This window comes from Labeo rohita, chromosome 16, assembly GCF_022985175.1.
Source record: "Labeo rohita strain BAU-BD-2019 chromosome 16, IGBB_LRoh.1.0, whole genome shotgun sequence".
NCBI classification, from domain to species: domain Eukaryota; kingdom Metazoa; phylum Chordata; class Actinopteri; order Cypriniformes; family Cyprinidae; genus Labeo; species Labeo rohita.
Genome location: NC_066884.1, coordinates 20,299,896 through 20,444,074, shown reverse-complemented (window position 1 = coordinate 20,444,074; position 144,179 = coordinate 20,299,896). Strand labels below are relative to the sequence as shown.

The 144,179-nt window shown below is 35.9% G+C and overlaps 2 protein-coding genes and 1 long non-coding RNA gene across 4 annotated transcripts in view; 1 reads left to right on the top strand and 2 right to left on the bottom strand.

Annotated features, from left to right (window-relative positions):
- The window catches only part of si:dkey-246i14.3 (ephrin A4), a 72,667-nt gene extending 64,959 nt beyond the window's left edge, over window positions 1-7,708 (bottom strand). For both annotated transcript variants that reach the window (XM_051132435.1, XM_051132436.1), the window contains exon 1: window positions 7,128-7,708. In XM_051132435.1, coding sequence (XP_050988392.1) covers window positions 7,128-7,246 — 119 coding nt within the window. In that variant the 5' untranslated portion in view covers window positions 7,247-7,708. The remainder of the gene's footprint in view (window positions 1-7,127) is intronic.
- A 34,744-nt stretch (window positions 7,709-42,452) lies between these two features.
- Window positions 42,453-44,883, bottom strand: LOC127177926 (uncharacterized). The gene is made up of 2 exons (XR_007829278.1): window positions 43,633-44,883; window positions 42,453-43,202 (listed from the first exon to the last, which is right to left on the bottom strand). It is a non-coding gene; the product is annotated as an uncharacterized LOC127177926 (long non-coding RNA).
- A 9,732-nt stretch (window positions 44,884-54,615) lies between these two features.
- On the top strand, window positions 54,616-127,466 carry efna3b (ephrin-A3b). Its single transcript, XM_051130723.1, has 5 exons — window positions 54,616-55,335; window positions 114,908-115,194; window positions 115,459-115,524; window positions 120,695-120,772; window positions 126,839-127,466. The coding sequence occupies exons 1-5, from the start codon at window positions 55,229-55,231 to the stop codon at window positions 126,958-126,960; spliced, it is 660 nt and encodes a 219-aa protein (XP_050986680.1). The 5' UTR covers window positions 54,616-55,228; the 3' UTR covers window positions 126,961-127,466.
- The last annotated feature ends 16,713 nt before the right edge of the window (window positions 127,467-144,179 follow it).

The following is a 144,179-nucleotide window of genomic DNA, read 5'->3' as shown; positions in this document are numbered from 1 at the left end:
CGACAAAATATAACTTTCTCCAAGGTAGATTGAAAGGTTATCCCTACCAGGTCTGGCCAAATTCCACCGCTCAAGACCCGTTTTATAAGATTATATCCGTTTCATGCTCAGTCCATAAACTTATATCGGTTGGGACTTCTTCAAAGAAGCCGATTGGACCTCAGCGAATCGGGAACAAGCCACAGGACAGAGTTTGTCTGTAAAGTCCCCCTATGAACCTCCAAAATCTCTTCACGCCCACTGGGCCAGGTGGCCTTTACAGTACAGACTGATAGGAAACCACTGAGGAAAGAGGAACATTTCCTGAAAGATGCACAGTTATGAATTGAGCAATTTCTAAATAAGTTTTCAGTCACACACGTAAGCCAAGGAAAATACTGCAATACAAAGAAAGGAAAATGTGCCAATAAAAAAAAAAAAAAAATGTTACATGGGAATTGAAAGCAGAGAGACTATATCTAGCTCTGCGAGGGTATGTTTCTCGGAACATATTTCATAGTTACACAGCAGGAAAATATGTGATAAGGACATAGTTGAGGTTGTCGAGTACAAAGTTGAGGAATATTTCCTGTTTTTCCTTAGGTCATCCACATTACCGGGAAATGCCCGTTCAACGTGCTGCTGAAGGTTACGGGCAGACGCTGGGCAGCACAGACGAAAACAAACATGAAGTAAATATAGTTCCATTCATATGGATAATTATACAATCCACTATGATGCATTAAGCTATACAGTCAACCACATAATAACCAGCGAGCGAAAGCAGCAGGGAGTTCACTTTCTTACTTCCTTTTGAATGTGAGCCTGAGTGTGATTATTTCTGAGTAGGTTTGTTGATTACAGTTCACAGGTTCTCGTAGCTAATGATTTATAGAAGTAGTAGGGAGATTATCCAAAAATTGTGGAAGTCCTCGCCAAGCACGAGACGTGCTTAGGGGTCCAATCACGGCAGCCCTGATTGAGCAAAATTACAGTTGATCTTCAAGCCTTAATTTAAATTTGCATGCGCATGGGTGCGTCCGCCCCCGTGCTGCCTGAGAGGTCCGATCCCACCTCTTGCTGTTGAAATGACAAGAAAACATACTACGCTGTATTTGGGGTGTGTGTATGGGGGGTTGATGCGTTTGTATGCATGAATTAACACTCACGTGAACACACAATCAATCCTCCATTACACACAAACACGATTGAAATTATTCAAAATTCCTTGGGTATTAATTGATGGTTTATTTCAAAATGAGCAATTAAAAAAAAAATACTGTTTTTCGCATCCTGTTCGGAAACACGTAGCCGTGAGAGGTAAAAGGGAGGTGCTGAGAAAGAGGCACTTGGAATTTTTGAGAGTATTAGAAATGTGTTCAAACATGTTGAGTAAGTGACTCACACACATGAGAGATGAACACACACTGATATAAAAAGTCTGGACAATGCTGAGGTTAAATATCACTGATGTACTTTGCCTTTGCCTTTTGAGCTTGGGCCTATAAGGATTAGTCCACCCCAAAAATAAAGAGTCTTTTATCATATTCTCACCCTCAGGACTTCCTGTCCTGCATGGAGAGATTCTGGAGAATGCACTGGTCACTCTTTTCCATGCAGTTAGAATGGGTGTAAAATAAAAGGTTTCATGCTTTGAAAAAGGCAGCAAAAGCATCATAAAAGTGGTCCAGACTCAATGGCCACATACACATCTGCATTTAAAAGTAGGAATGAGTCCCACTTTTGATTATTTGGAATCATTTTTGGCTAACTCTATTTTAACTAAACTACTGCTGATAGATCTGCTGTGTTTTTTTAAGCTTGGGAGTTTATGCTTTAGAGAACGTGGTCTTGCTGTGTTGCCATGTCCTCATATTTTCAAGAGCTTTTAAGCATGTTGTTTGGTTAGCTAGGCGCTTTATGGAGTTAAAGTGATCTGTTGCAGATATGAGATATTTTTTGGTGTTATAAAACAAAGCATATGGGTGTTTTAGTGTTTATTGTGCTTGTCCTTGTTTGTTTTTATTGTTTTCTATGAAGATCTGGCAACACTTACACTTCATCGCAGGGGTAGTGAGTGCAACTAGCCCCTCGTCAAAATGTGCTAAAGTTAAGACTTTTTTCACTGTTATTTTCTTGCATCTCATACAGACGATGATATATTTCTGATGTGCATTTAAACACATCATCAACAACTAGTTGTTCAGTTCAGTTCCATACACAGCGTAGAATTTCTCTAAATGCGGTTGGCGCTACCTGTATTTTAGTGAATTACGCATGTACAGAACACGATTAAGGAGTAAAAGGTGAACTGACACCCGAATTTAGCTGCAGTGTGTACGTGGCCTACATTTCAAATCTTCTGTTCTGAAGCAAAACGATAGACCTGTATAGCAAACATTTATTAAAATTATTCATTTTGTGAAAATCTCATCAGTCATGGCACAAAAATGTTCAATTTATAAACAAATTATTCTTTTAAGCTGAATCTTTGCAATGAATGATTTGATCCAGTTCTGAACCCAGTCTGAAGAATTTGTTCATGGTCCTTGAGTTCAACTCACTAATGATTCGGTCACAACAGCTAAAGGGATAGTTCAACCAAAAATGAAAATTCTTTCATTAATTACACACTCTCATGTCGTTCCAAACCCATAAGACCTTTGTTCATTTTCAGAACACAAATTATGATCTTTCTGATGAAATCCGAGAGCTTCCTGACCCTGCAATGTTCAAGGCCTAGAAAGGTAGTAAGAACATTATTAAAATAGTCCATGTGACATCAGTGGTTCAACTGTAATTTTATGAAGCTTCGAGAATGCTTTCTGTGCACTAAGACATAAAAAAAATAACTTAAACATTTAACAATTTCCACTCTTCTGTGTTAGTCTTCGAGGCATGTTCACAACACCTTGTAAAAGTTGTATTTTTTAGCTTCACAAAATTAAGGTTTAATCACTGATGTCTCATGGACTATTTTAACGATGTCTTTACTACCTCTCTGGGCCTTGAACACGGTAGTTGCTGTTTATGCAGAAAGCTCTCATATTTCATCAAAAATATCTTAATTTGTGTTCTGAAGATAAACAAAGGTCTTACTGGTTTTGAACAAAATGAGGGTGAGAGATTAATGACAGAATTTTACTTTTTGGGTGAACTATCCCTTTAATTGTTGTGACCGAACCATTGAGTCAGTGAGTTGAGCTCACGGACCATGAACAAATCCTTCAGACTACGTCACTTCAGAAATGGATCAAATAATTCATTAAAAAAAAATCCAGCTTAGAAGAATAATTTGTTCATAAAGTGAACATTTTTGTGCCATGACAAAATTAATCACTTTTAATAAATGTTCGCTATACAGGTCTATCGTACGGCTTCAGAAAATTTTAAATACAGAGTCTGGACCACTTTTATAATGCTGTTGTTGCCTTTTTAAAGCTTGAAGCCTTCATTTTACACCCATTCTAACTGCATAGAAAAGAGTGACCAGTGCATTTTCCAGAAACTCTCCATGCAGGACAGAAAGTCACAGAAGTTTGGAATGACATGAGGGCAGTGTTGGGGGTAAGGCATTACAAATAACGCAAGTTACGTAATATTATTACTTTTTCCAAGTAACTAGTAAAGTAACACACTAAGTAACATAATTAGTTACTTTTTTAGGGAGTAACTTAATATTGTAATGTATTACTTTTAAAAATAACTTTCCTCAACACTGCATGAGGGTGAGTACATGATGACAGAATATTTATTTTTGGGTGAACTAATCCTTATAGGCAAAAGCTTGAAAGACAAAGGTGTCCTTGCTACCTTTCTGGGCCTTGAACGTGTTGTGTGCATTGCTGTCTATGCAGGGTCAGAAAACTCTCAGATTTCATCATCAAATATTTGTGTTCTGAAGATAAACAGAGGTCTTACCGGTTTGGAACGAGATGAGGGTGAGTAATTAATGTCGAAATTTTCATTTTTGAGTGAACTATCCTTTTAATTGCTCCATAAAGGGTAAAAAAAACAATCAATCGGTCCTGGTTTAGTATCATGTAAAACTATTATAGTACTTCCTAACATTCTGAATTAGCTTTTATTCTTATATTTACAGTTTTTATTTTAATTATAGTTTTATGTGCTGTTGTTATTTTTGTTGTCCTTTTTTTATATATACACATCCATTCAGTTTTAGTCATTTTTAGCATTGCCTTTCAAATCTCTCTCTTTGTGTTCCACAGAAGAAACGTCACACAGGTTTAGAATGACATAGGTGTGAGAAGTTTCATTTTTATGTGAAAAAGCTCTGACTGTGTGTGTGAGTTAAGTCAGAAAGCTCCACTGTATGTCCACATTCAGCCGTTGCATCAGGTTTCAAACTTTTTGGTAAAGATCGCAGAAAACATGAGGAAATAAAGGAGTGAGCTGAGAGAGCGTGACAGATAAGAGCATAGCACGCGTTATAAGCTTTATCCACCTGGCAGACCATCTAAAACGTCAGCTGATAAACGAAAAGCAACAAGTTCACAGCTCAGTTACAACTGAAAACCAGGAGTGAAGATTAAGGAGAAGGAAAAAAATATATATTTATAAGAAAAATAACACACTAAACACACAGCTAGACAGAAACCAAAAAGTCTTTCTTCCACTCTTTCCAAAGTATTGATGTGATGAAATACTGCACGCTAAACATGAATACCTTACAGCACTCATGTCTCCAAAAACCAAGCCTCATTAATCTGGTTACACTGCACTATTTGGTGTAAACAGCAAATCAATGTCTGTGCAAGGTGTTCATTGTTTGCAGCACAGGAGAACTGTGAAGCACAGAAGCTGACGTTTAGTCTGCAGATGCCTTCGTCTAAATCTGTAAACCACATCACTGCATAACAAGACTAAACACGACTGCGTACGTGTTAGCATGCGAAAAGTCAGTGAGCCCACAAGCTAAGAGAAAATTAATCTCTCACCTCCATCATATAAATAATAAACTGAAAGCTGTACAACAAATCTGTAAAACTTTAAAACTCTGATGAGAAATTAATGAGCTGTGACAAAATAACTAGTTTCAAGCATTTTAACGATTTGCGTGTCACTACATGAGGCCTGTTGCCGAAACACAAAAACACAAGTCCATATGGACGGCTCCCCATGTCCGAGACGTTCTGAAAGAGGGGAGGGGCACAGCTGGCCCTCCAGGCTGTCCTAAACTAAAACAACCAATCCAGACTGAGATAACACCTGGAGTGGCAGGTGAGCGTGCCATCAGTCTGACAAATGACACCAATTAAACCATTACAGAGCAAGACAGAGGACAGATCTGTTACACCACAGGAAGAGAGCTGATATGCACACATCATTAACATTGATTTATTTAATTAGTGCTACGTTCAGCACTAATTGATCAAACCTAGAGAAATTGTTCACCAGACTGTAAGGAACGGAAGGGCATTGGATTTTACAGCATATAGTTGATTCGCCCATTCAACAGATACAAAAGCTCTGACCCTTGATCCCAATTAATGAAACTGGAACACAGATACACAAGATAATTACTAACTGCTGCCGCTTCACACCAGAGCTGTTTGTTTATCTTTTGTTTTGATCGTCTTTGTTTGTTTTCCCCAGTCTCATTCTCATCCATACAATGGATATTCTTAGATTCTGTATCTAATCTGCAGCATCCAAAATCGCCAGTTTCAAATACTATTTGTATATTATTTTAGTATTTATTAATATTTTGTATTAGCTTATATTTTTTAGATTTTCAGTGTTTATTTTATTTTAAGTTTTAGTAATTTTACGTGCTTTTGTCATTTTTATTAGTTTTTTTTTTTTCCTTCAGTTCATTTTAGTAATTTCAAATAAGCTTTTATTATAAAACGGTTATAGTTCCGGTCCTTGATTCTAATTGGTTGAGCCGCATTCGAAGCTGTTGTAAATTACTCTACAAACATACACCTTTGTTTACATCTGTGTGTTGCTCAGGAACCAATATGTTGCATCCTCAACCGTTTCTGAGGAACTACTTTGTTTGGTGGAAGAATAATGTTTTTATTAATATCATTACACTTATTTGCTCTGTTTTATTTTGTGAAACCTTACTACATATATGGAATAACTGTTTTATAAAAGCAATAAACCCTGTGAAGCCATGTTTTACAGTAAATTTATAACAGCTAAGGGGGTTAAAATGTTTTCCGCTTCACGTCGTGCCTAACAACGCCCCTTAGCTGTTATAAATTCACTGTAAAACACGACTTCTTGGGGCTTATTACTTTATTTTATTTTTCCTACTTTTTTTTTTTTTTTTCAATTTAGTTTCAGGTAGCTGCCAAGCCAACGTTTCATTTTTTTTGTTTATGTTTTTCATCTAATTTGTGTATTATATTTGAGCTTTATTTTAATTAATGAAAATATTATTACTTTTATAACAACTCTGGAAATCACACAGTGTTTTTCGTCCATATGGAAACTAAAAATGTGTTAAGTGTGGACTTACTACATCTGACCTACAACATCAACTGCATTTCCTGTCATTTACAAATATGACATTCCTCTCATGGCCTCATGGCATAGAAAAGTGTCAATTCAATGTACTGTTCTTTTTTTTTGCATGATTTCTAAATGCTCTGTAATCAAAACTACTAATCATTTGACATACTGTTGTTATTATTAGTTGCATGATCATGTGATTTCAAAATGGCAGCGTCCATATGGTGACAACCCGCCCCGTGTAGAAAAATACAGCTTTTTTCCCCTTAATCTTCATCTCAAGTGAGTCTGCATCATTTACATTTTACTTCTAAAAACCCTAGTCATTTTTTAATGCATAAAACTTTAATTATCAGAAATGACTGAGTGTACCTTTAAGGATAAACAGATCAAAGTTTGATTGGTGGAAACACTGAGGCATGGGAGGACACGTTACCACACTTAAACCCTTTAATAGGTGCAGGTGTGTTTTAGACTGCAGACATGAAGCAACATAAATCTGAGAGCGTTTTTGGGCTTAGTCACCTCACATTCACAGGGCTGAGCTCCTGAAGAGCGCCGAGCGCTAAATTACGCACAGGGAACGCAACCGCAATCCTGCGTAATAAGATTAATTGGAAACAGTCAGCACGATAAGTGTGAATTAAAAGTGATTGTGAACTTACCGTGTATTTGTAGAGTTCCAGTATACAACGTGTCTCTTTGCTGTGGTTGACATAACGTGTATAAACAGCGCTAAAAGTCTCATCATAGCGCAAACTCCAAAGCACCTTGGCACATTCATGACTCTTGTGGGTCGCTGACGAAACGATTTTAAACTGAGGTAAGCCTCAGTTTTAAGTCAAAACTAGCTGCAGAACTTTACTAGTCAAGAGGAGAAACACAAATCCCGGGGTTTAGTAACTTTAAACGCGTTTGCTAAGAAAAAGAGACATGTTCTGCTTACTCAATGCAACGAGAGGTTGCATGCGTAAGTTTATAAGGACACAAAACATATGCTGACGTTTGAGACAAGTTCATGAAACATTCTTGCGATTCCTTGTGACGTTCAGTATTTCCTTGTGAGGATTTGATAAGTATTCCACTTTACGCTGACATAAAAATAACTTCTTTTTCTTCAAATGTAAATCCAGTGTTGGTTTATAAGGTCCAAGTTTGACAACAACTCCCAACTTCTTATGAAAGCATAAGGAGACAATTGTTTGTAGTCGAAGAACGCTCTCAATCACGGCCGTTGATAGTTGACAGTGATTAGGAGTGACTGGAGAGCGTTTCTGGGCAGGGCGGAGGACGCGGGGGCGTGGTGGTTAAAACTTTAAACCAATCAGTGATCGAGGGGGCGGGAGCAACATTCCATAGTTTTTGAAGGTGTGCTGCACGGTGCCCTGACAGCTCCACTTTCAATGAATGTGGGACAAAAGTCTTTCAAGTAAGTTTTTTCCTGGTGAACTTTTGGTTCGTACGGCCATTTTTGTTCAGATTTAACATATGCTGATGATGTAGTAAAACAAAAGTCAATAAATAAATATAAAAAAAATGGTGACAACTTCAATGAGAAATATTCAGACGTAAAATAAAAACATAAAAAGATTAACAACATTAATATAATGAAACAGTGCCAGAGGACAGTAAAAAACATAATAGACTAAAATAAATAAATAATTGGGCGTCACTTCATACAATAGCATACCTGCTTACAATATTATGAGTTCTAATAGCCTTTTTACTTGAATTCATTTATAAAATGAGAAAAGTTTGGTTTGGAGCCTGACCACTTCATTTTATGAATATGAAACTTCCCTATTAAAATGAACAATTAAGTATTAATTAATTAATTGCTTTATGTTTTTCAAATCCATTAACACTGTGGTATATTATTACATCAAATCCACTCAACTGCAGGGAAATGTCAATTTTTTTTCTTAATAAAAAGCTCCACATTAGTCCAAAATATTTTTGTTTGTATGCAATGAAAAAATAAATGAAAAGTAGTTTCCTTTTCAATCATGCACTTTTATGAAATAAAAGTGATTTGTGAATGAGAAGTCATTCTGCATAACATTTTCTTTTGTATTTTACAGAAAAACACATTAGATTGGAACAACATGAGGATGTGTAAATATTTTTATTTGATTAATTTACTTACTTACTTACTGTATAGAGTATAAAGTGAATACTGTGACCAGTTCTCCATTGCAGGTTTATGGATTATAAAATATAATTTATATTGGATATAGATAAATTGTATTTATTTAAAGAAATTAAGTTTTACTTTCTTAGGACACATTAAATTGCTAAATTGACAAAAGATTTATATTTCAAATAAATGCAGTTCTTTTGAACTTTCTGTTTATAAAATAATCCTCAAAAATGTATCACGGCTTCCACAAAAATATTAAGCAGCATCACTGTTCAACATTAATAATCATAACAAGAAATGTTTCTTGAGCACCAAATCAGCATATTAGAATGATTTCAGTTTAGTTGTTTCAATTAATTAATTTTTCTGAATTTGTTCATTTAAATTAACATTTTAAGTTTTCACTGTCTCAACTACTTTGTAAGTTAACTAAACTAGAGTTTTGCCCTCTCAACTTAAAAAATGTGCTGAATAAATTCAATAACAACATCACGTTCTTAACATCACTTATCGCAAGATTTCATTAAGAGCGTTGCAGACAGAAAATGTTCGTCAGCTATGTTAGTGAGTTAGTGAAATTTTCTCTAAATATTAAAAGTAAGTAAATATTTGTATTTATTGATTTAATATGTGTAGAATTATGTGTGTTGTCTATGAAGAGTACAAGTATGAGAGTAAAGCGTCATATTTGGCCTATTATCTATATCACTGTTAGTTTCACGACACTCTGAAGCCTCAAAATACGTAGTCTTTTCCACGTACACATTAAAATAAATATTCTCACATGTGGTACTGAGCTGAACATATCTAGAGAAGAATAAAAGTATAAATGTATGTGTGTTCATGTATGATTATATATAATTTTATTTTCTATTGTTTTTATATCATGACAATGATGTTTTTGTTAAACCATCACCACCAAATGATAGGCTGCTTGATGAACAAGAATAACTAGCTCTGTAACAACATTTAAACAGATCAATTTAAAACCCACTGATCATAAAGGACATTTGTTTGGCAGAGAAATCTCCACAGTTAATACACACCCTAATTCTCCTCAGAAACTGGTTATTCATGAAAAGCGCTGTTTTCCGTCACCATTGGGAATGTATTAAGCATGTTCATTGTGTATCAGATTAGTTGTATTCAATTTCTTTTGTCCTTCGCAATTTGGTGTTTCTGCATACTTTGTATGTGTTTATTCTTTTTATTGTCTTTCAGAATCCCAAAAAGCTACAATAAAGTGACGTTATTCCATACTTGAGTCGCACATGAGGACGTATCCTTGAAGTTGTTTGAAGTGCTTCTGGAGACTTTGGCTTGGGTCCTGCTCATCTCTGTGGGAGTCCACATGTTTTGTGTTTGCATGTGTACGTGTGAATGTGTTGATAGGTAAGGGAGAGGCAGAATTAATTCACCTTGCTGACGACAGTTATCCCGGGAGAGTACGTGTTCAGGCAGTAATCACCGTGGCCACCGTGTACGGCAGCAGTCGGTGGTCCCTTGTTATTATCTGCGCTTGTTAAATTACCGGCCCAAGATGTGAGTAATGCGAGGCAGGTAAGACCAGCAGTGCGGCAGGCCCATCACTCTTAGCGGCAGGTGGAGAGTGTTCGCCAATGACGTTGGGAAGCACGGCGGTGGGTATATTCGGTTGCTAATTCCTCCAAGTCTTCCCCTCGCTATGGCACAACCTATTAATTCCCCTGTCCTCCTCTCATTAATATCACATGATCGTGCGGCGGAGTCTTCCCCTGTGTGATTTGTCCCTCTGGAGGATTCGCAGTCCCCCGACAACGAAGCAGAAGTTCCCCGTTCACAAACGTGGGATAATTACACAAAAGGTCTCACCCGCCGAGGCCTGAATTGGCCTCCTCGGTTATTATCTAATTAATAAAGCAGCGTGATAATGCCGGCCCATACACCGGAGAGAGGTATTCACGCCTGGGCCTTCGTATCTGACTCTGTGTCATTTCCTGACCGCAGTCTCGGAATTAACTGGATATATCCAGGTTTTTGTGGCGGCGGAGCGCAGCTGAGAGCCCTTGTGGAGGTCATATCTGCAGCGCAGCAGAGCTCTGATTTATATAAATGAAGATCTGGGTGCCAGTGGTCCATGTGGGCCGGGTCTGGGCTATTGTGTGGGAGTCTCAGCAGTGCTGCGGTAATTAAGAATCGGGGCTAAACGGGGAACAGTCACCTTGTGCTCCTCCAGGAGCCGCTCTGAAGTGTTTCTGCTGTTCCTGTAATCAGGTGTTGTTCCAAAACTTGCGTCCCCACCTCACCCTGCTCCTGTTTTATGCGGTTTTATTAAGCTGAACAAGAGCACAGGTTGACAGTAAGCTAACGTGTACTGTAAATTGATTCCTGGTGGAAAAAAACATCAAAGAATTGCTTGATTACAGCAGTTATTTAGGTGTGCCTACTATTATTACTATTATAAGTTGGAGCAACTTAAAACTTTCAGTAACAAAAGTATGTAGCTTTTACGATATACTCTTTTTTTTAGGTCAGATGAACATGCAAAGAAAGTGAGTTGCGTTCAGGTAGGCCTATACTGGAAAACAAGTCTTTTTTGTGGTTCAGTCCCATTCGCTGTCTTCCCAGCATGCACTTGAGCATTAATGTTTAAAATGGTTGAATTGTTTGATTGCATAGTTTTATGCTAGAAATGTACTTTATGCGATGATGCAACAGTTAATGTTTACTCTTGCATGTTCCTGTTGTTAACAAACTCCTGTACTCCATGGGGCAATAGAGTTACTCTAAAATGTCTGTTCCAGTTAACCAGATATGGTAGCATTCGTGCTGAACACAAACACAACATTCATACAAAAATTAACTAAAACAACACACACACATACACAAATAACTTAGGCTCAGTTTGGGTGGTCTTATAATTGTGTTAGGGTGAAAGTAGGATGGAGAGTAAAGATAAAAGATGAAAGTAAGATTGGCGCCAATGCTCTCATCTAATAAAAAAGGCATAGAATGCCAAAAATAAATGTAAAAAAAAAAGAAAGTAAGAAAAAGTACATTATCCACCTTATTTTTCCCATAAGGGAAAAATGTAAATTTAATTTCTCTGGCTTCCGATGTCATTCATTTTTAACTGAACAAAACAGCTTGTTTTCCTGCTTGATATTGCAAACTCGCGTGTGGTTTTGTGGTCCAGGGTCACAAATAGATGTCTATTAGATGTCTTTTAAGATGTTTATGATTTGGAATGTATGTAAAACTGACATCTTACAGACACATCAGATGATCCAAACCTGTCAAACCTTCGTTCTTCTTCTTCTTAAACATTTTTGTGCACAAAAAGTGTTCTTGTAGCTTTATAAAATTACGGTTGAACCACTGTCACATGGACTATTTTAACAATGCCTTTACTACCCTTCTAGGCCTTGAATGTGGTAGTTCTGGCACGAGGGTGAGTAATTAAAAAAATAATTTTCATTTTTGGTTTAACTATCCCTTTAATTTTGCATTGTCTTTGAGAAAATTGCATGTTATGGAGAGCCAAGTGCTTAAGTCTAAAACTTTTTAACCTTTACAGACCCAGGTTGCTTTCTGTAACATATCTAATAACTATCATTATGAACATTACTCAAATATAAAAATTCTGTCATTTGCTCACTCTCATGTGACAGAATTTTCATGTTTGGGTGAACTATTCCTTTAAACCACCATGACTGCATCGTTTAATGCTTAACAGATCATTTAGAGTGTTAGAAATTAGCTGGATATTAGAAATGTAATGAAAATATACACTAACATGGCTCTATGTTTGTTACTTTTTTTGCACATAGCACTGGTGCTACGGAGATTGACAGTTTTATAGCACAGGCCACACAATTGTATAAGAAATATTAAAAGTATGTTACATATGTGAAATTAACCACAAGTAGTGCAGTTTATCACTTAAACGGGCACGTGTTATGAAAGGACATAAGCGTTGCATACAGGACACCCAGTTCACCCAAAAATAGCAGACTACAGGAACATAACATCTCTTGCTTCATTTTGTTTATATAGCCCAGTATCAAAATCCAAACAACATCCAGTTTACACTTAAATAACATTACACTCCAAAATAGCAGAACATGTGGGTCTGCGGGCAGACATCACTTTAAAGAACTCTTTTAGCAACAGTGGGTACTGTGGGAAATGGAGTTGGGTGTATGCACTCACAGCCGAGACATTATTTTTGAATCATACAACAGAATGCCGAAGTAAATTAGCGGTGCACCATTGATTAACCTCACACTCAAACAAGACACAACAAACTCTCGCTTCACACAAACAAGTGTCTCAAACACATGCAAAACTATTACACGTGAGCTACGGTGGTGTATTTATTCCTTGCACACACACTGTAGCATGTGCAACATGTCACACTGGAGCATTTCTTGTTAGGTTTTTGTACCTTTAAATAAAGAAATTTACATGTATGAAAATGCAGATATTTTTAGATACACAAGCTTCACAAGATTTTGTGTGTTTATTATGTTTTGAAATGTATAAGACTGCCATTCATAATGCAAAAATTAGGTGTTGCATTCTCAACATTGCCTTCAATGGAGATATAGCAGGTTTTAGCATCAATGTCTGCTTACAGTCAGTTTTCTCTTTCAGGTCAACTACTGTTGTGGCAGCAGTTTAAAGAAAATCTTAGCTAAAGCAAATGGGTCTCATTCACATATAATTAATAATTCATAATTTTGTATTTTAATTTATCTGTTATTACTTAATCACGTTCAAGACCCTGAAAAGTATTAAAAACATTGTTAAAATAGTCCATGTGACATCAGTGGTTTAACTGTAATTTTACAAAGCTACGAAAATGCTTTTTAAAATAACGCCTTTATTTAACAATTTCTTCTATCCTCTGTCAGTCTTTGCCGTGCATTTATGAGAGTAAACAAGAAAACTTCTCACAAAAAATATTCACATTACAGCATGTATATGTATATGAATTTGTTCTTAACCTCATTCTAATCTTAAAGGAGAAGTTTACTTCCAGAACAAAAATTTACAGATAATGTACTCACCCCATTGTCATCCAAGATGTTCATATCTTTCTTTCTTCAGTCGTAAAAAAAATTATATTTTTTGAGCTAAACATTTCAGGAATTATTTCCATAGTGGACTTCAGTGGTGCCCGTGACCATTGAAGTCCACTATTTGGAGAGAAATCCTGAAATATTTTCCTCAGAAAACATAATTTTGTTAGGACTGAAGAAAGAAAGGCATGAACATCTTGGATGACAAGGGGGTTAGGAAATTTTCTGTACATTTTTGTTCTGGAAGTGAACTTCTCCTTTAAGTTCAGAAGTTTGGATTCAGTAAAATTTGTTTGAAAGAAGTCTCTTATGCTCACCAAGGCTGCATTTATTTGATCAAAATACATTAAAAGCAGTAATATTATTACAATGTAATGTTTTTTAATGATAATTCATTAAATAATTAAATAATTAAAAAATGTAATTTATTACTGAAATGGCAAAGCTAAAATTATCTGTTTTCAGCGTAACATGATCTATTAGAAATAATTCTAATGTGATTTGGCACTCAAGAAACATATTTCTTTTTATATCATTACCATTAGTTGCAAACAGTTGCTGCTTAAAGGAGAAGTCCACTTCCAAAACAAAGATTCACATTAAATGTACTCACCCCCTTGTCATCCAAGATGTTCATGTCTTTCTTTCTTCAGCTGTAAAGAAATTATGTTTTTTGAGGAAAAAAATTCAGCATTTTTCTTCATATAATGGACTGCTATGGTGCTCCGATTTTGAACTTCCAAAATGCAGTTTAAATGCTGCTTCAAACGATCCCAGCCGAGGAAGAAGGGTCTTATCTAGCGAAACGATTGGTTATTTTCATTAAAAAAATACAATTTAAATACTTTTTAATCTCAAATGCTCATCTTGCCTTTCTCTTCCTGAACTCTGTGTATTCTGACTCAAGACAGTTAGAGTATGTCGAAAAACTCCAATCATATTTTCTACCTCAACTTCAAAAATCATATCAAAATCATCCTACATCACTGCAGAAGTTCCGACCCAGTCTTTGCAACATGAACATACAAAGAAGATCAAACACCCTTAACAGAAAAGGTAAAACAACAATATAGGACGATTTCGAAGTTGAGGGAGAACATGAGATGGGAGTTTTTCCGACATACCCTAACTGTCATGAACAGGAACAAAAACAGTCCAAGCAGAGTAAGACAAGACGAGCGTTTGGCATTAAAAAGTATTTAAATTGTATTTTTTTAAAATAAAAATAACCGATCGTTTCGCTAGATAAGACCCTTCTTCCTCGGCTGGGATCGTTTACGACCGCATTTGGGATTGGTTGAAGCCGCATTTAAACTGCATTTTGGAAGTTCAAAATCGGGGCACCATATCAGTCCATTATATGAAGAAAAACACTGAAATGTTTTCCTCAAAAAACATCATTTCATTACGACAGAAGAAAGAAAGACATGAACATCTTGGATGACAAAGGGGTGAGTAAATTATTTGTAAATTGTTGTTCTGGAAGTGGACTTCCCCTTTAGCGTTTTCAGGATTCTTTGATAAATAGAAAGTTAAACAGCGTTTATTTAAAATAGAATTTTTGTCTGTTTTTCTAAGTCTTTACTGTCACTAAAAGTAATAAAAGTATTAAAGTATTTCTCTATGACTAACCACAAACATTTAAACAGAAGTGTAAATAAAAGACCCAATTTGCATAGAACTCTTTTAAAGTTACACTGTTTTGAAATAATCCAACTTTTACTTGAATCGAGTCGAATTCGACTCAAAAGCCATGCAAACTTTTCTCTTCCTTTTTGAAGTTTTATAAACAGCTCTTTTTATAAAAGTAAAGCGTGAGGTTAGTAAGTGTTCTTAGAAATGACAGCAGTTGGTCTTTCTCTCTCTCCATAAATCCCTCAACCCTATCAGTGTCACTTATGTCCTCCTCGCCTCCCTCATTTCTCTCTTGTTTCTCTCTCTCCGTCCCTGTTGTACTCCAGCTGTCAGGGGAGAGTTAATCCTGTTATCTGTACAGGCGCAGACTGACAGTCTCACACACATACACAAACACACATTTTCCCAATCCGCCGTACTGTAATCAACCAGGCTGTACACACCACTCTCCCCTCTATAATTAACTTTCCTCTCAACCGGCGTGTAACACACACACGGACTCACAGAGGCACTGCTCAATTAATTAGGCTGCCCACATGCAAACTCGAAGGGAGCGAGTGAGAGTGAGAGAGAGACTGGTTCCCTTCGCTTTTCACTCTCTAAACTGCCCCTGTTGCATTTCAAATTCAATGAGAAAGTGCGATAGCAAGGACAAACGAGACCAGGGATTGATGGACTTATGTTCAGCTTTATATTTAGCCTAACATGGTGCATATTGTTGGCACTTCACAAGTAAAGACAATGCGACTGAATGCATCTATTCAGGTTTGTTGTCGCCTTTTAGCCGTGTTTGTGTGTGGAGGTGAGAGCGCGTGAGCTTTTGTTCACGTAAATGAAAGGGAGAGCGAAAAAACTAGCCAAAAACCTGCCCTGCCAACACAAAACACGCAAACACATACGAGCAGGAAGACACGTCACTCGCGGGCATTCAGGTTGAGCTGTAGCCTTTATGTTTTTCACACAGTTTCTCTTTCTCAAGCTGTCTCTCTCTCGCTCTCTTTCTCTCTGAGGGGTAATTACAGTGGTGGGCTCAAGCCGAGTCGGTAAACGTTTCTCTTTTCCTCTTTCGCTCCCACCAAGCAAATTATGCACTGGTTACTATAGAGACCTGTTTACAAAATGTTCTTTTTGCCTTTTTCTTTCCTCCCCCCTCTGCCCTCATTCGCTCCATTTTTCCCTTCAATTTTCTGCCGCTCCCTCTATCCTGTTTGAAACTCATTGTGTCTCCTTATGTACTAACTGATGCCTTCATCCGTCTGTCCTCTTATTTTTTCCTTAGTCTCTTGCCTGCTGTCTCTGGCCCTCCCTGACTACACACACATAACACACACTTGCCCACTGAATGGCAATTATATGAAAATACAATTGCGGATGATATTGAACAGCTGTCTGTGTATGACATAAATGATGAATGCCTTTTTTTTAAATAAATGGAAAAACAAATATATTTCTCTTCATATGATGTGCAGTTTCAGAATCGGTACAGATTCATTGTGATATCTGGATTATATTTATGCATAGCTGACATGAAACTTTAAGCTGTGACGGTGGCTTCCTGCTGCGTGACATGCTATATTGCATCTAAATCTATTTGAAACTGAATATTGCTCTCTAATTGTTATACATGGACTTTTATGAGCTCATGGAGAGACTATATATAGACTATATAAAATGTCAATCATTTACTCAACAACTCCTTTCTTCTCATAAACACAAAATAAGGGATTTTGAATAATGTGTGTAACCAGGTGAAAAAAAGTCCACTAAAATACACTTTATGTTATTACACTGCACTTCCACAATGTACTTATGTGCTCTATTTTTACACATTAATTTTGGATTTAATATACTAAAAATCAATCATGCTTTTAACATACTATCTCTGTATTAAAAATGTATTTAGTTAACACTTGTAGTACAATTGAACCCATTTTTTATACACTTTTTTTTAAAATATACTCATCATACATAGAAAATTAATTATTTAAAATATAAAAATATAAATGGATTTATAATATAATATTATAATGTCCATTTAACTATAAATGGATTTATAATAATATTTATATTATTTATAATATTTTGCCTGCATATGTTTAAACCGGGGTTTACTTGTAATTAATATATTTATGATGTATTTTTCATGAAAATCAATTAAAATAGAATTTTGTAATAGTAAAAATCCACTAAAATTGTATGCATTCACAGCAGACTAAATAATAATGACTTAACAACTTATATTCTGTGTATTTGGTGTACTGTATCTGACTACACTTAAAATCAATTTAGGTGTTAGTGCTAATTAGTGCATATATATTAAGTGTACATAAGTATCACAGTTGGGAAGATCTACTTATAACTAATACATTAGTAATATATTTTTAATAAAATCAATTTAATTTAAATTAAAAAAAAAAAAAGTCTACTGTGATTGAGATAACTATTTAAAGCAGTGGTCTCAAACCCAGTTCCTGGAGGGCCACAGCTCTGCAGAGTTTAGCTCCAACCAGCTTCAACTCACACCTGCTTGGAGTTTCCAGTAATCTTGAAGACCTTGATTAGCTGGATCAGGTGTGTTTGATTAGGGTTGGAACGAAAATGTGCAGAGCTGTGGCCCTCCAGGAATTGAGTTTGAGACCACTGATTTAAAGCATTCAAAGCACACATTTAAGAAATACACTAAGAAAAATCTATTTTGTGGTAGTATATTTTATTTAAATGCACTAAAAATCACTTTAAGTATTAGTGGTATTTAGTATACTTTTTCAAGTGCTACTGAAGTAAAAATATACTTTTAATTAGTGCATTTATTGTGTAAAGCAAGTGTTTGGTTACCCACATTCTTTAAAATCTCTTATTTTGTGTTCAGAAGAAGAAAGACACTCATTCAACAACTTAAGGGGGAGTAACTGATTACAGAACTGTCATTTTTGGGTAAACTATGCCTTTAAGATAGTAAAATGTATAACAGGTGAACACATTTGTCACCCTGGACCACAAAACCAGTTGTAAGTAGCACGGGTATATTTGTAGCAATAGCCAGCAATACATTGTATACGTCAAAACAATCGATTTTTCTTTTATGCCAAAAAAACATTAGGTAAGTAAAGATCATGTTCCATGAAGATATTTTGTAAATTTCCTACTGTAAATAAATCAAAATTTAATTTTTGATTAGTAATATGCATTGCTAAGAACTTAAGTTGGACAACTTTAAAGGTGATTTTCTCATTATTTAGATTTTTTTGCACCCTCAGATTCCAGATTTTCAAATAATTGTATCTCAGCCAAATATTGTCCTATCCTAACAAACCATACATCAGTGGAAAGCTTCTTTCTTCAGATGATGTATAAATCTCAATTTCAAAAATTCTGACTGGTTTTGTGGTCCAGGGTCACATTTTGGCCTTTTGGTCAAATTTTGTTTAAAAAAAGTCTTAACTTAAAAGTTGCAGTGCGCCCCAGGTGTCCATGTTATCAGTATGTGTGTTTTCCATAGGAATCGATCGCAATATCATGTTACTTGCACATCTTATCTTGTCCTTGCTCAGCTCTTCCTTTCTCTCTTCTCTGTTTGTGTTTCCTGGTTACACACACTTGTCTTTCCCACACACTTGTTATTGGCAACCTCCTAGTGGTACCCAGTGTATTCAGAGGATGTTTCTTGCCTTCTTTCCCTTGTTAAATTCCATCTGATCGCTCCTCTTTGCTGCCTTGGTGATCTGCTCCTATTCTATCTCATCTCTCTCTCTCTCTCTCTCTCTCTCTCGTTCCCTCTTTGGGCATTTACTTTTCAGGCAGGGATTGACTTCTGCCAAAGCTGTTCAAATATGACAGCACTTAGACAATAAAAGTACACCACCATGGCAGCTTGAGAATACAGTACACAACCTGAAAAAAAAAATGTTTGCGATTCACACGAGTACAGCACAGCATCTAAAGAAATACTGTAAGTTTAACCAGTTTTGCTATAGAAGCCAGATTTTACATTGGACATCCAATCGTTACCCAGTTGCCATAGAGTATGAAAATTATTATTAACATGGCATGACATGGAATATGCAGTTTGTCTGATTTACCAGCCTGAGGGCAAAACTTTTTTTTTTTTTTGCATTCCACAGCACTGCTACTTAAAGGGATAGTTCACACAAAAATGAAAATTCTGTTATTAATTATTCACCCTCATGTCGTTCCAAACCTGTAAGATTTTCAGAACACAAATTAAGATATTTTTGCTGAAATCTGAGAGGTTTCTGACTCTGCTTACCCCGCAACTGAAACGTCCAAGGGCGAGAAAGTTAGTAAGGACATCATTAAAATAATCCATGTGGCATAAGTGGTTCAAACCTTTTGTGTCGTGAAAGCGCAGCGGACACTGACACAGAAGAGAAGAAATAGTTGAAAAAGTCATTGCTTTCTTTGCGCACAAAAAGTATTCTCGTAGCTTCATCAAATTCATTTTGAACCACTGATGTTACAAGGATTGTTTTAATGATATCCTTACTACCTTTCTAGGCCTTGAACGTGGTTGCGTTGCTGTCTATGCAGGGTCAAAAAGATCTCGGATTTCATCAAAAATATCCTAATTTGTGTTCCGAAGATGAACGAAGGTCTTACGGGTTTGGAATGACACGAGGGTGAGTAATTAATGACAGAATTATCATTTTTGAGTGAACTATCCCTGTAATGGCTTTCATTAAAAATGCTAGGCAGATGTCTTTGATGTATGAAAGCATTCCGTGCCTTTTAAAGATGCCACATCAAGATAAAAGAAGTTCAGTTTAACTGCGCTGCTTTTTAATCTTTTCATTTGACCGCTGCACTGCATCTCGACGCTTTCTCCGCTCTGCTGATTTTAAACAAGAATGCAACTGCTAATGCAATTAAAAAAAGCAAGAAGCTGCACTGATGATCGGTTAGAAATGCAAGCTTTTGACTCGCGTTTTTTAAAAGCAATTTCTATTTTATTGCGGTCAGAGACTAAAAGTCAAGACAGCGAAAAAAATGTCTGTATCCCTAATAGCACACATACATCACGGAGACATCTATTTGACGTCTGTATTTACATTTGCAAGATGTATTTATTAGAGTGTTTGCTCATCTGCAATACGTCTATAGAACGTTTCCTACCAGATGTCAAATAGATGTTTATTAGATGTCTTTAAGATGTTTATGATTTAGAATGTATGTAAAACAATACTCAGCACGGATTTTATTCAACGTTGGGGTGCATTTAGCCTATGCTTATATCCATTGCCACCTTTGAGCTCTTTCAGTAGCTGTGGTCACCGTATTGATTTTTTTTTTTTTTTCCAAGTTGAGTACTCCAAGTTGTGTTGCAGTAAAAATAGTGTACCTCAGTGCCAGTAGCTCATTGAGTGCAAGTGTTCTATGTGATCAAAATAATGGCCCCCCCATTCTCCAAAATATGTATATGATCATATAGATTTTTAAATTAATTTACAGGAGAATGTGAAAACATTTCAGGATTTCTCTTCATATAGTGGACTTTAACGGTGCCTGCGAGTTTGAACTTCCAAAATGCTGTTTCAATGCAGTTTCAAAGAGCTGTAAATGATCCCAGCTGAGGAAGAAGGGAAATTACAGTATACTTTTTAACCTTATATGCTCATCTTGTCTAGCTCTGTGTGAACTCTGTGTATTCCAGTTCAAGACAGTTAGGGTAGGTTGAAAAACTCCCAGAAGTACCGACCCAGTGTTTATAAAGTGAACGTGCAAAGAAGATCAGATGTGACCCTGGACCGCAAAACCAGTCTTAAGTCACTGGGGTATATTTGTAGCAATAGCCAAACATACATTGTATGGGTCAAAATGATTTTTTGATGATTTTTCTGCCAAAAATCATTAGAAAATTAAGTAAAGATCATGTTTCATGAAGATATTCCTACTGTAAATATATCAAAACTTAATTTTTGATTAGTAATTTGCATTAGTAAGAGCTTCATTTGGACAACTTTAAAGGTGATTTTCTCAATATTTTGATTTTTTTGCACCCTCTGATTCCATTTATTCAAATAGTCGTATCTCAGCCAAATATCGTCCTATCCTAACAAACTATACATCAATGGAAAGCTTGTTTGTTCAGTCAAATTGACCCTTATGACTGATGTTGTGGTCCAGCGTCACGAATGTCCTTTACAAAAAAAATTAAAATAGTGATGTAGGACGATAAGAAAATGAGATGGGAGTTTTTCGACCTACCCTAACTGTCTTGAACTGGAATACACAGAGTTCACGCAGAGCTATAAAAGACGAGCATTTAAGGTTAAAAAGTATATAAATTGTAATTTTTTTTGTATCTTGTTTCACTAGATAAGACCCTTCTTCCTCAGCTGGGATCATTTAGAGCCCTTTGAAGCTGCATTTAAACTGCATTTTGGAAGATCAAACTCGTGAGCACCATTGAAGTCCACTATATGGAGAGAAATCCTGAAATGTTTTCCTCAAAAAGCTGAATTTCTTTACGATTGAAGAAAGAAAGACATGAACATATTGGACAAGAAAGGGGTGAGTAAATTATCTGTAAATCGTTATTCTGGAAGTGAACTTCTCCTTTAAGTCTTTAATGGGTTTTCTACTACATTTTTCAGTAAGATACATAACTGACGTTATATTAAGCCATACAAGTCCTAAACCCAGGGATGCCCAAACTCGGTCCTGGAGGGCTGATGTCCTGCAGATTTTAGCTTCAACTTGCCTCAACTCACCTGCTGGGAAGTTTCTAGTATGCCTAGTAAGAGCTTGATTAGCTGGTTCAGATGTGTCTAATTGGGGTTGGAGCTAAACTCTGCAGGACACCGGCCCTCCAGGCCCAAGATTGGGCACCCCTGCTTCTCTCAAGTCGGCATTCGATGCATTCTCAATATCAAGAACACGTCCGGGAACTTTCATGTGTCCAGTACTTGCGTTCTTGAGTACCGGAGGTGAACTTTGGAACTTAAGAAGGAGGCATATTAAGAAACAACCAATGTCGCTAACGATTTAGTTGGACAGACTGCGTTTGACTTCAACAACGAAACTATGAGTGCATGTTTTACTAGGCTAGAAGTTGATTAGCGTATTTACTTTTCAATCCTAGACTATTATATATTTAGCGCATTTGGTTTTTCCCGCTGTCTTCAATTCCCAGAACAGATTCGCCACCCACCAGTTGAGAACCCCGACCCTCGGTAGAGTGCGTTAGCACTCTGATTGTGTGTATATATGGAGACCTGGCATAATGTTTATTACCCAGGAGTCTCTGATTCCTACAGAGTAACTACTCAATGTCTTTCTCACCCCTATCCTGTTCACGCAGTGCTGGGAAGCATTGTCAGCACATAGTCCAGTGTAGTGTTCAGGCAATTAATTTAGACTCTTCTTTCATCTTGCTCTGTCTTCCCTGAAAACGAGTGGTCCGCGGGGGCTGCGGGGCTTTATCAGGGCCAGAGTTTTAAGGCTGGACGTATATTAGACTGCATAACGACTAGAATTTTTGGTCTTGTGAGATTTGACTGAGGCACATGTTTATAGAAGGCATAATTTTGGATGGTTAAAGTGCGATAGACATCTTTTGTAGGTGTGGCTGGATGTATTAAAGTGGGTTTAGGGAGCATGGGCGGCTCGTGCTGATGGGAAGTAAAAGTTAATTGTTCCCCAAGGGCGCATGCAGAGCCGGAGGACGGGATAGGCTCGAGATGATGGTGCAGATTTCTCCCTCCTTCATTTCGCTCGCTTTCGCCCAATCTCCTCTACTTGTTCCTGTTCCTGTGTTTGTGAAATAAATAATAAATATGTTTAATTAAAACTCTAATACACTGTGTTTCTGTTAATCCCAATTTATGTATTGTAATTAACTCTGTCTCCTCAAGCTTTGTTAATTGCTCACGCATATGTAAATATGCAAGGCAGTCGGATTGATTTGGGCTTATGTGCATAATCACAGTGTTTGATTGTGTCTGTATTTGTGGGTGTGTGTGTAAAAGGCATTTGCATTTTGGTTGACACTCAGAGGTGTGTGGGCAGAGAGAATATTATTATGCTGTCATAAAGGCGGTTGATTGGTATAATGGACTGATACATAATAATGTGACTCTGTTTATTTGTTTACATGTCATGATGTAGATGGTATATACATTCATCAACACAAACAGATTAGCAGGAGTTTTAACATGTACTCTGTGGTCCATTTGTTCGTCCGTCCATTCACCCAGGCTGTTTTTTCTTTCTATTTGTCTGCTTTCTCAATCTCTCTCTCTTTCGCTCCGTCGCTCATTAGAGACAGAGGGAAAGTGATATCATTCTAATGATTACCCTCTTCTCCTCTCCCCCACTCTCTCGCTCTTTTCAGTAAATGAGTGAAAGTGATATCTCTCTCTAATGATCAGTGTGAATAATCGGCCTCTATATAAAGTCTTCCTTTAGTGTTGGAAATCACTCTCGCTTTTCTCCCACTCCGGCCTTTCATTATTTCCTCTTCTTATCCATTAGCCCTTTATTAGGATGGTTCTCCTTTCATAGGCTTTCATGCTGTTTGATAGCGATTGAGGATTTAGAGGAATAATTAAATACAAACATGCAAGATCACATGCACCCACATGTTTGCAGATACACTGCCGTTAAACCACACGTTTGGTATTTGGTTGGGATTTCAACTTAGAAAGCATTACAGTGTCTGACATTCACATGTAGGCCTTTAGGTTTTACTTTTACCAATCAAATTTCACAATGTGAAAGTGTGCAGTTGTTATTTCAGGAACTTTATTTTATCCGATTTTTTTTTTCCAATTTAGTCATTTTTTAGCCATAATAATGAAGATTTTCTTTACAGCTAAAGGAAAGCAAAAATATACAGGTCAGTCTACAAAACATTTGCCATTTGTGTCCCTCATAGGTGCATATAATAATTTTTAATTATCATTTAATGTCAGCTTTTACAATAGGATAATATTGACATTTTTAAACATTAAGTTTGTTAATTTTTGGTTTTATATGCTCTGCTTTCTTTTTCTTTCATTATGAGTTAAGGCCAAAATACAAATAAAAGCTAGCGGTTTATCTTTATTCGTTCAAATTATATAAATATTTACTGTTTAGCTGAGGTCAAAAGTTTACATACACCTTGCAGAATCTGCAAAATGTTAAATGTTATTTTACCAAAATAAGAGGGATCATACAAAATGTGTGTTATTTTTTATTCATGTACTGACCTGGATAAGATATTTCACATAAAAAGATGTTTACATATAGTCCATAAGAAAAAATAATAGTTGAATTTATAAAAATGACCCTGTTCAAAAGTTTATATAGGCTTGATTCTTACCAAAACCACAGCTGTGATTTATTTATTTATTTATTTTTTAGTAATAGTTGTTCATGAGTCCCTTGTTTGTCCTGAACAGTTAAACTGCCCGCTGTTCTTCAGAAAAGAACCTTGAGGTCCCTCAAATTCTGTGTTTTTTTAGCATTTTTGAGAATTTGAACCCTTTGCAACAATGACTGTATGATTTTGAGATCCATCTTTTCACACTGAGGACGACTGAGGGACTCATATGCAACTATTACAGAAGGTTCAAATGCTCACTGATGCTCCAGAAGGAAACACAATGCATTAAGAGCCAGGGGGTGAAAACTTTTTGAATGTGAAGATCAGGGTAAATTTAACTTATTTTGTCTTCTGGGAAATGTAAATATCTTTCTAGCCTCTGAAGGCTTTACAGTACTAAATGAAAAAAATATGATATGTATGCAAAATAAGAAAATTGTACACATCTCCATTCTGTTCAAAAGTTTACACCCCTGGCTCTTCATGCATCGTTTTACCTTCTGTAATAGTTGCATATGAGTCCCTCAGTTGTCCTCAGTGTGAAAAGATGGATCTCAAAATCATACAGTCATTGTTGGAAAGGGTTCAAATACACAAAAATGCTGGAAATCCAAAGAATTTGTGGGACCTGAAGGATTTTTCTGAAGATCAGCAAGCAGTTTAACTGTTCAGGACAAACAAGGGACTCATGAACAACTATCTCTAAACAAAAAAAAAAAAAAAAAAAAAAAAAAACACAGCTGTTCATTCAAGTAAGAACACAGTATTAGGAATCAAGGGGATGTAAACTTCTGAACAGAACGGAGATGTGTACATTTTGCTTATTTTGCACAAATATCATATTTTTTTCATTTAGTACTGTAAAGCCTTCAGAGGCTACAGAAGATACTTACATGTTTCCCAGAAGGCAAAATAAGTTAAATTTGCCCTGATCTTCACATTCAAAAAGATGTAAACATCTATTATATGAAATGTCTTATTCAGGTCAGTACTAAATAAACAATAACATACATTTTGTATGATGCCCCTTAATTTGGTAAAATATTACATTTTGCTGATTCTGAAAGGGGGGGGTGTAAACTTTTGATCTCAACTGTACATTATTATAATTATTCATTTTATTTAACTACAATGTCTGTGTGTTTACTAGACTAGTTTACTGTGCATCAAGTCTTGTGTTTACTAGAATGAAAAAAAAAACATGAAAAAAGACAATATATATAAAGAGAAACAGAAAAACAGGAAAAAGTGAAAACCAAGCTTTTTTCCACGTGTTTATTTTGTGCTTACAGAAGTTTTTTCTTCTTCTTCTTCAGTTTTTTTCTCTCGTTCTAGTGTGGAGGACTTGAGTTATTAAAACGCCAACCTTTCCAACAAGAAGCAATAAATCAACCTAAAGATCCTGGGAGAGAGAGACAGAGAGAGAGGGAAAGAGGCAGAATGAGGAGAAGCAGATCTGAGAGCGCAAGGCCTTGGAGAATGGATGGATTGGTGAAAGAGAGGAAAGAGTTGAGAGAGGCAACGCTGTTAAAAAATACAACCATAACTAAATAAAGTCCATAGGTGCTGAAGACTGAAATCCCGAATTCAGTTTAGTGCAACTAGATCCACTAAAGTTGTTTGTAATTCATGATGTTTTACAGAATGTATTGTTGTATTACTTAATCTGCTGTGTCTCTGATACTGCATGTAAAGTGAAGCACAGTTCACAGACACATACACTCAATCTGAGTCAGCCGGGCCTGACAGGTAGAGCAAAGCTGGGTGAAACGGTTAAATAGTTTAGTCTCTGCTTAAGTGGCTGTCTCTCTTGATATCTCTCATTGTATTCTTCTCTCTTCCTCTCTTTCCCATCTTTATTCACTGCCAGATTCACATAAAAAGACATCCATCAGGATATACACATCAACAGCATCCTTAGTCTGCAAATGTGCTTGCATATATGCTTTAATCTGAATGTGTGTGTCTGAACGAAAGCATTACTGTAGTATGTGAAGAACACCAAAGACAATAAAAAAAACAAATTCATTAATTTTCTTACCTGTCTAACTCTCTTCTTTTTGGATTTTACTGGTATCAGCTGCAAATCTACTCATTTGTTCTATTAATAGCGGCTGTTTTGAACAACAAAAACCATAAAACTTTCATAATGTACTTAAAGTGCTCTATTTTCACACACTAATACTGTACTTAATATACTAAAAATTATTCCTTAGTACTTCTTAAGATAATCCTAAGGACATCTAAGTGTACTCAAATGTGCTATTTTGGGACACCATGAATATGAACTAAAATGTGCTTTTAATACACTATCTCTGTACAAATTACAAATTATTTAGTTACCACTTGTAGTATACCTATGAAAGATGGGTTTTACTACAAGTGGTAATGTAAAACAAATACATTATGGAAGTGCACTTCTTTTTCACCTGGAAACATAAGAAAGGAACTTATACAGGTTTGGAACGACTTGAGGGTGTATAAATGATGACATCATTTTCATTTTTGAAAAAACTGTTCCTTATAGGGGATTTAATTCATTAGGCTACTTAAATTACTCAATATAAATTGATAGATTTGTACGAAACACATATTCCAGAAACTCAATTAATAATTTTTCTGTTCTGTTCTTTCAATCTGCTCACTTAGATGAACTGTCTGAATAAACTAAGTAATTATAATGAGTCAGAATTTCAAAAAATAACCATGAATTCACTATAAATAAAACCAAAAAACATGGTTATTGTAAACCATGGTAGCTACAAATTAACCAAAAACTGGTTTTGCTTCACTAACCGTAACCAAAGTATTTGTAGTCAGACTGTGGTTATACAAATATCAGACTCTCAAGGGCACTTTGGAGTGAGAATCTACCATATCGAAAGTAGATCAAATCCTCAAAACTGGCCACTTATAAGGGATTCGCAAGGGATTTCGAAAGGTACCATTGATGGACACTTACCTCCCATCATCCTTTGTGCAGGTTTAATTTCCATTCAGTTGTCTTGAGATGACATTTAATACTTTAAAGCTGCTTTGACACAATCTGTATTGTAAAAAGCGCTATATAAACAAGGATAACTTGACTTGACTTGCAAGGAACATTTTTGATCTCCTACACCCTTCTCTTCGAAGCGCTTCCTATTTCCTTTGAACCTTTCTCACACTTCCAGGTTTCTCAGCAGCGGAAGTCGTCATAGTTGGGTAAAATCTGAGAGCAGTGAATGGGAGAGTACCACATGTTTTTGCACTCCCATTTGCCCAAATTGCAGAAGAAAAGAAAAGGAAAAAAAATTGAGAGAGACTGATATCGGCAGTCAGAAAAGAGAACGAATTTACTGTTCATCCCATAGATGCTGCATTAGAAACACCCTTGCATTTGTGTTAACATGAAAAGGTGATATAATATATAGTGTTTTAAATATACATACATTAAAATAAATAAATATAAAGAACTTTCAATGATTTATGATGCTGATGACCGTTGAAACGCATCAGCACAGTTTTGTGAAAAAGGTCCATTGAGGCATAAGAGCCCTTTAGAAACACAGCCATGACTATTTATGATGAACCAATTCACTATGCTGAATCAGACATACCACCTCTTACATGTGTGAGAGAGAGCCGAAAAAGTTTGAACTGATTGAATCAAATAAATCGGACTTTAAAGCATTATTAAAACGTTACGTATTGAAAAAGGGCCGTTTAGGTAAGTGCATTTGATTTATTCCCTCAACTCAAACATTAAAAACAACGATGTGGTGTTCTGTGTTGAAACAAGTCGCTTGTTTAGGAAAAAGCTGTGTTTCTGTCACACTACTGAAAACGTCTGCATAGCATAGATGTGACACTCAACGCTGTTTTTTGGTAATTGGGAAATAGGTTGGATCTGATATACACAGATTATGAGATTAAAGCTCCGTGACTCACGGCAGAGTTGAGCTGAGATGCTCCTACAGCTCTGATAAACGTGGTTTAACCTCATGACGGTGTATCGGGACTCTCAATACAAACGCGCTCATATTTCGACAGGCAGCACTACTGCGTTTGCAAATATCACAGCTTCTCACCTGTGAAATCACTAAACCTCCTGGTGGTTGGAGAAAAGAGTAGCCTAAAGAAACGAAACGTTTGACTAAACCGTGGCACCACGGGCACATCAACACTAAAATCTGCCGTGTGACTTCATCAACCTTGCCATCATTTTATGGTTAAATGCCTGGAGAGGAGCAGAAATTGTCTAGACATAACATTAGCGCAGTGTCGTAAGAGAGATGAGACATTATTTCTTTGAGCGTATGTAATGTCTCAGAGGAGAGAGGTTTTTGTCTATTTCAGGAAGAATACTATTAAACCAGCTAATGACCCAGCAGAACAGAAATCCAAAACCATGGCAACAACTGCAAAAGAGCCACTTCTCTAATTACATATTAGCAAAATCGGATACTGTAATTAAAGAAAATTAAATATGGAGATTAAACAGATCTAGAATGGCAACTATGTTAATGGCAAAGAATTTGTCATGTGGGTTTTAGTTATCTGGTTATTCTTGTGCTCCAGAGAATACACGCAACAAACAACACAATTATTTTATTGGCGTCACCAATACTTTTATGGTTTGACAGCATTGGCAAGTCATGTATTTAATTGTGCGAGTGAGTGACATGATGCTCCTTTTCTCTCCAAATCTATTAATTTATCCAAGAGTGTTTTAGAAATGCAATTTATTCAAACATACAAGTACTTCAGAATCAGTAGTTTGATGTGTTGTTTTATTAAAGGATTAGTCCACTTCCAAAACAAAGATTCACATTTAATGTACTCACCCCCTTGTCATCCAAGATGTTCATGTCTTTCTTTTTTCAGTCGTAAAATTTTTTTTTTGAGAAAATCATTTCAGGATTTTTCTCCATATTGAACCAATTTTGAACTTCCAAAATGCAGTTTAAATGCAGCTTCAAATGATTCCAAATTCAGTTGTAAATGATCCCAGCCAAGGAAGAAGGGTCTTATCTAGTGAAACAATCAGTTATTTTTATTTAAAAAATTACAGTTTAAATAATTTTGAATCTCAAACTCACGTCTTGCCTTTCTCTCCCTGAACTCTGTGTATTCTGGCTCAAGACAGTTAGGGTATGCTGAACAACTCCAATCGTATTTCAAAAATCATTTAAAAATTATCCTACATCACTGCAGAAGTACGGACCCAGTCTTTGCAAAGTGAACATGCAAAGAAGATCAAACACCCTTAACAAAAAAGGTAAAACAGCGATATAGGACGATTTTGAAGTTGAGGGAGAACATGAGTTTTTCGACATACCCTAACTGTCATGAACCAGAACAAAAACAGTCCAGGCAGAGTGAGACAAGACGAGCGTTTGGCACTAAAAATTATATAAATTGCATTATTTTTATTGAAAAAAAAATCGTTTTGCTAGATAAGACCCTTCTTCCTCCGCTGGGATCGTTTACAACCACATTTGGGATCGTTTGAAGCCACATTTAAACTGCAATTTGGAAGTTCAAAATTTGGGCACCATATCAGTCCATTATATGGAGAAAAATGATGAAATGTTTTTCTCAAAAAACATAATTTCTTTCCGACTGAAGAAAAGAAAGACATGAACATCATGGATGACAAGGGGGTGAGTACATTATATGTGAATCTTTGTTTTGGAAGTGGACTTCTCCTTTAACATTTTTAGTGAGTTTAATTTGGTTATAATATTTGGAAACTTGTGTCTACCAAATCAAAGACAATAAATCATACAATAAATCTTTTAAATTATTTCAGAATTTGACCTTTTTATGAAATGGCAAGGATAGTTCATGTTTTAAAATGGCATGCGGAACACATCAACCAAAAACAAAAACAAATAGTTAATTCAAGATATTTATTTATTTGATTTTGTAAGGATTGCATTATTTTCTTTATCTTGTTCGCTCTCATGTGCCATTGACCTATTTAGTGTGAACACATTCTGTTGTCTGTCCCGAGCAGAATGAGTTTTTCTTCACAGCAAAAAGTTATCCCGCACTTATAAAACTGCACTTCCACTGTTATGTCATTTTATGTCCTGATTTTTTCCCCCAGACAGCCCGTTCAGACAGTCAGATTTGATTTGTAATTTCTGTCACCCAGCTGGTGCTGATCAGCCTGTGAATGCTGGAGGTTATGAAACTATAATATCTCTCATTTGTTCCATATTTCTAACATCAGTCATAAATGAGATCTATATTTTCAGATCTAGCTCACTGACTTACATCATAACTTCCCCCTATGGCTGTACTTTGATTGTTTATATCCATTTGTCTCACATGGGGAGATACATCAACAAACCCTAGAAACAGCATATGTATTGCAGTTTTGACATTACATTCATTTATTTGTAAATTAATGGTTAAATCATTCTGCCATTTGAATTTGAAATTTAAATTGTAATTCAAACCTGGATTTTTTTCCCCTAGTAAATTTATTTCTGGTTTATAAGTTTTTTGTTTTTTTTTTTTTTTTTTTTCATTTCAAATACAATAGTCATTTCAACTCTTGAGCTATATGATGGTTGGATTGATACTTTTTGCTTACTTCATGTTTATAGTTTTTCCACTTCAGATTTTCATGTTTAATTTAATGTATTACTGTTTCTTTGTAATTGTGAAATTTACTAGTACGAGTCAATTTTTTTCTGTATAGATAGACAGATTGACAGATAGATAAATGGAGGTTAAATGGAGCGAGGGAGAGAAGAAAGAGAGACATGGTACATTGACAGACTAAGAGAACGAGTGAAACAATAAAAATTGTGCTGACGCTGAATTTCATGTCTATAATAAAAGCGAAAGGGAGGGGTCAGAGAGAGGAGAGGTTAAAATAAGGATGATGACGGGGGGAAGGGCCTCATTTGATTGTGCTACCGGCATGATCTTTGCGCACCGCCACAAACAGGAAGACACCAATATGTTAAAATGGAAAAGAAGATATAGCATAAAAAGAGCAGAGGGAAAGACAGAGGAGAGAAAAGGTGGAATGAGGGAGGAACGAGAGGAGAGGGGAGATGATGGATGCGCTGCTCTCATTTTGTGCCCCCTAACGAAGACTCTAATTAGTGTTTGTGTAATTCTGCACTGTCTTCACTGCCTGCTCATCTTAATTAACTACATTCATCTTCACCTCCCTTCTCTCTCTCATTCTATCCCTTGCTCTCTCCCATTGCTCTCTTAAAAATAACGCCGACTGACTGCGTCCCACCTGGAGCAGATCTGCTTTTACAGTACCTACCTCCTCCTCTCTCTCGAACTTGTTTTCTCTCTGCGTGTCAATAAAAGTTTAATTGGTATTATTTTAAGGGATCGCAATACTCCCAAAGCATTTAAGTATTTGCTTATACGAGTGTATGATGAATAATAAGAGTAAATGAAGGAAAATGTTACATGAGGAGTATGAATATATAATACATCACAACTGCGCAAGTTGTATATAAGACCGATTATTTTTGATTTAATTGTGTCTTATTTAAATTGAATGAGGAAAAAGATAAAATATCATTTATTTTTTGTGCATCTGAAATATTTAGTCTGTTTCAGTTTTGCCTGTCGTTTAGAGTGCACTGATAATTTATTCCTTTGTTTTTCCCGGATTTTTGTGTGTGCTTTTATCATTATTAAGCTGTGATTGCTGACTCTGTACTTGCTCAGATTTGTCTTTGGCAAGAGTCCTAACAGTAATGAGACACGCTGCCAATTTGTGCTCTCGTTTTAGGGGCTGGAAGCTGTTTAATTCGCTTTGTGTTTGGGGTTTAATATTCCATATGTTTCCATATGGATATTATGTTCCACATACGTGCTTTCAGATAATAATGTTAGTGTTTGATCCATAGGCGTTTTGAGGGTGTAAAAATCACAGTAATATTGCACTGAATTTAAAACGTATGGCATGTCAAAGTACTACTCAATTAAATGTTATTGTATATAATCAGAAACATTCTTAAGTGAAAGTGAAAGGAAAAAAAATAGACTGCACTTAAAAGTATACATCTTTGTCTGGTAAGAACAAGAAAGTATTAAATAATAGTTGTTTTCCAGCTTCTAATGTTTCCTAAATGTTCTTACAGTATGAAATACATTTACAAATTTCACATGGAGGCAAAGCTGCTGTCTGAATAACACCTTGAAGTTCACTTCCAGAACAAAAATTTACAGATAATTTACTCACACCCTTGTCATCCAAAATGTTCATGTCTTTCTTTCTTCAGTCGTAAAGAAATTATGTTTTTTGAGGAAAACATTTCAGGATTGTTCTCCATATAGTGGACTTTAATGGTGCCCCCAAGTTTGAACTTCCAAAATACAGTTTAAATGCAGCTTCAAATGGCTGTAAATGATCCCAGCCAAGAAAAAAGGGTCTTATCCAGCTAAACGATCTGTCATTTTCTAAACAAATTGACAATTTATATACTTTTTAATCTCAAATGCCCGTCTTGTCTATTCTCTGCGATGCAGATGCAAACTCTGTGTAATCCGGGTCAAGACAGTTAGGGTATGTCGAAAAACTCCCATCTTGTTTTCTTCTCCAACTTCAAAATCGTCCTACATCGCTGCAGAAGTACCGACCCAGTGTTTACAAAGTGAACATGCAAAGAAGATCAAACACCTTTTAAAAAAAAAAGGTAAAACAGCGATGAAGGTGGAGAAGAAAACGAGATGGGAGTTACTGACCCGGATTACACAGTTTGCATATGCATCGCAGAGAATAGACAAGACGAGCGTTTGAGGTTAAAAAGTATATAAATAATTTCACTAGATAAGACCCTTCTTTCTTGGCTGGGATCATTTAGAGCCCTTTGAAGCTGCATTTAAATTGTATATTGGAGGTTCAAACTCACGGGCACCATAGAAGTCCATTATATGGAGATAATTCCTGAAATGTTTTCCTCAAGAAACATAATTTCTTTATTAAAACGAAAGACACGAACATCTTGGATGACAAGGGGGTGAGTACATTCTCTGTAAATTTTTGTTCTGGAAGTAAACTTCTTCTTTAATGTGTACCAATCTAGTAGGATTTTTATTCCACACAAAGCTGCTATTGCTTTTCATTAGGTGAGCATGCAGTTATTTCGAAATGTTTCGATGTGATAATGAGAAAGTAGGTGGTAGGTGTGTTGTGTGATCTAAGGTTGTCACTGAAGTTCACTGGAATATGTGTTCATGAAATCCAGGCTTTTTTCCCCTCTCTTTTTCTCTGTTTCTTAATTGATTCACTTATTACGGTTGACTTGACACATGATATGACATCAGTTTAAAAACAACAGTGTTGCTATTCATTTTAACCACATCGCTTAACCACAACTCTTGAAGGCTGTGTGGGGTTGCTTTAGGGTTAACTCTGATTAAAGTTAGACAGTGAAATAACACTATGTTATTGTACATTTCTTGGAGGCATGTTTCCCCACTGTAAAAAAAAATGTATATGTAAGCTAGCATTTTGTTTTGTTTTATTGTAAAAACACACAGATCAGGCATAACATTATGACCACTGTCCTAATATTGTGTTGATCCCCCTGAACCGTCGAGGCGTGGACTCCACTAGACCCCTGAAGGTGTGCTGTGGTATGTGGCACCAAGATGTTAGTAGCAGATCCTTTAAGTCCTGTAAGTTTCGAGGTGGAGTCTCCATGGATCGGATTTGTTTCTTCACCACATCCCACAGTTGCTCGATTGGTTTGAGATCTGGGGAATCTGCAGGCCAAGTCAACACTTCAAACTCTGTGCCCCTCAAACCATTCCTGAACCATTTTTGCTTGGCAGGGCGCATTATCCTTCTGAAAGATGACCACCGCCACCAGGGACCTACTGTTTCCATCCATTGAAGGGTGTACATGTTCTGCAACAATTCTTAGGTAGATGGTACGTGCCAAAGTAACACCCGCATGGATGGCAGGACCCAAAGTTTCCCAGCATTGAACACTGCCCAAGGCATCACACTGCCTCAGCTGGCTTGCCTTCTTTCCATAGTGCATCCTGGTGCCATGTGTTGCCCTGGAAAGCGATGCACATGCATCCTTGGATGTAAAAGAAAACAAGATTCATCAGACCAGGCCACTTTCTTCCATTGCTCTATGGTCCAGTTCTGAAGCTCACATGCCCACTGCTGGCACTTTTGGTGGTGGACAGGGGTCAGCATGGGCACCCTCACTGGTTTAAGGCTATGCAGCTCCATACGCAACAAACTGCGATGCACTGTTTTTGAGCCTTGGTTCACCACTGTTCCTTCCTTGGACCACTTTAGAGTCTGACCACTGCAGACGGGGAACACTCCAAAAGAGCTGCAGTTTTGGAGATGCTCTGACCCAGTTGTCTAGCCATTACAATTTGGCCCTTGTCTAACCCCTAAAATCCTTACGCCTGCCCATTTTTCCTGCTTCTAACACATTAACTTTAAGGACAAAACGTTCACTTGCTGCGTAATACATCCCACCCATTAACAGGTGCCGCGCTGAAGAGATAATCAGTGTTATCCCCGCCCCAGATCATCCAAAATGTTCATGACTTTCTTCAGTCGAAAAGAAATTAAGGGTTTTGCACTGTAAAAAATAAAAAACACAATTTGTTGAGTCAGCTTAAAATAATTTGTTACCCTGCTGCCTTAAAATTTTAAGTTCAGTCAACTAAAATAAGTTTAGTCAACTTGAAATGTGTTTGCTAAATGTGTTTGCTAAACCAGGCGAATGTGCAAAGAAAGTCAAACGCCCTTTACAAAAAAAAAAAGGTAAAACAATGATGTCGGACGAATTTGAAGTTGGAGGAGAAAATGAAATGGAATTTCACCCTACCTTACCTTTTTGAACCAAAGTACACAGTATTGTAAGTTATAGACTAGGTTAAAAAGTATATACATTTTTATTTTTTTTTAGAAAATGACCAATAATTTTGCTAGATAAGAGCATTATTCCTCAGCTGGGATCCCGTGGAGCCCTTTGAAGCTGGATTGAAACCGCAATTTGGACCTTCAACCCATTTATCTCCATTGAAGTCCACTATATTGGAGAAAAATGGAATGTTTTCCTCAAAAACCTTAATTTGTTTTCGACTGCAGAAAGAAAGAAATGAACATCTTGGATGACATGGGGGTGAGTAAATTATCAGCTAACTTTATTCTGTAAGTAAACTAATCCTTTTAATGCCAGAACCAGTTGACAGACCATCTGAATCATGTGGAACACAAAAATGACAAGAAATGGCTGGAATAAACAGTTCCAATCTGATTGCCGGGGTTCCTGCACAATTTCCAGGAGTCAGGATGGCCAGATGTGTATCAGTATGTTGATAAACTGTGTTTACAAGGTACCGGTATTATTGTGATTTTACATTTACCCAGCCTAATTGGATTGAGAGAATAAACAATAATTTGGATCATCAAATGTTTATGCAATCATTCCAGATGCACATTAACCCAACTGTTCTTTAATGGTTTCCTACGAAAGACTCATAAAAGTGTCATAAGCTCAAGCGAGAGAGCAGTTCCACATATAAAGACTCAAGTGACTGTCTAAACAATATTATAATGCATTCTGATGGGCATTACAGGAAAATCACAACATCCTGTTTTAAGTGGAAAAACTATGAATCATAATTTATAAGAAATGTCAGAGCAATTTATGAGTCAGTGCGTTTTTGCCGAAATAATAAGTGAACAGTCTCAGGTAGGAAAATGCATCATTTTTACTTCTGAAAAGCTTCATTTTCCATCCTAACTAAGAGCATTTGAAGATATTTTGGCTTTACAGCTGTGCAGATGATGTAGATCTCACCGCCGCCCACCAACCCTGTGATGTGACGTCCCGGTGAGACCAGCACACTCAACACAACAGCTGGGAGATGATGCTATAAACTGCCATACAAATCTCAAGCTGCACGGCAGTGTGCAATTATCATCAGGGTCATTGTCACACATCCACTGCATTTTTTTAATTGAAAAAACTATAAACGTCTCAAGCTGATAAATGATGAAAAGAAGCACTCAGCGGCCATTCAGAGGGATGAAGAGAGAGCAGGAGAGAGTCGATGGCGTCCGGTGAATGTGAGCAGAGTCACGGTCTCATATTGGCCAATCAGTCAACCTGTCTGACAGTTATTGCGTTAAGCAGCCAATCAGATTGCTCAGCCTCTTCGCCTGGAGGCTGAATAAACAGGAAACGGTGTGATCACTTGTGGAAGTAGGACGTGGCATACTGACACAGCTGGTGAGAAGTGCAGACCTGGAACACATTGGAGAAAATTATTGTTTATCTGTAAAACAGAATGAAGCGAATGTAAGAGCCTAATCTTTAAAATCTGCTTTGTTTTAACACCTTAACTACTAGAGTTTTGTGGGTTTTCTGTAGTTTTAAGGCCATCTATATCTTTTTTTCTTTCTCTCTTGTGGATTTATTTAAAATGTACATGTCCCGCCCCCAAAAACAACCTAAGACTGATAGCAAGTAAATGGTTCATGGCTTTGACATAACTTTTTTAATTATTTCATAACAACAAAATACAGCAAAAACAATATATACATTCTATTTAATTTTTTTTTTTTTTTTTTTCTCAAAGAAATGAATACTATAATTGAGCAAGGATGCATTAAGTGGCAATTAAGTGGCAGTAAAAACCTTTACTCCTTAAAAAAAACAAAAACAAAAACAAAAAACAGTTTCCACAGAAGTATTATGCAGAAATTTTTTGACATCAGCAACAATAAGTGTTTCTAAAGAAGCAAATCAGCATATTAAAATTATTTCTGAAGGATCATGTGACACTGAAGAGTGCTAAAAACTCAGATTTACCATCTTAGAAAAAAATACATATATTTCAAAATATATTCAAACAGAAAACAGATATTTTAAGTAGTAATAATTAATAAAAATAATAATAAATAGATAAATGAATTAAATCTGCAACTGATCTAAAACCAATTTATCAATATGAGATGTTTTCAAAGTTTTTTTTTTTTTTTTTTTTGAGGAGCTGTTCAGAAATTATCAGGAAAGAAAACGTGTTAAAATATTTCAAGGGATATTTAATAAAATAATACAGTAACACTTTGCAATAAGGTGTCATTTGTTAATTACTTAAAATGAAATGTTAATTTTTTGAAATTCTGAAGCATTTATTTATTATTTAAACAGCTATTATTATAAATAAATATTATATATTAATTTGTTTAAAACTAATTTGTACATTTACTACTAAATTCTTTAAATCAAAAGTTGTATTGGTTAACATTAGTTAAAGAACCTAAGCTAAGATGAAATAATTAACAGCTGTGTTTTTATTTAACTAATAATTAATAAATACTATATCAAACATATTGCTCATTATTAAAGCCTTAACATGCAGTATGTTAACATTAACTAAAGTATTACCAAAAATATTGTAATAAAACAAAATATGTTTGTTATTAGCGTTCCAGTGTTAATAATATTTGTCACACACATTATTTAATAATTCTGCCTCATCATGGTTACTTTCATAGCCGCTAACTGTAATGAAATATGGTTGGTAGACAGTATTCTTGTGCAGACTCTGTCTTTACCACACACACAAACTTGCGTGACAACCTCGCTCGTGCCTAAAGCTATCCGGTCTCTTAAGGGCACATGAACGCGAAATACTGTGCCGTTCACTCTCCCTTCTCTTAACACACTCACTTTCTCTCTCTCTCTCTCTCTCTCTCTCTCACACACACATATATGCAGACATAGTCGATTCACATGTGTTGTTATGGTGTGAACCGTTGACCCAGGCTTTTAGAGAGCAAGGAAAGGATGCTATTGCAGTGAAGGGCATGACTTCTCACAGTAATGTTTCAGCACCGGTCCTGAGTGTAATATTTTAAGCACTAAACTTAACACACACAAATACACACATTTGAGATTGGAGTTGCATAAGAAAAGAGTGGGTTCGTTGACTTTGAAAATAAGAGTTTGTGATTTGATGGTGAAATACAAATAATTTTTTTGTGTCTGTAAAGCAGTGTGCCCAGAACTGATCACTACTTCAAATAGATGATTTTCTCTCAGAAAAAGAGAATTTTGGTAAAGATCTTATTTTATATGATGATAATATACAAAATAATTTATATAATAACATACACTACCAGTCAAAAGCTTTTGAACAGTAAGATTTTTTTTGTTTTCAAAGAAGTCTCTTCTGCTCACCAAGCCTGCATTTATTTGATCCAAAGTACAGCAAAAACAGTACAATTTTTGAAATATTTTTATTATTTAAAATAACTGTTTTCTATTTGAATATATTTAAATTTAATGTAATTTATTCCTGTGATTTCAAAGCTGAATTTTTAGCATCATTCGCCAGTCACGCTTCCTTCAGAAATCATTCTAATATTCTGATTTGCTGCTAAAAAACGAAACAGAGCCATTTTATTATTATTATTATTATTATTATATTGAAAGCAGCTGAGTATAATTTTTTTCACCTTTTTTGACGAACAGAAAGTTCAGAAGAACAGCATTTATCTGAAATAGAATTCTTTTGCAACATTATAAATGTCTTTATCATCACTTTTGATCAATCTAAAGCATCCTTGCTAAATAAAAATATTAATTTCTTTAATTTCTCCCTCTAAAACAACAACAACAACAACAACAACAATAATAATAATTATTATTATTATTATACTGACTGCAAGCTTTTGAATGGTATAGTGTATAATGTTACAAAAGCTTTTTATTTCAGATAAATGCTGATCTTTCTATTCATCAAAGAATCTTGAAAAATGTACTCAGCTGTTTTAAATATTGATAATAATAATAAAAATGTATCTTGAACAGCAAATCAGCATATTAGAATGATTACTGAAGGATCAAGTGGCACTTAAGACAAGAGTAATGATGCTAAAAATTTAGCATTAAAATTACAGGAATAAATTACTTTTTTTTAAAAAATATATTCAAATAGAAAACAGCTATTTTAAATAGTACAACTTTTGATCAAATAAATTCAGGATTGGTAAGCAGAAGAGACTTCTTTAAAAAAACATTAAAATCTTACTGTTCAAAAACTTTGGACATTTATTATATACAATTATTTATATGATGATATTATTTACTACTTAGATTTTACTTGTGTAATACAAAACAACAACTAACTACAATACAAAACTTTATTTTGTTATGCCAGTTTTATTTATTATATATTTTTTATTAACTTTATTTATTTATTACATGTAATAACATTTAGAAGAAACTGTAGCTAACAGTAGATCGCAAAAAATGTTTACATTCTTTGTATTGTGTTTTTAGTATTCAAATAAATTTAACCATATTACAAATGACCTACAAAAGCAGAAATAAGTTCTATTCTGCATAAACAAATAAATAAATATTTGTAGATAGATAGAAAAGAGTTTAAAGTGCGTGTAAAGCAATGTTTTGCTAATGTGTTCAGAGTTTGCCACACTACTGAAAAACGTTAATAACCACGCAGCCAAAATTGAGTGATTAAAAAAACGGGAAGTAAATAAAATAAGTTCGCAAAATCTTAAAAAAAAAAAAAAAAAAAAAAAAAAAAGAATTCTCTCCTCTCGAACGCTCTGGGCGTGTCCGCTGGCGGCGTTAAAACCACGCCCACTAGCGGGAAATACCGCTACAACCTAAATGGAGGCTCCCTCTGGCATCTTAATTGGATTTACACAGCCATACAACAGGTAATACGCATTTACGTGACGAAGTTAAAGCTAACTAGCTAGCAAACTGTAAGTAACTAACAGAAATGACAGTAAATTTACTCGCAATTGAGGCGGCGAACAGCTGATGCTCTAATACACTCGCCCCCAAAAAATCCTGAACACAAAAATGGTGACAAACGGTTTAAGGGATTAACTCCACAATTTACTACAACATATTTCACAGTCTTTGTATCTACATTTCAGCACTACATTTCTAATTATAATGTGTTTAGAAACAATTCTTTGAAATGCCTGTGCACAGACTTTAATGTACACCTTATAGTATATTCAGGTGTATTGTGAAAACCATAAATGTGGAGACAACATGGAAACCCATGACATTGCAGAGATCAGGATGCTCTTACAAAACTGATGACTTGGCAGGGAGAAAGCTTGTGTTAGCAAGGCCAACAGGAACCTTAAAGAAGCTGTAAAAATTTATGGCAGTGACTGGACACTCCCTACATATTACAAGCCTGAGTTTTAGGGTAGAAACTCAGGAAGGAAACTGTATCTTTCACCAAATAACACCCAAGCTGGTGTAAATTTTGCAGAGAGACACAACATCCAAAACCATGGCAGAAAATCCAAAAGAAATATTTGCCAAACCAACACAGCTCATTCCAAACAAACATTATCCCGACTGTCAAGCACGCTGGGGGATCTTCCCTTTGGCAGAGACGGGGTATGCACAAGAGACCTCTGTGCTGTCTGACAGAGCTTTAAAGAACAATGAGATGAATTGTCCAGGTGTCTGAGCATACAGAGACTGACACTGTAAAAAAAAAGTGACAATGTGCAGTTGTTATTTCAAGAATCTATTTCTGCTTGACCTGACCATTTTTACAGTATCCCAACTGATTGCACATGGTTGAAACTTAATAAAATTACACTCTTATGAAATCAAAGCAAGAGCTTTTGAAACATTAGTTTAATAGTTTGTATACAGCTTCCGAAACATTTATGACTTTTAGTTATATATTTTTCCAATTTTCAATTGATCTTTTATTACTGTTTTGACAGAAACATAAGGGATTGTAAAGCTTCTTCGTGTCCACTCACAGATAATATAACTTTAATAAAAGATTTTTTAGACGAAATTATATTACTGTATTTTTTTTCTAAACAGATTGTTTCCATAAAACAAGTGCATATGTTGTTTTCTTGACGCTCTCTTTCCCCTCATAAACACGCACACGCGAACACAAACATCCAGTAAGTGCTCAGAGGGGAGAGGATATTCCTGTGGGGCAGTGCAGCTCTGTGGGCCTGATTTATGTCTGCGCTGCTCAGGGAAGTGCGCTGTAAGAAACCCAGCAGCGCCCAGTCCTCATCATCTGATCTCTGATCAGCACTGCATCAGCGGGGGGCCACATCAGCTGCTCTCCCCTCTAAACACAGTCCACAGTCCTAGTTTCATGAGCATTGCTCATAAAAACGGCTGGAGGTGCTCAGAACATTTATTTTATGTTATTTTTACGTTGTTTATGCAACTTATAATAATGATTTATACTCACTAAAAAAATGTTGGGTTAAAAATAACCCAACTAGTAACCCAACTATGGGTTGGTATAGCACCTTCCCATCTATGGGTTATTTTAACCCAATGAATTGGGTTAAAATCCAGTTGGGTTAAAAGTAACCCAACAGTTGAGTTAATTATTTAGATTCATTTATATCAGTTTTTATTTATTTATTTATTTTTTATATAAAAATACACTATAACACTACTTTGTTTTCAAATAAATATTTTATTTAAATATGCAAATATTTTTTTTTACAAATATATTTTTAAATGTAAAACAGTCATACTGCAAATGTTTACAAAATAAGTGTACAAGAATGTGAAAATATAATACATTCAAAACACAAATATGCACACACAACTGACATATTTTCAAGATGTACACTGAATTCAAAACCAACTATTCAAAACTAATGTTTATTTATCTGATTCTGGTCCACAAAACCTGTCATAAGGGTCAAGTTTTTTTGTATTTAAATATAAACATCATCTGAAAGCTCAATAAATAAGCTTTCTATTAATATGTGGTTTGATAGGATAGAACAACTATTTGAAAATCTGGAATCTGAGGGTGCAAAAAAATCTAAATATTGAGAAAATTGCCTTTAAAGTTGTCCAAGTGAAGTTATTAGCAACACATATTACTAATAATAAATTCAGTTTCAATATACTTATGGTAGGAGATTTACAAAATATCTCCATGGAACATGATCTTTACTTAATATTCTAATGATTTTTGGCATGAAAGAAAATTTGATAATTTTGACCCATACAATGCAATTTTGGCTATTTCTACAAATGTACCCATGATACTTATGACCGGTTTTGTTGTCCAGGGTCATAAATGTGTATCAATTCATATTTATTTATATCAACACATACACAAATGTGCACAAATAAAACAAACATAACATACAAACTTTTATCAATAAAACAAAAATAAAAAATCATAAACACAAGTAATAATAATAATAATAATAATAATAATAAAACAAAGTAAATCTGCTGGCTGCTGGACTTGCTGATAATCAGCAACATAAAAAGTTTTTACGGATCAATAAATACAAAGTTTCTAAGGAAGAGGTAATGTGTTGAAAGAACTCCTGGAATATTAAAGACTGTGTGCTGCAAATGGGTGCAGAGGAGCTTTGGGTAGTAGATGTCATAAATGTAGAAATGTCTGAAACACAGATCCACTGCTTGTAGTAAGGTCTTCTGTTCCACTGTTTCACCGTTGAAAATGCTAAAAACTTCTTCTCTTGGAGTTAGTGCAGCAATGCTGGTGTCATCCGGTCGCATAAAACTTCCTTCATTGACTCCTTCCTCTGTGATAAGATGAAGCAGAAGAAGAAACATTTTACAGATAAACTAGAAACATTTTTTCATAATTGTTGGAAAACCTACACTACTAATCAGAAGTTTTTGAACAGTAAGATTTTTAAAGTTATTTAAAGAATTCTTTTCTACTCACTAAGCCTGTATTTATTTGATCCAAAATACAGTAAAAGCAGTAATATTGTGAAATATTTTTACTATTTTAAATAACTGCTTTCTATTTTAAAAGCTTTGAAAAGACTGGACAATTACATTTTAAATATATTCAAATAGAAAGCGGTTATTTTAAATGCTGTATTTTGGATGAAATAAATGCAGGCTTAGACAGAAGGGAATTCTTTAAAAACATTAAAAATCTTGCTGTCCAAAAACTTTTGACTGGTAATGTATATGGATCACTAATATAAATAGTTTACTTACCTTGAAATATTTCAGTTAATTGGCATGTGGATGTTTAATGTATGAGATTCCACTGTTGTAATTTTTCCTTCACTGAAGAACCCAATGTCTAAAAATAAGTATAAACACATTTAGTACACATTTAAAAAAACATGCAAATCTGTCATAGCTTTATAATAGAAATGGCTGTAATTAGAGGCGAATCTAATATATGCATAACAATATTCAATATAAATAAACCATAAAAACACATTTAGTGTTATTCCAATTAGTGCTCGCTTTCCAAACAACTGACGCTTGCCTTGTTTTGACCAGCAGGCGTCGCCGTTGTGTCACGAACGATTGGAAGCAGTGAATCATTTTGCGAATTAAGCGATTCGTTTAATTGATTCGAAACTTTGAAAAGCTTCGTTTCTCCCATCACGTCTTGCTTTTGGGAAATGTGATTATTTGTAGACTTTTCTAAACAGAGAATTAACTGAATTTGAGCGCATCTCTCTGAGCTGCCGCTGAGCTAAGGTTACATACTGGACCGAAGTTGAAAGGTTCGTGCGGCGCGGTTTAAATCAACAATGTCTCATTTAACATTAGCCATTTCCCATATAAAGTTAAATGTGATAACCATTAATGCGACCAAACAAACTGTAGTCAGAAACCGTATGTCTAGAACCCTTCATCAGCTGTAAAATAATACTAAACCTGTAGTAATGGTAGACGGTGATTTCAGTAATATAAGTAGTCCTGTATACATTCCACCATACATTATTAACTTTAGGTTACTGTAATACATCTCTAAACAGTTTTACAACTTTCTGCTAATGTTTATTTAATTTATTACTGCTAGCAACCTAACTGGGACAGCTAAGTTAACGTGACGTTATTCGTTTACAATGGAGCTCATTCTCTGCAGTAACGTTACAATACACTGACTAAAGGAAACTACATCTTCGTTAAAAAAAAACAAACATACAACAACAAAAGTTCAATTTTGAAGTGCATTTCACGTTCTTCGTATAAGTATAATGTTATAAGAGTTATTTAAACCCTATTACTTACCTCACACTGATGCAGCAGCAGCTTCTTCTGTGGTCAGACACTGTCGACCGTTAAAATTTGAACTGTCGCCGCGGGAACCAATTAAACCCAACGCTGGGTTATTATTAAAAACAACCCAACGATGTTTAAAAAAAATAACCCAACGTTTTAGAAAATAACCCAACACAGTGACCCAATATGTGTAACCCATCTATTGGGTTAAAAAAATAACCCATCTATTTTTACTGTGTAATAAATAGCCTACATTTTTTCCAGTATGTGTGTTTTCTCTGTTTTAACGATTTAATGTCAAATAATTAATGTTAATATGTGGGGAAAGAAACATGTTTCAGCAGAGGTCGCAACTGTGCATTATAATATAGGCTATAATTATAATCAATGTACGCCGACTTGTGAAGAATAGTAGTATTAATGTAGGCTATATGTTATAGTTGTGTTGACAGTTAAGTTTAGTGTTAACGGTGATGTTTCGTTTTTAATGAATTCACAATTATAGCAGATTACTGTTGCTATGTTGTGAACTTACGTATAAATGCAAATACCATGACGCCGCTAAAATGAAGAAAAAATAGCTGAGACTTACGGAAGTGGGGAAGAAACTTCGTACGTACAATAAACCACGTTACAAACTTAAAACTGCAAAGCTCGCGTACGCGAACGCTTTCCGGTGCGCGCAGGAGAATCTTCTCGTGGTCACGGAGGTTTTTCCGTTCACGTGTGTTGCAAGTTTGTCTTTTTATTTTTTAATCGGAAATATCACTTCAAAGGGTAGTATTTCTCATGTCGCTATATCCTCGTCTAGTTGTAAAATTTTGGTAAATTAAAACATCGAAATCGTAGCCTTAAAGCAGTATAGAAATTTAAATAAATAAAAGTAAAAAAAAAAATGATTGCCAACATTTTTCTCTTCCACACTCTTACTGCTTTGATCTCTCTCTTCTCACTGATCTTTTTCTCTCTCCCCCATCAAATTTGAAATGTTTGGCAGATTTTGTTCAGATTACCATGCAGATGTGCTTGTGTTCATTATGATTATGATTTCATAAGAGATCTTTAACATCCATGAAATCTTTCGGCATCACAAAAATGTTGGTAACACTTCACAAGGTATCATTTGTTAACATTGTGTATTTACTAACATGAACGAATAATGAACATTATGCAATTTATTCATCTTTCTTAATATTTGATGTTTCTTTGTTCATGTTAGTTCACGGTGCATTATGTTAAGAAACAACATGTGATTTTAATAATGCATTAAATGCTGAAATTAACAAAGAATAATAAGTGCTGTAGATGTATTATTCATTCTTAGTTCATGCGAACTAGTTAATGTTAACTAATTACTGTTATTGTAAAGTGTTACCAAAAATTGCATTTATTTATTTATTTTGAAAAGTTCTGTAGGGACACCGATTAGTTCTTCTATGGCATCACTGCAAGAAAAAGAAAGAAAAAGAAAGAAAGAAAGAACAAAAAACTTTTGGAAGCTTTATTTTCAAAAGTGTAGATGTGGTTGGCTTTGTTCACTTAAAAAAAAATGAGTATACTCAACTCATACTTTGAGACTTTTAAAGTACTAAAATACTTTTAAAGTATACTCTAAAAAATGCTTGGTTAAAAACAGCTCAGCACTGGGTGAAATGGACAAACCCAGCGATTGAGTTGTTGTGATGCAACAGTTGGGTTAAATGTTTAACCCAACTGAACTACTGCTTAAAAATTACTATATGTCTAGGTTAAAATGAACCTAAAATAGCTTGCGAAAGTCAGACACATAATTACTGTGGGCATCAGCAATAATCAAAAGGTGAACATTTATAAATACGCAATTTAAAAAAAGGTTTATTATTTAATTATTATTTATTCAACTTATTAATAAATGTTCATTTCCAAACTAGGTTCAATTTCAGCAAGAAATATAGTTATTTTTAAGCAATAGTTGAGATAGATAAAACTACCCAGAAGGTTCCAACCGCTGGGTCAAAACAACCAAATCGCTGGTTTGTCCATATTTCACCCAGCGCTGGGTTGTTTTTAACCCTGCATTTATTTAGAAAGGTCTATTTCATTGTTGGCTGTGTAGACATAAGTTCTTAAACTCTCTGAAAAAAGGCCAAAATGAACATCTGGCTTTGAAGAAAAGGGAATTAAAACACAGTTCAAAGGCAGGAGATTATCGTGAATAGCCATTCAGATGATCATGAGAGCCACACCTAACATACCCATTTAAGAGGAAGCCTGGGATTAAAAATGAATCATGTTTTAAATGACGTGTGTTTGAAACTGTAGCCTTTGGCTCTCTGTTGGTACCGTGCCGAATTTGAGCAGAAGCCTGCAATACAACACAAGCACATCTGCACGGTAATCTGAACAAAACCTGCCAAACATTTCAAATTTGATGGGGGAGAGAGAAAAAGATCAGTGAGAAGAGAGAGATCAAAGCAGGAAGAGTGTGGAAGAGAGAAGCGAGAGAGATTGGAGGGGGAGGACTGTTGGGAGAGAAGAAAGATGATGAAACACTTTTTGCAGAGTAATATTTTCAACAAAACCATACCATTCATCCACATATATCAGTCATCAGAATCCAAACAAATGTTTCTCTCTCTTTCGTTCTCGGAGAGCCTGCCCTCACCGCACGGCCTTCATTCCACCGCTGCCGGCAAGACTCTCTCGTTCATCCATCTTTTCCAAAGTGCTCTCCTTCCCTTCTTCTCCTTCGCTCCCTCCCTCCATCTCGCACTCTCCCTCAGCGCGCACTAAACAAATAACGATTGTATTTATCTCTATCATTCTCTCCATTTTCCTTTCCTCTCTCTTGTTTTCTTGCTCCCTCGTTCAATATTTCATGTGGATGAGAGCGTATCTATTCTAAGCTTGCTCTCCGCCGCCTCCCCTTCCTCCCCAGTCGTTTAAAAAAATCCTTTTTCTCTCCACATCATTCTTTCTGTCTCCCTCCTTTCCCTCCATTTCTATAAATCTTTCTCTCCCCCACTTCATCCCTGATGTTCTGTGTCCCATTTTTGCTCTCCCTCTCCCTCTTTCCGTGACTGGACAATGTCCACTTCATTTATACAAAGAGGTTCTTAGCCAGCATGCCGTCTCTTTTTTTCCATTGTTTGGCAAACAACACACACGCATATGCGCACGCACAGGCTTTTTCTGTTTTTCCACCTCTTTTATTGTTATACTCGCTTCTTCTTCTTCTCTTTGCCGTTCTTACTAATATCTCTCCGCCTGCTTCTTGATCTTCTTCTCGTCTCTGTCTTTCTCTCTTACTTTCTCTCATGTGCGCTCTATCTATGTCAGTGTTGTTTTAGGCACAGCAGTGGAAGGTAAACAGTGAGATTGAAAATTCATGTCAGACAGATGAGTGAGAGGAAGGGAGAGTGTAAGAGCGAAGGAGGAAAGGAGAGTGACAGAAAGAGAGAGAGAAAGAGCATGTGTAGAGGGACACTTTGGCTTCTTAATTTTTGAAACAAAGAAGCTCTCAGATATAATCGGTTCCTGCAAAGCTAAAAATTGTGAAAGTAATATTGCGGGTTAAATGCTAACTTGAGTTCTATGGAGAAGCTGTGTGGCATGCTGTTGATTACAACAGGTGACGAACTTATTTCTTTGGAATAAAAATGAGAGAAAAAAAAGATTAAATTAACTGAAATAAGTTCAAATATGGAAAAAGAAAAAATGAATGAAAGAAAGAATGGAAAACACATTACAGTAATGCACTTACAATAGAAGCAGCAAAGTGTTCCAAAGAGCTTAAAAGCAGAAATGTGAAGCTTGACATTTGGTAAGCACTTACATGAATTCTTCAGTTAAAAAGGTTTGTTATTGTAGCTTTGGAATAATAATAATGTGCTAAAAATAATACCTTTCATATGTAAAATGCGGCTCATATGCTTTTGAATGTTTATTTGGAATGTAATACTTTTCGTATAGGTAAATGAATGTCATGCATTTTTGTGTTTTGTTTCATTACAACTCTTTCAATATCACTTACTGGTGTCCTGTCGCCCTGTCACAAATACCAAGCAAAAGTAACCAGGTTACTTTTAGTAGGTTAGTTCAATTATCGGGTATAATAGACAAGATCAAAGGATTAAATTTACTTACCCCGTGTCATCCAATATAATCATGTCTTTCTTTCTTCAGTTGAAAAGAAATTAAGATTTTTGAGGAAAACATTTCAGGATTTTTCTCCATATAGTAGACTTCAATGGGGATCAGCAGGTTGAAGGTCCAAATTGGATTTTCACTGCAGCTACAAAAAGCTCTACATGATCCCAGCTGAGGAATAAGGGTCTTATCTAGCAAAACGATTGGCCATTTTCTACAAAAAAATAGTTTTTTTTTTAACCGCAAATGCTAGTCTTGGACTAGTTCTGTGATGCGCATCTTCGACTTAACGCATTTTGTACACTGTAAAAAATGACTGAAGTTTAATGTTAAAAGACTATAAAAATGTTACAGAAAAATGTGTTAAATTGTTAACAATAAGTTCCCCTACTATATACGGTGAAAAAATATATTGGACATTGCATGTAATTTTACGGTAGTCTACTGTTTTTGGACGTGGGAAAAAGAACGTAAAATTTACAGTGAATAACTGTAAATTGACATTCCCAAAATTTCCTGTGTTACATTTTTTACATTTTTTTTTTTTTTTTTTTTTTTAAATAACTTGCTTCTTCGCTTTTTCTTAGATTAGATTAGATTTTTCAACAATCTAATGTTGTTAAATTAATGTTTATTGCATTAGTTCAGTTTTACCATGTGTGTTACCATGATGGTGTTTAGTGTTTGTGTGAATGACACTGTGCACCTTTTATATATGTTAATATTTAAAAGCTGCTTGTGATGGGCTTTGGTTCATCATGTGACTTTCTCATCACCACCTGCTTTTGGTGGTTATCAGTGTATTACAAAAGTATAAAACAGATTTTAGTACTTCAGTAGGTTGGTACATTATATCAGTTAATAAAATTACGTAAAACGTAAAAAATCTAAAACATTGCTACTGTATTTTAACAATAAAATACTGGCAACTGCAGCTGCTGTTTTTTTAACGTAAATGATGGTTTTTTAAGTGTAATCACATTGGAAAGGTCACACATAGTTAGTTCTTTGTCTGTGTACTTCGGTTCAAAAAGGTAGGGTAGGGTGAAAAATTCCATCTCGTTTTCTCCTCCAACTTTAAATTCATTCGACATTGTTGTTTTACTTTTTTTGCATGTTCGCTTTGAAAACACTGGGTCGGTACTTCCACCTATAACGCGTGACCTTTCCAAAGTGATTATGTAATATGTGAAGTCAAGCTTGTGCAAGACGAGCATTTGTGGTTAAAAAGTATATACATTTTTTTTTTTTTTGTTAGAAAATGACTATTTTTTCATGTGTAGAGCCCTTGAAGCTGCACTGAAACTGCAGTTTGAAACCTTCAACCCGTTGATTCACATTAAAGTCGACTATGAAGATAAATCCTGGAATGTTTTCCTCAAGTACTAATAAACAGCTAATATGCTAGTAATGTATACTAATAAGCTAGTGATAGTGAGAACTGGTCCTTAAAGTGTTAACATGCACTGTAAAAAACAATTTGTTGAGTCAACTTAAAATTATTTGTTACCTAGCTACCTTTAAAATGTTAAGTTCAGTCAACTCAAAAAAGTTTAGTCAAATTAAAATGTTTAGTTGTGCTAAGTGACAACTTATATATTTGAGTTGCTTCAACTTAAAATTTTTAGGCAGCTTTTAAGTTTAACAAACCAAATTTTTAGTTTAGTCAACTCAAAAATCTAAGTTGTGACTTAGTACAACTTTTATTTCAAGCTGACTAAACTCATTTGAGTTGACTGAACATATTTAGGCAGCAGGGTAACAAATTATTTTAAGTTGACTCAACAAACTGTTTTTTTTACAGTGTATTTTTTAATTTATTGCATAGTATATATTCACAGTGCTGCACACTTGCTATTTAATTTTATATTGCTAATTGCTAACTGTTTTATATTGATTTCAAGCTGATTATTTTCTGTTGTAGCTGACCACAGTTGTATTTTATCTGGAATTTTCTTAAATAGCCATTTTACATGTGGTAGATTCCCATGGTGTGATGTTTTAAATGAGATTTGGGAACTTGGGTAAGTGCAGCAAATATAAATCAACATTGTTATACAACAGTCTACAGAGCCTATTCCAGTCTGCCCCGATGTCTTCAGCGTGACGGTGATGGCACGTCCCCTCCCAGTCACGGGGAGAGGACTTCCGTGTCATAAGGTCAGCCGTTCAGCCCAATGTGTTTGTGTTTTAGTTGGGTAGTTTATATCTGAAAGCAAATCAAAGTTGGGCAAGAGCTGAATGTACTATTAGATTGAAGGCTATGAGTGTGTGGAGATTGGATTTGAGAGTGAGAACCGGCCATGTGACAGATAGAGCTGAGCAGGAACTCCCTGAGCTAAATGTCATAAGGGCCACGGTGTCACGGGGCCTGAAAATGATACACTACCATTTTTCATCATCTGCTCCTGAGACAGAGAGACACAATTGAATTGGGAGGCAGTATTGCAAATGAAAGATGTTTTATGAAAACTGACAATAGCCCGTCATGGTTATATAAAATGGTTTGAATCGTCGTAAATAAAGAAATGAAAAAAGGATGGAATAGAAAGGATATGTAAATCTCTCACTCTAGGGGGAGCGCACAACTGACTTGCTTGAATATTACAATTTAGGAGCTATTTATGATTGCAAATTTCAAACTCAATTTGCAACATACTTAAAATACATGGAATCTTTGTGTGTGAAGGGGATGTTGAAGAGGGAATATTTTCCTCTAGACTTACCGCACCAATTTACATTTTTTGCACGAGTCCCAAAACTTGTGTGCTGCTGACAGGGCGAAAGAACGACGAGTGAAATATTTCGGTGCTGCCATAGAAACTCTGCCGAAGAGAAAGATGGCAGGCCGATGAGAGTGAGGCACACAAAGAGGTGACAGAGGTAGATCACGAGAGAGTGAGCGAACAAAAGGAGGACAGAAATAGACTTCGAAAGAGTCAATGTAGCTTGACACAATGGGTGTAGGGTGAAGACAGGAGGAGCTGGCAAATGTGTATGTGTGTGGAGGGTGGAGGAAGGGGAGGGGGTGGCGCTGTGCTTTACAAATGGGCAAGGGGGGAAAGACAGGTGAGAAGTAGTAAAAAACAAAAAGAGGGAAAAGACAAAAAGACAGAGGGATTCCCCAATGACACCTAATCTCTTCCTCTCTTTCTCACTGTCCTCTCTCCCTCTATTCCCTCCTTTTCTCCCAATAAATCATTTTGACTTCTCCTTAACCAACTCATTCCCAGCAGACGGGAGGCAAACTGCAACTATCCCTCCTATGCAACTCTCTCCTTCCTCTCGCTTACTCACTTTTTCTCATTCCTGAAAAAAAAAGAAACCCTAAAAAACCAAAAACTATCACCGCTATCACCAAGGCAACGTGTCTTAGGGCATCATGACATCGACCCTCATGTAATAAATATTACATAGCACTTTTCCTCTAACTATCTACAACTATTTCTGTATCAGTGCATTATCTATTCACCTGTACTTCTATAGATACATCCTAGAAAGACAGACAGGTGGATAGATAGATAGATGATAGATAGGTAGATGATAGATAGATAGATAGATAGATAGGTAGGTAGATAATAGATAGATAGATAGATAGATAGATAGATAGCATTGGCAGGTCTACATATAATACAAAACCAGCCCGATTGATACTCAAAACTAGCTTAATCACAACCAAAATCTGGGGCCACATTCTGAGGCATCAAAACTTCAGTCCAGCTTGGTTAAAATCAAATTCCACGGCAGCAGTATAACATTAGCCCAATTTTGTAGGAAAACCATGGACTTTGCAACACTGTTGGATAGATAGATAGATAGATAGATAGATAGATAGATAGATAGATAGATAGGGTTGCCAGGTCTGCATAACAAAACCAGCCCAATTGGTACTCAAAACTAGCCCAATCGGAATCAAAGTGACATTCTGGGGCATCAAAATTTCTACCCAGGGTGTTCCAGCTTGGTTGAAATTGTGTTCCAGCAACCCACGGCAGCAGTATAAAATTAGCCCAATTTTGTAGGATAACCGTGGACCTGGCAACACTGTTAGATAGATAGATAGGGTTGCCAGGTCTGCATAACAAAACCAGCCCAATTGGTACTCAAAGCTAGCCCAATCAAAATCAAAATCACATTCTGGGGCATCAAAACTTCTACCCAGGGTGTTCCAGCTTGGTTGAAATCGCATTCCGGCAACCTGCAGCAGCAGTATAAAATTAGCCCAATTTTGTGGGAAAACCATGGACTTGGTAACACTGTTAGATAGATAGATAGATAGATAGATAGATAGACAGATAGATAGGGTTGCCAGGTTTGCATAACAAAACCAGCCCAATTGGTACTCAAAACTAGCCCAATCAAAATCACATTCTGGGGCATCAAAACTTCAAGGATGTTACAGCTTGGTTGAAATCGCGTTCCGGCAACCCGCGGCAGCAGTATAAAATTAGCCCAATTTTGTGGGAAAACCATGGACTTGGCAACACTGTTAGATAGATAGATAGATAGATAGATAGATAGATAGGGTTGCCAGGTCTGCATAACAAAACCAGCCCAATTGGTACTCAAAGCTAGCCCAATCAAAATCAAAATCACATTCTGGGGCATCAAAACTTCTACCCAGGGTGTTCCAGCTTGGTTGAAATCGCATTCTGGCAACCTGCGGCAGCAGTATAAAATTAGCCCACTTTTGTGGGAAAACCATGGACTTGGTAACACTGTTAGATAGATAGATAGATAGATAGATAGATAGATAGATAGATAGATAGATAGGGTTGCCAGGTTTGCATAACAAAACCAGCCCAATTGGTACTCAAAACTATCCCAATCAAAATCACATTCTGGGGCATCAAAACTTCCAGGATGTTCCAGCTTGGTTGAAATCGCGTTCCGGCAACCCGCGGCAACAGTATAAAATTAGCCCAATTTTGTGGGAAAACCATGGACTTGGCCACACTGAGATAGATAGATAGTTTGACTGACAGATAGATAGATAGATAGATAGATGGATAAATAGGGTTGCCAAGTCTACATATCAAAACCAGCCCATCTGGTACTTAAAGCTAGCCCAATCACAACCAAAAACAAAATCGCATTCTAGGGCATTCAAAACTTCTATCCAGTGTGTTCCAGCTTGGTTAAAATCACGTTCTGGCAACCCGCAGCACCAGTATAAAAGTAATTTTGTGGGAAAACCATAGACTTGGCAACACTGAGATAGATAGATATATAGATAGATAGATATTTCAAATTCATGTGATTTTAACATAAGACACACCCACATACAGGAGTATGAGAGACTGATTACTATCATGTGAACATTAACATCAGTTCAGCATCCTTTATATCTGGATGAGCAGACCCCATGAGTGAAGGACAGAGATGGAGATGAGCCAATCCATCAATCCATTCACCCTCCTAAGAGGATTTCCCATAATTATTCCATATTAAAAAAGACTTACACTGTCTGGAGAGAGAGAGCGAGAGACCGAGAGAGAGAGAGAGAGAGAGAGACTAAAAGAGAGAGCAGGTGTGGATAGAAGTCTGGAGGTTTGCGTATAATAGGATACATAGCCCTGCTCTCTGACAGACAGTAAGAGGATTGTACTGGTAGGTAATTAAAACTGCCCTTGGAACAGTCCCCGTCGTAATTGTTTAGTGATATAAAATAAAGTTTTTCTCGTCCGTCGTGAGTGCATCTGTCTGAAAGCATCTCTGAAAGACTGAGAGCAGGAGCCAACGGACACGCGCTTTTGTCCTGGGCAGGAGGCGGAGCTGGTGACTGAACGAGCACAGCCTACCAAACAGCGAGCGCTGGTGTGTGTGTGTGTGTGTATGTATGTGTGTGTGTGAGAGTGAGTGAGTGTGAGAGAGAGAGCAGAGCGGTGGATATGGCCAAAGAGAGCGAATAAAACTCGCTCGAGCACTTGTTCGTCACACAATTGTAAGTGTGAAACATCCCGGGATTCTCCACGCGCATCCTACCAGATACGATCTCACGAGCGGCATCAACAAAAGAGAGTATTAGTTTTACAATCACGGAGCCTCGTTATCTCCCGAGTTTCTCCAACGCTACGGGAGGACACGCTTCTCTGTTCCCGCATTTAAACTCCCAACATCCAGCTGCCTGCATCCGCTTCTGCTCCGTCCGCGGAGATCCATCAGCGCGCAAACAGCGGTGGTCTCATATCGGACTACTGGATTCGGGTTGACGCCATGGGGACAGAGGGAGGGGGTCTTCGCCATGGATTCTGACTTTTTAAACACTTAAACCCATAAACCCATAGATTGCGAAACCCCGTGTTTAAGTAGTTGAACGAGCTGCGCTTTAGGTCGCATCTCTTCCTGCCCTTCTTCACCGAACGGGATGGTTCCAGCGCAGCGTCGTGTAGGGTGAGAAGATCTTGCAAGACTGGGAAGAAAAGCGAGAGATCGAGGGATTATGGCACTCTTCGCGCTCTGTCTTTTTATTCTGACGCTCACCTGCACGAACTTTGACCTGGTGACTGCTGCCAGACACGCGGTGCACTGGAACAGTTCAAACATACTGTAAGTAGCTTTTCTAATCATAGTCATTTTCCACTAATAAGGCATAATTTATTAAAAGAGATTTAAAGATATTTCAAAAAATAGGTAACCCAGCTTTAAAATGTTTTTCAGCAGGGAGAGTACAATGTAAAAAATGGCGCATGTAATTAAGTCATTTTAAACCATCTTAGATCGGGATTCCCTAATGGGGCAGGTGCACCAGTAGACCAGGACAGAAGCTTTTTGAGATGTGTCATGTTTGTGTGTATTGTGAGTGTTTGTGCATCTTTCTGTAGGACTGTAATCAATACAAGTGTTTGTAGGCATTTAAATAAAAATGATACATTTCGTAGATCTCTTAATCTTGAAAACAACCACATGGTTAGGCAGATGTTTGCTGAATATTAGTGCAACCATATATCTCATCTGAGGTCTTTCTGTTACTTAGTTTAGTAAAACTCAAATCAAACAAAGCAGAGCTTTATGCCTCAATCCCCAATGTCAAAGTCGACCAAAAACTTCTGTCCAAATATGAGTCTTGTACATTTTCATATCTGCACTATGTTGTAGAAATTTGGTCAGGATTGTGCTTTTGTCCTCACAGAACCCCTCTCTCTCTCCTTGTGTGTCTGTTTCCATCACTTCTCCGTTCTCTCGCACTCCTGCATGTTTCTCTCAGGGAGTCTCCGTCTGTTTCTCCCCTCTGCTTTTTCGTTCTCCTCCCTCTTTCAGCATCATACATGGAGCCCAGTCTAGTCCCCTGTTTCTTTTCATTCCATCTGCTGTAATTAGCAGCACTTTTTCAAAATGACCTCAATATGCCTGTATTGTGACACCGTTCAATCTCAGCATCTCTCACTGTCACACACACACACGTTCTCTCTTTCTCTCACACACATACACACTTCATTTTTTGACTTCGTCTTAGAATGGATGAGGTGGTTAGGTGACGGTTAGGTACGTCAGCACTGACTGAACGGTAAATTAGAGTCGGGAAATAGATGAGTGTGCTGGTGTATCAGGCTGTGATCTGGCTCTACTGGTTGTAAAACCTATGAAATAATGCAGGAATTGACCTAGTTTACAGGTACTGTTCACACTAATAAGTAGCTTGGGGCGGAATACAAATTTGGCCTAAATCAAAATCAAATTAAACGCATGCACCAGAAGCAGCCCACCTGCCTGAAAGCCTCTTATTTATTGGTACTCCTATCTCAATCTCAATCTCAATCACTCACGTACTCTTCGCACACTTTACAAAGGTTATCTGTGATTATTTGGAAATCTGGAGCTTGTTTTTAAGCTGATACATGGTACGATATTTACAGCGTTTTGACACCCCCTAGATATATTCATTTTGCCCCTTTTTGAGTTTCACCCCATGCAGTTTGCATAACCCACTTTTCATACAAATACAATAATTTATATTTTACTCATAAGGCTAAATGTCAATCATACTTGGCGCCGTGTTCAAAATGGACGCGTGACTACAAATTTCAGAACTCACACATCCCCCAGAAATTAATTAAATTTATCCCAGTACAGCCATGCAAATGCAAAAATGTACGGTTTGAAAAGCGATAAAGATGATCATTTTGCCATGCAATAATGGTTCTCAACAAAGTGGGCCGGGACCCACTAGGGGTCCTCAGCAAACTTCCAAGAGGGCTGAAGGATGACTCAAAATTATTCAAATTAATATATGTGACCCTGGACCACAAAGCCAGTCATAAGGGTCCATTTTCTGACGTCGAGATTCAAACTGTTTAAAAGCTGAATAAATATGCTTTTCATTGATGTATGGTTTGTTAAGATACAACGATTTGAAAATCTGGAATCTGAGGGTGCAAAAAAATCTAATAAATTGAGAAGATCGCCTTTAAAGTTGTTCAGATGAAATTCTTAGCAATGCATATTACTAATCAAAAATTAAATATTGATTTTTGATTAGTTACGGTAGGAAATGTACAAAATATCTTCGTGAAACATGATCTTCATTTAATATTTACTAATGATTTTTGGCATAAAAGAAAAATCGATAATTTTGACCCATACAATGTATTGTTGGATAATGCTAGAAATATACCCGTGCTATTTACGACTGATTTGTGGTCCACGGTCACAAATATCTTTGTCATTATTATACCATAAATACCGCAGGAAATGTCTTACCTTAAATAGACAGGTTGTTGAAAAATCGTGTTGGAGAAAGTCAAAAAGGTTGAAAACCACTGCCGTACGATGAGAAATTTCCAAAAATGTGTCTTTGTGGCCAAATCATTAACGTTGATTATGGAAAAACTAAATTTACAGACTTTATTAGGATGTTTTGCGCTGTATTCTGAGGAAAAATTATGGTAAAGTATCTAAATACTACAGTTTTGTTAGAATAAACCAACAAGCAAAGGCCGTTTTGCACTCGCCGGTTGCGCGTGGGCCTGCTTACGCCTTAGGTGTTTAACGCTACAGGATTATATCTGCGCCGCCATGTGCTTTTCCATTCACACCAGAGTACTCACTGTGCAGAGAAATGGAAAGTGCTTCTTCCGCCTAGTTTCAGCATACTGAGAAAGCTGCCTAACTGCATTAGCATCGGTAGCAGCACGGGGCGGATATGCTACGTGATAAAACCAAATTAAACTGGCTTATTTTCATGGATTAAGTTTAATAAGCCTTCTACAGCAAAAGCCATTACACACTTTCGGCCTACCACCGCACAGTAGAAAGTATGGACATTAACCCCATTTTACTACGAGCTGCAGTGTTCCCCATTATTTCTACAAGATGTTTTTCAGGAAGTGTGTACTTTGTTTTGGCAAAAAAGTGTGTGGGGAAATTAGCCTGTGAGCTAGCATTATCTGTGTGTGTATGTGTGTAGACTTCCCTCTCTCTCCATAACTGCTCTGCAACACTGATGACACCCTGTTACCTCAGCTTGGCCTAGTTATAGAGCACAGAGGAAGAGAGAGAGCTGATATTTAAGCATTGTATTGCTGAATGTCGCTCTGTGTTCTTGCCCTATACGCTTATTCTCAGTGGTCGGAGTCTAAATGTAGCACAGCATGCTAATAGCGCTAATAGTCGTGGTCAGTGTGCTGAATTTAGGTCTACAGCCAAAGCTGCACAGTCACTCTGTCTCCCCTCTCCGTGGACCAGCCCGAACAAGCTAGTATTCTCTTGGTAGTGTTTTGACTCGGGGGTGTGATACGGCACGCGTGTGTGTGAGTGTTCTACAACTAAACGTCTTTGTTTCGAGCAGAGCACGTTTGGTGTAAACAGTAAGAGAGGCGCCTTTGGCTATGAGGTAAAAAACGAAAACAAAGCAACCAGACCACTGCCTCCTCATTCATCTTCTAAGAGAGTTATAGCTGAGTGTACCTTCAGCTCGCACACATACACACACTGACAATTACTGAGCGTGGGGTGGGCAGTGATCCTAACGGCCCTACACTCGCGCTCCAGTGATGCGCATCCCGGAAAAAATACAGAAGCCTCTCAGACGCATAATTGAGAAACAGGGTTGAATAAATACATATGAACCAGCGGTTTTCTTGGGCGAACAAACATGTATGCTGACGGAAGGATAGATTCTGTTTTCACGTTCTCAGTGAATGCTTCATTACAGTCACGTGAGGGAACTCTGTGGTATGTAATGGGGAGAAAAACACTGTAAACACATGTTTAATGTTAGTGGAGGTGAAGTGAGTGTGGACTCCAGGGGGAACAGCTCTGCTCTGTTAAAGCACAATTACAGAACGAGAGTGGAAAACTCAAACTACTGTAGAAATACTCTGCTGAAAAGTGTTAGAACTACAAATCAGTGTTGGGTTAGACTGTGGGGCCTATACAATTTTGTTTCTGTGGTAATATCAGACTTAACTGGTGTTAAAACGACTTCAGCTGAATCGACCTTAGCGCATTAGTCTTCATGAATGACATTTAAAGGATTAGTTCACTGCAGAATTGAAATTTCATGATAATTTACTCACCCCTTTGTCATCCGAGATGTTCATGTCTTTCTTTTTTTCAGTTGAAAAGAAAAGGTTTTTGAGGAAAAAAATCCAGGATTTTTCTCCATATAGTGTTCTTTTAATGGGGATCCAATTGGTATCCCATCCCTCTGTATGGAGAAAAATCCTGGAAAGTTCTCCTCAAAAACCTTACTTTCTTTTCGACTGAAGAAAGTCAGTCATGAACATCTTGGATGACGTGGGGGTAAGTAAATTACAAGGAAATTTTAATTCAGGAGTGAACTATTTTCTTTAAAGGTTTATTCAGTTATGTACAGTTGATGTTAAAAGCTTACATCCCCCCTTTCAGAATCATTAAAAATGTTAGAGAGATCATACAAAATGCATCTTATTGTTTATTTAGTACTGACCTGAAAAAGATCTTTCACATAAAAGATGTTTACATATACTCCACAAAAGAAAATAATAGTTGAATTTATAAAAATTACCCCATTCAAAAGTGATTCTTAATACTGTGTTGTTACCTGAATGATCCACAGTGTTTTTTTGTTTAGTTATAGTTGTCCATGAGTCCCTTGTTTGTCCTGAACAGTTAATCTGCCTGCTGTTCTTCAGAAAAATTCTTCAGGTCCCACAAATGATTTGGTTTTCCAGCATTTTTGTGTATTTGAATCTTTTCCAACAATGACTGTATGATTTTGAGATCCACCTTTTCACACTGAGGACAACTGAGGGACTCATATGCAACTATTACAGAAGGTTCAAATGCTCGCTGATGCTCTAGAAGGAAAAAACACGCATTTAGAGCTGGGGGTGAAAACTTTTGAACAGAATGGAGATGTGTAAATTTTTTTTTATTTTGCAGAAATATCATTTTTTTTTTTCATTTAGTACTCCCCTTCAGAGGCTACAGAAGATAGTTACTTGTTTCCTAGAAGATAAAATAAGTTAAATTTACCCTGATCTTCAAATTCAAAAAGTTTTCACCCCCCGGTTCTTAATGCGTCGTGTTTCCTTCTGGAGCATCAGTGAGTGTTTGAACCTTCTGTAATAGTTGCATATGAATCCCTAAGTTGTCCTCAGTGTGAAAAGATCTCAAAATCATACAGTCATTGTTGGAAAGGGTTCAAATACACAAAAATGCCACAAAACCAAAGAATTCGTGAGAATTCCTGAAGGATTTTTCTGAAGAACAGCAGACAGTTTATCACTAAACAAAAAACACAGCTGTGGATCATTCAGGTAACAACATAGTATTTAGAATCAAGGGAATTTTTCTGTATTTTATGTCAAATATCTTATTCAAGTCAGTATTAAATAAACAATAATGTGCATTTTGTATGATCCCTCTTATTTTTGTAAAATAATTTAACATTTTTAATGATTCTGAAAGGGGGATGCAAATATTTGACTGTCTTTGCTCAACTGTACCTGCAAGTTTTTCCTTTTTGCAGTACTTTACAGGAATTATGTAAGATCTAGTTTGTGAATTGCACAGTAAATTTGGTTTCAGTTGGGGACGGGGGTTGTGTAGGGGCTGACATTTTAAAAAGAATTTCTATTTAATTTTTAGGGCACGATCTGACATGCCTCGATGACCACAATCCAAATGATCTCTTGGCACCTCATAAAGACTTGGTGCCTTCAGTTGCTCTTTAGCTAGCATTAGCATCAGTGTTCATGTACTATAACTACTGATATCACAGTGGTAGTATAGATGCTACACTGCCCTTGGAGTTTTATGTAAATTAGACTGATACTAAGCAGTACTAAGATTTTTATTTTTTTGGTCACCAGATCTTTCCACCATATGTATGCCGTAACAAACTCGACATTTTTGTGTTTCTCTTCAGACTGTTTTTGCTTCTTTGGCGTTCAGGTACTGATTCTCCCATTGTCTCTGCAGGTAAAGTACAATAATAAGTGCTCATCTAATTTTCATATTTCACACAAACATCACTACGCTATAGTAAAATGAGTGCAAAGAGAATTCTCTCAGATGTTTAGTGAAACACAGCAGGTCATATAATTTCTATATTGACTACACATAATTAAAACACTTTTTATAGAAAACAATTATGATACAGTGTTTCTCAGATGATTCTTCACAAAAACACAATTTATTTTTTAATGTATAAAACTTTTTAATTAGCACCAAATTACAGAAACCTTTAGGGTTTCCATGGTGTCTTGTTTCTATACAAATATAGAAAGTGATTATGACATTATTTATGTTTTGTCAGTGTTCCATCAAATAATGATCTTAATAGAAAGTACTCGAGCAAACAACTGTTTCTATGGTTACCACTTCAGGGCAGGCAAACATGATTTTTGTTTATGAGCATCTATTTAGGATACTGCCAGGTGAAATTCATGGTCTGACTAGTGTGTAAACTTTTGACATCCTGAAATGTTTAAAAAATCTTGTTTAAGCATATGTACAAGGAACATATGCATTTCACTTTAGGTTTTGCTTCCTTCAGGGTTCACGTGGGGTCAGACCCCTTAAATGTTTCAGAAATTGCACACTTTGTAAGACGGTAATAATGGCACTGATTTAAGTGATAAAAGATTTATGTTGCTTAAAGGCGAACTCCATTTCCAGAACAACAATTTACTAATAATTTACTCGCCCCCTTGTCATCCAAAATATTCATGTCTTTTTTTTCTTCAGTCGTAAAGAAATGATGTTTTTTGAATAAATTTTTTTTAGCATTTTTCTTGGCTTCAAATGCAGCTTCAAACGATCCCAAATGCGGTTGTAAACGATCCCAGCTGAGGACGAAGGGTCTTATCTAGTGTAACGATTGGTTATTTTAATAAAAATAATGCGATTTATATACTTTTTAATGCCAAACGCTCATCTTGTCTTTCTCTGCCTGGACTGCTTTTGTTCCGGTTCATGACAGTTAGGGTATGTCGAAAAACTCCCATCTCATGTTCTCCCTCAACTTCGAAATCGCCCTATATCGCTGTTTTACCATTTTTGTTGAGGGTGTTTGATCTTCTTTGCCTGTTCACTTTGCAATGACTGGGTCGGTACTTCTGCAGTAATGTAGGATGATTTTTAAATGATGTGATTGTTTACAACCGCATTTGAGATCGCTTGAAGCCACATTTAAACTGCCTTTTGGATGTTCAAAATTGGGGCACCATAGCAGTCCATTATATGGAGAAAAATGCAGAAATGTTTTCCTTAAAAAACATAATTTATTTACGACTGAAGAAAGAAAGTCATGAACATCTTGGTGAGTACATTATATGTGAATCTTTGTTTTGGAAGTGGACTTCTCCTTTAAGTTCCTGGATCACTGCTGTTGGATCAATGTTCAGCTGGGAAAAAAAATGGCAACGGGGTCTTGTTTACACTGTGCTAAACACAGTGTTTTCCCCATTCTTTTTAGTTAGACTGTTAGTTACAGTCAATTTTGACCTTATGAGGTTATGTCACCTCCTATGCATGAAAGTTTCATGAGCTTGCGTGCTCACTTTGATGACTTCTACTTAAGATTTAATGAATCAAAGTTTCATCCTTTAATTTATAATACAGAGCGACTGTTTACACTATAGTATAAATAGCATCTGAATACTATTATTGCAAAGAAAATAATGGTATTTTTACATAGTGTAAATCCAATATATTCCTATTTGCACTTAGTGTAAATAGCATATCGCTAAAAATACAGCTATTTTTACTTAGTGTAAATAGTAGCTGCCTTTGAAAGATGAGAGATTGAAAAACAAGCTAAAACGGCATGCTTGCGATTGCGATTTTATGTCACATTCGCTGTTGTTCATACTATTGGGTAGTTTTATGTGTAGTGCAGATGGTACGTTATTTTAAAACGTCACAGAGCATTAGAGTTATAGCACCATTCGAACATTTCAAGTCAGAACTGTGGTGACACGTACAAAACCAACGTCACATAAAACGTAGCATATGTACGTTCATCTGTTTCGGGAAAAAAAACTAGTACTCTTTTAGCGCCACTCAATGGACATTTCACATCGAAAATGTCACGAAATGTACATGGCGGTAAGTATTTAGCGTCTTGCAAAAACGTTGCCACAGGTATGTTTTCATCATGAGATCAGGTTGGAATGTGCAGATATAAATCTGAATTACAGTATAGCAGATTATTGGATGCACAGGTCATCGCGTAGCTGGTGTGTGAGTGTATTTGTCAGCTTGCAAGAAAGAGCACAGGTGTGGCCAGGTGTTGTGCAGATGGCTCTCACACTTGGTTCAAGTGAGGTGAGCTGGCTTCATGCTGTGTGTAGGTTAAAATCAGTGGGATAAGCAGCTACCTTGCTTCATTCCTGTATTGTCTTTAACAATGCATAAACAAGGGTTTTGATTGGCAGGTGGATGGAAAGACTGAACAGCAAAGCCATAAATCAGATAACAGTCTGAGGTTTGTATATGCAAATTGCTCGGTGCATATTCATGAGTATACGGAGAGATCTATCCAAGTGACAGAGAAGACCTGGTTCTCGTTCATCAACTTTGTGTTATCATTGAGTTGAAGCTGATGTGCGCCTGTGCTTTATGATGTAAGTATCTATGTGAAGAGCAGCAGTCTTAATTAATAACGCCAGTTCAACTGAGGCTGATGAATGAGGCAGTTGTGCATAACCACATCCACTTATCACACCAATCACTTCTGTTTATTTATTCTTCGTCATGGTGAGGGGCTGCAATGAATGCAGGGGATGCCACGCTCTTCCACACTCTTTCTTTTCAATAGCAGTGTCTTTACTTAGTCATTCATAATCACAATGTTTATGCATTTAATTTTATTTTAATACCCGCCTCACCTTCTGTGTCTCAGCCTCCGTTTATTTCATTCATCTCCTTTTTTAATTCTTGTTATGAATACCGTCTCTTTATTTATTTATCATTTCCAAACAGTGTGAGCATGATGGGAGCAGTGATCCCAGCAGTCTCGACACACTGTAATAATTCAATAAATTATTGTTGTGCTTATGAGCTTTTTGTTGTTAGTTTTATCACGTATGGATGAATACACTGATATATATTGTATGACAGATACAGATTGTTGATAATTATGTTTATGTAATGGACCAGTTAATGGTCAGTATTAAAATTCTGTTTAAGGGACAGTTCAACCCAAAATGAAAATTCTGTTATTAATTACTCACCGTCATGTCGTTCCAAACCCGTAAGGCCTTCGTTAATTTTCAGAACACAAATTAAGATATTTTTGATGAAATCCGAGAGCTTTCTGACCCTTCATAGACAGCAACACAACTACGTTCAAGGCCCAGAAAGGTAGTAAGGATATCGATAAAATAGTCCATGTGACATCAGTGGTTCAACCTTAATTTTATGAAGCTACGAGAATAAAACAAACATAACTACTTTCAACAATTTCTTCTCTTCCGTGTCAGTCTTAAATGTAATTTAACGTGGGAAAACACAAAGTATAACATTCTAAAAGTACATTAACAACTGAAAAAGTTAAAATACAAAAACATTGCTAGATTCACAACATTAGTAACTGTGGAAACACGTCAACACAATCTGTAAAAATGATCCATTTTGCTGATTTGTTAAGGGTTGGTGATTTCCCAGCATTAACTAATTGATTTTTTTTTAGTGCAAAGCTAAACAAACAAGGTTGTGTGAGGTACTTTGGTCGAATGCTGGGAAAATGAAAGTCTCGTCACATTGGTGTGACATTTTGAGTTTTCTCAACTTTTCATTTTTGACAGTGCGGCAGTAGGAGGGGGTCTGTTTGGTACTTTGGGGAGGATGTTAATGCAGATGGAAATGATGTGTATTTCGGGCCTCTTCCACTCCCCAATTATTCACTTCAAAAGCAGGCCAGATTTGACACACCTTTCATTACTACAACTCATGATGATGAAACGAACAGCACAGGTTCTCGCCTCACACCGCTGTGTTTTATTATAAACAAATGATTTACATAGAAACACCATCTCTGTGGTCTCGCCATCACTCTTTTTGCAAAATGGCCGCGATTCAGTCTCATCTGAAAGTTGCTGCTTTTCTTAATTTCGTAATTTATGGTTGTTTCTAATCTGTAACGCCTCAAACTTCCTCCAGAGTAGAACAGTGTTCACGTCTGCCCTTTTACAAGGGAAATTTACCTCAGTACACCTTGAAAAAGACTGGTCTCCCAGCCAGACCAAGTTGATATTAAAGGAGAAGTTCACTGTCAGGACAAAAATTTACAGATAATGTACTCACCCCCTTGTTATCCATGTTTGTGTCTTTCTTCAGTCGTAAAGAAATTGTTTCTTGAGGAAAACATTTCAGAATTTTTCTCTTGATATAGTGTACTTCAATGCGCATCCGGCGTAAAACTTGTGCCAAATCGGCTGTGCGGCTCACTCCGCTGTGGCGACCCCTGATAAAGGGGGCGAGCTGAAGGAGAGAGAGAGAAAGTGAACTTCAATGGTGCCCCCAAGTTTGAACTTCCAAAATGTAGTTTAAATGTGGCTTCAAATGGCTCTAAACGATCCCAGCAGAGGAAGAAGGGTCTTATCTAGCGAAACAATCAGACATTTTCAAAACAAATTGACAATTTATATACTTTTTAACCCTTAAATGCTCGTCTTGTCTCGTCTCTGCAATGTGGATGCTTAGTCTGTGTAATCTGGGTCAATACAGTTGGGGTAAGACAAAAAACTCCTGTCCCGTTTTCTTCTTCAACGTCAAAAACGTCCTACATCGCTGTTTTAGCTTTTTTTTTGTAAAGGGCATTTGATAATCTTTGCATGTTCACTTTGTAAACACTGGGTCGATGTAGGACGATTTTGAAGTTGGGGAAGAAAATGAGATGGGAGTATTTCGACATACCCTAACTGTATTGACCGTATTGACCCGAAAAAAACAAAAAAACAGTTCACACAGACTTAGACAAGACAAGCGTTTGAAGTTAAAAAGTATATAAATTGTCAATTTGTTTTGAAAATGACCGATCGTTTTGCTAGATAAGACCCTTCTTCTTAGAGCCATTTGAAGCTGCATTTAAATGCCATTTTTAAAGTTCAAACTTGGGGGCAACATTGAAATCCACTATATGAAGATCATTCCTAAATTTTTTCCTCAAGAAACATGAAGAAAGAAAGACACAAACATCTTGGATCACAAGGGGGTGAGTAAATGGGTAAGTAAATGATCTGTAAATTTTTGTTCTGGAAGTGAACTTCTCCTTTAAAACCGTTTCGTTAGCCAGCCAACTAACAAATCCCAAAACCCCATTAAAACCAGCCAACAATTACCTTAGGAAGCAGAGAAAGACGTTAAATGTGCTTCAAATCACACACACAGACTCAAACGTGCATATACACACTAATGGATGATCTTGTATGGTTGTGTGTGTGGTCCCTCTGAGTGTATGTGTGTGGTCTCTTTATCTCCCTGTGTGTTTGTCCTTTGAACAAGGGGAAGTGAGCAGTGTAAATGTCTGTGATTTGAACAGGAAGAGCCGTGACTCCCGCTCATTTGAATCCAGCCGGCTGATGGAGGTGAATCGTTAAATGGAAGAGTCATCTCGTCTTAATGAATAGAAAAAAAGGGCATTTGGAGCCTTTCACTCTGTCTGTCTCTCTCTCTCTTTCTCCCTGATTCTCCTGTTACTCTGCTAGTTTGAGCTCTGGCACACCGAACAACAGCTATCTTGCACACAGACAGGCTTCAAAGCCTCCAAACACACACACACATATAGTGAAACGCTGCCTGAGACTCGTGTACACGGTGATGTATAGACACATGACAGCAGGTTATATTCTCACTGGTGTGTTCTATAAAATTGGGCGGTTTGGAGGCTTTCTGCCCTCTTTTCACATCAGCACAAGACAACTGGCTCATGTCATCCATTTGAACACACACACACGCGCAGAAGCGCACAAGTAGGAGATCGAGTAGCACTAATCCAGACAGACAAGCTAATTCGGAAAGTATCGTATATGCAAATGTAAACGTGAAGAGGGTGGAAAGCAGAGGCTTTCAAGCAGGTTATAATCACACTTACTGCTGCTTTGTGTTGGTTTAGTGGGACTGTCGGATGATCAGGGTTTTTAGCAGTGGTTAAATGACACTTTCATTTTATTTCTTGTCAGTGTGGCAGAGGTTTAGACCTGCATTAACCGTGCTTAAAGGTGAAGTGTTTTTTTTAAGAAATTGAAAGACTTTCTTGCCGTTTAATATGCAGAGACAGCTAAGTGAGCCATTTGTTGGTTGATTCCCACAAAAAAGCGTAAACACTGCTCTGTGGGGTTTTCAAAACATTGCTCTGTTTGTTTGAGAATCCCGACCAGGCTGGCATAGCAACACTGGCTCAACTGAGTTTGGAGGCGTGGCCATCTGTTTAGCTGACCAATAGCAGATGGAAGAAGTGTTTAGGAAACCAGTTTGGAAACAGTCATTGGCTGAAGAGCAAACTAGTATACTACTGCCTTACCGCAGCTAAATTTAAAATAGTTTTTTCAGGTAAATACATGCAAAATTAAATGGTGATTTAGTTTAATATGTGACCCTGGACCACGAAACCAGCTATAAGGGCCTATTTGTTATTAGTTTGTAGTAGTTTTCCATTGATGTATGGTTTGTTAGGATAGGACAATATTTGGCCGAGATACAACTATTTGAAAATCGGGAATCTGAGGGTGAAAAAAAAATCGAAATACTGAGAAAATCACCTGTAAAATTGTCCAAATTAAGTTCTTAGCAATGTATATTACTAATAAAAAAATAAGTTTTGAGATATTTATGGTAGGAAACGTACAAAATATCTTAATGATACATGATGTTTACTTAATATCCTAATGTTTATTGCCATAAAAGAAAAATCAATAATTTTGACCCATACAATGTATTTTTGGCTATTGCTACAAATATACCCGTGCTGCTTAAGACTGTTTTTGTGGTCCACGGTCACATATTGTTCTGAATCTAATTACAGTATTAGAAGAATATTTTTTTCAGAGTCCGTTAATGTAGAAATAGCTTCTTATGGTTATTTGCTGCCAAGAATGAGTGTGCAACACTAATTCTCATTTAAGAAAATGAAAAAATTCCCAGCTGCTTCCCATGACGCAGTTTTCCCATATTCCCCTTCGCAGTAATTTTTAATGCAGAACTGTGCAGTCTTGTGTGTGTTTACGTGCACGATTCTCTGTATGTGTGTGTGTAGAATGGGGTTTTTAATGGGGATTTTTGGCCATTAAAGCCATCATTAGCCAGGCCACGAGTGTGCCCTGTTCACCATAATCATGAACATAATTAGAGAATTAGCGAGAGTTGGAGAGTGAATGTGTGTGTTGGAGTGCTTGTGTGTGTGCACATCATGGATGTTAATGGAGAGATTTTAAATGGACAAGCTAAATTATGACCTTGTATAATGGCCTTTTTTATCAGCCAATGTCAGACTGTGCTTCAGGAATGGGTCTCTGTGTCACACTGATGAGTATGTGTTTGTGTGTGTGTATGCGTTATTGTGTCTAATTCAAGTATTTTTGCTGCGTATGGCAAGGTTTTTTTAAGGACTGTCAATCGATTGGAATTTTTAATCTAATAATTTGTATAAAATGTCAGTTAATATATCAAATTAGTTGCAATTTCATACCTGCAACTATGTATGCAGATATTTGCTGATAAACGCCCTGAAATATAGATATCTGATGTTAAATTATTGCATTTTTTTAATGCATCAACATCTGTTGATATTTTATATTTAACTGTTCTTGCACATTTTCCTTGTTTTTACATTCAGATTATCTTTAGGGCCAGTTTTACTAAACAGGGCAAATTAGTGCGAGGGCGCAATTCCAAAACAGCGCCGATGGGAGGGAAAATTTCTGTGGGTGTTTTATTAACGATGCGCAAATTAAAGAACACAGAAGAACCGGAGGCCAAAAAATGAAGGTTTGCTAGAAGTTTTGATAGACCTGGTATTACGTGACTCCTAGTTGAGGGTTCCAAGTTGTCTTTTATTTCCTGAAGCAAATAAAAAATAACATGGTTTGGCAAACGATATGTTCAAATAATGTGTTCTCCTGGCATTCCAAATAAATTAATATATGTGGAAAAAATCCTCTTCATTCTACCACGTGCTCTCTGTTCTCTGAGGTGCCTCCTCCAAGCAACAATAATTGCAGCCATTTTAAGCGCAAAATAGTTAAAGACATGCTTTTTGTAGGCGTTAAATGGCGCAAATGCCAGTAATTTGGCAAGCGCAAACGTTAGTAAAACGCATTGTGTGATTCATTTGAATACTCTCCTCCCATAAATGCTTTTGCGTCTGAAAGGGAAACTCCTACAAAAGCATATTCAGTAAGGTCAGACGCAAAAATAACTGTGTCCATGCCTTTTCAGCGCTAATTCATCACTGCACGTCTTTAGTAAAACCTGACAGTACTATTTTAATGTCAAAAGATGGTTTGTGCTGACGCAAGCTATTAGTAAAACTGGCCCTTTATGTCTAATGCTTACTTAAATTTAATCTTTAAAAACATGAATAATTTAAAATGAATAAACACTGTTATTTTTAAATTCTCTTAAAGCTTTTAAAAGTTTTGACATTGGCCATTTGTGGGGGTTTTTTTGGCCACAGAATCTTAACATCGTCCTATCTCTACTTAAAAATCAGTATTTTTTTTTGTTTGCTTCATTTTGGTGATGTGCTTCGCCTCTAGTAATAGCTGACTACAGATTCACAGAAACATGAAGATGGCAATTAATCAAACTAAATTAACAGCGTAAATTGACAGCCTTTTTTCCCTTTAAAATCCATCTCATTCCATTTAAATCAATTTACCTTGAAGCATTCTCTCTCTGACTGCCCCCCTGTTCTGTGTCACTCAGGAACTCCTTCTCGTCCGTGCACATGTAATCCATATCATACAGATTCTGTGAAATAAACTAGTTTCGGTGAGTGCCATCAGAAATGTGTGTGTGTGTACATAAGTCTTTACTCCTAAATCCTCTTCTGCCTGTACGTGGTTGCACAGAATATCAATGGCCTACTGCAGGTCTCACTGTCTGAGTGTGTGTGTGTGTGGGGAAGTGCAGTTGTTAGCATTGCAGGCTTATGGTAATAAATGCATTTTCACAGCAGTTAACAGAATTCTGTGTCACATCCCGGGAGAAAGACAGAGAAAGGAAAGGAGATGTCTAGAAAAGAAGGATTGAGCAGAACACAGGTAGGTATTTATAAAGAGAAAGATGGAGGGGGAGCAGAGAGAGGGAGAGAGAGAGAGAGAGCAGGGAGCTCTTTTCTTCTTCCACTCCGGGTTTACTCACTTACACATGTGCGCACACACATACATTAAAGGAATAGTTCACCCAAAAATGAAAATTCTCTCATCATTTGCTCACCCTCAAGTTGTGTGGGTTTCTTTCTTCAGTTGAGCACAGAAAGAACGTTGGTAACCAGTTACGGCAGCCACTTTAATAGTATGAAAAAAAAAATACTATGGAAGTCAATGGTTAACATTAACTTTTTGGTTACCGGCGTTCTGCAAAATATCTTCTTTCATGTTCAACAGAAGAAAGAAACTCAGATACACAGTAATACGCAGATCAGCTGTAATGTCCCTGTCCATTTATTACATTCAGAGAAAAATATAGGTGCAGGTAGGTGGCGGATGGATAATTATTTGAAGCAGCAGATTTGGGTGATGTTTGAGCTGATCTGCACATTTTTACCCTGTAAGCACACACTCTCACACTAATACAGACTCATTTTTGCAACGAACCAAAGCAAGAGATCACACAAATGAGTTTTGTGTGTTGTCAGGGGTGTAAAACATCCGGATGAACTGAAGTGTAAGTATGGGTACTGTGTCAGTTTTACTCAGAATGATCAGAAAACATAGGTTTAAATTAGTGTACCTTCACAGATGCATGTGCATGTTTCGTTAGTTTAATTTTTTGATTGTACATGTGTGTGTATATGTAGGGTGAAGTCAGCAAAAATTGGACTTCAGCTAAAGCGGGACAAATAAGCTTTTGGTGTTGTTCTCCTTTTTTTTCTTCTTCTTCTTCAAAAAAATCTATATATATATATATGAAGAGTTCAGATGCAAAAACAGCTAAAAGCCATCTCGGTCAAAAATGAGATAATGAGTGAATGCTCCTGACACATATTATATGTCCATCAAATACTTTTACTTTAAACTCGCTAAATTCCAGCCTCAGCCCAATCGGAAGTACCAGTACTTACATATACAAAGTAGCCAGAAAGAAATGCTCATTTTAAAGAAATATGTCAGATGGATTTAGCTGGTTTTGCATCTAAGCTCTTTATATATATATATATATTGGTAATAATGGGTGGTCTTAAAATGCTGTAATAACAATACCTTATTTTAATATCAGCATTTAATTAATCAAATGTAAATAATATGGGCATGGTTACCACAATGCTGGAAGATCTGAGAAAGTATGTTAAAAGTACATGCCGTACATAGTTTAAGCCCATTAAAATTGTTAAGGTTCAAATTCTAATATAAACAGTATTTCAACCAACAATATAAATTTGCATTACGTGTTCATGTGATCATTCAATTTTATGCAAAGTTGTACAAGTTTCTTTGTTCTATTTTTTTTAAATCAAGTTGTTACTGAACATGTTAGATAAATTGGAACAGTAGCATTCAGCTAAAGTCATCATATAAATTAAAAGATAATCCATGCTTAATGTGACAAATTATTTTATTTTACAAAAAATGTCACAAACTGTAGACAGAAGATAAGTAAAGAAATAAAGTAAGAAGAGAAATTTGTGAATATTAAGTTTCTAGATAAAAATGTGTGTCCCACTTTACCAGACGCAGTATATCAATTTACCTAAAAAAAAACAGAAGAAAAAAAATGGGTGCTTAACATTTTTAAATCTTGAAAATTAAATTTTTTTTTGAATCGTGTATGTTTAAAACAACAACCAGTATTTATTCAAAAACACAGTGGGAGGTACAAGAGACTCTGAGAATTTGCTCAAAGCATAAATAGTGTTGGTAGAAAAGATTTATTTGTATTCAATACACAGTTTACCAAACCAAAAAGTGTCCTAATTCTGCTGATTTCACTATATCACATGTATTTTTTAGTGACTCATAAAAGTGTAAAGTACTACAGAATAATTGTACTTCATTGCTATGGTATGTAACTATACAAAATGAGGAATTTGTACTTTTACTGCAGTACTTTTAATCAAAGTACATTTCTACTGATTTTTTACTCCTTGCAGTTTTGGTTAAAGTATCGGTATTGTGGCAAAATTAAATTTAAAGGCAAATATTTAGCCAAAAGCATAATTGGATAAATACTTTTAAGTGGAAACTGAACTTGTTTCTTAGCCGTTAAAACTGAGTAAAAAAAACTAATTTTTCCCCACCTCATTTAAATAAGTTTGTGCAAAGCAGTTTGTTTAATTACAGCTTTCTCAATGTTCTGACTTTGAAAAGCTTTAGGACATACCAGATGTTTAACTAAAAAAAAAAGAAAGAAAGAAAAGAAAATCTCTTGTTATTTGAAATTGTTAAACTCTAAATTCAGCAGGTTATTTTAGAGTTGTTTGACACCAATATAAATGACTTAATCAAATGATTTTGTTTACGCTTGTTGGCCTTCATGGACATAAACATAATTATTTCATATTGAACTGAATTTTATTTTTTCTGAAAACTTTAATTGTTACGTTGCTCATTAAGACATAATATACCCTGTTTTTTCCCTTTACATCATAATGATCAGTTGAAGTTGTACAGAAAATTGTCAAAAGTATTTTTGACCTTTGTGTATTAAAATGAATAATTTTGCATTAACAGTACAAATCTCCCAAATAATACTATAGTGTGAAATACATTACACCCATGTTTCACTCATATAAATATGCAAACTCACATACGCGACGCAATATAAAATGTATAAAACTCAGCCTGTCCCATACAGTCGAAAATAAAATTTACATATAAACAGTAAAGCTATAGACACATACGCACAGATGCTTCTGTGAAGGTAAACTCATTTAAAAGTTGAATATACAGTTTCCCCAGTATTGCAGTTGTCACAGGTCTGAGGAGATATTTCTAACAGCTGTCATGAGTTAAATATAATTGAGAGAGGGAGAGGAGAGAGGAGAGAGGAGAGGCTCGGGAGAGAGGGTTCATTAGAGAAGGGGGAGTGGAGAAAGAGAGAGTTAGGAGAGATAAAGGAGAGATGGAAGAGAGGATGGAAAACAGAGATGGGTAGAAAGAGAAATGGATAGAGGGATGGCATGTTGTTGCTATGAGATCGGGTCTTATCTGAGGCTCAAAATGACAGCAAGCTGACAACACTCTGCAGCGCTGTGACACGAACAGACTTTTCTCACACACACACACACACACACCGAGCAACAAGCTCTCACAAGCACAATACGGATGACACGCATCATTATGCATGTGCACACATATACTTACTCTCAATCACATGCACGTGACCCAAAGCGCATCATGGTTATACATGTAATTTTATGCGTGTAAGTGTGTATTCTTACACTCAGATGGAAACATTCACAGTACGGCTCATATGCATAATTATGCAGACACACACATGTGCACGGCCAAGCTCACACATGGCTTCTGGAGCCCGGGGTCATTATTTTTGATGTGATGTACAGCAGCTGGAACATGCAGGGGTCTTACATTCTTCCACTGGGATTGCAGCAGACCAGCCAGAAGCTTGTGTGTGTGCGGCAATTTATGATATGCACGGTGCGCCGGCTCTGAATACATTACTTGATCATAATATTTCAGTATTTTCATCTATTTAATCTACATAATATCCTTCTTCTGCATTTTCAGCTGCATGTGTGTTTTTGTGGAGTGTTGCAGATGGGAATTATTGTATTTGAATGGGAAAGGTAGTGTTCAGACTGTCTGGCCTATTTGAATTTGAATCAAACTGTGGAATAGTAGAAACGAGAGTGGACAGGGTTGAAAAAAAAGAGGGAAAGGCAGGAGGCGGGAGTGCGGGGGTGGTTAGTCTGGAGTCAGGACGGGGCGAGACGAGCGCACGAGAGAGGCCAGACTGCCAATCAATTGTAATTATAATGTGGGTCAATTGTAATTAGATTGAACTCTCATGTGACACTGCCACAGTGATATACAGTGAGCATTGCGGACCATATGCTGGGTGTGTTTGTGTTTGTGTGCGTCTGTCGCGCTCAGTCAGTCATACGATGGAGGTCGGAGACAAAGAGGATGTGAATGCCACCGAGATTTGACTTTGTCCGGTTTTGGGGTCGGCAGATTTAAATACATTACCATGTCAAACACTGGTTCAGGACTTCATAGTGGGGCATTTGAATTCACCACTTTTGTTTACTTTGTTACTGTTCCCGTTCATGCTGTTAGGATTCCCATTTATTTCAATGGCAGTTGCTTGCCTAGGGCATACTATAAAGTGGGTGAAAACCAGTATGTGAGACGAGAAGTTTGTCCACATTCATATTCATAAAAGTACCTCAAAGTACCCGTATGACCTACTACTTCCAATGAGATTCTGATGAATGCTATCCCATGAGGCCACAGAAGAGAAGTGAATGGCAGTGAACTAATACTAGTAGGTGACAGTGACGGATACTTTTTTTAATGTTTATGAATTGAGTTTTAAAACCAAACTAGGTTGTGTGAGATTTTGGATGCAACTTATGTGATCTTAAATCTTTCATATTGGCTAACGAGCATTTAGTTCTACCCAACAGGTGAATAACAATATGTGAAATGAGTATTATGAACAAATTCATAGTATAGTAGGCGAAAAGTACCTGGGTGACCTACTACTTCCACTGAAATTCTGTAGTGTCAAGTGTGCATCCAAGGGACGATTTCCCATGAGGTCAAGGGAGGTGAGTTGACAGTGAAGTCATGTTCCTGATAGCACACGTACATCACGGAGATGTATTTTGATGTCTGCATGTACATCTGCAAGACGTGTTTGCTCATCAGCAATACGTTTATAGGACGTTTCATATCAGATCTCAAATAGACGTCTATTAGATGTCTTTAAGACGTTTATGATTTTGAATGTATGTAAAACTGACATCTTAGACATCTGTCAGATGTTGTACACAGCAGATGCTTTCCAGATCAAGTGATCTTTAACAGACATCTTGCAGACGTATGTGTGCTATCTGGGACTAATTTCATAGGTCACACGACAATTGAAATATATTGAAACATGCATCTGTATTGGTCACAAAGTTTGTTCATTATGAAATTTAGTACCTACTTGGACAGTATGCAATTTAAGACACACCTGTGGACAGATATTCTTGGACTTTAAATCAGTTCCAGTGGTTGAGAGAACTTGGGTATTTCATTCAGGGCCTGATTAGAAATGACAGAAAATCACCTTTGCATTTAGTCTTCAAAAAGTGTAATTAAAGAGTTTAAAATAACATATTTGTTGTGAATTCCTTATATGTGTTTTAGTATTATTTATATCTGAATTTTTATATCTGTTAAGAGCTTATATTATGTAAAATATCAAATACCATTTTCCACAAGTTGATATGATTCTTTAGGGTCTTAATGCAAAGTCTATAATATACTTTGGTTAAAAATTCTCAATGGTTGTGTAAAACAACACCCTTTTTACCTTGCCAAAATCAGCTCTGCAAATATCTTATTCTGTTTTGAGGCTGCTTTAAATGCAAATGAGCTCTGCTCGCCCCGCCCCTCTCTTCTCTCTGTGGAGAGACGAGCCTGTTTACTTTAGCCGCATTTAGCTGCTAAACTTGCTAATTAGCACATTATTAGAAAAGGCGATCGCAAAGATTCATAAAAAAAAAAAACCTTATACTCACTTCTGCTGTAAGTGAAGCTGGATTATGAATGATTCCACATGGAAGCGCCGCTATCACGGGTTAACTTGGTAATGCTGACCTTGTGTAGCCCAGCCCCTTTTTAGCGCTGTGTCTTCTGTGTTCCAGTTGCATTTTCGCAGTGATCTGACGGATTTATGAATGAACCACTTGTTTTTAAATCTCCCTGGTCTGCTGACATTCATTAAGACATTTTTTTAAACATTACAGTTCTCACGATAACTTTTGTTAATTCTACAATACATAAATCCACTGGGAAAAACATGTGGAGTATTATAGACTGCCATAAGTTATAACAAATCAAGGAGAAGAGTGCAAAAAAACTGTCTGAGGAACAAAAAGCATTTATGGTTGGCCAGACTGAACCAGGATTTCAGATTTTTATAATTTCTGGTCAGGTAGGTAAAATATTAGGCTAATACTGCTTGTAAGTATCTTTAACACCTGTCAACTTTCGTTTGTCAAAAGATTGCACTCTTTCCTGCTTACTAAGTCCTTCTTTATATGATTTAGCAGCTTCCACATGTTTTTTCCCCATGGTTTAGACAGCATAAATTAGCAGAACAACGTATTCATTAGTACATTCAGTTGTTCACATCTGAGTATTGCCACTATGGCCGTGCATCTGGGTAACTGACCAAATTGTAACCTAAGTGCAAACCCTCTACAGTTAGTATCTCGTTTGAATATTTTTATGATTCTACATAATATATTCTACATTTGTTATGCTTTAATATCATAATGATGGCGTTGTATAATGTACATTAAGTTGTTTATATGCTCCTTTCTATATTCTGTTTACATACAGTGCTAACTGCACTTTAAAATAGTTGTTGATATTGTTTATGCGAGATGTTCTGTTTTATTGTAACAGTATGCAGATATTTATGCTTGACATTTAGTTATTTACTTCTGTTTTATTGTTCATTGCAGAAACAACCTCCAGTGCATAATTAGTATGTGTATAGGGCGAAACCCTGTACATAAATAAATGGTGGAAAGATATCTGATGACTCCTACTCCCTGATCAGAGCGCTGAAGTGGTAAACACCATTAAAGAGCAGGCATTAGAGGGGCCTTGCCCAACAATATACCAAAACTAAAAAATGTCCAATTAATTTTTTCCCCATTTGTTTGTGTTTAATCCTCTGGTTAACAAGCTCACAGCTTAGCTTACTAGCGCACCACAATCCATTTCACACCCTCTAAAAAATCTGTAACTGCTACAACCTCTACTACAAAATAATGAATTACTTGTGGTGTATGCTGTTACCATGTATTGCAAGCAATATTTATACAGTTTTAGAAGATTATGCTAGCAGCTATTTTGGAAAGGCTGTCAATAGAAAGATGCATTTTACCCACAGAATGGCTTAACCGAAAACCAACAGGGGCGAACTGAGCTGTGCTAATCAACCAAACTTGACTTATTGTAATGTATTACAAGGTGTTAATAGTATGACTCGTGTTCACATTGAAAAAGAAAAAGCACATTTTAAATACCAGGATGAGGCACTTTACCAAAAAAAGTATGGAATAAAATTCATACACTAGACAGTACATTATGTGGTGCATAGTAGTAGAATGCTCTGTCACGCACTCGTTCACTTGATAGCACACCAGAAAGATTAACAGTAATAATTGCGAAATTATCTAACGAAAGTGGCCAGTGGAATATGTTTGTTACAGTCTGATTGTTTCAGTATTAATTACCCAGTCCGTTTCACAGCTCCAGATACACATATCATAATAAAAGCCTCCCTCAACCATTACCAGTTTCACTTGGCTGCCTATATGATGGCTGTATGTGTGTGTGAGAGCGTGTGTGTTTTTTAGACAAGTTAACGGAGTGTGAAGCCGCAAGAGCTGTCACTAACAGAGACCCTGGCATCACTGGGTAACTGAATGGAGCGTATCGGAATCGGCTTATTTTTTCTGGTTTTGACACGCCACTCTGACATAATTATACACCAGCCTCCAGTCAAAGACAGCACTAATGTAGGAATGAGGGGTTGGAGGTGGGCCCAAAACCCAGCTTTGTCACTCGTAATTAGTGATAAACTTTTCTCGGAGCCTGACTGGGCATTGGCGTCTTGTTTTGAAGTTGGAATCAATCGACAGCGCAGAGACGCCCCATCAGGGATGTGAGTTTCCCACCGGCAACTTTGTCATTGATAATTAGAAGTGAATTTCTAATTTGTTATTGGGCGTGTGTTGCGGATTTCTTCCTCCTCCTGTTTACACCCATCTGACACTTCTTGGATTATCAATAAGAAGCAGGAAGCCTGTCATGGACTAGCATTTTAGCAGGCCGAATGGGGGTGAATGTTGAACAGAGGATGAGCTGAGCAAGAACATTGCTTAAATCTGCTGGTCACATAGCACGTTCTTTGATTTATATCTGTCCTAGTCAGCGTTACAGCTGTCTCCCTTCGGGACGATTAAGACTACATATAGCAGAGCACACTTTTTTTAGGCCTCTTACATACCTTAATGCTGTTAACAAATGAATTAGAGTCCGGTTTCATTGCAGCAAGTACAGATGGGAGCTAGTGGCCTTGGACTTGGACCTTGGACCACACGTCTCTAGCTGATGTGAGGCAGGCTTGTTAGCCTGGGAGAAGATCCTTAAGTGGTTTTTGTGCTTTCTGTCATCGGCTAACCACATAACAGAAGAGTCTCACACGGGATTTTTCACCTGTTTGCTATTTATAGCGAGTCCAAGGTCAAAGAATACCAGCTGCAAGCTGTGACTCGTAGCATTTCCCAGTGCATTCTGTCTGCCAGGCTGCTGAAAGGAACATTGGATCTTACTGCTGTAGTGAAGGACTTCTGATATCAACCTCATTACATTCATTTTGACATAACGCTCTATATTTATTTGCTTGATTTTGCGTGCATGCTTTCATGGAGCTAAATTAAAGGATTAGCTCACTCAGAAATGAAATTTGTTTGGTTCCAAACCTGCATGACTTAGTTTTTTCTGAATGCAAAAGAGAATACAGTTGAGGTCAAAAGTTTACATATACCTTGCAGAATCTGCAAAATGTTATTTATTTGACCAAAATGAGAGGGTTCATACAAAATACATGTTGTTTTTTATTTAGTACTGACCTGAATAGGATATTTCACATGAAAGACGTTTACATATAGTCCACAAGAGAAAATACTAGTTGAATTTATAAAAATGACTCTGTTCAAAAGTTTACATACACTTGATTCTTAATACTGTGTTGTTACCTGAATGATCCACAGCTGTGTTTTTTGTTTAGTGATATTTGTTCATGAGTCGCTTGTTTGTCCTGAACAGTTAAACTGCCTGCTGTTCTTCAGAAAAATCCTTTAGGTCCCACAATTGCATGTATTTGAATACTATCCAACAATGACTGTATGATTTTGAGATCCATCTTTTCACACTGAGGACAACTGAGGGACTCATATGCAACTATTACAGAAGGTTTGAAACACAAGGCATTAAGAGCCCGGGGGTGTAAACTTTTGAACAGCATAAAGATATGTACATTTTTCTTATTTTGTCTAAATATCATATTTTTTTCATTTAGTCTTGCCCTTCAGAAACTACAGAAGATATATGTTTCTCAGAAGACAAAATAAGTTTAATTTACCCTGATCTTCAAATTCAAAAAGTTCTCACCCCTGGCTCTTACTGCATCGTCTTTCCTTCTGGAGCATCAGTGAGTGTTTGAACCTTCTGTAATAGTTGCATATGAGTCCCTCAGTTGTCCTCAGTGTGAAAAGATGGATCTCAAAATCATACAGACATTGTTGGAAAGGGTTCAAATACACAAAAATGCTGAAAAACCAAAGAATTTGTAGGACTTGGAAGAACAGCAGGCAGTTTAACAAGGGACTCATTAACAACTTTCACCAAAAAACAAACAAACAACAACAACAACAACAAAAACAGCTGTGGATCATTCAGTTAACAACACAGTATTAAGAATCAAACTTTTGTAAACTTTTGAACAGGGTCATTTTTATAAATTCAATTATTATTTTCTCTTGTGGACTATATATAAATGTCTTTTATTTGAAATATCTTATTCAGGTCAGTACTAAATGAAAAATAACATGCATTTTGTATGATCCCACTTATTTTGGTAAAATAATTCACATTTTACAGTTTCTGCAAGGTGTATGTAAACATTTGACCTCAACTGTACTTTATATTTACATGTATGCCTTTGAATATTAAATAATGTTGGTTGCTTTTTTCCAGACAGTTGCAATATGTGGGAACTGAAGCTTTTAAACAATCTATAAAAATATAAAAGTGGATCTGCGTAATTATTTCCTTATAATCTTATAGCAACTAAACGTTTAATTTGAAAACCACCAGTGTTGAATCAATCATGAATCTTGAATGATGCATTGCAGTCTTGTTTCTCTCATGAATGCTTCAAGAAGAGCTGAAATGAATTAAATGAATTAAATTGTACTTATATATAAGTTTTAGTTTTTTCTCCAAAGATATTGTACAATATGACAATATGACTTTTTTTTTGCAATAGCATGAAAAAGAGTGACCAGCATGCTATTCCAAATATCTTCTTTTGTTCTCCAATGATGGAAAAAGTCAGGTTTAGAACATGAAGGTGAGAAAATTATGACTAAATGTTTATTTAGGATGAGCTATTCTTTTTAAGATTAGCTTCATTCATCAAATGTCTATTAACATTACTAATTTCTCTGTTCAGAAAAACAAGGGCAACAAAGAAAGTCCCGTTTTTTTTAAACCTGTAATAGCTGTGTGAAGATTGATTGGTAATGGCTTGTCAACACACACCTTCACAATAAATCCAGTATCTGAGCCCAGCAAGAGCTAGCCTGAGGCAAAAGTAGTGCCATGTCCCTTTGGGTAGGAGACTAGGCTTAAAGCCCTCAGAGCATATTGAAATGCCATGTTCGACAGATCCCTCATTTGTGAAGCAGAAATCACCAACTAACCGTGCAAAGCGAGATTTTCAAATGGGATTTCTCACACTCTAACCTTGTAGTGCTGGAATTTCAAATGAGATTTCGCCACCTGCTAGCGTGCTAGCGTAAGGGGGGATTCACCTGCTGTGTGGGGGGCAGGGTTTATCAGCCATTAACTACTGTTCACACCAGTGCAGTTTCCCGCCAAACAGTTATCTCTCCTCACCCACCTGCCTTCCTCGCCGCTTTTCGTAGTGGAGCCTCAGCTAGCAGATATTTGCAGTACAGCGTAGCGTGCCTCACCTGTTAATCAAAGAGCTGTTATTCTGGGCTTTACCACACTGTCAAACCCTTATATTCTTGTCATACTATAGTACTTTACACTATGTGCAGGCAGGCCTATCTCCTACTGGATTAGCTTGCTCTTCAGATGCTTGTCAGATTAGCTATATGGAGCTATGGATATCCTATCAGAGGTGTTTATTTATGTTGGTCTCGGTGTTAACTCTTGGTAGTATGTTGGTTTCGATCTGTGGTTTCAGACTTGATAACTAAAGGAGGAAAAACCTCCCTAAGTAGTTTTAATAGGGATGAAACATAGGTTTCTTGAGAATCTAATCAGTGTTCTCGCACTTTCTGACCACAGACTTTTCTGTGACCTTTTCAGTTATTTATTATTACTAGAAAAGTATTTTGTAGAAATCATTTTATAAAGATTACTGGGCTGATTTAGATCTCTAAGTCAGTCTTGTTTAAATGAATAATCTTATTAGTGTGCAAATTTCTCAAAATAGATCTTCAGCAGACAGACTGATGTTATCATGCTGGTTTACAGGCAAGTTTTATTTTAAACAAGCCCTAACCTAAAGCAAAATCCAAATAAATAAATAAATAAATAAATATAAAATTTAATTATCCATCCATTCTTTAAACTGCTTGTCCTAGGGTTATGGGGATGCTGGAGCCTGTCCCAGCGTCTCAGGAAGCATTATATTATATTATATTATATTATATTATATTATATTATATTATATTATATTATATTATGTTATACTTATTTCTGTGACTTTTTCCAGATTGTTCTTGGCTATGGAAACCCTGTCTGAAGCTGCACGATTCTGGATAAATTGAAAATCACGATTTTTTTGTTTCAAAAAGAGATTACGATTCTCTCACGATTCCGAACTAAGCAAAGTAACATGTAATTTACTAGAGGCTGTGACAAAATATTAATTGTCTTATTCTAATAAAAAAATGATGAATTACTTATTTAAAAAAAAGGTTTGAATGATTTAATGACTCAATTATAAATATTTCACTTGTTTCATTACTGAATGAATCAGCGTTTTTGAACAAATCTCATGAATGAATGATTTAAGAATGAATGAATGAAACTATAATCAACAAACGTTATTTTAAAGCAAAAATTTCTTTCAAAAGATGATTTGCTACTTTTTGATCGCTACTATGGACATCAGTGTTTACATCCAAACTATAAGCTTTTATTCCAGTACTTCTGTAATAATATGAATGATTGTAAGACAGAAATAATAATGTGTGGTTGAAAAGACTGTTTGTGAAGCTGTTAAAACATCATAACTGCTCTCTCTGTGTAAGCGGCAGCTCAAAGCAGATTCGAACGTTCCAATATGACTTTTTCAAAGGTTTAATAGACACAAACTAACAGTTGTCATGAAATTAGATCACATGTGTGTTGGAATGGAGATTGTGATCTTTTCACAATTAATCATGCAGCTGTAGTCTGAAGTCTGAATGTTATCAAAAATAAAGCTTCCAAAAACAAAATGATGTACTGTAGCAGTGTTTTTTATTTAGTTTTAGGGCCCAAATTTTATAGTGGCCCAAAACAGTATTAGAATTGTTTGTTTATTTTACAAAAGTGACCAAAGAATCCCAAAATCAAAAAAATTGAAGTTATTAATATTACCATACAGTGCATAGGCTATATATGCAAAATTATTAAAGGAGTAGTTTCACTAGATATGACCCTTATTCCTAGGCTGGGATCATTAAAGCCCTTTGAAGCTGCATTTAAACTACATTTTGGAAGTTCAAACTCAGGGGCATCATAGAAGTTCACTACATGGAGAGAAATCCTGAATTTTTTTCCTCAAAAAACATAATTTCTTTATGACTGAAGATGAAAGGGGGCAAGTGCATTATCTGTAAATTTTTGTTCTGGAAGTAAACTAATCCTTTAACATCTCTGCTGGAAAAAAAACAATAGAAACACAAAAATTCTGATAGTTTCACTACAAACATAATTAGAAACATTACAAACCATCAAGTTTTAACCATTAAAACCATTACAAAATAGTTTTCTATAGTGTGTTTTAAGACATATTCTGTTAGGATTTAGTGGTTATAACAATCCACCAATAGAAGGCGACCAATTACCAGTAGAGACCAATATGCACCATTACGGTTTCCATTAAAACCAGTACAATTCCCATTATAACCATAATAAGAAAACTGTCAACATACAGGACCTACAGACCACTGCAGTGATATTTTTTTTCTTTTGTAAATCACCATTTAATAAAGTAAATGCATGTAAGGAACCTCCTCTGCTCTGATGTTGTAGTGTTTGTGTATGTTTGTGTATGTATATGGAAGCAAGAACTCTTATATTGTCTTACGCTGACCTAAGCATGTACGGTTTCATATTTTGCCAACATTGCATGTGAGTTTTCAAGTGATCGTTTAGCGCAACATTGAGATGAGTCTACGTTGTGGTGTCTGAACTGATCGAAGGACATCTACAACTCTCAACATCTCAGCCTGCGAATCAGCAGAAGCTGACACAACGCCACAATGTAAATAAATCCACATTATTGGGGTGGACAGATAAATATCATCTTCAGCCAAGAAGACAGGACGGAAGGCAGTGGAAGCTAGAGGAGAGATGAGTGTTGGATCTTTGAGAGTCTAGTTGACAGCATGTAGAGGGCTCGAGTAAATCCTGGGCTCAGAGGAGCCGCAGTGTGAAATAGAACAGCTTACACTCACACTGGGGGACTTCGGGACATCACATTCCTGCTTTCATCCATCCCTTTCTCTCCTTCTCTCTCCATGTCGCTTTTTCCTCCCTCTCTCCCTTTCTCTCTGGGGCCATGCTGTGTCTCCTCTGATGCCCCATAAGAAGAGCAGTCACGGTCCATTGAGCTGCATGGACAGCAATTTGGTTGAGCTGCGCTCAAAGCTCAACTCATGAGTTTCCTTAGGAACAGTGTGACAGCGGTGTGTGTGTGTGTGGTAAAAGGTTTAAGGTTGATGCTGAAATCTCAAACAATTTATTCCAGAGATTTTGCTGTATTTTAATGCTAAATTGCTAAAGCACTGGGTTTGATACTTCCCAATCGCTCTAAAGAAAGCTTTGCGCCACAGACGTGGCCCCCAAGCTAAAAGGACCCTCCGACGACGCATTCATATGGATATGTGCGTGTTTGAAGCTCTTTTTGTGAAGCGCAGTCTTTTTTTCATATGTATGCGTCCGTTTGAGTCAGGCCTCGCTAGTTTAGCCGCGCACGCTAGCCCATTAGCATGTCAATTTGGCGGGTTCCCTCAGCCTGGGTTGGGATTCCAACTTTAACTCTGAAATTAATCACAAATCACTCCCACAGAGAGCTTCATAGAGAGGAAATACAGCCCGCTGTGACTGAAACTTCATTTCGAAGAGGGGAATTCATGTTACTGTGAGAATTTTTCATCTTTTATTCTCAGTTTTGTTAATTTCGCTTTTAGCGCAGTTTGTTTTGAAAATCACAGCTTTATTTGACCTAGCGTCATTAACATTAGCTATTTCCTAAGTGTTTAGATGTCGGCCTGGCGCTGTGATTGAATAAAGCCTGAGAGAGAGAGAGTGGAAAGGTAGTTGAGGTTAAGATAAAGGCACAGGATTCCATTAAACTTGGATTCACTTCTTTAGTTTATATATTTAGCCGTTTAGTGAGTGATCTGATGAGTATTGATTCAGCAGAGTGGAATCATTGCTGCCGGGGCGGTCGGCCTGTTCACACAGCTAATCTTTCCATTTAAATTATACATCTCTTTTAGAGCGAGCGAGAGAGAGCGACGCGGTGTTTCAATGCCTTCCTATAAAAATTTTGACCACTATTTCTATGCATAATGGAAAAAAAGAATGGGGCCAGCAAAATTGTATTAGGTAATCAAATATTTAGAAAGATTACCTTGAGGTGTGCGCCGAATGAGACCGAGGCCACGGTCAATAGCAATCTTTTCCCTCGCTCTTTCTCATAGGTGAGACTTTTCGGCACGCGCTGCAGAAATATAAATATTTAAATCTGACTTTTAGCACCTTGGGCTGTTTTTCACTCTTTGTTCGAATGCGAGCGCTCGCGACTTACGCCACGCTTTGGCGCGAAGCGTTCTGGGCATTATTTTTTACCATGCCTAGCATGAGTTTGGTTTTAATGTTCAATAAATGAGCCATATCCTTGCTTCTAGTTCACACACATACACACACTCTGGCTCTCCGCAGTGCTGATTGGCAGTCATTGTGCTGGAGGGTGAAATATGACTCTAATGTGTTTATCTGTAAACTGTGCAGTGTGCGTTATAAAGTGCCATTCTCGCTCCATACGACACAGCTGATTACGACGGCCTCGCTTAGTTTAGCCCTCAAGATAGAGAGAAAATGCGGAAGAGGAACGACTCTATCACTCCTCTTTTCGGCCCGACGGCATCAAAGCGTGTCCGTTCGATCGTTCACTTCACATCAGCGCCACGGGCGGGTAACTATTTCGGAGCGCTCTGACCATTAAGGATGGCGCTCTGCATCGTAATAAAACAATGAAACAATTAAAGTGTGTGTATGCGCGCAGGAATTGCTTTTTAAACAGGTTTTTCATGGTTCGCCGGACTGGGAGGGTGACTCAATTCCACATCGCCGCCGCTAGTCTTACGAGAATAATCATATTATGGACTAATCGCTCGCGCATGCTCGCACCGTATGCTTGACCAATCAAATTAACAAGTCATCAAAGAGAACTTCAGAGTAATTTGCTTTTCTGGTCCACTAAGTCAGACTCCCTATCTGAGCCCCACACATACACACGCATGCACGCAGTGGGACGGAGGGATGCGCTCCTGGGAGAGCAGGATGGGATCGGTGCCATCAGTAGCTTGTGGTGAAACACACACTCGTGAAGAGCTAACCGCTCAGGTGTACAACTATGCAGAGCAATGATTTCCCTTGTGCACGCGCCCGTGCGTGCGTGCGTGCGTGTGTGCATTACAGGAGGAATTCGTGTCGGAGTGTTTAAAGCTGGATTTGTGGGTCGGAGGGCTCCGGCTGTGCACATCTGTTGAGAATTAGAAATCGAAACCTATTTACAGAGCTTATGTACGTAAACTCGGCCTATGTGTTTGACGTGAAATCGAAACCTTTTTCACTGACAATCTCTTTTTCGGCTCCCTGGACTGAAGCATTACAGAATATGAGCTTGAGCCTGTTTACTAAAGCTCTCAGCAGACAAAGCAGACAAACCCTAACAAGAGAGGAAGGCCAAGACCTGGAAAGAGAGAAAGAGAGGGAAGGAAAGAGAATGATGGAAAAAGAGATTGGATATCATGCTCAAAGTGTGATTATTCTCTCTCTCTTCTCTCTTTTTCTCCCGACCTCTTTGTCCATCAGTGCTGGTCATGATTAGAATGAAATTGAATTACTGCAGGCATGAATTTACCTGGACCCTATGGCACTGCGATAGATAGATAGATAGATAGATAGATAGATAGATAGACTGATAGAGATGCATTCAGAGGGAATCCGTTGAGGTTATTCTTAGGCAATAATGTATTACGGACTGCCATGACAGTCAAATAAATGTGAATTTGGAATTTAATTGAATGGCGAGATAAGACACAGAAATAGAAATGATAGACATACTAGAGAGAGAAGAGAGAGGGAGACTGAGGGAAAGACAGAAATGAGCCCTTCATCTGTCACGGGTCTTATATATAAATATATTGACCCGCTGTATTTTTTTTCCTTTCTTGCCTTCGGCCTCTTATGGTTCATATTAGCGCATCCGTCTCGCTTTTTTTTGTTTGCTTTCTCTTTCTTACTCTTTTGTTCTGGTCCACCTGTGCTGAGTATTCGTTTATGGAATTAGCAGTTTATATTTTTCATTTTAACCTCTGACCTTTCACAGGCTGCGAGGCTCTTCTTTCTTTTATCGCTCTCACACCAATATAAACTGTTATATTATATATATATTAATAATGGAAAGAAATTATTGTTGTTTTAATTTTATAAAAGTAAAAATAAAAATAAGGAAATCAATTATTTTTATACTACTAAAAATGTACATTTCAGTTTGGTTTTGATAGATGTTGTATGTTTTGGCATTATATTCAATTCTATAAATGTTGGTTTTATTTAGATTTTTTCATTTTATTAAGGAACTAAAAGAATAATTGATTTTTACGTGTAAAACAATTATGTTGTTTTTATGTTTTTAAATACAAGATTCCTTTTAGTTTTAGGTTTGGTGTACAATAATTATTACAGTAATTAATATTGTAATTATTACTATTATTATCGTTGTTTTTGTTATTTAATTTTATTTTAGAAAAATCTAAATAAAAAAATAAATTATTTTAATACATCTAAAAATTTCATTTACATTTCAGTTTTAGTTTAGGCAATGGTTTTGATAGATGTGTGTTTTGGCATTATATTCAATTCTATAAATGTTTTTTTTTATTAAACATTTTTATTTTAGTAAGGAAGCAATAAAAAGAGTGATTTTTACGTCTGAAACAATCAAGATATTGTGGTTGTTTGATTTTATTGTATTAAAAAAATAAAGAAAGAAATTGTTAGACATTATATTCAATTCTATAAATGTTGTTTTGTTTTTATTTAATTACTTTTTTTTTCATTTTGGTAAGGAACCAAATGAATGATTGATTTTTATGTCTAAAACACTCAAGATATTTAAGGAAACAAGAATTTGTTTACCTTTTTTAAATTAAAAAAAAGTTTTAGTTTTGGTGTACAAAAATATTATTATTACTACAATAATTATTACAATTGTTGTTGTTTAATTTTATTTTAGAAAAATAAAAATAAAGAAATAACTTATTTTAGTACTACTAAAACAATACATTTCAGTTTTAGTTTAGGCAATGGTTTTGATGGTTTAGATGCTGTATGTTTTGGCATTATATTCAGTTCTATAAATGTTGTTTTGTTTTTGTTTAATTTCGTTCATTTTGGTAAGGAACCAAAAGAACGACTGATTTTTACGTCTAAAACAAGTTATTAAAGGAAAAAAGAAAATAACTTTTTTTTATTATTTGATTTTAAATTTTTTTAAATAAAAAATCCTTGTAATTTTAGGTTTGGTGGTGTATAATAATTATTATTATCACTACAAAAATTATTGTTGTTGTTTTATATGATAAAATAAAAATAAAAATAAAGAAATAAATAATTTTAGTACTACTAAAAATGTACTACTGTACATTTCAGTTTTAGTTTAGGTGAATTGGTTTGATAGATTGTTGTATGTTTTGCATTATATTCAATTCTATAATTTTGGTAAGGAACCAAAAAAAGATTGATTTTTACATTTAAAATAATGCAGTTTTTTAAGGAAAGAAAGAAAACTTTTTTTTTAATTAGACTTTTTTTTTTTTTTTTAAATAAAAATGTATTTTAGTTTTAGGTTTGGTGTACAATAATTATTATTATTACATTGATTATTACAATTATTATTATTTGTTTACCTTTGAAATAAAAGATTCCTTTAGTTTTAGGTTTGGTCTTCAATAATACTGTGATCTATATGGGTATATTAGTTTGATCTTTTCCCAGAAGTAACTTATAAGCCCATAACGTGTAACATTTTCATGCTGAAGGCAGTCTCCCAGGATCATCTTGTGAATTACATCTATGTGCATGTATTACCATGCTGAAAGACGCACTATTAAAATTAGCATAAACACACAGAAGAAACTTCTCATTTAAATATGCTATTCTCATGAATATTTGATTAGATCCTAGAGCACCTCTTAGTTTCCTTCTTACGAGTGTGAATTCAGGCGACTGTGGCGCGCTGGAGCCGGAATGGCCTCGTCTGCATGTGACACCAACTGTAGAATGGAAATCCGGCGTGCCAGGATTCAAGCTTCAGTGCTTCTTGTTCATCTCTCAGTGATGGCTCAGCAGCGATGACATTGCTTGCTTCGTCATTGCCGAAGATCTCATCCAGCACATTACTGCGAGAGCCCCGAGGAACAGATGAGAACCTAATAATCAGCGCAATGGACACAGATCATCATTATGGTCCTTCTAATGTTTCGCCTGAGCTTTCGGGTCTGATAGATTGGAGCCGCATACTCTGAAAATGTGAAAAAGAGAAGATAATACCCGCTTGTGCTTACACTTAGAGGACGTCTGTGTGTTTATGTGTCCGCTGGTAAATTATTCACCGTCCCACCACATGCTGTTCTTTTGAATTGAGGTGTCTTTTTAAAACACTGTAGCACAAGGCTCTCAAATTAGCTCTCAAGTATTGAATTTTACCTAGCTAGGATTGAACAAAAAACAGAGTTTCTCAGAAGAAATTAAGTTATACCAAACAGTTTTGGTTCCCATCTACGTTAATTATGTGAGAAAAAATACAATGGAAGTCAATAGGAGCCAAAACTTTTTGGTTACCAGCATTCTTCATAAATAACGACAGAATTTTTGGGAGAACTATCCCTTTAAGAGAACTGTGGGATAGCATTAAAGGCCAAACCAAATTGTGCCAAAGAGGTGACTCACCCATGGGCCATAAAAGATGGCTGAGAAAAGAAATAGGAAGAGAACCTGACCTTGTTGCAGCTCACTGTCTCCTTTCCTTCACCCACAAGTGAGAGTCGTCCTCTGCTGCACCAAACCTATTTATGATAGATTGCAGTCTGGAATTATTTACGACAAAGGAAGTCTGGACATTTGGAGAGAATCCGTCCTCCAGACACCCACATAGCCATCCTCGCTTCGACACAAAGGGCAGTTTTCCACCTCAGGAGATGAAGTTCGAAATGACCTCCGGACACACATCAACAGCTGCCCCGCTTTTTCAGCCCATGTACACACAAAAACACACTCGTTCGTTCTCTGAAAGGGAAGTGTATTGTTAGGGGAGCTATTCTAATTAGAGTTAATTACCGCAGACTCTCTCCTCTCTGTGGTAAAGTGAGCGTTCTGTCACACGACTGTAATGGAGACGGAAATAGAAACCGTCGACTGGGAGACAGAATGTTTGAAGGGGATTTAGATAGTGAGAGAGTTTGTGTGCGAATTCCTGTGATGTTGCGTCTCAGGTACAGGGTCTCGTTTTAGCACATCAGGATTAGTAGAATCATTATCTGTCACTTTGACGGACCGGTTTGTACATTTTCCATCGTGATCTATTTTTATGCGTCAGTAAATCGTTGTAATGCTTGACATTTTTAATGTGACATTTGATATCAAGAGATCTTTTGCTTTTCCCAAGCTCTGTGTTCTTGATGATTTCTGTTCATTTCCTCTCACAATTCCTTTCCTACCGGTTCCTCGCCCAATACTTCATGACCTCTAAACATACGTCTGGTTTTCTGTCATGGTAAAATCGCTCAGTAGCTCACCCGGTGTAGCACTGCACTTGTAATGCAGAGCACTTGGGTACGTGCCCTGAAAAAAACATTTGTTAAAGACTTGTGGAAGCCAACTAAAATATATGGTTCCTTCAGCAAATACATTTTAATCTTACATTTTCTTGGCCTGGGTTATGTGTTGGTGGTATATTATTTAGAGCTTTAACCTTTTAGCTGGCAACTACTCACCAGACAACCAACTTCCTAAATAAAAATTTCCTGATAATTTACTCACCCCCATGTCATCCAAGATGTTCATGACTTTCTTTCTTCATTCGAAAAGAAATTAAGGTTTTTGAGGAAAACAGTCCAGGATTTTTCTCCATACAGTTGAGGTCAAAAGTTTACATCGACTTTTCAGAATCTTTAAAAATGTTAATTATTTGACCAAAATAAGAGGGATTATACAAAATGCATGTTATTGTTTATTTAGTACTGACCTGAATACAATATTTCACAAAAAAAGAGGTTTACATATAGCCCGCAAAAGAAAATAATAGTTGAATTTATAAAAATGACCTTGTTCAAAAGTTTACAACCTCTTGATTCTTAATACTGTGTTGTTACCTGAATGATCCACAGCTGTTCTTTTTTTTTTTTTTTTTTTTTTTTTTGTTAGTGATAGTTGTTCATGAGTCCCTTGTTTGTACTGAACAGTTAAACTGCCTGCTGTTCTGCAGAAAAAAAACCTTCAGGTCCCACAAATTCTTTGGTTTTCCAGCATTTTTGAGTATTTGAACCCTTTCCAACAATGACTGTATGATTTTGAGATCCATCTTTTCACACTGAGGGACTCATATGCAACTATAACAGAAGGTTCAAATGCTCAGTGATGTTCCAGAAAAAAAACACAAAGCATTAAGAGCCGGGGGTGAAAACTTTTTGAATTTGAAGATCAGGGTAAATGTAACTTTTGTATTCTGGGAAATACGTAAGTATCTTCTGTGGACTCTGAAGGGCAGTACTAAATGAAAAAAATTATATATAGCTAGGCAAAAATAAGAAAAATGTACTCGTCTCCATTCTGTTCAAAAGTTTTCACCCCTGGCTTTTAATGCATCGTGTTTCCTTCTGGAGCATCAGTGAGCATTTGAACCTTCTGTAATAGTTGCATATGAGTCCCTCAGTTGTCCTCAGTGTGAAAAAATGGATCTCAAAAACATACAGTCATTGCAGGAAAGGGTTCAAATACACAAAAATGCTGAAAACCAAAGAATTTGGGGGACCTGAAGGATCTTTCTGTAGAACGGTGGGTAATTTAACTGTTCAGGACAAACAAGAGACTCATATCACTAAACAAAGAAACACAGCTGTGGATCATTCAGGTAACCACACTTTTTTTTTTATTAACAGTACGATCTGTAATCTTTTTGGAAAAAACAGAAATTTATATACTTTTTTAACCAAAAATGCTCGTCTCACACTTGCTTGACTTCAGGCATTACTTAGTCACGTTGGAAAGGTCATGCGTGATGTAGGTGGAAGTACTAACCCAGTATTTACAAAGCGAATGTGCAAAGTCAAACGCCCTTTACAAAAAAAAAGGTAAAACAACGATGTTGGATGGTTGTGAAGTTGGAGGAGAAACTGAGATTGAGTTTTTTTACCCTTGCCCTTTTTTAACCGAAGTACACAGATGAAGAACTAACCGTCCGTGACCTTTCCAATATGATTACTTAATGCGTAAAATCATAGACATGCATCACAGAGATACTGCAAGATGAGCATTTGTGGTTAAAAAGCATAAATTAAATTATATAAATGACTGATTGTTTCACAAGACAAGACCTTTTTTCCTTGGCTGGGATTGTGTAGAGACCTTTGAAGCTGCATTGAAACTGCAATTTGGACCTTCAACCCATTGGCTTCCATTGAAGTCCACTACATGGAGAAAAATCCTGGAATGTTTTCCTCAAAAATCTTTAATTTCTTTTTGAAGGAAAAAAAAAGACATTAACATCTTGGATGACAAGCGGGTGAGTAAATTATCACTAAATTTTTATTCTGGAAGTGAACTAATTCTTTAATAAAGCATTGCCAGATTCACATGAATCTGTTTTGGCTTGTTCAGTTTTTCCACTCACAGGACATCTCACAAAACATGCAACAAACAACATAATTTTGTTGAAAAGTTGCCACAGGCATGGAGACGACACTTAACTGTGCGAATGTTTGTGATTCACAATGGACTGGATAACGTTCATTTATTTGCCAAAATGACCGAAATCGTGTTTTTCAAATTCGATAAATGACTGAAAATTGGTCACATCGGTTTTGCTGGATTTCCTACAAATCGGGCTTTGCGACAGACCGAGGGAGGGAGGGACGGACAGAGATAGAAAGCGGCCAAGAGAAGGAGGGAGCTGATGAGAGAGAAACAGATTGAGGGAAACTGAGAGAGGGAGGCTGGGAGAGATGAAGGGGTCAGTCCAAGGAGATAAGGAGGGAGTTAAATGAGAAATGCACAGAAGAAAAACAGATATTTTACATATGGCCCGGTGACAGCTCAGAGGGAGGGAGAGAAAGAAAGGACAAAATGAAAAAATAACAGCTAAGATATTAAAAAAATGTGAAATAGAAAGAATTGAGCAAACAAGGATACAGCAAAGGGACAGATGGCATAAAAAGAAAGAAAATTTATATATGACCCTTACAAAAAGCACTGTGCCACAATGACTATATCAGGCACCCTATAAAGAATATGTTATCAGGTAACCTAGAAAGTGTGCTTTATGTAGTTTTAGTGAAGTCAAAAATCTTTTTTAGAAGGGTTGAATCCACCTGATACAATAGGTTACACAAACTAAGGTCATTTTAAGGGTCAAATCAGGTTAAAACAATAGTGCCTATTCACCTTATTTTTTCCGTAAGAGTGTACACAGCCATTTGTAATTTTTATGGGTCTGGCTTCCAGTCTCTTCCATGTCCTGCTGTTTTTAGCTGTACAAAACAGCTTGTTTTGCTGCTTTGCTGCAAATTAGTGTGTCTTACCATATTATTTTAATGAATTATCATAATTATGAGCACACTGGTTTGTAGTGCAAACAGTTTTACTGTTTTCCCTATACTGGCTAATGAACCGGATGTCTAGAATAAGGTAGATAAAGTAGCAATTGCACAATTTAACGTTGTTCAGTGTGGTAATAATATTGTACTTTGATTTACTGTTGTACTGAATTTTTGAATATGTTCATGTACCATGGTATTTAGTAGTAGCAGTAGTAGTAGTATTATTAGTAGTAGTTAGCAGTAGGTTAGTGGAAATATTTAGTAGAAATACTGAAATTTTTCTTGTAGTCTTTCTTTTATTACAACTTTAAAAAAACTTTTTTTTTAGTATATTATAGAGGCTATTATAGTATCTGTACATGGAGATGAGTGGGTTTTGTTTTGTTGTTTAAAATTATTATTATTTTTATAATGAGTATTATTTTATTATTATTATAAAACCTGTATCTAAAATAAAAAAAAAGTCTAAAGAAATGAAAGTGTAAAATCAATTGTTTTGAATGCTACAAGTAAATTTAGGCATTACAACATTGTGTACAGTTTGAAAAATAGATATTTACATTAAGTCATTTAACAGCTTCTATCCAAAGTGACTTCCAAATGAGGACAACAGAAGCAATTAAAACCAACAAAAGAGCAACAATAAGTGCTGTGACACGTCTAGGTTAGTCTAACGCAGTAAACGTAGCAAGGTTTCTTTTATAGTAAATAAAAAGAAAAGAAGTAGATAGAATAGAAAGAGAATAGAGAATGCTAGTGTTAGAGGATCAATTTTTATAATAAATAAAAAGAAAACAGGTTGAAAGAATAGAAGTAGATAGAATAGAAATGCATTTTGAGATCTGTTAAAAATAGTTTAACAGAATTATACAGAAAGTAAAATGTGACCCAGGACTACAAAATCAGTCATAAGGGTCATTTTTTTTAGTTAGGATAGGACAATATCTGACTGAGATACAACTATTTGAAAATGTGGAACCTGAGGGTGCAAAAAAATCAAAATATTGAGAAAAGCACCTTTAAAATGTAGCAATGCACATTACTAACAAAAATTAGATTTTGATATACATTATGGTAGGAAATTTACAAAATATCTTAATGGAACATGATCTTTTCTGAATATCCTAATGATTTTTGGCAAAAGAAAAATCGATTTGTATATTGTTGGCTATTGCTACAAATATGCTTGTGCTACTTAAGACTGGTTTTGTGGTCCAGGGTCACATATAAACTCATATAAATGCTTTTCTTTTGAATATTCTGTTCATCAAAGACTCCTAAAATGCATCACTGTTTTCACAAAAATATTGAAGCATCCCAACTGTGATCAAAAGTGACAAGCTTTTATATTACGAAAAATTGTAATTTTAAATAACTGTAAATGTAAAAATGAAAAATGAGCATGCATATTTAAAGGAGCAGTCCACTTCCAAAACAAAGATTCACATATAATGTACTCACCCCCTTGTCATCCAAGATTTTCATGTCTTTCTTTCTTTAGTCGTAAAGAAATTATGTTTTTTGAGGAGAACATTTTAGAATTTTTCTCCATATAATGGACTGATATGGTGCCCTGATTTTGAACTTTCAAAAGGCAGTTTAAATGCGGCTTCAAACGATCCCAAATGCAGTTGTAAATGATCCCAGCCGAAAAAGAAGGGTCTTATCTAGCGCAGCGATCGGTTATTTTAATAAAAGGAAAATAATTTATATGCTTTTAAATGTCAAACGCTCATCTTGTCTTATTCTGCCTGGACTGTTGTTGTTCTGGTTCATTACAGTTAGGGTATGTCGAAAAACTCCCTCCCTCTCCCTTACTTTCAAAATCATCCTATATCACTGTTTTACCTTTTTTTGTTAAGGGTTTTTGATCTTCTTTGCATGTTCACTTTGGTCGGTACTTCTGCAACGATGTAGGATGATTTTGAAATTATTTTTGAAGTTGAGGGAGAAAATACGATTGGAGTTTTTCGACATACCCTAACTGTCTTGAGTCAGAATACACAGAGTTCAGGGAGAGATAGGCAAGACGAGCATTTGAGATTAAAAAGTATTTCAATTGTATTTTTTTAAATGAAAATAACCGTAATAATAATCGTTTTGCTAAATAAGACCCTTCTTCCTCGGCTGGGATCGCATTTATATACCACAACCACATTTAAACTGCATTTTCCAAGTTCAAAATCTGGGCACCATATCAGTCCATTACATGGAGAAAAAACGCAGAAATGTTTTCCTCAAAAAACATAATTTCTTTACGACTGAAGAAAGAAAGACATGAACATCTTGTTCAAGCGGGTCAGTACATTATATGTGAATCTTTGTTTTGGAAGTGGACTTCTCCTTTAAATACACACAGAATGTTTCTGAAAATAGAAAATGTTGTGCATCCCTTCATAGTTCATATAGCAGCATGTTGCTTTTTTGAAAGTGGATGAAAATTGAGTGATGAGACTGATGAAGGAAAGTGTCATTATGAGTGATGAGGAAAAATATGATTTATACTGGAGGAGCGAACGCGAAATGACACATTCATTGGCACACAGAGAAAAAAAATTGATAGAAGCTATGTCATCTGTGTGTGTGTGTTTATTTGTGTATGCTGTTAGTGCCATACGGCCATATCTCATCTCCAGCACAAGTGAATAACTGTTTGTGTCTCTTTATTGCATCATCGTAACATTTTGTTATTTGTGTAACCTTGTAATAAGGTGAAGCTCCTTGTATTTTAAATTGGTGTTCCGCATTATCTCTCAATATTTTCTTCCTTTCTGTGTTTTGTCTTTATTTTTCTCCTTTGTGCCAAAATCAGCTCTTCATTAGTGTTTCTGAATCGCTTTTTTATCTCTAGCACATCTATTTCCTTCTCTCGTTCTCTCTCCCCTCTGTTACAGATACGCTCAGTTGGCTTTGCTTTGCACGTTACCGTAAGGAATGTGAACTTGTTGGAATTGTACATGGAGAGGATGGGTTTTTTTGTTGTTGTTGAATGGAGTGGACTATAAAGGGGCTCTGAAAAGTGTCTCTCTCTCCCTCACTCTCTTGTTCTCTGATATTAAATTTTCATCCCCTGTAGCAGAGAAAGAGGAAGGCTGCCCGCTGACAATGGGAAGTGAGGAAAATAAATAGAGAGGGAGCTGTTTGTGCGTATGCGTACGGTTTGGGTTATTTTGTATGAATAAGCTCTTTTTCTGTATTTTAGACCTCATTATCTACATGAGTCATAAATCATACTTGAGTTACAGATGTAATAAAGCACTGCTAATAAATTTCTTGTGTAAAAAAAGAAAATCTATTGCCTTAACAATAATGTATGATCTGCAATAAGAATCGGATTATGGCCTTCATCAACCTTTGAGGAGGATTTTGGTATGCTGAAGTTTTTTGAGGGAAATGTTTTAAAAGTGTTGGATTTGCTAACACAACGAATTAGATAGAAGTCAATTAGTTTTTAATTTATACAAATTAAATGTAACTGTGTCAGAATTAAAAATAAACCTAATACAACTGTTCTCAGATCATGATCTAGAATCTAAATTAATGACATTTCTGATCAAACTGTCATTATTCCATCTGTTCCAAATATAATGTTTTTAAATGGAAAAATGTAATTATTTAAATTCTTGGTTTCATGGTAATGGCAGCACAATGGAGGGCAGACAGAATCTTTTTCCAAACAACAGACAATATAAACTGAAATAATAATAATAATAATAATAATAATAATAGTATTATTAGTATTGTTGTTTTAAATTCAGCACTTGACTTTTGTTTTAATAATAATAATAATAGTAATAATAGTTATTTAATAGTTATTGTTATTATTATTATTTTTTTTAATTCAATACTGGCTTTCATGGTTGTTGTTACTGTTTTAATTAAAAAAATATAAAAATGATAATGTTAAAAACTGCTTCCATCATAAAAAAAAAAAAAAAAAAAAAAAATAATTTTCACTCCAGAACAAGGGATTTTTATTATTCTGTAAATAACAAAAGTTATAGTATTAAATGTTTTTTTATTTTATTTTATATATATTTATTTATTTATGTATATTAAGTTAAAAACTGCTGCTATCATTAAAAAAAAAAAGATTTTCTCTCTGGAACAATTGAAATGAATTGTTTCTATTTTTAGAATTATATTCTGTAAAAATAAATAAATAGTTACAGTATTAAATGAAAAAAAAAAATTGTTCATATTTATTAATTATTTATTATTAAATAAACTAAAACAGCTGTAATATTAATAATTATTGTTATTATTATAATTTTAAATTCAACATTGGCTTTAGTGGTTGTTGTTGCTGTTTTATAAACTGCTGCCATCATTTAAAAACAGATTTTCACTCTGGAACAATTGAAAGGGATTGTTTCTATTTTTAAATTATATTCTAAAAAGAAGTTACAGTATTAAAAAATATATTGTTAATAATTGTTTGTGTATATTCATTATTTATTATTAAATAAACTGAAATAACTGTAATAATAATAATTATTATTAATATTAATTTTATTATTTTCAATTCAACACGGCTTTGGTGGTTGTTGTTGATGTTTTAATTAAAAAATATAAAAATGAAAATAATGTTATAAACTGCTGCAATAATTTAAAAATAGCTTTTTACTTTGGAATTATTGAAAGGGTTCGTTCCCATTTTTTTATAATTTGTATTTTGCAGAAAAACAATTGTAGTAATATTACAAAAAAAAAAAAAAAACTGAAAATATACCTTAGTTAAAGATTCGCCTAACATATATATATATATATAGAGAGAGAGAGAGAGAGAGAGAGTACACATAGAGAGAATGATAGACAGATGTCATCATCATCTGGAGTGGCGTGTTGACATGGTATGGCAACAGTAATCATAAGAGGAAAGGGAAAAAGCAAAAAGAAGTGAGTGAGAGTAAAGGAGGGCGAATGAGTTTAGAGAAAGAGAACGACAGAGAGCAGAGAGATAAAAGAGTGTCCAAAATAAAAAAAAGAACCCAAGACAGATGGAGGATGGAGATACGGAGACAGACAGATGCGGAAATGAGAGCAAAAAGTGACAAGAGCAAAAGAAAACTAGTGAAAGGCGAAGCAAGAACACTTTAATGAAAAACATCTGAAACCAATCTAAGCTTAGTTTAGCTAGTTTACTGCTTTTAGGCTTGTTGGTTTGCTGGTTTTAAAGAGATTTTGGGCTCGGAGACCTTCATAAACTAGATGTGACCAGAAATTCACCTTAGACTAGTTTAAGCTGGATTTTTTTTTTCGGTAGGGGTAAGAAAAAAGAAGAAAAGACAGGTCAAAGAAACAAAGGAGTGCTGTTCACCTTCATTCCCTGACAAAATGATGTTCAGTTTGGCGGGCGAAAGACACGTTAAAATATTTATTAGAAAGACACACACAAACAAACACACTGTCTTCCCTTCCTCATTTTGTCTCGCCGCACACTTTCACATCTTTCGTGAGAGGATATGGCAACATTAGACGTGTGGGAGAAGAGAGAGGCCAGCGAGGTTAATGGAAACACACACACACTTACAGCCGAGCCCTGTGTGCCATTTACTCCGGCTCACGTGTCTCTGGGACTCTGACTGGCAGAACGCAGAATAAACTCTGACACACTGAACCTGCAGATCACACGTTTCTCCTTGCACATCCTGTTGGGCTTATGGACCGAGACCCGACTGTGTAAATAGTGTTAGTGCGAGTGTAAATGTAGTTTAATGACGGCCCTGCATCTGCGTGTGTGGGTAAGTGGGTGGGCTTGGGTTCGGAGAGAGCGCTTTTAGAGTGAGTACTTGAGACCATTACACTGCTCCAATCTGCTCCTTTCTTAACCGCTGTATTGATTCTCCATAAGAGCCTCCAAACTACCAATATCCAGGGCTGTAAACATGCCACACGACGGGAGCGCGTGTGCGCGTACATGTGATGTGGCAGGGGGGTTCGCTTTGGATCGATGTGAGGGTCAGAGGTTAATGTTTTGAAACTACAGCTCGATAAAGGTGTGCTGGTTTGCCGTTTTTAGCCGATTGAGAGCGTGGGAGATTAACTGAAACTGCGAAGTTCAAGAGTGTCTTTATTTACTCTGCCTTTTCATTTGTTTTGTCCTCCAGCACCTGGTTCTTTATAAAAGAGCATTTCATTATACTTAATCCTCATTTAAGTCTTTTTGTATATTATCCCCAATACCTCAATAGGCTCCTTCTCTAAGGCCAGAAACATGCTCGACTCAAGTATGCAAATGTGTGCTCTGAAAAGTGCCAGAGTTGCGTCCAACAATTTGTGCCTTTAAACCGGATGTGCCCGAGTAGGCACGGAAAACCAATGACACGTTCTACCAAGCTAAAGAGAGAGAGTTAGCCACTTGCTAGCTGTAGCCTGTTATATTACAATACATACAATTTCACTTACCACATAAACAGAGTAAGAAGAGATGACTGATAGGATATGCGAATGATTTGCAGATCCTGAGCACCGCTATCAAACATCTAATCTTGTAAAATGCCAGTCTGTATCCTGAGGAACGTTAGGTGTGATCGCCAATCTCACAAGTTAAAGTAAAAAATAAGCTCATTCACGCAGTACCCCACACATAAATAGCGGTTCCCTAATTACCCGCATTTTACATACAGTGTAATTATCCGACGATATAATTGCTAGAGAAAGCACTGAAATATATTTTTTCCTCCTGTGTTATATTTGTTCCCTTTAGGAGTGTAGTACACGTCATTTCCTTTCCGAACATGGTGTTCTGATTCGGGCACATAGGACTGAAAAAAGGAGAAAGAAACACATTTAAACGTCAACTTGCTCAGCAAAATAAAACCCCAAAAGACCTGAAAATAGAAGACAGTTTACAGCCTCAATGCAAACTTTGTTTGGTTTAGTGTAAGGTACTAAAATAGCTAAATAATTAAATAAGCCAAAACTAAAAACTAAAACTTAATATTTAAAGCTTTCATATTTCCTCTAGTACTTCTGCTGTAATTATGACAATACTGCATGTTTTTTTATCAACAAAAAAGGAGAGTGTTGATATATTAAATTAATTAACCATGATTCATTATTTAATTCCAGAATATTCTGCATCCTAAGGATAGTTTTTAGGTTAACATCCAGTTTGCATCTGATTTTTATTTGTAAACATTTCAATTTAGTTTTGATTAAGTTTAAAAAGTTGGGCTATTTATTAGGGCCCGAGCACAGGTGGTGTGAGGACCCTATTGGAATTGCATCTGACAGACGTCTGTAAGATGTCAGTTTTACATACATTCTAAATCATAAACATCTTAAGACATCTAATAGACGTCTGTTTGACATCTGATAGGAAACGTCCTGTAGACGTATTGCACATGAGCAAACAATGTAAAAAATACATCTTGCAGGTGTAAATGCAGACGTCACATAGACGTCTCTGACATGTACCTGTGCTATCCGGGCTTCTTCTTCTTCTTCTTCTTCTTCTCCAAAATGAAACATATTTTTGAGGACCTTACCCCGGATAGCACACGTCCATCTGTAAGATGTCTGTTAAAGATCACTTAATCTGGAAAGCATCTGCTGTTTACAAACATCTGACAGATGTCTGTAAGATGTCAGTTTTACATACATTCTAAATCATAAACATCTTAAAGACATCTAATAGACGTCTGTTTGACATCTGATAGGAAACGTCCTGTAGACGTATTGCAGATGAGCAAACAATCTAAAACATCTTGCTGATGTAAATGCAGACGTCAAATAGACGTCTCCGACATGTACCTGTGCAATCCGGGCTTCTTCTTCTTCTCCAAAATGAAACATATTTTTGAGAACCTTAACCCAGATAGCAGACGTACATCTGTAAGATGTCTGTTAAAGATCACTTGATCTGGAAAGCATCTGCTGTTTACAAACATCTTACAGACGTCTGTAAGATGTCAGTTTTACATACATTCTAAATCATAAACTGCTCATAAACTGCTCCTAGAGATTTAAACAGATCAACACGAAATTTGGTCAGTGTAATCTAATGCCCTTTGTGACTTTAAATTACGAAATTCTTACGTTTTTATTGAAGAGCATTTCTGTGGCGGCCTGGGTTTTGATGTTTCGCCATGGAAAAAGTTGTTGTAACTCAGCCATACAATGTCCGATCTGCCCCAAACTTCACATGTTCGGTAAGAGTCCTGGTCTGAACACATCTAAAGGCCAATATTCAATTATCATAGCGCCACCTGCTGGCAAGAGGAAATTACTTGTTTTACCCTAACTTAAACATGCAATGTCTAATCTGCACCAAACTTCACGTTTAGTAAGCGTTCTGGCCATTTAAAGGTCATTCAGGTATAACCATAGCGCCACCTGTTGGTGACAGGAAATGTCATGCTTTACACTAACTCAAACATACCATGTTCATTCTGCACCAAACTTCACATTTAACAAAAGTCCTGGCATGAAGACATCTATATGTCAATATCCTGTTATAGTCATAGCGCCACCAGCTGGCAGCAGGAAGTTGGACACATATAATTGACATTGACATATTCCTCCTATATTAACCCCTTTAAATGCATCCTGCTCACCGTTTGCTGTTTTCCTAAAGCCGCCGGGTGGCGGTGTGCCTGGGTGTGCTGTTTGCAGCTTTAATTATATATTTATTATCGCTTTGGCTTGAGTAGAAATATAAATACCAATTGTTTAATTTTGTGTATTATTACACATTTCCTCCACATTTCATGGACAAGTATTTATAGATGAAAATATGTTTATATTTTATATTTTAGGAATGGTGGCCCTTGCAAGAAAAGAAAATACAATCCGCATTAATTTACTTGTTTGGAACAAGAATAAACTTTTGGTTTGAGTCAACCACAATGTTTTGTTCAGTGAATTTTTGACTGACAAGATTAATTCTTCATTCTAATTTGAAGAGATTCATTAAATTGTATATAATTAACATTATTCTTTGTTAAGGATTAGGTCTACTTAGTTTAATCACACAGAAGTAAACAGACATGTTAAACAGCTTTATTCCCAATGTTAAATGAGACCCACATTCTATATTTTGGAAATAAAGTTCCTGAACACGTTCGTTTGTTGAAGCACAACCAGTTGGGACTCACTGGTGTTGAGTATGTTTAGGACTTAAGCCTGATGGACGCGTCCTCTCTCTCTTTTAGTTCAGCGTCCTGTTTCACCTTCTCTCAGTCTCTCCGTCCCAGTTTCTCACTTCTGTTCCTGTCGTTCATTTCTTCATTTGCATTTCTCCTCTTCCTCATCCCTTCGTTCCTTCCCTTTCACTTCCCTGAATGTGTCCATCCATCTCTGTCGTTCATCATCCATCTACTTGAGACACGCACGCGCTCACACAGTCAATGCTAATTCAATTTTAATTCATGACACATGGCCTGTACTGAAGCCAAATGCTTTTAGAATGGAACCCCCAGCTCAGACCACTGTTTCACTTTCTCTCCGTGTCCCTCTTTCCGTTCTGTCTATCTAACAGATTGTTTTAGAGATCCATTTAAAGCTCCAGACTACTAGGGCAAAAAAATAAACAAAGGATTGAAGTGAAAATGTTTTTTGTTCAAAGGTTGCTCTTTCTTAGCTCAGGAGACATAAATACTGTATGTTTTATTGAAAGCCACGGTTCACCTAAAAATAAAAATTCAGTCATCATTTACTCACCCTTATGTCGTTCCAAACATGTATGACGTTCTTTATTCTGTGGAACACATGATGATAGGTTTGTGTACATGCAGTGAAAGTCAGTGGGGTCTAAAGTTGTTTGGAACATTGAAATAACCACTAAATTTGATGTATTAATGAAGATTGTAGAATGTAGTTCATATCAAACTTTCTGATGTTTCTTTGCAGATCTGAGCATATTGGTAAATCTAAGCACAGTTTGGAACATTAAGATCTCTTGTCTTTTTCTTTTGAGAAAGCAGGTGACTTTAGCAGAAGTTTAATTTGCTGTCTGGTTTTGAAAGAAACAGTTGAGTTATTACACAGGTCATCCTTTGTGGTTATTCTTTGCTATGGAGATGGAACATATTTATAGTTTGTGATCAATATATTTAACAAATGTCTTCTTTATCTTGCCACCTTGTCACCCTGGCCAGATGTATGCTATATACAAATATAATGGGTCTCTGCTAACTGTAACTTTATGATAGAGAAACTGACTTTAAAAGGTTCTGTAGAAACCTTTCAAAACCTTTCAAAACTTTCAACTATAATTTTTAACAATGTGGTCCAAGGTTATTATCAAAGGTATATGTGCTTCTGTTGAAGCCATCAGTCAGCATGATTTCAACTTCATGAAACAAACAAAAAAAAAAATTGAGTTGAGGAAATAACTGTTTTCTGTTTTAAAATTTGATGGCATAGCTGAATTTGCTTTTTTAAAAAATATCAAATGGAAATACAGTTTTATTACTTACACATTACTTACACTATCAAAAAAAAAAAAAAAAAAAAATCTAGCCTATTTTATACATTTTATTTTGTATTTTTACATTAACAATTAAATCAGTATTCTGTTAATTAAAGTGAAGTAGGAATCAAATCAGTTTAGTGTTTTTAAGCATTTCATTTATTGTTTATTCCAAAATAATAACTTAAGGCAGTAACAATTTTAACAATATATTTTATTTGTGAACTTGTTCCAACTTGGCCATGTTCAGCTATTTTTTTTAATAGTTAACTTCAACTATTTTTGAATTTTTCGGATCATCAGTCATCAAAACTTAATCAATATGGTCACAGACACAGAGATTTACTTTAAATTTCACCAAGCTGATTACTCACTAAAAGTCCCAAAGATCATATTTTCATGCCATTTTAACCCTTAAAAGCATACCTCAGGTCTTTAGCGACCCGGGACGTCATTCACTACCCTCTCCCTCCTTAATTTTTAAAAGTTAGGCATTAACTTTCTTAGTATTCCTTAATCTATTCCTTTAACAATATAATAAGAAAAAAAAATATTTTAAAAGAATGTCTGTTTTCTGATTTTTTTATTTTTTTTTTGCAAAAAGTGTAAGGGGTCGCTAGTGTATGTATATTTTTTCTGCGCAAAAAGGACTTAATGCATGCAGTTTACCTTTATTCCGTAGGGTGGCACTGTTAATAGACAATAATGATGTGACGTTTCACTCATAATCACCGCAGGCATAAAATAAAAGAATATATTCAGCAAAAATTGAATTGATTTGAATTTGAGCAATTACTGTATGCCTTAAAATACAAATGTCACTGTCATTTGATGGTGGATATGGTGAACAAGCTGCCAGCAATCAAACTATTGATTTTGAAGTCACTGAAAACAATAGTTTTGCGAATATGATTGAGATCACGAATATGAGCCAGATGTTGAATGTACTGTGGACGCGCGCTCTGACGATGATGGCGGCAAAAGTTAACGAAATATGCTTTATTTTATACTTCTTAAAATATCAAGAGAGTTTTTGGCTATTGCAGCAGTGAGAGACCCATATCCGTGCTGGATATATAGGTCCGGGTCGCTAAAGACCCGAATATGTAATGGTGATTGGCGAAACATTCATGCATTTAAGAGTTAAGTTTTATTTTGATGTAACAAAATGTTTGTGTCTGTGTGTAAGTTGTTTACTTACTTTTACACCATTATATTGTTCATTCAGACTGATTCACGAACGTGGAATGCGCACAAACACAAGAGGCGCGATTTATCACATCAACCAGGGTTGCCAGGTTTTCACAACAAAACCCGCCCAATTGCTACTCAAAACTAGCCCAAAAGTTGCCCAGTTGCATTCGGGGGTAAAATAGACGTTTGTTGGTGGGGTTTCCCTTGTAAAATTAGCATTCTAGGTGCTAAATATTACGCTTCAACCCACAGACATGAAAAACAACCGGCGTCAATAGTATGAAAGTAGCCCAATTTCACGGACTTTGCAACACTGACATGAACCAATCACAGTCGAACATAACCAGTCATATCCAATCTTCTCCTTCCTCACACTCCCCTGGCGAGTGAGACGCTGTTGGACAATGTTTCACGTTTTAATGTTGTATTTTGTAATAGCTTTGTTTTATTTTTGTACTACAAATTTTTTCCCCATCTAATATTTTGAGATGTATTTTTTACACAAAACTAAAAATTTAAATCAACAGTTTAGTGTTATACCGTGGTTCATGTAATTTTGTTTCTCTCATTCCCTTACAAAAAGGCATATTTTCCCCAGTTTTGTTTACAATTTAGCTTTGAACCAAAGGATGTGATGCTGTGATTCATCTTAAAGATGGCTGGTTTTGTTCATGGCCTAGAACTCTTTATTGAAGAGTTTTTTTAAAATCCCTGTGAGAAAATCAATGGGAAAACACTTCCGGAACCAAGTCTGCTGATAAAATGGGCGGCTACTGTTGTGCTCGATGTGGCCAACAGAGCTTAATCAACACATTTAAGACAGCCTCATAAAGCAGGACAACAGCTAGCGGCCATAACAGCACATATGACGCATAATTAACCGGTTTGCCAAAACGTCAAGCATGCATAATCCCAAAGTTAAACAATACAAAACAGACAATTGAGCAATCGTTTACATTAAAAGCTTTGCTTTCCAGGTGCACGATGGGAGATCAACTGCTCCCAGCTGATATAATAACATATATAATAACATACAAGAATAAACAGACGTGCCCACACACACAAAGAAACAAGGCCCAACAGACACATACATTCTCTCTCTTCATTGCTCAGAGGGGAGCTGTGTTCTGTAAACTTACTTGAACTTGCAATAAAGAGAGCGAGGGAGTGAAGGAAAGATGCAGAGGAGAGCAAGAGAGCCATATCCTTATTGTTGTTCAGAAGAAAGGGGGTAATAAACAGTAAAGTGAGGACCAGCATGTGTGTGCGCGTGTGTGAGGCCGGGCCATCGGTCTCTGTGTAGAGGTGACTGAGAAGAAAATCGAAAATGGCTAGACTGAGCTGATATATTGAAAAAGATGAAATATTATGTGTATTGAAAATCATATCTGCACCTCTGTTTAATAAACAGAGTCTCCCGGGTTGACTTTAAACTTCACGTACTATCGACCAACGTCGGAAAGTGGCACTTTGTGTGTGTGAGTGTGTGTGTGAGTGAGTGTGAATTTATCTGTTGGATTAGTACAGTTCAAAAGGCTAAAACTCGCCATCAGGGCTGTGACATTTGAGTGACTGCTCTGATACAGAGTGAGAAAAGAGGAAGGAGAACAGCGGAAAGGAGTGAGACGTAGAGAATGAGCCGCAGAGAGGAGTTAAAGCAAGAGAGAGCGAGAGATTGGTTGGTTTCTAATTGCCTGTGGCAAATGGGCTTTGAAACGAGGGGAAGTGAGTGGAGGTGTGTGTGATTTACGCTCGCACACACTCTGCTGATGTGAGGGGAGCGGTGATGAGGTCGGCCTTGAGAGCAGGTAACAGCAGCTGAACTCTCCCCCCACTGACACATATCAATTCCTTAGCAGATTTAAAACCAAACACGCACTCATCCTCTCTCTCGGCTGAAACACTGATTCCCGAGGAACGTTTGATTGATTAAAAAAACCTGCTCTGAACACAGTGAATAGTAAACGTCTGTTTGGCTGCAACGAGTGGAATTGCGGATTAAATTTATTGGGGTGACGTGTGGCGCGTTTGCAATCGCATGCATGTGTGTGAGCCGATGCTAGCGGCTCTATGATGCCTCTGAATTTAATAACCTTTCAATAATTTACCGCTGTGGAGGAGGAAAGAAAGGACGAGTGAAGAGAAAACGAGAGAGAGGGGGACAAAATGAGTAGAGGGACTGACCAAATAATTAGATGAGAGACAAAATGGAGATACAAAAGAAACATGGTGCTTTAAATACTGTCAGGGGAGTCAAGCACTTGTTTTTTGTGGGTGCACCAGTGGCATTCTGTATAAATGCCAATTATATGAAGCTTTTAAGGTTGCATTCTCATTTTCTATTTGCAGATGACAGACTATAATTCTGTATTAGTTTCTGTGTACCGTTCTGCAAGTTTATATTGATGACAACAAGTGACTGTCTTCATGAGTGAGTCATTGAATCATTTACTTAAGCGATTTATTCAAAAACACTGATTTAATCAGGAATGTAACAAGTGAGTCATTGAATCATTTACTCAATCGATTTGTTCAAAAACAAATTCATTCAGTAGCATAAGTGAGCAAGACATTCAATTCATTTACTCAAATGATTTGTTACTCAAGGTGTTTGTTGAGAATCAGTGATTCAGAATTGCAATGAGTGAGTCATTAAAGCACTTACTCAATGTAAAAAAAAAGATTTTTTCAGAAACATAATGAGTGATTTGTTTAATCATTTACTAAAGTGATTAATTCAAAAACACTGATTCATTCAGGAATGTAACAAGTGAGTCATTGAATTATTTACTCAATCAATTTGTTCAAAAACTTCAAAACTGGATTCTTTCAGGAACATAAGTGAGATAGACAAATCATTTACTCAAGTGATTTGTTCAGAAACAAGCAATATATATCACTGAATCATTCACTCAAGCTATATGTTGTGAAACATTGATTCAGGATTGTAACAAGTGAGTGAATCATTAAAGCATTTAAGCATTCACTTAATTTTTAAAACACTGATTCATTTAGAAATGTAACAAGTGAGTTATTGAATCATTTACTTAAGCAATTCATTCAAAAATACTGATTCATTCAGGAATGTAACAAGTGAGTTATTGAATCATTTACTTAATCTGTTTGTTAAGTGATATTATTGAATCATTCACTCAAAACTATTAGTTTAGAATCATGGATTCAGGATTGTAACGTGAGTTATTAAAACATTTACTCAATTTAAAAACACTGATTCATTCAGAAACATAACAAGTGAGTTATTTAATAATTTACTCAAGTGATTAATTCAAAAATTGATTTATTTAGGAATGTAACAAGTGAGTCATTGAATCATTTACTCAGATGACTGGTTCAAAAATACAGATTCATTCAGGAATTTAACAAGTAAGTATATCATTAAATCATTCACTCAAGCTGTTTGTTGAGAAATATTGATACAGGATTGTACCAAGTGAGTGAGTCATTATTTACTCAATTTCAAAATATAGATTTACTCATTAACATAACTATTGAGTGAGTTATTAAATCATTTACTCAAGTGATTTATTCAAAAACACTGATTAATTCAGGAATGTAACAAGTGAGTCATTGAATTATTTACTCAATCAATTTGTTCAAATTCATTCAAGAAGTGAGTGAGATACATCATTTACTCAAGTGTTCACACATTTGTTCAGAAACACAGATTCATTCAGGAATTTAACAAAAAAGTATGTCATTGAATCATTCAGTCAAACTGTTGAGAATCACTGTTTCAGGATTGTAACAAGTGAGTGAGTCATTAACTCAATTAGTTTAAAAACACTGATTCGTTCAGAAAAGTAAAAAATTAGATAGTTATTGAATCATTTACTCAAATGATTCATTCAAAAACAGAATAAGTTGGGATTGTAAGAAGTGAGTGAGTCACTGAATCATTAAACTGATTGGCTTAAAATACTTATTCATTTTGTGTTGATCTGAGACGGAAAATGGCGTGGCTTCATTTGGAACTGTTTTCATTCATAGAGCAAAATTAGACCAGATAAATTACTAACTTGTATCAAAAATGGAAGTTATTACGAACTAATTGTTTATTGAACTACTGTATAAAATCATTGACTTGTCTAAATATCCAACGTTATCTCACAACCAATTCATACGTTTTTTGTGAGGTGGCTAATTTGCACAAATTCGTACAACCTCACACTAGTATGATTTGTGTGAGGGGTCGATTTAGGAACGAGATTAGAGGTGGTCCTTTGTATGAATTAGCCACCTCAAAAAATACATATGAATTGCTGTGAGTTTGGGTTGGAATATCAGCGCAGCTGTGATCACCTGCAGACAAATCACATGATATTCAGAGCAACGGCACTCTTGCTCATGTGAAACTTCTTAATTGACTCGAAGCAGAGGTCTGTATGTTAACTAAACACTTACTTTTAGTCCACAGTCATCAGTGGATCTGCAGGTGTCCTTTATAGAACGCAGCGTGTGTGTGGGTGCGTGTGTGTTTGTGTGCGTTAACGCGCCCCTCACATGTGTTTTGTCAACTGTTCGCAGGACAGATGCTCTTCTTTAATTAAACGGATTGAGGGGGTTAATTAGAAGAACAGAAAGAACAACGAGGGAAGAGAAGTGAGCTGCTGTTTCTCCTGTGGTGCTGATTCAGCTCTGCCATCTTTCTCTCTCGCTCATTACAGATATGCTTTGTAGGCACAATGATTCTGCACATATGTAACTATGAGAAATGTGCATCTTACTCACGTTCTACATGGAAAGGTTGAGGATTTTAATTAATACGTGTCCAAAAACAAGAAATGGACTGTAATAATGAGATTTCTTGCAACGTTTGATTAATGAAGCGAACTAAAATGCTTAAATGGGCAGTTGTGTTTCAAATGGTATTATTGCTTTTCTTGGCTTTTGTTCTCTTGTAGACGCTTGGTTTCTGTCTCTCTCTCTCTCTCTCTCTCTCTCTCTCTCTCTCTCGTAGTGACATTGATCCACTGAGTCTTGATCTTGCTCTAACCTACTGTCCAAAAATCCCTCACTGCCCAGCTCAGCATCTTGCTTCCTGGACCCACACAGCCCATGCAGTCTCTATACACATATACAATCACGTGAATCTTCCGCGTATGTATATGAACTTCAAAAGTTAGCTAAATAGTTCCGATGTTTTGCTCATGTAGACAGAGAGGTTACTACTCAGAGCTGAGGAGGAAATGTGTGGCAGTTTTTTTTTAAACACTCAGGATCATTTTTAATGATTTTAAATCTCCCATGGTGGGTTACGTTTCCACTCTTATTGCCCTCTAGTGGACTTAAGCACAACTGCAGATTGTCTTCCATCAGTCTTTCTCCTCTGATTGTCCTGTCAGCATCCCTGCACTCCAAAGAGAAAGAGAAAAGGTTTTTTTGTTTTTGTTGTTGTTGTAAAAGGCTTCTTTTGTGTGCTGTATTCTTGAAATACAAATAGTAGATTTACAAATGAAATCTGAAGGGTCTGTTTCATTTGTATGGTCACAAAGAAATGTGCTCGCACATACACAGGTATTGAAATATATATTAATATATTTAGCAAATCAGAACATTAACATGATTTCTAAAGAATTTTGTGACTGGAGAAATTATGCTAAAAATTCAGCTTTGAAATCACAGTAATAAATTACATTTTAAAATATATTAAAATAGAAAAACATTTTTTAAATAGCAAAAATATTTCAGAATTTTACTGTTCAGCTGTACTTTGGATCAAATAAATGCAGGCTTGGTGAGCAGAAGAGACTTCTTTAAAAACATTACAAATCTTACTGTTCAAAAACTTTTAAGTGGTGGTGTATATATATATATATATGTCATAAATTTTAGGTCAGGGCAAGTTTTCATGTCTTTTATATGTAAACCATTTATTTAATTAGTATTTAAATGTGTTGATTACAATATTTATTGGCAAAACAATGATTATTATATATTTTACATTTCTTTTTACATTTTTTTTCCTTCTATCATGAATTGTTTTAATGTTTACATTTTGCTCAAAAGCCTAGTTTCAACAGCAGATAAGATATTAAGCAATTAAGATAAGAAGCCTAATATTTCACCTACCTGACTGGAAATGATAAGAACAAATGTTTTCAAGATTCTTGTCCCGGAAATCCTGGTTCAGTTTGGCCAACTACAAACGACTTTTGTTCCTCAGACTGTTTTTGCACTCTTCTCTTTGATTTGTTGTATCTTTTGGCAGTCTGTAGTACTCCTAATGTTTTCCCGGTCCAACTGATTATTACAGCCCAAAATATGACAAACTGACCATTTTCAGCAGCAATAATCAGCTAAATATGCGAGTTTCATTCGATTCAGTGGCACTGTTTACATTCAGTGCAGCCAATATGGCCAATTGATGACTTGTGGTGAAAACACTCGATACCAAGTTACAGTTTTTCTGTAGTAACAATTAAATAAATGATTAGCTTGGTCAATTATTTTAGCTTGTCACTTTTTGCACAGGTTACCATATTACTGGAATAAAAATTAAAAAATGTATTTATTTTAATGTATAGGTCTTTTTCCGGATGTAAGCTTATGTGTTTAGAGGGGTGTGGCGTGATAGAAACAAGCAACAAACTCACCATATTAGCATTTAAAAGTCAGAAATAAGACGGAGGAATAGAATGAGAGGAGCGTGTGAGTGAGTGGGGATCAGAAACGAAGGGGGAGAGGCGTTAATGCAGCGTTTTTGATCTTCATTTAATAATTGAATAATAATCTCCCAGGAGAAGTGACCTAGAACCGAAGAAAAGAAATTGATATTCGTTTGGCATCTAAACACTGACACCTGCTGGTCAGTCGTAATTATCGCATCTTCGCATTAGGAGAACCCGCTGAGTTTCACTCCATCCTCTCGGCGTCTACTGCTGTGACATTGACAAACGAGTGCAGTGAAGAAGGGACGGCGGCTGGGTTTTGAATTCTGACACTTGCACTGCAACTTTTCTAGCCTGCGGTATGACACGTCCCGCAGGAGCTGCATTCACTCGGCGAACGCGCTCCTCGTTGTTTATATACGTTGCGTTACGCGCGTTTTCATCAGACTCCGTCTTGGAATGGTAAGACTCGTTGTCAATACAGCTGCGCACTGAAGCGCTATAACAATATATTACTACTACAGGTCCCAACACAGCCATCACTCGTCTCTCCCTTCTTCGTGCTCACCTTCATTCTGTCTTACAGGCCCGAGGGAGCTTCCCCCAAAATGCAAATGTATGATACAAGCTTGTACTGATTCTGCCTGAAAATCAGCCAAAGAAAAAGCATCCATAATCACGTGATAACTTATTTCGTCCTCCTTTAACCTTGAAGGAAAAGGGAAAACCTGTTTGTGTGTTTAGGTGTGTAATGATTTACAAAAAAAAAAAAAAAAAACACTGTGTAATGATTATATTGTAAATGTAGCTAGTTAAATAATCTATAAAAGACTGCCTGAGCTCTACTCGGATCACTGGATCATTTCCTGTAGGAGAGGTCACGGGGGCTGAAAGGAACTCTTTTTAGTTTTTCATTTTGGAAGAATGTGAAATCAACTGCACCTGACCTTTTGCCATTTTAAATCAGATGTGCTTGACTGATTCCAAATGTGAGGGCATTTTTAGTCATTCTTACATTCAGCTTGGCTGTTGGAGAGAGAGCGAATGATTGTTCTCAGCTGTATTCTTGTGCTCTGGTGTCAAACTGTGCATTTTCACTGGTCATACAAACATTTTGCGTAATTTAAGCATATTTTGCAGCAGTCTGAAGGTAGCAGGTATAGTGTTTGGATTGTTGACCTATGACAGCACTGCCCTGCAGTTTTATTGCAAAATAAAAATAAAACTATCGAAAACCGTTTTTCCCCCCCTAAAATAAAAGATAAATATTAAATAAAAAACTGAAATTAAAATGAGTGAAGTAAAACTATATGAAAGAGTTAAGTTAAAGATCTAAACTGACTAAAATTGAAATAAAAGCTACATAGAAAACAAAATACAATAACTAATAAAAATGACAAAAGCACTACTAACACTTAAAATGAGAAATTGGAAATTTAAAAAGAAACGTAATCAAAACAATTAAATAATACTATATTAGTATTTAGCGGATGAATATTAGTGTATAATAAATATAAATTATATTCCGCTTAAAAAGTTTTAGGATGAAATATGAAGTAAAAGAACTAATAAATTATTGTATTAATAAGATTTAAGCACATCTCTGTCCTTATTAAATTATTCCTATTATTATTATTATTAAAATAAAATTAGACTGAAAATAAAATGAGTAAGTAAAAGTACTAAAATGACTAAAACTGAAATAAAAGCTACATATAACAATATCTACAATAACTAATAAAAATATCAAAAGCACAATATTACTAACACTTAAAAGCAAAAATTTAAATTTTAAAATAAAGCAAATTCAAATTAATTAATACTATATTAGTATATAAATAATTAATATTACTATGTAATGAATAAGAAAATATAATCTGCTTAAAATAGATTTTGAATGAAATAAGTAAAAGAACGAATAAAGTATTATATTAATAAGAGTTACGCACATCTCTATCCTTATAGATAAACAATTTCTGTTATTATTATTATTATTATTATTAAAATTAGAATGAAATTAAAATGAGTATAATAAACCATAAATCCTTATATATATTATATTATAATATATTATTAATATATTATTATAATAAGTAAGAATTAAGTACGACAAAATAAAAATTAAGCACATCCTTGTATAAATAATTTATATTATAATTATAATTGTTATTATTATTATTAAAATAGATTTAGACTGAAATTAAAATGAGTGAAATCAAATTATATGAAAGATTTAAGTTGAAGCACTAAAACTGAAATAAAATAAAAGCTACATATATATAAAAAATATATATCTACAATAACTAATGAAAAATTTGCAAAAGCACAAAATTACCACCACATAAAAATTTAACGTGGAAATTTAAAAATAAAGCTAACTCAAATTATTAATTAATACTATATTAGTATATAATGAATACTAAAATAACATGCATTAAGCAGACACTTTCATCCAAACGGACCTACAAAAGAAGTGGAACTAAGCAATTTGTCAAAGAGTCCAAAATATTTGTAATAATAACACTAGTGTCCTGCAGCATGACAGCCAATACCTCATCTTATACAAATTTAAACAGTTTTCGTTTTCTTGTATAGTTTTACCCTTTATTATTAAAATATTTAAATACTGTAGTTTTTAATATATGTTGTAGTTTTATAGTTTCTGTTCTGCTTTGTATTGCATTGTTTTATTATTTTATTCTGTTCCATTTTCCCCCCCCCAAAAGAACAGAAAATTGGAGTACAGGAAATTGAAAGTTGTTTTGCAGTTGCTTATATATCCTTTTTTTTTTTTTGCTGGACCTACTTTGTACATAACGATATCCCAAATACGTCTGGCATTATTTGAGCAATAGTTGAACATGAGTGTGACCACCTTTGTGTGTTTCTTTGTCTCATCAGACTTCGTAAGGAGGGCTACACGGTGCAGGTGAATGTCAATGACTATCTGGATATCTACTGTCCTCACTACAACAGCAGCCAGAGAGGCGTCGCCGAGCAGTACGTGCTCTACATGGTCAGTTATCGCGGTTACCGTACGTGTGACCCGCAGCTGGGCTTCAAACGCTGGGAGTGCAACCGTCCCCACGCCCCACACGCACCAATCAAATTCTCTGAAAAGTTCCAGCGCTACAGCGCCTTCTCGCTCGGCTACGAGTTCCACGTCGGGCAGGAGTATTATTACATCTGTGAGTATATAGTGTGCTTCACCTCACTTCCAAATCTACTTGACACAGCTATGTGTATTATTATATTGCTTTTAGTATTACTATAGTAAGTTACCATAATACAAACATTACAAGCTTTTTTCAGATACTACGTGTAGATACTTCTGAATTATTTACTGCTTTACGCAGTGTGTTCTCTAGAGGTAAAATTACAGTTATGGAACCTGAGCACAGCAGTATTTGTGATGATTGACGGATGATTGACATTTTGCTGTTTTGATTTAGCCACACCCACTCATCACCACGGCCGGAGCTGCCTGAGATTAAGAGTGTACGTCTGCTGCTCAACAGGTATCGACCTCTATCCATCCGCCTGTCTATCCATCCATCACTCCATCATACATCCATCCATCAACTCATCGTTTCATCCATCCATCCAACCATTCTATTTTTCAGTCAATTGATCTACTTGTCAGCCCATTTATGAAGTGCACTCACTCCGTGTTTCTTAACTCTTCTATCTGTCTTTCTGAGAATTAAATCAATCTGTTTACGCAGAAAGCACACTCTCTCCCTTTCTTTTCCCACTGGGTTTCACATCTTAATGTTGTTGTTTGGCACTACAGTGATTCCCAACTGTGGGCATGTGTACGTCAGGCTTACTTGGAAAGATTTTGATTTTTCTTTTGCTTTGTTAAACCTGCACTAGCATTCAAAAGTGTGTGTTTTTTTTTCTTAAAGAGCTTTTTATTTCATTCAGCAAGGATGCGTTCAATTGTTCAGTACATTTATAACATTACAAAGGATTTCTATTTCAAATACATGCTGTTCTTTTGAACTGTCTGTTTATCAGATATTAAATCGGCGCAGCTGTTTTCAACTTTGGTAATAATTGATGTTTTTTGAGCATCAGATCATCATATCAGAATGATTTCTGAAGCATCATGTGACACTGAAGACTGGAGTAATGATGCTAAAAATTCAGCTTTTTCACAGGAATAAATTACATTGAAATATTAAAACAGAAAACTCGAAAAAAAATTACAGCGTTGCTATTTTACTGTATTTTTGTTAAAATTAATAAAGCCTTTGTTAGCAGAGTCTTTTTCAAAAACGCTAAAAAATAAAATTGTACAGGCTGCAAATTTTTGAGCAGTAGTTTATATAACAATTAAAAAATAAAAATCTATTCAAATAATTATAATAAAAAAGTATAATTTAAAAATGTCTTAGTTGAAATAATATAAAACCAAAAAAAAACATACACTGCCGTTCAATAGTTTAGGATCAGTATGATTTTATTGTTTTTAAATTAGTCTTTTCTGCTCATCAAGGCTGCGTTTATTTGATTAAAAATACAGAAAAAACTATAATATTGTGAAATATTATTGCGATTTAAAATAGTGCTTTTCTATTTTAATATACTTTAAAATAGAATTTATTTATGTGATGCAGAGCTGAATTTTCAGCATCATTACTCCAGTCTTCAGTATCACATGATCCTTCTGAAATCATTCATATACGCTGATTTATTATCAGTGTTGAAAACATTTTTTTGCTGCTTAATATTTTTTGGGAACCTGTGATACTTTTTTCAGGATTGTTTGATGAATAAAACATTAAACAAAACAGCATTTATGTAAAATAGGAATCCATGGTACAATATACATTACTGTTCAAAGTTTGGGGTCAGTACATTTTTTCTTTGTTTGTTTGTTTGAAAGAAATCAATACTTTTATTCAGCAAGGATGTGTTAAATTAATTAGAAGTGATAGTAAAGACTTATATCAATAGAAAAGATTTCCATTTTGAATAAATGCTGTTCTTTATAACTTTTTTTTTCTGTAATTCTGAAAAAGGCTTACAGGTTCCAAAAAAAATATTAATGTTTCCAACATTCCAATAAATCAGCATGTTAGAATGATTTCTGAAGCAAATTTAAAAAAAAATTACAATGTTACTATTTTACTGTATTTTTGTTTAAATTAATTCAGCCTTTGTAGGCAGAGACTTTTTTTAAAAAACTCAAAAAATAAATAAATATGTACAGACTGCAAATGTACAGTAGTTTATGTAACAGAATTTGTGACATTGAAATAAAGAATCTATTTTAATAATTAAAATAAAAAAAGTATAATTTTAAAATGTCTTAGTTGAAATAATATAAAACTGAAAAAACATACACTGCCGTTCAAAAGTTTAGGATCAGTACGATTTTAATGTTTTTAAATGAGTCTTTTCTGCTCATCAAGGCTGCGTTTATTTGATTAAAAATACAGAAAAAACTATAATATTGTGAAATATCATTGCAATTTACAATAGTGGTTTTCTATTTTAATATACTTTAAAATAGAATTTATTTCTGTGATGCAAAGCTGAATTTTCAGCATCATTACTCCAGTCTTCAGTATCACATGAAATCATGAAATCAGAAATCAATCTAATATGCTGATTTATTATAGATGTTGAAAACATTTTTTGGCTGCTTAATATTTTTTTGGAACTTCTTTGATGAATAAAACATTAAACAGAACAGCATTTATTTATAAATAGAAATCCATGGAACAATATACACTACTGTTCAAAGTTTGGGATCAGTACATTTTTTCTTTCTTTGTTTGTTTGAAAGAAATCAATACTTTTATTCAGCAAGGATGTGTTATATTGATTAAAAGTGATAGTAAAGATTTCCATTTTGAATAAATGCTGTTCTTTTTAACCTTTTATTCATCAAAGAATCCTGAAAAAAGGTTTACAGGTTCCAAAATGAATGTTTCCAACATACAAATCAGCATATTAGATTGATTTCTGAAGGACTGTGTGACATTGAAGACTGGAGTAATGGCTGATGGAAATTTAGCTTTGCATCACAGAAATAAATTCTGTTTAAAAGTATATTAAATAGAAAACTGTTATTTTGAATTGCAATAATATTTCATAATATTACAGGTTTTTTCTGTATTTTTGATCAAATGGATTTTTTATGAGCATAGGAGACTTCTTTAAAAAAAAAAAAACATTAAAAAATCTTACTGATCCCAAACTTTTGAAAGGGTGTTGGAGTATATAAAACCAAAAAAAAAAGGTTGTCTCTTGCTCCTCTCCTGTCATTTCTTTGTCCTCTCTCTCCCTCTCTCTCTCGTTCTTCTCTCTTGTTTCCAGGTGCTGTCAGGATTCATGTTCTCTCACAGTCAGTTTGCCGGCGCTGAGTGTTATTTTAACCCCTCACCCTCTCTTTCTGTCAGTGTTCATGTTCATTAATAATATTCCAGTATGTGAGAGAGAGAAAGAGAGAGCATACTGTGTGCTGTCTTAACCTCTGCCCTCTCTCTTGGAGTCTCTGAGTTCTTGTGTCAAGACGAATCTGTTAGTCCTGCTCAGTCAGGTCTGAACTCCAGTGCCTTGAGTTCAAAGGGCTGTAGCAGGGCTGATGTATTTATAAGGATGTGGAAAACTACATACTAATGAGCTGATGAGTTGAATCAGGTGGGTTAGATTAAGAGATAAAATGTGCGGTCATGGGAGGCCTTTAAGAACAACATTGAGAACCACTGAGAAAAAGAACAAAACAAAACGTAGTAGTTTTGAGATGTTATGGGACTCTTAAAGAAGTCTAACATGCAAGTTTTTTGTAACATTTTTAATATTTGCTAAATTAAAGTAAAACTAAATACCAAAACTAAAACAACAACAACAATAATTATTATTATCATTATTGTTATTATAATAATAACATATTATTTAAAAAAAATATTAATTAATTTTACAGTGTAATTGTTCTAAAGTCAAAACTAATTATTAAAAATCTGAATTTGTATTTTAGTTAGGCTAATTTAATTAAAATATTTTACGTTCACAATAAAAGATGCTTTTTTCACAGTTATTGACAATTTTTTACTTTCTGTTAAACTGACAGAATATCTTATTTATCTACACACTTTTAGATTTCAGATTTGCATTATCAGATTTATTTGTATGTCAATTTCACAATAAATAACCAATTAATTTTTAATTTTTATAATTTTTAATTAATGACAATTTTTGCTTTTTGGCAACTGACAGAATCTTTTTTTTTTCTAAATATTATTAGAGATTTTTTTTATTTTTTTATTCAGATTGATTTGTGTATCAATTTTACAATACAGTACAAATTTATTTTATGTCCACAATAAATTATGATTTTTTTCCACAATAAATTACATTTATACTTTCTGATAAACTGACAGAATATATTTTTCCGAAACACTATTAAAAGCATATTCAATGCACATTTATTTGTGGATCAATTTCACAATTAAATAAAAATTATTTTACGTTCGCAATAAATTGTGATTTTTTTTCACAATTAATAACTAATTTTTACTGTCTGTTCGCAATAAATTTATTTTTTTTACCACAATACATGTCATTTATACTTTCTGTTAAAACATTTTCTAAACACTATGAGAAAAACATTTTCAGTTCAAATTTATTTGTACATCAGTTTCACTATTAAAAAAAAAATTCACAATAAATTGATTTTTTTTCACAATTAATGACAAATTTTTAGTCTGTTAATCTGACAGAATATATTTTTTTCTAAACACTACTAAAGATATTTTTCCATTCAGATTTATTTGTATATCAATTTTACAATACATTACACATGTATTTTAGGTTCACAATAAATTACGATTTTTTGCCACAATAAATGACATTTATAGCCTACTTGCTGTTAAAAATATAATTTTCTAAACATTATTTATTTGTACATCACTTTCACAATAAAATATAAATTATTTTACGTTCACAATAAATTATTTTTTTTCCCACAACAAATTACATTTTCACTTTTTTCTTTTTGTTAACTATTCAAAAAAAAATTCTCACTTCAATTGTATCATTTTCCCCCCAATATATAACTAAAGTAAATATTAATATTGTTTAAAAATAGATTTTTTTATTACCCAAACAAAATTCTTGAAAGTATGTTGCAAAGAACGAAATGCTTATTTGTTTCTCAAAATTATATGCAGTTTTTACAGTTAAAATGAATGGCGGTCAAAGCAATAAAATAAAACTAAATGTTTGTTGTTTCTCAAAACAATATGCAGATTTTTTTTTACTGTTAAAATTAATTCCAGTCAAAAGAATAAATCACAATCATTAATGATTTTCAGTAAGTATCAAAGCAAATCAATAAAATGTCAAATTCAATAAATGTAGAAAAAAATAAATAAAAAACATTATACTGACACATTATTTTTCTCAATTATCAATTTTTCTGTGGCACACCAGTAAATCCCTCATCAGCTCTTAGACAAGTAGTCGACTAGTGGACCTCTGTTTTCGTGATTCATGTCCCATCCTTTTGCTGTATGTAGCCTAAACTGCAGACGCTAACTACCCCATCACTTTCTCACCGCTGCGAATGACCTAGAGGAGCTTACAAATAAATTCCCAAGTCCTTTGAGAGCATGTATAAGATCGGTCAGAGAGAGGAGGGAGAGTGTGTTCTGATTCTCCTTTCATGTCTTCCAGCATCTGATTCAGATGATGAGCCCCTGCCCACAGAGCCAGACTACACTCTAAGACCCAACATCAAAATCGATGACCTCGGTGAGTTACAAACACACCAGACGGCCCACACTGACACTTATACATATGCATATAAATCACTGACTAAGTTGACATTTACACCTAAGGTTTCAGCGCCCAGATTTTCGGCATCCGCACGCCTCTTTCCTAGTTACGCAGCAAGCTCATAAATCATGCGTGTAAGAGCATATTTATTGTTATAAATCAAATCAGCTACGAAAAAAGAAGCATCCACTTCTTGTGATTTGAATGTGTAATAAATTGCATATGAGTTCAGCTCTAATTTGCTTTTCCCGCACACACCAAACAAACACAGCCGTTATCTGCTAACTAGCACGCATCTTATAGGCAATGACTGACACTAATGAAGCCACGAGCTAAAAGGCAAACGGAGCGTGAGCTGCCTGGCTATAGTTAGCTTGATTAGCGCCGTGGCTAGTGTTAGCGCTGATTAGCGGTGGCAGAACTAGCCTTCCAGTTCCCAGCCTCACAGTCACATCCCGCGCTTCCCCACCACCGCCGTAACCCGACTCAAGGACAGCGACGACCGCACCATTTAAATGAGAGAAAAGAAATTGATTTGACTTCAAGTGTTTTTAGGGAATAAAGAGGCATCGATCTGTTCGTGTTTTTTTTTTCCGAGCGTGTGTTTTGAGACAGATGGATGTGGATGTGTTTTGGTTCATCTCTGGGTCAGTGCCACCCAACGATTTCCAATAACTGGAATCTGAGTAGCGGCTCTCTCCCGCTCGGGTTCAGTTTTCAAACAGGCCAGAGAGGGGAAGAGAACAACCGCAAGAGGCCAGCCGGGTCTCAGGAAGCCACACATCTTGGTACAGCTCCATACATCTGTGTCCGATAGACAAAAGAAGCCGTCTCGTCCTTGCTCGCTGTTGTCCCATTAGTATTGACCAACTTAAAAATGATACATTTCTAAACTGTATGCTAAACTACAAACAAATCAAAAGATGCTCATAAAACGGCCACTGGAAACTCTAGAAAGCTGCGGGTGCTTTTAAGTGAAGTGCTTATATTTTTGTTCTTTTAATAATTTAAATAAAATTGGATTCTGAAGTCATTAGAAACATAAATTCTCATTTGAGGATTTTTAATGTCAGTTCTGTAAATCTGCTGGAGCAGTTAGTCCCATTAATGGCTGTAAGTTTCACGCTACGCTCGTCCGAATTCGTATTAGTCGCACAAACGCGTGGGCAATCACGAATACAGATGTGGTAAACAAAAAGACAGCTTTTATTTGGCCTTTAGGGAGTAATATAAAAACAAGAAGACGTGTGAGGCTTTATGCTCATACCATTCTCTTTATAGGCTTTTTTGTCATAAAAACAACATTTCTTGCTTGTTTTAAGCAATGTTGGAACAATACTTTTACAGCATTTATTAATTTAAGATGGTGTTAATTTCTACATATACACTACCGTTTGGGCTCAGTGCAATTTATTTATTTATTTATTTAAAAATGTTTATTTTCACCAAGGCTGCATTTATTAGAGCAGGATTTATTTGAACTGATAAAACAATTATATTGTGAAATATTATTACAGTTTTTCTTCAGTATTACAACTGTTTTTTTATTTTAATATGTTTAATATATTTTAAAATCCAATTTATTCCTGTGATGGCAAAGCTAATAATATGCTTATTTGTGACCCTGGACCACAAAATCAGTCGTGAGGAGCACGGGTATATTTGTTGCAATAGCCAACAATACATTATATGGGTTAAAATTATTTATTTATTTTTTTAATGCCAAAATCATTAGGATATTAGGTAAAGATCATGTTCCATGAATATATTTAGTAAATTTCCCACCATAAATATATCAAAACTAATTTTTGATTAGTAATATGAATGGCTAAAAACTTCATTTGGACAACTTTAAAGGTGATTTTCTCAATATTTTGATTTTTTTGCATCCTCAGATTACAGATTTTCAAATAGTTTTATCTCGGGCAAATATCCTAACAAACCATACATCGATGGAAAGCATTCATATGATTTCAAATTTCAAAAAATTGACCCTTATGACTGGTTTTGTGGTCCAGGGTGACATTTGGTACTCAAGAAACATTTCTTCTTACTATTATTTATTATTATTTATTTGTTATTATCACATTTAAAAACATTTGTGCTGCTTAATATTTTTGTGGAAATTGTGATACTTTTTTTCAGGATTCTTTTATGAATAGAAAGTTCAAAAGAACAGCGTTTATTTGAAATAAAAGTCAGTAACAATTTACAATATATGTAAACATTAGTTAATTATTAACTAACATGAATGAACAATGAACAATAGATTTATTACACTATTTATTAATCTTTGTTCATCTTGATTAATAAAAAAATACGTTGTTAGTTCATGTTAGTTCACCGTGCGTAAGCTGATGTTAACAAACACAACTTGTGATTTTAATAATGCATTAGTACATGCTGAAATTAATATTAAGATTAATAAATGCTGTAGAAGCATTGTTCAGTCTTAGTTCATAACCGATGAACTTTATTGTAAAGTGTTACCTAAAAGTCTTTACTGTCAGTTTTGATAAATGTATTATGTCTGAGCTAAATAAATAAATTCATTTCCTAAAAAAACTTAAACCTGTGAACATTTAATGTTAGCAGTAGCTAATATATTATAAACGAACTTGAATTAACAGTGAACAGGGCTGTTGAATGCTTGAGTCTGATTGGCTGACGAACGTTCTGAAGGTATGCATTATTTTCAGAGAAACGCGTGGCGAATGTAGTTCCAGGCAGCTCTTGACCACAGTACGTCTATATCACTTCGCCACATGATTTTAGTTATTTCAAAGGTACTAAAACAGCAAAATAACCAAAACCCACAACGACACTGGCCAAACAAATAAACACAGTAAACAATAGGATAAAAACGACAGATTAGTTACTTTTTTGCCACAAAATTACCTTTCATTATGTACGAAAAGCACATACTCTATTTCTCCCACAATTCACACGTTTAATCTCTCTCTCTCTCTCTTTCTCTCTCTCTCTCTTTCTGTCTGTGTGCCTGTGTAAACTTCATTATAAACTTCTGCTATCAATGGCTCAAGCGTCGTTACTAGGTCTAAAATTACGTTTTGTAATTAGCAATGGAGGCGTTGGATGAGATGCGTAAGAAATTAATCCTACTCACGATAGCATTTTAAGGGCATAAACCGGACAAATGCCTTGAAATGTCTTGAAGTGTGGTAACCGTAGTATAAGCAGAATAATTGACTTCGGTCTGTTGAAGTTTTAGAAAATAATGCACACCCGAGGTGGTGATGCATTTACACCTTGGGTGTGCATTATTTTCATCATCTTCAATTATTCCTTACAAAGGAGAAGGGAAAGGAAAGGACGTGATGTGTGGCCAAGTATGGTGACCCATATTTGGAATTTGTGCTCTGCATTTAACCCATCCACGTGCACACACACACACACTCAGAGCAGTGGGCAGCCAATTCTGCAGCGCCCAGGGAGCAACTGGGGGTTCGGTGCCTTGCTCAAGGGTCTCACCTCAGCCATGGTATTGAGGGTGGATAAAAACCGTTGATCATTCACTCCCCCCACCTACAATCCCTGCCGGACATGAGACTCGAACCCGCAACCTTCAGGTTACAAGTCCAATTCTCTAACCGTTAATCTACATGAATGAATATATGTTAAAATCTTGGGTCTCACTTTATATTAGGTGGCCTTAACTACAAGGTACGTGCATCAAAAAATACTTATTGTGTATTGCATAACACTTCTGCTGCTGTTGAGGTGGGATACGAATAAGGTTAGGAACAGGTTTAGTGGTATGGGTAGGTATAAGGGTGGGTTAAGGTGTAAGGGACGAGCCAACAGTGTAAATGTCATTGCACACTGAGTCTGAAATTTTCGTATGTGTTTTTTCATATTCATCATTCTAAAAATTCATCACGCACAGAAACGTTGCACACTGAGTCCTATATATATTAATTCATCCGTTGCGAAAAAATTTGCAAAACAATACACAATGAAATCTTCAAGCAGTGAGGATGATTTTGTTGTCCACTCTCTTAAAAAGAGAAAAAGAAAGGATATACTTTTACCCACATACTTTTTGGGCACACCTCCTTATTAAGGAGCTGCGGGGTTATCCCAGGCGATTTAAAGTTTACTTTAGGATGTCAGTAAACGTTGATGCTTTGCTAGCGTTACTGGAGCCACATATTATAAAGAAAACCACTCATTTCTGTGAACTCAGTGTTGAAGGACCTTTACAGTGCTTTGTGCGTCGAGACGAAGTGGATGAACTTGTCAGACGCAATTCTGGATTTTGGCGTTCGCTTGTACGGTGGCTCTGAACTGACAAAACACCTCTCAAAATGCTTGCCACGAATGCGAAAAACACAGAAAATTAGACCTGATCCGAATTTTTTTTTATGACGAACAAAAGTTTCGGAGGCAGTGTGTAAACGTGATTGACATAACATAAGGTCGTATTTGTTTTTTGACGTGTGAAAATTTCTGCCTCAGTGCACAATGACCTTAACTATAAATGTAATTACAGAAACTATTTACAAATGTAATTACATGCAGGTGTTTTTGTATATAAGTACAATGTAAAAACATGTATGTACACAATAAGTGCATTGTGTCAAATGATTAATTTAAATGTAAGTACATAGTAGTTAAGGCCACCTAGTATGAAGTGGGACCAAATCTTGTTCATTGTTATTTCATGATACCTAATGCATTACCTTATTTTAACCAATTAAACCTTATTGTAACTTATTACTGTGAAATTCTATCAGTTGCAAAGATCTTTAAGTACCGTTATGTAAGATTTGACTTCTCACTCGGGTCATTGATAGGACAACCTTATCACATCTCTCTGTAATCCATTCTTCAAAGGAGAAAAACAACTTAACTGATCACATCTGATCAGCTGATTAAGTCACATGACACAGCAGTACTAATTCAAGGAAACTAACAACCTGGAAAAGTCTATCTGTCCCAGTCATGAGATTGTATCTGTATGTGTTGGCACGGAGTGTTGAATTCCAGCATGTAAACACCATGTACCAGAACATCCCACACAGCTCCTCTCTCCTGCCTGCCATCCAAGGACTCCTGTCAATCAAACATTGTTCTGTAATAATACTACACTTTCTTTGCACAGTATATTTTACATTTTTAATCTGCTAGATATAATTTAAAACACAAATCTTTATTAAAAATAACATTTTTTAAAAACTGAACACCAATAATAATTAGCATATTAAAATGATTTCCAAAGATTGTGTAACACTAAAAAGCAGTGGCTAAAAAAATTAACTTTGCCATTACAGGAATAAATTAAATTTTAAAATCTATTACAATAGAAGATAGTTATTTTAAATTATAATAATACTTTACAATAATACATATAATAAATAAAAAAAATAGCAAATGAATAATAATAATAATACTAAAACTAACATTGGTAAATACTGTTGTAATAAATACTTCAATTAATGCTGTCTGCGTAAAGGGTGATATATGGAAAATTAACACCCCAGACGTGTCTGGAACAACTGTCACATCTTTTGTCTGTATGTTACAACAACATATTATTCTGTCAAAACACACAGACATATTGTGTGCGTGTCTAGAGATGTTTGTGGCAGCCAATTTGCGTCACGCACTCTTCCTTGTGACCTGTAAGTGAAGACATGTGTTTATGAACTTGTCTATCACAGAGTCCGCAAACTGGAACACACCTGCTCACCGTCGCAGACGCGAACAAACCGGTTTTGTTAGCTGTCCGTCTCCTGTGATGATGTAACAGAATTCCACAGATTATTTGGACACATCAGACACTCTGCTTGTAGCTGATAATAGTTGCATTTTAGTCTGTTGTGTTCACAATGAAGCCTGTCTACAACTACACACGAACAGAGACACCTTGAGTGCATACCTGCCTGAGTCACTGCGTTTTATTTTTAACTCCTTCCCTTAGGCCTCGATTGGTCAGAGGGTTTTCTATACTGTCGTGAGTCACGCAACATTAGCGTCTAGACCTCAGCTGTTAATTTTGTTCCGTCTGTCTCTTTCCAGATGACTATGATAATCCAGAGGTCCCGAAATTGGAGAAGAGCATCAGCGGTAGCAGTCCATCCAGAGATCGCCTTCTCCTAACCGTGGCATCACTTTTCCTCATCGCCCTCTCCGTCTCCTAGCATCCACCTCCTAACCGCCGCCATACCAACGAGGCCTTGGGGGGGGAAAGGAAGGGTCCAGGGCCGAAAAGTTTGCAGATAAAGACTAGGAACGAAACGGGAAATGTTATCGGAATGGGAACCTGATGCTGCAGCAGCTTACGAAGTGTCGAGCACCAGCCCACAATTCAACAGTGGTTTTCATGTCTTACAGCAGCGACACACTTTGCGTGTCACGCAGACAATACTAACACACCATAATGAGAACTGTGCCATTTCAGTTAAAATAGTGCGGATTGTTTGTTTGTGTATGAGTGTGTGTTTATGCGTTCGTGTGGCGCCTTCGGCGCTCGGGGGCGGAGCGGATCTTTACTTTGGTCTGAAGGTTTGATGGCTCCATTATCTACGAATTGGCAGGTTAAAAGTTTAAAAGCGTCTCAGATTCTGTTTGATGAGAACTGAAATGAAACCGTCTCCAGGAGTTCAGGTTACTCGAACCCAGAAGGAAAAAAAAAAAAAAAACAGAAGCAGCATTTAATCCAATTCCAAAAGTATTTGTTTCTCTCTGTGTGTTTCTGTTGCCAGAGAGACGTACAAACCGCTGGATGATCGTGTAATTGCCGTCAGGGATGAGCAGCAATATTCATTTGATGAGTTTAAACAAGTCTGTAATAGAAACCGATCTCAGAGACTCGAAATCGACTCATTTTGGACTTTTCTGTTGATGAGGCGACAATTTCTAAAGCGTTAAAATCCAATTACATCTGATTCTTATTTGAACGTTTTGTGGTCGCACTTGAAAGCGGGGCCGATACGGTTGTTCTCTGATGCAGAAAATTGAGACAGAAGTGCGCCAACACAAACGCATTAAACACACTGAGACAAACAGAAGCCAAATAGCTTTTTTGTTGTTTTCTTTCCTTCTCCCTTTTGATAAAAGGTGCTTGAGTGAGTGAGCGAGTGCAAGCTTGTGTGCGAGTGTGTGTGCGTGTGTGCATTAGCTCAGTGATGCTGGAAAAATCTCCTCTAGACTTTACGGACTTCAACCAGAGGTGGACACCTACACAGACACTGTACATAAAACACTTGCATTTATTTATGTGTGGACATCGTGGCATCGATCGGACCACGCCGATTCCCGCTGGATTCGGAGGAACTCCCAACCAGCTTTGGCTGGTTCGTTTCAGTTCGAACCGGTTCCACTTATCGCTGCTTGCTACTTGACTTCTTTCGGTGGTGATCAGCAAGACCAAATGGAAATTGAGGGGTCTGGTGGTATAATCCGTTTCTACGGCAACAGTTATTCAGCTATACACACACCTAAAGGCACTAGAGTCCAGCAGGAAATCAGAACAACACACACATGAAAAAGAAATAACAGCAATTACTGGCAACGGTTCTGGCGACACTTTTGCCAAGAGTAATACAAGCAAACAAATGCTTCGGGGGCAGGTAGTTATTGTGTTCTTGTGAGCTTTTCAAGGGATAAACGGCAGCGTATGCATCAATCATTTTGCAACAAGGTTCAAAATTAAGGTTCTAACTCTTTTAGACTAGCACCTTATCACGATGGCAACGACATCATATCACGGCTCATGATGATAGCAGCAGCCAGCGCCGCTTTTCGCCCTAGAGACGAGCAAATACTGCTTAAACTAGCGATGGCATGTGGTTTAGGTGGTAGAAGTTTTCTAACATAGAGTCACCATCTCTCACATCCACAGGCTGTCTTTAACATATTGATAAAGCCGTTTATTATATCATTCCGCTTTTGCTCATTTCAGTTTGTGTGGAACATTACATCTGCTTTCTATTCCATTACTACAGCAACTTCAGAGCAAACGAACACTAATCTGAATGCTCGGAATGATACTTTACAGACTTGAATTTACATTTAATTTGTTTCATGTCATTTCGAGGCGTTGGGTTGAGAATAAGTAGATTTTTGTGCTTTTTCAAGAGTTTGATTTTCTGATGGAATAATGTAATATTTCCGAAGAGGCGATCAGGTGAAGTATCACTCTTCAAATGTTGCACTTACAAAAACTTGGACACGAGAATTGTGAGTGAGTGTGTGTGTTAGAGACTGCAATTGTTAGAAGTCGACGTTTGTCTTAAAACTAGCCTAAATAACCTTTCAGTCTTTAGTGTGAGTGTATGTGTGTGTGAAGCAATGAGAGATCAAAAGGTAATAAAGATAAAGGACGGTGTGAATGTGTGTGTTTATGCGAGTTGTTTTCCATTGTTTAGTCTAGGCATTTTCTGTGTGAGTGTGTGCGAGTCAAAAGAAACTGTATTGTTTTGGAGGAAACAACAAAAGCATTTATTAGTGTTGGAAACAACCGATTACAATCATGTTTACCTTCAACTGGAATGAATTTAAAGAACTTGAAAAAAGAAACTGTATACTGAACAAACCATAACAAAGCTTATAATAATAATAATCATGATACAAAAACACTAAGCCTTTGATGCGTATTTGTTACAGACGCAACATTTTTTATGAGCTCGTGTATTTGGGTACTGAAATGTCCGTCTGAATTTGATCATTGTCAGTGGAAACCAAAGGACTAAATCTAATAAGAGTACACAAACATCATCTCCCCCTCTCACTCTGACTTCCCATCTTCTCATAAAATGTAGTTTCAGGTTTCCAACCGCTGTCATCAAAAACAAGCCATACTTTTCCAGTCTTGCAATCTCTTGTATTTTGTACTCCATCATCTCTTTCAAATCTATTATCATAGTGTCAGTTATCTCCGCACAGTGTGAAAGAAGCAAGAAGCACAAAGATGAAAGGATGACTGTCAGAGGCCGACCTGATGCTGGAACCATCTTATCTAATCACTTCTCCATAAAGATATTTCTACATATCAAACAACACTGTGGGACTCTATGATACTTTTTTTTTTTTAAACTGACACCCATCCAAGCAATTTTTACATTATTTTGTCTGCCAATGCTAACTGGGAGCAAGATTATCCTCATTTATTTTATTTATTTATTTTCACGAAACTATATGCAGATTTGGTGTATATTTCTACAAAAATAATAATAATAGTGCTCTCAGTACAACAAAGTAATTGCATTTGTTCTCGTATAAATTCCTCGCAGGCTTTTAAAAGCAGAATTAAAATTGAAACAGAATATCAATAATTAATTAAAGTTTTATAAGATTTATAAATTAACTATAAGCTTCTTTTGTTCACCAAAAGTGCTTCATGGTGTATTACAATAGGTAAATAAAATCATAAAATAGACATGAAAAAAAAATAGTTAAAAATAAATATACTAAAATGTATTTAAAATACATTTATTTCATGCTAAGTATACTACAAATACATTTACATATTATGTATTTAATAACACTTAAAATACCCTGCAATTATACTTTTAGTAAACTGTAAAGTCTGCTAAATTGGAACAACTAATTTTGTACTTAATGCACTATAACTGTGTGGAAGTAGTGCTGAAGTCCAACTAAAGTATATTGGATTGTGCTAAAGACCGACATTATTTAAAGATCATACAATCAATAGTACCATTAAAACATATTATTGGCTTAAAATTAAGAAATGTGCATTGTGCACAAGTAGTACTTCAAATAAAGTTTAATTACAATTTTTATATAAGTAAATGTCGACCGATATGTCAATAAATATGTTAATAGACTTGGACTTTACTTAGTATAAAATAAATGCATTTTAAATTACATTACTTTTTTACTAGGGGAAGAATATATCTGTTTATCTGCTTAGCATATGTCATACAGTCAAAAGGCATTTGTATTTTTTTAATAATATGTATATTTATTTTGTGTAAGAACTGACCATAAGGAGAAAGATAGGTCAAGTAGCAAGGAATCTAATTGCATCTGTTCACTACATAAATGATGCCAACACTAAATATCAATAAATCAATAAAATAATACATCAGTAAATATGTTTATTGACATAACATAATGGCAGGGGTCAGTACCCAAAAAATGCCCATTCACACCGAGAGCTATAACTATAGACAACTTATCTGTAATAACTAGGCTGTACACTGTTTCGTCAGTGCGAAAGTAAGCATATGGGTGAGACTTCCGGTACATTATCCACGTGAAGGATAACAATGTGCAGTAACGGTAAAACTGTTTGCAATGCAAACCAGTGTGCTTATAATTAAGATAATGAATTAAATTAATATGGTAAGATAAACCAATTTGCAATATCAAGCAGCAAAACAAGCTCTTACACAAGAAAAAGGTGGATGCAATTTTAATAATCATTCTGATTCTGAGAATAAGGAAGTCCAAAGCACAGCTACAACGATAACGACACCAAGCAACAATGTTGTTGTAACTTGTAATCACTTCTATAAGTGTTTTTATCCAGTTTTTATGCAATTAAAAATAAGGCAATGAAAATTTTAAAAAGCGCGGGAAAAACTGCAACGCGGGCTTTTAAAAAACAGAACGCTGTCAGTTGGTGGGGATGCTAATCTGTCGCTGTAATTATCCATATAGTTATCGATTCTAGTGAAAACAAACCTTAAGTCTAGTTGCTGAGGAGAACGAGGCAGAACAGCTGTTGCTGGATTGAATTACAATCATTTGATTTTCCTCATCTTATTAGAGTAGCGCTTGATTCAGCGCGACATGTCGAGACAAAAACTCGTACATGACTGGCGTTCCGTTAATTACTCTGAGGCTCAGTGCGTGAGTAAACCGTCTGAACACACTGCAACAATAACGGCGATTGATCCCCCTCCAGACACCCGCTGCTACCGGCCACACAGAGCAGACGCTGACTTCATCTGCTGTGGGAAAAGGACAAAGACGCCTCGTTAAATCAAATGATGGAGGTAATGAGTAAAATCTCCCGTGTTAAACAAAGCAGAGCAGTGTAATGGTGTAGACAGACCCAACAACTGAACATCTGTATGTGGCGTGCTTGTTAGTTTGTGTAGGAAAACCTCAGTAACAAAAATGCAATAATTACAAAGTTTACAACTGTAGTTAAGTTATGTGGCGGAAGCAAAAAAGGAGTCTGTTGTTAACATTGTCATTCATCTCTATGGCAGTAATGACTGGTGCAGGATCTCACCGAAGTACCTAAAGGTATGCCTAACCATATTTGCTTATATGGCTGTTCTGGTGTCATGCTATATCCCCACACAAAATGATTCCCCTTTTTTCAAAAATGTACCACACTATCATGTTATCATCTTCTACAAATCAGAACCATTTGGTGCAATGTATGACTTTTTTCTGTGAACATCAAAGAACTTCTTTTGAAGAATCTCAAAATGTTATTGTTCGCACTGAGACTCAAAAGGTTCCTATGTGTTATTTTGTTCCTTAGAAGACGAAGTCTTACAGGTTTGGAACAACGTGAGTGTGAGTAAATTATGACAGAATTTCATTTTAATTATTTTTAAACATTTTTAGTTGTACTGCACCAAGCATCACATTACAAATATAGCACGTTGAAATACAGTAGGCCACGTGTCACAGCAACATTATTTGCTTCATCAAAATTGAAAAGATTGGATTAGATGGTTAAAAAAAGGTATCTTCACCTTCTGATCATGCACTGAGCTCTGGTTATTTAATACTGTTACGTCATAGTCAGTAATGCAGGAGTGAGCACAGCAAGATCACTGTGTTCTACCTCCCCATACAAAAAAAAAAAAAAACATAATTCCACAATTAAGAAATCCTATAAAACAGTTTGGCTCTTTGTTTTTGGACTTTTTATATCACAGGCCTCACAAAAGGCAAGTCATATACTTGTTACTTGTACATTAGGTTGCAGTTTAAATTACGATCACCAGGTGTCTCTGTTTCGTCTTTTGTACATTCAGATTAATAATACCAGATTTTTTTTTTTTTTTTTCTAATTCATAAATGAATCCCACTGTGTGTGTTGTATAATAGGGGATGGGGGTCTGGGATTACACCATCCAGATTGAGCCTAGTAGGATATGATATAATCTCCATTTGAAACAAGCAAAGTGATGGTTTAACACAGACACACGTTTTCAGGTTGTGATCCAGGTGCATCAGCATTTTAAGCTTTCATTGACAGTTGTTCTGTATAGACCTAATGCGTCAGAGAAACAAGTCTGCTCCTTTCTTTAGAATTTTGTCTTTGAACTTCAGCTTTTGTGGTAGCTCTGTTACTGTTGAAGAGTAATTATTCCTATTTTTCTGGAGTCACTGTAGAATTAACGAAAGTTAGCATGAGCATTGCAGAAGTCATAACAAATATCAGTAAACCGGGAAGATTTCAAAACAAATGATTAATTCATAAATTTGTATGACCTTACCTTCACACTGTGGAAATACAAACCAGATGAAAGAAGACAAAGAGTGCAGTGTTGAAGAAGGGCAGGGCTACAGAAGGTCTACATAGATAGACTGCAGAATGAATCGATTAATTCATATCCACCTTTTTCCTGAGTAACCGTTGAGTGCTGCCATGAAGGATTCTAACTTCTTTTTGGGTGCTCGCGTGTTCCGGTCTGCATAGAAATTTATGTTAAAACGGAGTTAATAAAAGAACGACTAAATTAATTAAACTGATACTTTTTCAATATAACTAAATATAAAAATATCCATAGAGCTAAGCCATGTTGTTGGCTGTCACAGTAAAGTACTTATTTTGCATACCATCAGATCTGTCCATCAAAACTATTTTCATAGATTTAACGTTATATTATCGGCTTCGTTAATTTGACTAGAAACACCAGAAACTGGAAATGTAAAGCATCGTTCTAGACTTTTGCGTTCAAGAAAAATGTGGATACAGTAAATGTATTGTAAGGATTTCATAAAGATTGCATATATATATTTAAAAAGTTTTTTTCAAAAAAAAGTGTTTCATTCACTAAACAGGTCAAGTTATTTAAAATAATAAACACTTTGGGCCAGAATTACTAAACAAATTAGTAGGGATGGGACGATAAATCGTTGCAACGCGAATCGAGAAATAATTCAGCATCGATTCTGAGATTTTATGAACACAATCCTTTCAAATCGATTCTGAGCTTAGTTTTGAACAACAGATGGCACTGCTTGCTTTAGAAACAGCTGTGCTCTGCTTGTTTGCAAATCCTTACACGCACTTAAACCTAAAATAATCATTCATACAATTCAAGGTTGAAGCGAATTACAAAGGTGTTCACAGTGGGCTGTGTTTACATTAATCTCGTGTCAGAAAAGCATTCTAAGCTGAGGTGAAATTACATGGCTCAGCCAAACACACAAGTGCACTTCAACACTCCTCTGTATGAATATTTGAGTGTGCGGAAAAAAGTAGTTTACTAGTTTAGAGCGCCATCTGCTCATCAGTTCAGAATCAATTCCAAAGAGAATCGCGATGCATTCGGAAGATCTCGGAAACGATTTATCGTCCCAGACATCGGATGTCCATTTTCCACTAGTTGGTATGATTCTTTAGATCTTCTTGAAATGTCTCCAACATACTTTGGTTAAAATTCCTCAATGGTCTTGTAAAACAACACCCTTTTTACCTTGTCAAAAACAGCTCTGTTCACAGCGAGCCATTTCGATGCATGTCTCTTTAAATGATAATGAGCTACTGCTCACCCCGCCCCTCTCTTTCGTTTCTTGTGTATTTGTTGGCATGTTACCATCAAAAACTAAACTAATCCACTGCGTCCTCAGTGGCGCTGATGTCGGGAGAAAATGACTTCTTTGTCCACTTTTACATCCAAATACAAAACACCTGCATTGCTTACAAAGCATTGTTGTCAGTACAGCTGCTCAAGCACAGATAAAATGGCAGACAGCGTACAACTGGCTGAGGGAGGAAATATGTTAATACAGGGCACTCCATTAGCGGATGTGGGCGGGGCTTGAACAATATGACATCATACTGCTCACAAAATAAAAACAGCTTGATAATTGAGACTGTTTAGGGTTTTTTGGGGGGATTTAAAAAAAAAAGAAGAAGTGAATGAATTTTTATCATTGTAGGGTGGTTGTGTCCATACAATTTGAATTTTGAATTTTGCATCCCCTTTAAGATATGCTTTTTTGGGCAGTATTATAGGCACAAATACCAGTAAACTGACTACCGCAAACCTTAATAAATCATATACTCTCCTCCCATTATTTTTCTGTCTAAAAGGGCCACTCCTAAAATGCATATGGAATAAGGTCAGCCGCAAAAGTGATGGTGTCCACACCTTTTCATTGCTAATTTTTCACTGCATGTCTTTTGTAAATCCTGACAGTAGTTTTTCAACACCAAAAGAGGGTTTGTGCTTGCGCAAGCTGTTAGTAAATCTGTCCCTTTGTGTCAAGTTATAGATTTGTTAAAAATAGATTATACTGAAATTGCATTTGCAAACACAAATGCTGAACCTCCGCAGAAGTTAAACAAATTCATGATCAGACTGATCCAGTTCAACTCAATGAATCAAAATAAGATTAACAGCTCACTAAAAAAAAGGAAAATTAGTGAATAATGACTTAAATTTGGGTCTGTTTCACATAATAAAGAAAGCCAAGTTAGACAGAACAACTAAATATTGTCTATTTCAGTGAACGTCCACTTAAAAAGACATGTTTATGTGCGTTTTAAGTGGAGTTTGTTTGTGCGGAGGATCTGTATGAAAGTCTGATCTGATCAGATGCAAAAAGGACAGATAAAAATCACGTATATGTGTTTCTTTAATTTGACTAGATACTCCCTGATCTTTGCTGAACTTTCAAAGGAAGCCTCTCCACCCACTTCCTATTGCTCAGCGCTATAACTGTTGGTTTCCGTGGTACCAGGATTGCCGTGGTTTCCGTCTTGACTCAGTGAAATGAGGGGAATCTGTTATGAGAATTTAAAGTGTGTGAATAAGGCCCACCCACTCAGCCCATATGGCCCAATCAGAAATAATCTTCAGTGTAACTATGTTAGCATAAATTAGCATCCATTAGCATACCCCGGAATGATTAGTCATGTAGGCGACATGCTGCGTGCGACTTAAAATACTTCTCCGAAAAGCGATTACTTGATTCACCTCAAAGCGGAATGATTCCCACATACTCATTAACGCCTTCAGTAGCCTCATTACTCTGTGTAAGCACTTCCCCGAAAGCCCAAATCGTGCCATTTTTCACGCAGAGAATTAACCTTGCCTTCGCACTCTGCTCTAGATGATTTTGTTTTTCTCTGTAATTTTCAAAAATGACCGTAAACACTAGATAGTGAATGTGTCATTACTGGAGGGAGATGAGATTAGCAGTGTAATGCTTGGTGCTGGCAGGAGAGGGACTGAAGTGGGGAAAAACCAAAGAGCTAATCCAGCACTAATGATATTAATAACTGTCCAATCGCATTCATCGCTAGCGGCCACTTCATATTTCTGGCCGACATCATCATCACCATTCTTGTCCACTCTATTGCGGTCTAAATGCGGCAAGCATGTGAGCTGTCAGTCATACGGCCGGTCTATATACAGCAAAGAGTGTTTCATTAGTCAGTGTGTATCGAGGCAAAAATGACTGAAATGTTTCGCTTGCCAACTGCTGAGAAGTTTTGTCACCCTCAGATTTGCCTCATTTTCCGCTTTTAACCCTCTAGGCATCTCATCTCCCACTCTCTCTTCGCCCTCCCCTCTCTCTTTATGCATAATCCATTTTTTAAGGCTGCATCCATACAGTTTTCAACAGATGGATGTTATATATAGACACACTGGCGCTGTCAAACCTCATAGTGGGCACTCATTACACAGGCTCAAAAAAAAACAACAGATAACCTCAATTAAATATAATTAGGGCCACTTTAATGACAACATGGGTTCAAGCAATCAAACGTTTAAACATTAATTTATTCATTTTTATTTTTTGTACTATATTTAAATCATTTTCCATGTATACGAAGCTTAAGCATTAGAACATTATGCAAGCACAAATATGCTCCTCAGGCTGAACTGAACTAATACCAAACCACTAACGGGACAAAATCAGTTCTCTGAAAAACATATTTCTGGCATTTCCAATCATGTAAGGTTTTATGGTTATAACTGGAAAGCATTACGTAATAATTCATAAACATCTTAATATATTTTTAGCATTTTCGTGATCTGACTTGAAATTGAAGTCTTAAAATCTGTTCTGATATTTTTGTTTATAACAGTGAAAAGAAAGAAAACACTGATTAACATAAAATAAAATATGGGTTATACATAAACAGATGTGTTCTCTAAAATTTTTGTAGTCCAGTTACTCAAAGGAAGTTAACGTGGAAAAAATGGCAGTGAAAAAATATGCAGAAACCTAAGCAATATCCTCATATTTCATGTATTTTTTATGTGCTTATACAGTTTGACACAAGATTTTAAGTGAGCACAGAGATCATTATGATCTATAAAAAATTCTAAATCCGTTCTGTAGCCAAAATTAATTCATTGTGATTTTAATTGACAGTGTTAGGAGCTACAGTATTAGATGACACAATAATGCCATTAAAAGGTTTGTTCACCCAATAATGAAAATTCTATCATTAATTACTCACCTTCATGTTGTTCCAAACCTGTAAGACCTTCTTTCATCTTCGGAATACAAATTAAGATATTTTTGATGAAACTGGAGAGCTTTTTGACCCTGCATAGACAGAAACGCAACTACTATGTTCAAGGCCCAAAAATGTAGTAAGGACATTGTTAAAGGAGTCATGACATGAGAAATTTAATTTGCCTTGATCTTTTGGCATATAAGAGGTCTTTGTACCATTAAACCATCCTGCAAGTTTCATAGCTTAAACCCTTCTCATTACAAGGAAAGCATTTATTTAATCAAGCTCCAAAAATGGCTCGTTTAGTGCCAGAGTGACATCACCCGGGCGCAGTCGTTTGTGTAAACACTGCCTCCAGAGACGACTGCCATTCAATCGCTTAACGGCTTGACACTTGATTGCGCTGAATGTGAGTGTTGCATCAAAAGCAAATAGAAATTACAATCACTGCCACTATCTTGTCTACACTGGATACAGTATACAGATGCACAGTCGCTTTCTGACACAGTCCACTAGCTTAAATCTGTTGTCAATAGGACAAATGGGGTGAAAGAATGTTTGCTTTGACGGTTTAATTAGCTCATTCGCATCTTTGAATATCTTTAGAGGATCCCAGCGTAAGGAACAAGTCAATAGATTATTTTTAATGGCATCCTGGATCATGTCTGGGGGCTGTTTGGACTTGTTGTTTTGTAATTGAGGCACAGTGTCATGGAGAGTTCACAAAGAAACATTTGTTGAAAGATGAAGCCCTTGGAACCCCTTGCAGAATCAGTGAAAATGTGAATAATTTGAACAAAATAAGAGAGATCATACAAAATGCATGCTATTTTTTATTTAATACTGTCCTGAGTAAGATATTTTACATAAAAGATGTTTACATATAGTCCACAAGACCAAAAAAATAGCTGAAATTATTAAAATAACCCCCTTTAAAAGTTTGGGAACCCTTGGTTCTTAATACTGTGTGTGGTTACCTGGATGATCAACGACTGTTTTTTTTTTTTGTTGTTGTTGTTTTGTGATGGTTGTTCATGAGTCCCTTATTTGTTCTGGCAGTTAAACTGAGCACTGTTCTTCAGAAAAGTCCTCCAGGAGCTGCAGATTCTTCAGTTTCCAGCATCTTTTGCATATTTGAGCTCTTTCCAGCAGTGACTGTATGATTTTGAGATCCATCTTTTCACACTGAGGACGATTGAGGGACTCAAAAACAACTGTTAAAACATTCACTGGTGCTCCAGAAGGAAACACGATGCATTAAGAGCCGGGGGGTGAAAACTTTTAAACAGGATGATGACATGCAAATTTTTCGTATTTTGTTGAAGTTTAGTTTTTCCCCATTTAGTACTGTCCTCTGGAAGCAACAGAAGATGATGTTTCCAAGAAGACAAATTAAGTATAATTTACTTTGATCTTCAAATTTCACCCACCGACACTTAAAGCATTGTGTTTCCTCCTGGAGCATCAGTGAATGTTTGAACCTTTTTTAATAGTTGAGTTTAAGTTCCTCAGTTGTTCTTAGTGTAAAAAGATGGATCTCAAAATCATTAAGACACTACTGGAAAGGGTTTAAATATGCAAAAGATGCTGGAAAACTGAAGAATCTGCAAGACCTGGAGAAAATTTCTGAACAGTGCTAAGTTTAACTGTTCAGAACAAACAAGGGACTCATGAACAACCATCACAAAACAAAAACAAAAGAAAAACTTTTTAGATCATCCAGGTAACCACACACAGTATTAAGAACCAAGGGTTCCCAAACTTTTGAAGGGGCTTATTTTAATCATTTCAGCCTTTTTTTGTCTTGTGGACTATATGTAAACATCTTTTATGTAACAATTCTTATAGGAACCATCCCTTAAAACAGCTTGTTTTAGACAGAGGGTCAGAATAAGGTTTGAAAATAATAGTATTTCCACATATTTATTTGTGTTTTTTGTGCAAAAAAAACTTTATTAACATTATAAGGAGCATTTTAAAATAAAAAAAATACATAACCTCTTTAAAATAGTCTATGTGTCATCAGTAATTCAGCTGTAATTTTATGAAGCAACATCAGCAGGACCACACACATACATCGTTGTACTCTTGTGAATGCACATCAATGTCCTTACTACCTTTCTGGGACTTGAACATGTCAGTTGCATTGCTGTCTATGCGTGGTCAGAAAGTCCTTGGATTTCATCCAAAAATATATTAATTTGTGTTCGGAAGATGAACAAAGGTCTTACAGGTTTGGAATGCCATGAGGGTGACTAATTAATGACAGAATTTTCTTTTTTGGGGTGAACTATCCCTTTAATGTTCAATTATTATGAAACACGGTTTATGTTTGGAAGTTGCTTTGGTTAGTTTTGAGTCCTTCAGCTCTTGGGTCACTGGGTTGGATTGCTATGGATATCAGTGTCTTGACCTAATTGAATAATTAGACATACCAAGGGCCATGGATTATTTGTAACTACAGCCAGACCTTGTCCTTAAGCCACCCAGGACACGCTACACGAAATAATGCATACTATTAAACAAACTCATGCATTGCTCTTTATTTACAGCAATATTCAATCCAAGTATGAAATATGATAAATATTCTACAGATTAGTTAAATCATTTCCTCTGTTTTCCCATTATAGTATGTGGAAACTGAGCTGCGGTGTATGTACATGTACACATATATGTGTTTAGGTATGTTACATGAGCAGCTTGGTTGAGTCAGTGATGTCGTCAGGGTGATGGAGACCGGAGCGGAATAAAGCTCCACTTGAGCTCTTAAGACTTCAAACTAATTGTATTACTAATTGTATTATCATCCTTTGACTGGATGATAACTTAATGTAACCCCTCCTAAATGACTGAATAACAATTACGAAACCGAATTAGACTTTCACTCACTAATCTGTTTCCTTACTATTAGGGATGTCCCGATCAGGTTTTTTGTGCCCCCAATCTGATTCGAGTCTTTCAATACTGAGTTTCTGCCAATACCGAGACCCAATCCTATATTTGCATATTGTATAATTCAAGTACATTCATTTATGGAATTGGTGTTTAAAACTAACATAAAGTGTTTGTTTTCACTTTGCACTTTATAGAGAAGGCTGATGATCATGACCAAATATGTTCATATTAAAAGAGTAAAGTTGTTGTAAAGTTCAAGTTTAAAAGTTCAACTTTATGTGAAGACCTCAAAAAAGCATTTTACATACATACAACTCCTATTTGCGTCATAAAGCATGCATGACTGCAAACCAAGTATGTTTACACCAAATGTTACTCGTAAATTCACAAAAAAATTTCACACAGAGTATTTGAGCACACACAACCTCAAAAGAGCACAGGTTGGCCTAACTAGTGGATTTTATAATGGATTTTCCAAATTAGCACTGCTTGCCTAAATCCCTACAAGGTGTATTAAACATTCTCCAGTCATGTTATCCAATTGAATAGATTTGACTTATGGCAGGTAAGTCCCAGTCCTCTCGAGGAATCCTCTCAAGATTCAAGTCTGACCAAATCCACTAACCTTCAGCTTAAGAAAAGAGACAATTTATCCTGAGCTTAAAGCCACTATAGCTAATACAACCAGAGATCTGTATCTGCTTTAATCAATATTCCCCCATGAATCATTATAGCATTACTGTGCAATTACATGTCTGCAGTATATGTTTGACTGGCCAGACAACCTTTGTCCCGCAGGAAAATCTCAGTGTGCATAAATGACATGGCTTATTTCATTACACTGAGGCCATTTTAATTTGGCAGAGACCAATGTGACCTCCAATTATGTGATACTGATCTACAGGTCAAAACTCTTGAAAGCATTAAATTGATCAAAAGTGACAGTGAGGGTTTCTGTTCTGAATAAATGCTGCTATTTTCAACTTTGTTAATATCAAAGAATCCTGAAGTCTAAAAATGTATGAAAAAAGCAACTGTTCTTTTCTTTTTTGAGCACCAAATCAGCATATTAGAATGATTTCTGAAGGATCACGTGACACTGAAGACTGGAGTAACGGCTGCTGAAAATTCAGCTTTGCCATCACATGTATATCAAATATATTATGAAATTCATGAAACTGTTTTAATATATTTCAAAGGGATAGTTTACCCCAAACATAACAATTCTGTCATTAATTACTCACCCTCATGTCATTCCAAATCCGTAAGACCTTCGTTCACCTTTGAAGCGAAAATTAAGCAAGATTTTTAAAGTCTCTTCTGCTCACCAAGCCTGCATTTATTTAAAACAGATACAAAATTTCTGAAATATTTTTAGTATTTAAAATAACTGTTTTCTATTTATGTTATTTCTAATTTATTACTGTGATTTCAAAGCAGAATTTTTAGCATCATTACTCCAGTCTTCAGGGTCACATGATCCTTCAGAAATTATTCTAATATTCTGATTTGCTTCTCAAAAAACATTTATTATTATTATTATTATTATGTTGAAAACAAGTAGAATTTGAGTAGAAACAACATTATAAATGTCTTTATCATCACTTTTGATCAATTTAGAGCATTCTTGCTAAATAAAAGTATTAATTTCTAGAATTTCGTTCCCAAAAAAAAAAAAAAAAATTATACTGACTCCAAGCTTTTGAATGGCATAGTGTATAATGCTACAAAAGCTTTTAATTTCAGATAAATGCTGATCTTTGGATCTTTCTATTCATGAAGGAATCCTGAAAATATTTACTCAACTGTTTTAAATTTTGATATATTTAAAGTAGGAAATTTACAAAATATCTTCATGGAACATAATCTTATACAGACGTGACACAATGATGCAAAGACAAACGGCAGCAAACTCGGAAACTGACCTAACTAACTAATCTCATAATATCCTAATGATTTTTGGCATAAAAGAAAAATCGATAATTTTGACCCATACAATATATTTTTGGCTATTGCTACAAATATACCCGTGCTACTTATGACTGGTTTTGTAGTCCAGGGTCAAATATTAGAATGATTTCTAAAGGATCATGTGACACTGAAGACTGGAGTAATGATGCTGAAAATGTAGTTTTATTCACAGGAATAAATTACACTTTAAAATATATTAAAATAGAAAGCAGTTATTTAAAATAGTAAAAATATTTCACAATATTACTGCTTTTGCTGTATTTTAGATCAAATAAATGCAGGCTTGGTGGCCAGAAGAGAATTCTTTAAAAACATTAAAAATCTTACTGTTCAAAAACTTTTGACAGGTAGTGTAGTAAGGTCATAGTTAAAATAGTCACGTCAAAGCGCATCAAAGACTGACACACAAAAATGTTGTAATTTGTGTTCTGGAGATGCACGAATGTTTCACAGGTTTGGAACAACATGAAGGTGAGTTAATGAATTAATGACAGAAATGTAATTTTTGGGTGAACTGTCCTTTTAAAGTACCCTGTAATATATCCAATGGATTGAAAAATACTTGTCACGTTAAATTCACAACACAGCTTTCATTTATGTGGACTAAAAGCGTGCGGCATGTAAAATCACGTAGCTCCTTTCTTGTTATTTACCACTAATGATTATTTTTAGTCATAACCGCTCATCCTTGTGATGTCCAAAACATTTAATACAATAGTTTTAGGTGTGTTTCTACTCTGTTAAAAGTAATCCTGTCAACATGTATTACAACTCTCCTATGGAGAAAACAATAGCGTGCGTCAGCGTTTTGGAATCCCGCCGAAGCTGCGTCTACTGATTCAGAGTCTTGGTTCGACTGTCAGCATAGGATTTATGGCACGTTTCGAATGTTTTTAACAAGCAGGCCTAAAAAAGGGTTAACATCAGTTATATTGTTTCAAGATTTGGTAATTAGTGGGAGAATATTCATTTGGAAGTGAAATAATTCTTTGTGCCTGTACCCTCAGGCAGCTGCTGCAGCTTCAGAAACAGATTTGTGAATCTATCAGCACTGGAACACATCCTCTGATTAGTGTTCAGGATGGCGAGCATATTTCTTCTCCTCCCTGACAGTTTTTCAACAGGTCTCTCTTCACTTTAAACGACGCATTGTGGCCATCTGGAAATAATTACCCAGTCTATTATTCAGATCTGTGAGATTGCTGCAGATTCCAACAAAAGACCACAATAAATATCCAACTGCGTCCTCTCTTTTCCTGATTTTCCCTTTCTTCAGAATGACGCACATGTTCAGAATTGTTCTTTTTCTTGAACTAAAAAAGAACATTGTGCAATGACTGTTTGATCTACTCACAGTTGTAAGGAACAGTGAGTTATGATTTTGATTGCTGAGGTTTTGGGGGTTAAAGGATATTTTCGATCACAATTTTTCTTCGGGTCAGTTCGGGACGAATGCGATGCCCTAGCTTTGCTGAAAATAAAGGACTCCATTACACAACCATTAAAGCCTCATAACAAAAACAACTTACTGAGGTCCAGATTTAAAGCTGGCACGTCTCTTATGTCTCTTTCTCACGGTTGTGTATTTATACGCTTTCAGTCAATCGCTTTCTCCAAACGCTTTCTCTGCTAATTCATTTAGTAAACTCCATTACGTTCCGATTCTCCCGGTAATCTCCTAAAGGTCAGTAAATCAGCTCAATGAAGTGGTCAGTCTGTCCTTATGTGACACTGAATGACCAATGACCAGTGGTTGATGATGAGTGATGCTCATGCATGATTGGGGCCAAATGAGGTCCGGATGAGTCGCTACAAACCAACGTGACTTTGTGGAGGGTTTTGCAGGGAGAT

Bases quoted from the DNA above. Each gene is read 5' to 3' on its own strand.
- efna3b (XM_051130723.1), top strand. From the start codon at position 55,229: ATGGCACTCTTCGCGCTCTGTCTTTTTATTCTGACGCTCACCTGCACG. The intron at 115,195-115,458 runs GTGAGTATATAG...GTTTTGATTTAG, and splicing joins GCAGGAGTATTATTACATCT to CCACACCCACTCATCACCAC. The intron at 115,525-120,694 runs GTATCGACCTCT...CATGTCTTCCAG, and splicing joins GTACGTCTGCTGCTCAACAG to CATCTGATTCAGATGATGAG.